The sequence below is a fragment of the Acanthopagrus latus genome, chromosome 12 (genome assembly GCF_904848185.1).
Source record: "Acanthopagrus latus isolate v.2019 chromosome 12, fAcaLat1.1, whole genome shotgun sequence".
Taxonomy (NCBI): Eukaryota; Metazoa; Chordata; class Actinopteri; order Spariformes; family Sparidae; genus Acanthopagrus; species Acanthopagrus latus.
The window spans coordinates 9440748-9584926 of record NC_051050.1 but is presented as its reverse complement, the minus strand read 5'-3'; the positions used below and the strand labels follow the sequence as shown (position 1 = coordinate 9584926).

Below are 144179 nucleotides of genomic sequence, written 5' to 3'. Positions count from 1 at the left end.
ACCATTCTCAAACACGCCTCGGGAAGCTATCATGCAAAATGCTGAACTTTGCGGCAAGTTGCGGTTCGCGTCGACGTGCGGAGATGACAATTCTGTGATTAGCGGCCAGCGTTCTCTGGTGGTTCGCTTCACCTCGCCACAGAGGCCGACACGGGAGGGTGGATGATGGCTCCAGTCATTGACGAGCAGCAAAGAGGGATATATGCAACGTGCCAGCCGAGCAAGTGAGGGAGGACAGCTGACTTTCTAAAAGCCGTGGCTGACAGGTTTAACGTTATGATGAAATCAATAACGCAGCGTGAGGCGGTGACCCAGTGTACTCCTGCTTCCCATCTATGGCGGATTTGGGACCACAGTGGGTGCCCGTTTTTTTTTTTTTTCGAGCTGGCGTGTCACTTTATGAAATGAGCCAGTCAGTCAGTTGTTTAACTATGATGAAATTAATAAGGCAGTAGATGAGGCAGTGAGGGTAAACACAGTTTGTAACCTACACTTCTATTCTCCTCGACATCTATTATTCATTGGCCAAGATGATTCTTTCATGAGGCAAGCTAGTTGCGCATAATTCATAACGCAGGCTGTGGAAACTAGGACAGAGTGAGATACAGGCAGGGGGGGGAGGAGAAGAGGAGGAGGAGGAAGGATGAGAGGGCTGCTGGAGAGAGAGAGGGTGACGAAAAGGATGAAGACAGAGAGGGGTGTCATGATGGGGAGGTGAGAGAAAAGAAGAGGGAGAGGGGCAACAGGATTTGGGGGTACAGAGACACAACTGACGATGCTGCAGAGTCTGTTTGAGTTCACCACAGAGGCAGAGAAAATATGGAAGAATGGGGGATTAAACGCACGAGAAAGAGGGATGAAGAAAAGAGGAAGAAGAGGGGGGAAAAGGAAGAGAGAGAGGGAGAGAGAGTGCTTAAAACAGGGGGAAGGGGGGTTGAGTCTCGCCGATGTGATCAGACGTCTTTATCAGGCTTTGGCGGGGGAGGAGTCTGCGGTAAAAAGAGAAGTTTGTCATTGGTTCTTTGTTTTAGCAAAGCAAGAAGAGAATACATTTGTTAAAGCCGCTGCCTGGTGGGGAGACAAATAACTCGCCTGCATATTTTCTCCCTGCGACTCTCTCGCTGCAGTAGAGAGAATCCATATTGGAAAACAGCAATGACAGCTCTATTAGCATTCTTAATTTTGATGTCAGACTTCTGAAAGGAAATCCTCCTCAAAGCCATGTTACGTTCTTTGTTTTTTTTTTTGTTTTTTTGTTTTGGTTTTTAATTCCTGTTGCTTGCAAGGCTTGTTTCAAAATGTTTGTTCGGGTACAGGAAACAGTTCACACGCCTACACCTGCAACTAATGCTGCAGAAAACTGAGAGAAAGACAGTAGAGGAAAGAAAGAAAGAAAGAAAGAAAGAAAGAAAGAAAGAAAGAAAGAAAGAAAGAAAGAAAGAAGAGAGATGTTAACGTGTGAAGGGACGGGTCGGAGACGTGAGACGCGGAGACAAATGTTTGGACCCATTCTCTTTGGTCTGGTGCTGGGAGTGAAAAAGATCAGGATTCAAACATCATTCAGCAGCTGCATGTGTGTGTGTGTGTGTGTGTGTGTGTGTGTGTGTGTGTGTGTGTGTGTGTGTTTGAGTGAGAGAGGGAGCGAGACAGACCGAAAAAGTGAGAGAGAGATCACAGAGAGAGTGTGCACTCTCTCCCCTGCTATATAGCTCTGGGCCATGTACACAGCAGAAAGTCACGACCCCAAAGTGCAGTGCATGGTCTGAATTCCAATGACTTTTTGACTGAGATAGAGCACTGGTGAACGTGCATGTGTGTGTGTTAGTCTGCCTGTGTGTGTGTGTATATGTGTGTGTGTGCAGGAGGATGGTAAAGAGTAAGCGCATGGGAGACAGGATTCCTATGGGAGCTGAGAGCAGAAAAAATAGAATGCTGAATTGTGACAATGACACACTACCCCTGGCGCGCACGCAAACATACATCCACAAACACGCACACGCAGCAAGCACCCTTGGAAGAGTCGCGGAGTGTAGGGCAGGACAAGGTGACCACAAATAGAGTTGGAAGAAAGGCTGAGCATCTTGGCGACCGCTTCCATATAGCCGCGCCAGTATGCTGGGAAACAAGGTGCGAGAAAAGAGAAGGGGAAAAAAAAAACCTGCTTTCAAATGTGACACTCTAAGAGGGCACTCAGGTTCAAAAGAAACTGGCAGCTGTCACGCTGAGGTGTCGCTGAGCTGCACGAAAGCTGTGTTCCATATGCATTCTACATATTAATTCTTAGCAAAACCACACTGCAAAGTAACCACATGAAATACAAATGTAACTAAAAGTACAGTATATGCATACTAACTTCTCTTGTTGAAAAATGAAGAAACTGAGATGTGTTTTCACAGCACAACCACCAGAATAAATGTTGGCAATGTACGTTTCTGCAAACCACAGACATGTTGAAACTTCACATTTATTTAATGAGCAACTCCACGGTGCAATAACCATTTGGTTGGGGTTAGGGAAAAGATCATGTTTTGGCTTAATATATCTGCTATGATTCAGTGTGAGTCAAAGACCTGGACTCAGACCTGGGTCTCCGGGTACAGTCCACATGAGTGTAACTTACATGTTGTAACTAAAAAGTTTGACTTGTAGTTAGTTACTTCATGTAAGTTATGTAACTGAACTAACTTTTTTCTAGTTTTAGCAAAAACATGGGCCAGAGCTGCTGTATTAGATGGGATGGGAGTGAGGACATGTTGCACATCCTGCCTTTGAAGATTAGTGTCATGAATCCTTCCTGATTATTCTTTTTACCTGATCCTGCCTTCCTGCTGCCAACCCCTGCTGGGGACCTGAATTCTTTGCCGTCTTTGTTTGCCTGCCTGGTTTTTGCCCTTTTTTTTTTCTCAAGTCGTGCCTCCTCTGTGCCATCCCTGTTACAAATAGTATGTACCTTCACATAAGTAGTCTATCAGCTGCTTGGCGCTCTTCTCTGTCTGATCACTGGCCTGTCTCAGTTGGTTGGTTGGTTGTCAGAAGCAAAAAGCACAAATCCAAAGTAGCTGTGGTTACGCCGTTCCTGCCATATCTCTCCTGGGGAGAAACGGGCAGGTATGACATATGAACACAAAGTCTCCTCAAACAAAACTTCATTCTTTATGTACTAAATTGAAAAGACGATACTGCTTGTGCACCAAATCCAGATATTTTGTAAATCAGGTACTAAATGCATAGTCATGACATCATGTTTCAGTTTCTCCTTACTTAGATACATTACATCACTGATAATGCATGTTTCAGCTCACCAAGATTTGCTTAGTAAGAGCTCTTGGTGTTGTAATCCCATGAGCACATTTCTGTGGTTTGCAAAAGCTTCCTGATTGATCCCGGTTTATATTTCACTTTTTTTCTCTCCTCGTCTCTTTTCCATTTGTCGTAAATGCATGTGCGTCGTTTTCCATATAATCTCATTATTCTATGCCCTGTCTGGAGTTTCAGATGCATGCGTATATGCGCAGATTGGTGCTTATGTGGCTCAGTAATATGGAGATACTGCTGCAGCCTGTGCTGGAAATGATTCTCATTCTCACAGTTTATATTTAATGTGTGTCTGAGACACAGTGAAGCATTGACAAAAGAGTGCTCTGTTTGTCCCTCATATTACAGTGTAGGTTACATGAAACAGTCCTTGAAGTGAGCTGTTCTCAGAGTGCCTGATGGCCTCTCTGAATGCTAACCCCATTACAGCGCTGCAAAAAACAATCACTATGATCAATAAGCGCACTAGGCAATAAAATAAACTTTGTAGCATGCAGTACATTGGATAAAAATGTATCATATAGATTTTCATATGTAGCAGAACTCGAGCATTCCTGCATTATTTTTAGATATTGAAATTCCTTCCTTGGTGTACTATTAAATTGTGACCGTCTATCCTGTCATTATTTTGAGACTTGCTTGCTGATAATAGCACAATATGTGAAATCTTACAGAGAATAAACCGCTATACGGTACAATAAACCACTGGAGACGTTGCTCACATATAAAGACAGTTTGTTCAGTGTCATTGTTGATTGCATCAACATTTCACTTAAAGGGTAACTCCACCAAATTTACCCCTCAGGGAGCACTACTGCAGATGTGAAAAAAGTATTAAGCTACATGTAATTTGAGTTGCATTCTGGGCAATGTAAGTGCCTGGTTTCGGAATGCAGTTCACTGGTCGGCATTGCAGTCCTGTAACACCATTGGACTAATAATGGACAGTTTATAAAAGTCAGTAGAACCAGAGATGCTTTACCCTTTTCAAAGTCTGGAGCCTACATTACCCACAATGCAACTAGCCACTGAGTGGGATCACTGGAGGCAATTTATGGAGCCATAAAAGGCTTTAAAATACTTTTTCACATATGCAGTATTCCCCAAAACATGAAAACACACTTAAATATGTAAACTTTAGTTACCCTTTGTTGGAAAAGTGACCTGCATGATTTTCTTTCCCATGGTAGGTTTGATCTGTAAAACCTGTCAAAGGCAACAAGGACTCAACTGAGTGGCAAAAATGCTTTTTTTCTCTGTCCTTTATGATATCATTGGAGGTTGTACACACAATAAATTGAAAATGAACTTATAGTACAGTGAGGCAGAGGGGGTCATAGAGGGCCATACATTGTTAGTAAAAGGTCAGACGGAGAGACCGAGGGCACCTAAGGCCACAACTTTCTCTGATGTCATTTTAGAAGCGCTGTTTCTTGGACCGTTTACTTAAAACCCTCGGATCTGCACTCAACTGAAACTTTAGAGGATCCTCTGGCTACCGTCGCGGCCATTTAAAATCAATATCTGGAGACGCTGCCCCTTTAAAAAAATCAATAGGGGCACTTAATGGAGGGTTTTGGTGAGGTCTTCTTTTAAGTTGGGCTGCCCACACTTTTGTTGTGTTTTGTACTTTGTCAAGATGTGCAGAGAATAGAGAAATAACAAGTCTGTTTGAATTTCATGCAGTGAAAATGGTACAAAACTGCGGCCATATGAGGGCCATATTGAAAAGTCTCATAGTGTGGGACTTGTGCATAAGTTATATACCGCTTTTGCAGTATTATTCATGTAGTGAGCTCACCAGACTTCAGGACATTAATGCATTTGATATTATACCTTCCTCGGTCAATAACAAAGCACTAAAAAAAATGTGTGACTAACTGTAATCACATGGGCTGTAAAATAGAGTTGGCTGCCCTCCAAACTCTGCTGCAGGGTCTTAAACCAGCAGGGCATGTCTTGCACTTAACAGACAGAGAAAACACCTTAAATGTAACATGCTACAATAAGGGGGATTTATTCCAAGAGCCTCAGTCAGATTAATTTAAAAATATTTCTGTTGCACCAGCAAACTCACACTTGACCTATAGAAAGAGCTGCTTTGTAGGGCTTCCTTGTCTTGTGTTTTAATTTGATGATGCAATATTTAACCAGTGGAAGAGACCCCTTCAGAACGGTGTGTTTCAATCCTGTTCCTGCCCTGTATAGATGTCTCCCTGCCCCAACATACCTGATTCAAATGATCAGCTCATCATCAGGCCCTGCTGGAGCCTGATGACAAGCCATTCACTTGGATCAGGAAACAAGGAAGTGAGGTATTAAACAATGAGGCATTAATCAAACCTGTAAAAGAGACAAGTGACTGAATTTAACTGCTACGTGTCAACAGGAAAGACATGTTTTGGCAAAGTTGGGGTTTGATTTCTTGAGCATCCACCGATGCTTCAAGCAGATTGAAGCTTATATCTTGGCGTTGAGCTACAAAAAGGATTCAGGTGGCAAAGCTATCACGATGTAGAGACAATAATATACATTCCATAACTTGCTCTTATTGCTGCAGTTGCCTTGAACAGTCACTTCACTTTATGCCTCAGGCTGTCTGGTGATGGTTCAGAATTCATCTGGCAGGTCGGAGCTCCTTCTTGCTGCATTATCTGCTTGTTTCTCTCCGCCGTTATCATCCCTCCCTCTCTGTTTCCCCTTGTTTTTTCCTGGATCCCTGTGTAGAAGTAGGTTGACACCCCCTCGGAGAAAACTTCATGTAGCATTTCAGATGACTCAGTCATCAGAAAAACCCTCAGTGTCTTCATCCCGAGCACGTGCACTATGCGGCATGCATACATGTGTCGCCGAGTGTGCGTTAATGTATGCGCGTGTCGCTGCACACTAATCGTAATTAGATGTTTCCTGTATCAGGCTGTTTGTGATTTGAAGCGCGGGCCCTGCCAAGTGCCCCGGGGATGTGTGTGTGTGTGTGTGTGTGTGTGTGTGAGTGTGTTAGTCTGTCTGTGTCTGTCTGTGTGAGACTCTGGTGGCTCTTTGTTTATATTGGGGTCAACTGACATCACACTTCCTGTGCAACAGTATTCCCTGTCTGGCACCGTGTTTGTGTGCGCGTGCATGTCGGAGTGAGGAATATACGCAAACACAGCGTCCTCACCCATGATAAAACTGTCACCGTGTGTTTTTTTTTTTTTGTTTTTTTTCCCCTTCCTCTCTCTCTCTCAGTCTCTCCTGCACCACTCCCACAGTTCAAACCCTTCATCTCTTCTCTCTCTTGAAATGAGTCACAAAATTGAAATCTGCTCCTTTGCCTCCTCCCCTGCTCTACATGTCCCCCGTCGCCAACCACGCTCTGTCCCACATTTCCCATCAATCTTTTTTTCTAATCTCTTCTGACCCCACAACATGGTTCCCTTTTTTTTCTGTTTTCCCCCATGTTTTCCTTCGTTTTGGCTCTTTATCTCATAACATTTTTGCTTCATCTAACCCACCTCATCCCTTCTTCTCCCCCATCATCTTTTTTTCTATACATTTCCTCCTCTTTCTCTCTCTCTCCATTCTCTTCTTTTCGTCTCCCTCCCTGTTTTTCTCTTTTTCTTGCCGTCTCAGATGCTCTGTCTCTCTCCCTCTCCTCCCTTTAGGAACGGAGGGATTATGGAGATGAGAATGTGTATTGTTAGGGACAGGCCCTGTCTGTGATCCTCTGGTTAAAAAAAAAAAGTCTCATTGCTCCCAAGTGGAGAGAGCTGCATCACCAGGATAAACAGCATGTGGCTGTCACAGACATATACAGACACACATACTAACACATGCTGCTGTAAAAAATGTCTCCACATGCAGAAAAAGAGGCATGCAGGCACTGAGGCTCATGCATATATGCAGGTATGTGTGCGCATGGACACAGTACAGACTTCATATACATAAGCAGGCAGTCTAAAATAGACGTCAAATGCACATAAACAAACACCTACAAACAAACAACACCTAACAAAGCTGTCACAGTGGCGCAACTAACTAGATGTGGCAGCCACCAGGGGGTTCTGATACCACGGGAGGGGGTTTTGCACTCTCTTTTTTCTACGTCTCCCTGCATTTACACGTTTGAAGTTTTAATTTCCCCCCTCCTCGCGTTTGCCGGGGCGTATGCTTTCCCGTGCAGGAGGCGGAGAGGGAGCCAAACAGCCAGATTAAATGTAGCGTGATTCATTTGGTTACAGTTACAGTACGGGGTTATGGAGTATTTTATAATCCAATGAAATGGGAGACGTGTCGGGGCGTGTGTTATATCTGTCTGGATGATAAATGGAGCAGCACGGAGCAAAAAAACGCAACCTTTTTAATTAGGCGTGGGCAATGAAACCGATCGCGTACCGCGCAATGAACGTGAGGTGGGCACTCCTCCGTAACAGAATCAAACAGTGTGTTCGTAAAGAAAATAAATGCAATTTCAAAATGGAGCGATACAAGAAGTTGGGGTGAATTAAAAGCTACAGTCTCTCTGTCTGTTGTCTGTATTCAGATTTGAACCAGAGGTGGACGTGGTTCACTCCTCTAAATACCCTCGAGTGCACCTGGATGACAGTCTAGAGTGGGTCGAGAGCACAGCAGCTCCCAACAAGAAGGGGCCAGGGCCAGCTCCACTTCCTGGGGATGCTCATACCCCTTTTTGTACCAATGCGCTTCAGGTGCTCTGGAACCAGTTCTGTGCATTTCAACAGCCTGAGAACTGGCTCTCGGCCTGGAAAACACAAAAAAAAAAAAACTAAAAACACTGCAACCCGATGCCGTGGACGCATCGTCAGTGTGTGTCGCTATCTTGACACGTGCAGTAAAAGGAGGCATGACAGCAGGAGACACCAACAAGCTAGCTGGCTGGCTCAGTGTTTGGAGGTGATTACTGGACAGCACCAACTCACATCTTTATTGAGGATTCAATATCAGATCATGAGGTGAAAAAACATCGCTCAGCTTCATCCTGCAATTTACAACTAAATTGGGAAAACTGATAAAACGGTAAAGGTGAACTTTGTTGTATGTCTGGATAGCTCTACACCTCTGTGTTTTAAGCACAAAGAACTGTATTTGGTTATATTATGGCACACGCATCATTGTTTGTCATGCTGCTTGATGAGCAGTTTTGTCTGAAATTGTTCAGACAGCAACAGACAATGAAAAGTCTAAATGTGATGTAGTTGTTTCTTTTTATATATGATTTTATATATGATTTCCTAACCCATTTCTAATGCCTCAAAAAGTCTGTTTTCCAGGGAGCAGTTTCGATGTCCCAGCCAGACTGCAAGCAGATCAGACATTTTTGCTCAACTGACATATTTTCACATTTTCATTAAATACTTATCCCTTAAAGGCTTGAATGGACAGCTTGAAATTGTATCAGTTACTATGGACACCGCATCACCAGGATAAACAGCCCGTGGCTGTTAGACACACACAAGCAGACATATTCCTTATATTACCGCTGGGAATGTATTCTCATACACAAAAAGGCCTATAGGCACTGAATTCCAGGCACTGATGCAGGTATAGGTTCTGCATATATCCAAGGAGATGGAAGAGTGTACACTCACCTCCAAGCCCCCCCCAAATAAAGAGGCTGGTGCTGAATTGAATGCAAGCAAAACATGAAACAAAAAGAAGGTTCGCACACGACGGGGCTCCAATATCCAAATGATTCCACCATTGTGCATTACATGATTTGGATATTGGAGCCCTGTTGTCTTTTTGTTTCATTTATCCACAAAAAACAAATCATGCACAGACTTAAATTACATACCTAAATATGACATTGGCCCAGTTTCACAGCAAAATCCAAGTACCTAAGCAAGTAACAAAAGTTCTGCAGTATAATTCACTCAATAAGCTTCAAACAGCCATCTCTGGTTAATAATGATGCTTCTGTTTGTTGCATGTAACTATAACAGTTGTCTTACACATGTTTAGACTAAGATAACAGGCAACTGCAACTTGAATGTCCATATTTAACAAACAACCAATTTGGATTTAGACGAAGGTTATTGTTACAGACAACGCTGGGTGTCATAGTTCATAAAATTGAATAAAGCGCCCTACCCTTCCCAACAACTCTTTGTGCTACAGGACTGGCACAGAGGATTGGTTTCTGCATAACTGACTGTTTCCGTGATAGCATTTTCTTGCTGCAGTGCAGAGCACATTTGTCACTGAAGGCAACATCAGATGGTCCAAGCTGGTATGTGAATTGTTGATGAGGCATTTAATCCTCTTCCTTTCTCCTCCTGTCAAAATGTGGGAAGTTAGCACAGAATGAGTTTTGTTGCTTTTTTTTCCATTGCTTCTCATATAAGGGTCTATAATGGAGTCTGTCATGCTCAGAGTGGTTTGTTGTCATCGATCCAATGTATGCTGGGATGCGCTCCAGTTCAATCCAACATGAACCCTGAATTAGAATAAGTGGGCCCATCCATCCGTCCGTTTTTCTAAACCGCTTATCCTGTTCAGGACACACACATGCAAACAAGTACACACAATGACAGTCACGCTGCTTATGTCCTGGGTTGTTTCTTTGTTGTTTTTTGTGATTCATTAAGAAAATATTGGATGGTAAATTGGAAGGCGAGCTCATCAGGCGCCTCTTTTTTTATGCCAGCATTAGTCAGATAGGAAGCACAGTTCCCTGCAGAGGTTATATCGAGGGGATTGGAATAAGCCGAGAGAGGAATGTGGACCCTTGTAGCTTTGAAACTTTACTCTTTTATGCACCGTTAATAAAGGTGCTAAGGAACTGCACTGCGCCGCATCGCTGCACAAGATAAGGCGAAGAATGTTTTGTTTCCAAAAAGCAGATGTAGGTCAGTGAGCTCTCATCTTTAGTCCTAAATGGGGTCGGTAGGTTTGTTTTTCTTTATTGATATAACTGCTGCAGCATGTGCCTGATGCAGCATACAGTACGCGTCGTTGTCTTAACCAGGCCTCCCTGAAAAATTCATGTCATCATACATGAAGATTTTTGACTGACATGAGTGGTTTCAGCGTTTTTTTGGCCGCGGTGTCTCCCAGCACATGAAAGAAACATAAAGCCATAAGGTCTTTTTTATGTCTCTTTTCATTGCTGTCCTATATGTCTGGCTGCAAGCTGTTCCCCCCAGCACCACTGCAGCCGCGCCAGCTGTGCCGCTGCTCCCTTGGCAGGTAAATGATGAGGCCTGATGAGACTAGATAGCGTCGTAACGTCAGCTTTTTAAGTAAAAATTTGTTTTGCATCCCGAGTAGCTGCATTTAACATAAAATACGGGCCGTGTAATGGGCGGTGGCATATGGCAAATAGACAACATCAGAGACGTGACGCATTTTACCATGTTGACCTTCAGGAGTCCTTGGCACAGGCCATAAACCACCTATTCAAAGGAATGGCTTTAATTGCTTCCGTGGAACAGAGCCTAGTGGACAACTGTACGCTGACGTTTCACATTTTCACCATTCAGTCTGGTGTTTGGTGAGTTCTTCGTCAAATTCTCGGCTTCAAAAGATTTGTTTATTCGACCCCTAACAGTCTGTTTCGCCTCATTTTCAAGCAGCCGAACGCCAAAAGATGTAAATGTAAAAGTAACGACCTATTACTTAATGCTCTATGGAGCACAACAGGCTTAATTTTTCAGCGATGCGCCGTGAGCATCCAATGAGCCCACAGACAAGCTGTTATTGAGCCTCTGCAGTGTCTACCAGCTGTAACTGCTCTCTGTACATCTGTGTCTGCGGGCATCAGGCAGGGACACCAGCGCTCTATATGCATCCTCCTTTAAACTGGCATTGTACCGCCGCTTCCCGCCGCAGCTACGAAGCCGGATCAAATGCTTTTGTCATGCTGCTTTACTTCCTATTTTGGCTCAAGGAGAGAATCAAGTCAAATCAAGTACAGTTTAACCTCAGCGGTGAAGCGCTGAGCTGGATGTCCTTTTTATTTCTGTCAATGTAAGGTAGAAATAATAAAAACTGCAAGCGGAAAAAAAAAATAAGAAGCTCAGTTAAACACAAGAAGAAGAAGAAAGAAAATGTTTCTAAAGCAGTGTGAGAAGTGAATCTGCTGAGACAGATAGCCCCTGACCTGGCTATAGTGGGCTTAATTATTGGCACATTTTTGCTATACAATGGTGTGATGAATCAATTTTGCAAGGTACTGAAAAATATGGGTCCCTTGTGGAAAACGACAGACAATCCAGGATATAAGACCACAGTGAAAATCCCAGACTGTGGCAAATCGTGGTCTGTTGTACTCAGGAGGCTCTCCACATGACACGAACGGCACGTCCATCCAGCTTGGCAAATTTGCCTTTGGAGGGAAATTTCATGGGTTCATTGCAGACTTGGTGTGAAGTCTTATGCAATATGTCTTTGTGATTTGTTTTGTATTTAGCAAAAGCGTATTTTTTTTATTATCAAATACTTGAAAAGGCTGGATTCATTTTTCGTAACATCGTCACCTTCTGTTCAAGCTGCTCATCTCTGAAGGACGGCTTCAGTTTCATGTCAGAGAGAGCTGGGGCCCGTCTCATTTACTCCTCTGCCTGGACTGTCAGCCCCAGACAATTCGAGATTTGATTTGGTGACCCTCTGCCCAACAAGCCCAATTTTCCGCTCATTATGCTGCCTCCTGGCTCCAACCTCCCAAACCATTGCAGAATCTAAATGTTCTGTCATCACCCGCTTCCTCTTCCCATCCCTTCATCTGTTCGCCTCAGATTTAATAAAGTCTGGCCTTGAAAAAAATAGGCTCAGTGTCTCGGTATGCAAATAATAATAATACATGGGAATTTTTGAAAAGAAAAGGATTTCATGATGGAGACAAGATTGAAAACAAGTGTGGTCCACTTTTGACAAAGGATGCCAGGCAGTGAAGGGATCATTTTGCCTTCAAATGCAAAGATAAAGATTGTACTACAAAAAGTAGTCATTTTCTCTACAAACGGAGATGATGCTGCTTTGTATTTCCTTTGTTGCAGCTGGTTACACAAGACGTGCCTTAACAAGCACAGTGATTCAACATCCAATATCAGATTGCAGCAAATTCTTCATATATATATATATATATAGATATAGATATAGATATATATATATATAGATATAGATATATATATATATATATATAGATATAGATATATAGATATATAGATATACATATATATGATCCATTGTTTCTGGCTAGATTAGAAAAACCTTTGCATCATAATTTCCCATAATCTTTTCAAACAGTGAAAAAAGAAAAAAAAAAAAAAGAAAACTTTTTAAATATGAAGCTAACACAGTCACAACAATAGAACAGTGTGTTTTCCTTCTTGTTCCTGTGTATTTTCAAATTGAGGCAACTTAGTGAGCAAGCTTTTTTCTCTTCTTACAACACAAGCATTAGCTGTGAGGACGCCTTTGGCTTGTGGGGTGGGACTCACATTTGAAATAATTAGGGTTGGGTGACAAATGTATAATGAGTCTCTGAATTGCAACGTTAGAATGTAATAGGTGGGTGGTTTGAATGTGTGACATCTTGCTCAACCAGCAATGACAGCTGTTCAGCTCCACCGTGTTTCCCATCAACCCCCCTTCAATCCAACCTAAGACTACATTTTTGCAAAGAACACATTTAAAAAACACGCAGCGTAGCTGTGTAGTAGAGTATGCTAGAATGTACGACTGCCTCCCTTGTGTGTTACTAAAATGATATACTATGTTTATACCCCAGGGAATCCATATCCATACTCTCCTAACCCTTCCCTCATACCCATCTACACACACACACACACACACACACACACACACACACACACACACACCAGCTAGACTGTTATTGCTCTATAGGGACCCATTCGTTTTCACATGTTACATTCAAATTAAGCAGCATGTGTGGGCAGGGGGTTGGTTCATATATATATATATATATATATATATATATATATATATATATATATATATATATATATATATATATATATATATATATATATATATATATATATCTCAGTATGGAGGAAAGTGGAACAAGGAGACATAGACATAGACATACGGACACAATATGTACTGTGGATGTGAGTTCTGTATGTGTTGGATATTTGTGAACAAGTACCACACTTGACTGACACTAGCTGGGAATACATTGATCCAAATCACCAGAATATTGACTTCTGATTGGTCAAGGAACACCCACTCTGTGGTTGAATAGGAAAATTAGCCCAGGCAGTTACTCTGCTATTGTAAATAAGTGTATTACTTTCATTACCAAAACATGTAATTAGCAATCTCAGTCATTTCATGTTACAATACTTTTTAATGAATCCTTTAAATGATATCTACAGAATTTCATAATAAATTACGCTGTGAATCCAAATCAGCTTGTAAGGAAAATATTTTTTGAAATCCATATTTTGTGTCAAGAAATTTCTTGTGTTTCTTGCCATCAAACTGGTAAGTGTTTTGACATACTACAGTCTGGTTATTCGTCTCCTCAAGGCTTTGTTTTGCATCCTCCTCCTCATCTATCCATCTGAGGCTTATTTGTGGACGGTTTCCCTCTCTTTGTGCATTGTCTCTCACGCTCTGTGGAGTGTTTCTCTTTAGAGATGATTTAAGGAGCTCCGTCTGTTTGGCTCACGGACTGTATAAAACACCGACGTAGGCTCTTTGACCAGTGGCAGACTCAGGATCTGTGAGGGGCAGGGGCGAAATAAATAAAAGGGGCACCAACTGTGTGCAGTGGGCAGCCTGGAGGGCAATTTATCAAGTCGAGTCCACTGAAATGGCCCCCTAGAGCCTAGAGGGCACTTTATTATGTTTTATCTACCATAGGGGCATCCAAGAGAAAATGGGGGCACCAGGGGCAGCTGTCTTTCACTGGAAGCACCCATGCCCCTAGTTATGCCTTCATATAATTCGAACTAGTTGGAATGGAAATGGAAAAATTCGCCTTAACTTGTCATGAATTTGCCATACCAACCAAAATTGTTTCTTCTACCAGGCTGTGAACCAGGAAACCTCACGTTGCCATTAAAGGAACTACAGTTGTTAGCGCTCCCACATTGGCTTCATTTTTCAGACCTGTAGGTCGTCATTTGGTATGGCAGCATAAAACTGTCGTGGCATTGCTGACATCCTGGACTGGACGGTGTATCCTCATATCCTCACATTCTTCTGAGACCACTCCTGATCTGTCTTTTGGCTGGGGAAGATTAGAAACATGATATAATCGCTTAGCTTGTAAATGACTGGCAATACCAGCCATTACAACTGTCCGCTGTGCCTGCTGGTGAGGACAGCGTCAGTGATCAAGAGGCATGTGGCCTGTATCCTTAATTCAGATGTTAGATCCATCCCACTGATACTGTGATGCTAGTGGCCTGCATGGTGTCTTTCTGCTCTGTGGTGTTTACAGCGCAGAAAACTAGCTATAACAGCGATGCAGCTCATACATTTTGTATGGTTTTGATGTTCACTTGCATGATTGCCTTGTGTTTATCGCTATACCTGGAGACCCGAGGCTGTGAAGCGTAGATGTGTGTCTAATATATTCAGATTGAATAGATTGTATTTTGAAATAAAGGTGACTTGGTTGTTATTGTTTTTTGCCCGGAGAGTAAATTGGACAGATAACAGATGGACAGAAATAAGAGAGAGAGAGACAGAGAGAGAGAGAGAGAAAGAGAGAGAGAGGAGGGATGGGATGCCAGAATTTGGCTAACACCATTGAACTGGACAAACAATTGATTGGATTGCTGTGGACCCCCAGGGTGTGTGTGTGTGTGTGTGTGTGTGTTTGTGTGTGTGAGTAGCCAGCACGGGGTGGAAGTTGTAGGTTAATAAGAAGAGGAAATACAGGGCTTTAGAGATGGGAGGGTGTGTGTGTGTGTGTGTGTGTGTGTGTGTGTGTGTGTGTGTGTGTGTGTGTGTGTGTGTGTGTGTGTGCGTGTCTGTGCTTATGTATGTGTGTTGATGGGTGCAATGCCCTCACAAGGCTCCACCGGTGAGCAATGTCCTCCAAATTGAAGAAAGTTGAATATATTTCAATTTTCATAAAACCTGGGTATTATTTTCCATAGTTCTTACAAACTTTAATTATATTTTCCAGAGACGCAGACGTTTCTTTGACACTCAGACGCAGCTGTACGATAAAATCCTCGGGGCAACACAATTACTAATTGAGACCAAGTATAAAGTACAAAGTGAGAAGTAGAAGAGATCAAATCCTGGGGGCCGATGAGAAAGGTTAGCGAAGGGAGCTAAATGGAAAAGGAGGAGGGGGGGTGCAAGAATGAACCGTATGCCACATTGGAGGAAAACGCTGAGGGAGAGGAAAGCGAAGTGACAGAAAAAGTGCAGGCATGGATGTGGGGGAAGGCTGGCTGAGAAGAGGGGGTGGATTGGAGAAGACAAAAAGGATGAAACAGATAAAAAGGACGGGGGAGCGGGGCATGCCTGTGGGAAATGGAGGCAATCGATGGAAAAAGATGCCAAAGTGTTTTGGGGGGAAAAGGAGGAGGGGGTGGTTATATAACTGAAAAATGGCAGCGCTGAATTGCAGGATAGTCTGGATTCAGGAGCATCCTCACCCCCTCCTCAAAGTTGACTTCTGTGCGATCAAACCGCAGACACTGTCTCCCATGAATGGCACTGCCTGAACCCGAGGGGTAAGCCGGAGCATTGTCCCGAAATGTCTCAAAAGGATGCCTGACGAGTCCCTGTTTATAGTCTGAGAGGTTTCTGCATGGGAAACGTTAAGCGATGGCAGGTCAGAGGCATCTCTAATAGGATCAGTTTGATCCCAATTGTCCATCCGCTACTGTATGTAGAGGGATTGAGAATGAAATCAGATATTTTTCTCTTTCAATTTAAATCCAGCTAAGAAGATCAAAGTGTTGTTTGTTCTTTTCTTTTTTTTCTGTTTTTACATTTTTTCATACTCAACTGAACAAAGCATTTTTCAGCCCGCACATCTTACATGGAAGTAAATGTACCACCGTTATTGATCGCTCTGGAAGACCTGGACTCCCAACCATTCACTCAATGTCCTGTACTTGTAGTGCATTATAATCCAATGTATTATAACCTCACATTTTTCTGTGCTGTTATATGCTTTTAAGTGAGGCTGAGGACCAGATTAAAAAAAAAACAACAACAACAACACAAACAACAATAAATGTATGAATGGAATGAAGATGGTAAGAATCAAAACCAAAAGGTGGAGTTCCATCTTTTTTTATGTTTTTAACATTTGTTCAAGCATTTCTGATGGGCGCTCACTTACTCACTTCCTCTGCAGTGGTTTAATGGCACCGAAAGTGTGTCTATCAATCTGCACTTTATTCTGCAGATTTGTTGCGAAACAGTGGATGGATTAGGATGGAAACCTGGGTAAGGCTTTACTTCTTCTGATGCATCAGTCTTCTGCTTTTTTAGTCGATATTAGATCCCGACTGATAGTGGATTTATGGGTCAAATGCTGAGGGAGTTAAACAAAAATTCCAATACTGATGATCAGCCCTTTCTCAATCCCTACGGGTCAAACACAGCAGCCTGCACAGTGGCACTATTTGTGACCAAGAGTAAAGAGCCATGTGTTTAGTGGTAACTTGACAGCAATCCCCATGCAAGACTGGTGCTAAAGTGTTTGAAGGGCCAAGCTGCTGTATCTGATGAATTCTGAGCAAGAACATGTTGTGAGGAAACAGTAAGTTCACTGAGAATTTAATGATTACGATCTACCCTAAGAATCATTTGCATCATGTAAATTATAAAGCATATCGTGCCTAAATTGGCCAACATATACCCTGATGCTGATATGTTTGTGAAAGGTCAGTATATAATATCTGTGGAACTGAAAGACTTGTCTGTTTCCAGTCGATATAACTGATATCTTTGTCTACTTTAGTGCACTATTGCCTTTTAAACAGGGGTGATTTACAAGATTTACATAATAAGAATAGGAGGTATTGTATTACATGTATTAGAACTGTAAGACAACACTCTGTGTTTCTTTCATTGCATACTGAGGGAAACTAAATCAAAGCACTTTGTTTTTGTGTATTTGTGCTATGACTCCACTTAGATCCTCAGGCATTTTTGTTTTCCTCCGTGGATTGCACTCAGAATAAGTTATCCCCCAGCCCCTACACACTCTTTTTCATATGAAGTATATATTCTGTAGGTCCTGAGTTGGGAGATAAAATGTGTGAAAAGAGAGCAGTAGGATTTGGAGCAGCATGCAGAGGGGAGCAGCCAAAATAGAGAGAGAATATCAGCAGCACTGCCTGCCAGCCTCACTGAGCTGCTAAGCAGGGCTTAACGATGCCCACGGGGTTGTGTATGTGTGTGTACGTGCATGTCAGTGTGAGTGTCTGCGCATCTATTTTTTGTGTGTATGTGTGTGCGAGTGTGTGTGTATGTGCTTTCCTTCTTTATAAGCCCAAAACAAGTGCTCCATGTTTCGGGGTCAAATAAAGGCCAGAGAATCAGTAATGCAGAACTTTGTTTGAGGTGTGAAAACTTGTTAAGGAGTAAGTAAACTATCACGGTCGATGCAGGGTGTTTTAATTTTAGCAAAGATGATCTAATGAAGGTGGATTTTTTTGTATACCTGCAGGGAGGTCTAGTTGTGGTGTTCTTAACAGTTGCTTTTAGATGGTGTGTTACCATGAGGGGTTTTTGCTTTCACTTTACGCAAAGCTTCATTCTTGCTGCGCAATCATGACAGTCTGACAGGGAGGAGTTTCATCATAAGAGCTATTGGTCCATCAAACAGCATTTCTACACTATATATCAAACCATGCTCCTGACTTTAACATCAGGAATAGAAGGGGATGGTGCTTCCTGCCAAGCGAGAGACCAATGTTAAAACATTTGTAACCATGAAACTACTAAGATTTTTGATGACGCGATCTCAGGACATTTTCCAGTAGTGTTTGTGGCGACAGAACCAGGTAAGCTGTTCTTTTACCTCACCCTAACCAAGTGGTTTTTGTGCCTGAACAAATAATTAAACGCAGGATAGTCACAGCATAAACTTCCAAATTGAACATGTAGTTTGAACTTGTGGTTTGCAAAATGTATCCAAAGTTGATCTCCAGGGGTTGGCTGTATAGGAAAAAAAATAAACAACATAATTTAGACAGAGGGATAGCTTTTAAATTGTATCGCCTGTGCCAGTGTGCCATTTGCCATAGAATAGTTTGTACTGAGTGTGTTTCATTTTGGCACTTCGACAGGGATTGCTGTGAACATCAGACAAACTAGCATATAGGTAGGTTGAGTAGAAAAACAGCTCATTACAGCCTGTATCTACATTTCTTGTAAGGCAGTGACCCCTAGTGGCTTTGGTCATTTTTACAGCAGCAAAGGAGGGAGTCAGGTGGAATAGTATATAAAAAATCCATATAGGGAGAAGGTCAGGGATGGACAGTTGGCCAAAACAAGCAGAGCCTTTATTTCAGAAGCCTGCTGTTCATGTCCAGGGAGAAACCAGAACTCAACGGTGATTTCTTTTAACATACCAACAAAGGCACATTTGTAATAGAAGTTATAGAGGTACATAGTTATTTAAGGTCAAATAACCATCTTTTCCTCAACCTAACCAAACTGCGAGCATACAACGAACATCTGTTTCTCCTGTTGCTGTGCCTGTACCTGTGATAAATGTCATTATGGGAGTCCCTCAAAATTGACCTATTTAGTTGTTTTCGTATGAATGAAAAATGCGTTTTGGTGTGTGTGTGGTTTTTTTTTTTTTAGGGGATTCACAACTTTTAAAGGTTTAAAACCAGTGATCACCTCTTGTCTTCTCAACAAACAGTCAACCGGTAGGATTTCCCAAAGCATCAATCTGGGCAAGATCTGACACACATGAGAACACTACATCTCATTCATGGGGAGGTCTTTTTTTTTTTTTTTTTTACTTGTCCTGAAAAACACAAGTGTCTCTCACAAAATAAACAATTTTCATTTAAGTGCTTCAGTTAGCCATGCCAGTGAGCCGGCATGCACAATAGCCAGGCCTTGAAATTGGGACATCTGAAGGGAATGCAGCCATCCTTCATGTTAGTAATTAGACACATGTTTTTTTCCTGCAATGAGATGCCAAAACGTCTGCCTTGAAAAGGGCCATCATGCTTTTTGGAACACCTCAAATCAGGTTTGGAAATGTTTCATCTGCTACGCCACTCAAATATAATTCATTCAGGCTCAAAGGGGGCAAAAGAAGTGTTGGATTCAGCTTATTTCCAGTTAATTTAACTCAAACTGCAAATTCAGATGTAAACTACTCCAAATGCTGACACCCAAGTTCATGGAAAAAGTTGTCACGTCCACCAAATTCAGGGATAGTGGCGGAGAATAAGGCATGATGAGCAAAATGAGCTGCATTTTCACAGTTTCAGCCCACTATGTCGATGGTCCCGGAGCTCCAGAGGAAAGAGCATCTAAAAGCATCTGAGTAACTGTAATAAAGCAGTCGGTGCTCTGGAGGACTATTCAGTGTCTCACCGTATATTGCCATGGCACTCCGGAAAATCCCAGAGTTCCTTCCAATAGGGGCCAGCTGGTCAAGCCCCAAAGCTGATTATTTTGGGAATGGTGGTGCAGTGTGTGTGTGTGTGTGTTTGTGTGTGTGTGTGTGTGTGTGTGTGTGGGGGGGGGGGGGGGGGGGGTTATGGGGTCCTCGACTTTTCATGTATCTCAGTTTCTCCTCAGGGCTGTGTGGTCCAGTCAATCAAAAATATCAGTTCACCATCACACTTTACTATTTCTCGAGGGATCGACAAACACAATACAAAAAATAAATAAATAAAAATGCTTGAATGCTTATTTTACTGAGGAAAAAAAATAATACATTTCTTGGATTTTGTTTGTGATGTTCTTTTTTTTTTTATTTTCTGCCGGTAAAGTAAATGTAAAAATGACCTTTCAGCTGACGCAAGAATATGCTACTGAAAAGTCATGCTTTTTCTGTGGTTTGCGTGTGTGCTCATGTGTTTTATGTGAAGTGACTTTCTCAGCTGGAGGACTGAGCCAGTTTGACTTCCTTCTTCTGCACCAGACAGAGGTATCTTTACTGCCAACAACAAGGTACTCCCTGCTACAAAATGTGTGTGTGTGTGTGTGTGTGTGTGTGTGTGTGTGTGTGTGTGTGTGTGTGTGTGTGTGTGTGTGTGTGTGTGTGTGTGTGTCTACTGACCTAGCCTGACCTTGCCTTCCCATTTCCCTCCCCTACTGTCATGAGTGGGCAGACACAAAATCACAGCCGACTGTTCAGCCCCCAAGGTACCATCACATCTGATTGCGCCAAACTATTGGTTTTTGGAAAATGTTTTAATATGGCGCTGTGTCCTGCGGTGAAAAAAAAACCTACAGGGACATTTTACCAACAAAGATAAGGGGGTCATTTCTCAGATTTCTCTCGATTTTTACATTTTACATCATTATTACATCATTTATATTATTATTGGTGTTACATTTAGTTGTTTATTTAACAGCGTGCCTGATGTTACGCCACTAATGATATCAGTCCTCTCTGGGAATCATAGTTATTAATGTGGTTCACTAAAACAAAAATGACTTGTAATATGTGACTGTAGTAAATTTGAGCTTAAGCACTGACAATGATTCAAAACCATACTCATATTTATTCTTAAATTAAAATAATATTCAAATGAGCTGGGGTACCAGTTGACAGTAATCACCTTACTTGATTTTACAGAAATGTAGCAGATTTAAGCTCATTGTTTTAGTTCTCCTAGTACACAATTTTACTTTGAACATCCTTTTGGGCCAAAGTCACAGATAAATCAACTGTACGCTACCTGTCCTGCAACAAAGATTAAAAAATATTCTTTTTAAAATATATATATATATATATATATATATATATATATATATATATATATATATATATATATATATATATATATATATATATATATATACATATGAAGAGTAACTAGCAGGTGACTTTTGAGTATTTAGCAGCTAAAGAGCAAAACATTTTGAGGTTGGTGGAGACCAAACTAGAGCTAAATAAAATTCTGATTTTCAATGAATGCAGCTCCGAATCTGGAGTTCGCCATAACCATACTTTTGCTTCCACATGACAATATAGTGGGACTGACAAATTACAGCTAGTTGGGAGAGGACTTTTTTGCAGCAGCACAGTTTGAGCAATGTGTCAGATACAATGTGTTTCTTCCAAAATGTGCTCTGCTAATGCAAAAATGGGTGCATATGAATGCGAAGGAATGATGTAAAAGAATATTCATAGTACCATCACTGGATACACTTAGCTGGTATGCTCAGATCTTTGGTTTCTGATGTTTAATGCATTTGAAGAAGATATTATGTTGCAGTTTAGTTCTCTGATGAATCCTCTCCCCACATCCTGCATCATTTACTCCCGTAGTGAGTCTTTTCAACCATCGTTCTATTCTAACCTTCCGTCGAGGTAAATTTGCAAACAACACTATCAGACTCAACCGTCGCAAATCTGGAAATGTCTACGAGTGACGTCACGTTATCTACTCTTTCATACAAACACCCAAAGGAAGACGAAAAATACTGAACAAGATTAGAAGGTGCGTCACTGATGGCTGCGTGTTCGGGGCTGTTTTGAGGTTCGGGGGTGGCTTTTCTTTTCTTTTCTTTTTTTTGCACTTTCCTCCGCAGACATTTTATAGAATTAAGCCGACGACACCTCCAGGAGACAACAACAGTTTCTGGCATCCCAGAACCACCTCCACACCCGCTGTCAGTGCTGATCAGACCCCTACACGTCTACAATACACCACCACCACCACCACCACCACCAGCAGCCTGGCATTACACCCAGTACACCTACAGTTATGGTTGTGCTTGGCAAACCGCGTTCAGCACGTACTGTAAAAGAGGCAACATTTAGAGATCTGAAGATCTGAAATTCTGCGACGAAAATAGGAGGTGAGGATTTGTGCATATATAGTGCTTAACAAGGAAGGTCGCAGTGGGGTCTCCGAAGACCTGAATGCGTGTTTCTATCTTTGGCGGGCGAGCGATGAACAACACATGTACGTATGCCTGCCTGTATGCGTGTATGTATGTGTGTGTCTGGAGCGTAGGAGGTGTCAGCAGGGTAAGCCACAGGAATATCACCCCGAATCCCTGAGCGATCAAAGAATCTAACTGTCCAATGGAGAGCGAAAGGGAGGCAGAAAAATAAAATAAAAATAAATAAATAAAGGAAAAATAAAGATGAAGACAGAAAAAGGGCCCAGAGAGAAGGGAGAAAAAGAGGGTGTCGATGTATCGATTACAGTGGGAAAGTGAAAGAGATGACAGAAAAAGAAGATTGATACCAAGATACTGAGTCATCGAACGACGGCTCACAATTTTATGATCCCGAAAATATGAATTGATTCAACACACTTTGAGGAATCATGACGATGATAAAAACGCTCACTAGCAGCTTTCACTGTAACAGGAGGAGGCAAAAAAAAAAAGTGTTTTACTTCAACACACAGTTAACCGGCGCGCAGACAAAGAAACAAATTGTAATTCACTCACGGCTGCGGTGACAGCTGGCAGGGGGTGCGGGTGTATACTTAATACAGATTCACACTTCAAAGATGTGTGCACCTGCAGCACACTGTTCAGAGGAGCCTACATGGGTGAAAAGACTGTAGGGACTGTAGTTCAACTGCCTAACTGTTTCTGTCTGGGCGGCTCCAGTTTGTCCCGGGGCAACGGATCAGCTGACCCTGATAGGCCTACAACCACCATCGAATTAAACGAATTGAATTTTTTGTTAACTAATTAATTGGTGAGATCACATCCTGAAAACCTGCAGATATCAAGTCATGATGGGAAACAAGTGAATGTCACTTACATGTACGTCAGTAAGTTAGAAAAGGTTGACGTTTCAGAACCAGGATTGCAAGGTGGTTCACTGATACAAGTGAAAACATGATCGATGATTAATGAAAAATCATTAAATACCAATGGGAATTGTTGAAGGCATGACAACACAAAAATGCCTTTTAAAATAAATATGCAATGGGTCGTAATACACTCTGCAGAGTTTGCTGACCTGCCCCCCCAAAAAAGGGGGCTGTTACATAATCTCTCTAGGTCACCACTCTTGAATAGAAAGAGGATTATAGCACCGTCCCAGTGGTTAAGATTCATACCATACAGCCACACTGTCCAGTGTCTCAGTCCGGACAGGGACGTTTGCTGCATGTTTTAACCTTCTGTCTGTTCCCCCAGTCATAGTTTGAAAAGTGAGATATGATAAATTACGTTCATAATAAAACGTTGCCATTGTACGTGCCAGCCAACCACAGATCATCACTTCTGCAACACGAATTACATCATGTTTAGATGAGGATGTTCATGAGCAGTACAATCATGAATTTTTAGCTACTTTTAGGACATTTTTAGGACGTTTTAACTAGATCTTGAGCAAGGTGTTGTAAAAATCCACCACATTGAATCATAAAGAAGAGAGGGAGACAGGATGAAGAGCGTGGTGAGGAAATCACAGTAAGGCAAGACTACATCAGTCTCACACACACACACACACACACACACACACAGTATAAATAGATACAGTCATACAGCCTAAGGTTGTCTGGGAAGCCCACAACAAGCGGTGAAAAAGACACAGGGAGACACAAACGGCTGCCTGGCTGCTCCCTTTCTGTTCATACCTCGTTCCTTTATTGCTGGCAGGATGGTGCTGCACGGCCACAGCTGCTAAATGGCAAATAACAGCATTACATCCGCGATTATTTACATGGTTGCTGGGCCCATCTGTACTATACCCGTCTCCTTCTCTCTACAGTCTTTTCACCCCCTAATATGACATGGTATTGCCTCCTACAGGGGAATTGCTTTTGCATTCACAGCCGAGCAGTAAGCTCCTGGGATGGAGGTGACGCTCTGTCATGGAGGCATCATCATTTGAGTGATGTTCCAATTACAGATGAAATGTAAGACTCCAAAGTAAAACGAGCGGGGTCATGGTATGGTTAGGGGAAAAGTTTGCCCACGAATGAAAACTCAGTCATTATCCATTCACCACGGAAAGTCAGGTGAAGTTTCTTATTCCGCACAAAGACAAGCAAAACGGCAGTGTTCAGAGGTAGATGGGGACTTGTTTTAAAATAGTTTTGTAAAAATATAGAAAGGCTTCATATGGCTCATCCTGTGTATTCCAAGTTTCTAGAAAGCCCTGAAAAAAGACGTTTTGTACCCACTTCAGATGGGACACGCTAATACTTTCATCTTAGCAGCTACAGAGAAGATTTAAGCTTGAAAAAATCAGTCTGAGATCGATTTAGACTTGGAATATGTCGAACGTATGGTGCTGCATGGAGGCATCATATTTATTCATTTAAGTCCCCATCTACTTCAGATGTTTAGGAGAATGATGCAAAGATGCTTTGTCATGAAGCTCCAGAAATCTCTTATGGACCGCAACACCTCATCTGACTGTCCATCTGCACTGGGGCTGAGCATTCAACAATTTGAGTGAACCATTCCTTTAATTCTCATACCTAATCCGATTGGCAACACATTTACTGATCGTTAAATACCCATCCTGTGGCATTAAACAATAATCAAGAGTTAGATCGTCTCATGCATCCAGGGGGCGTGGTTATAAGGTAATTAAGTGATCTTTGAGTGGCTGGCCATATGGTGACGAGGTCTTTAAGTAACGAGCCTCGCTCGGTTCATCACCCGGTCGCTCGTGCTGACATGGGACGAGAGAGGGGGAAACCTTAATAGGCACCGTAAAGTAATGCAGTTACATCTGGAAGTGGTGACGGCTGAGGAGTAATCTGTTATCAGTTCGGGGAAGCGAGCCCCGCAGCGGTGGGGTTCACCTGTGGAGGGTCTGTGATTGGAGAGCCCGGCGCTTCACTCCGCCCCCCCCGTCGGCGCGCCGCCCGCCTCCCCCAAACCCGGAGCGCACTCAGCTCCTCAGTAGCTTCCTCCAGCCGCCGCATAGTATGAGCTCCCTTCTCTCCGAGCGGACGCGTAACGACGCAGATGGTTTCACCGCGGCATCCCGCTCTATGCTGACCCAAACTGCTGTTGTTTAGGAACGCTCTCTCTCCCCCTCCCTGGTACCCGCTTTTTGTTTTTTGGGTTTTTTTTTGGATGCGCCATGCAATCTCGCTGGTGGAGTTGTGGCGTTCGGCTGGTGGCATGGACGTGGGTTTGGAGTCTGGCATTGCTCGGAGCGTGGTGCATCCCCGCGAACGAAGGTAAATAAATAAATAAAAGCGCATGGAGACACTTTAGGGTCGGTGACACCGCCGCTCGGTGCTCGGCGGGGCTTTAATTGGCGCTGACAAGTGTGACCGGTTAAAGGTCCGTCTGGCAGCGCCGGTGCCCGTCGGCTCACTGCGCGGTTCCGACGCCTTTTTGCCCGGAAAAAAAGGAGGGTCGCCAACAAAAATTAATTTTGAGCTGCAGACGTTTATGACATCGGTGTCCATTAAATTACTGTGTGTTCCGAGACGGCAAAAGGTTGAAATAAAAGAGGACCTTTGAACGGAACACGCGTCTCTCTCCAGATAAGCAGTCCACCGACGACTTGGCAGCGCCGACAGACGCGCTGTGCGCTGCACAAATCACCGGAATGATCTTTAAACGATGTCCTGTGCAGCGTGCAGGGCGGTCATACAGATGAGTTCACACTGACCTCACAGCACTTTATGGTATTTAAGAATAAATGACAACATCAGCAAAAAAAAAAATCCATGTTTTTGTTATAGTGAGATTTAATTGATCTCACAGCTTTTTCATCCCTTAGAATAATGAGAATTTAACGACTATTGTAATTTTCCTCTTTATACCATTAGAAGGTTGCTGTGAGTTCAGCCCGGTCCACCATTCTGCCTTTAAAGATGCGGACTGAGTCCTGTTAACCTCTGAATCCTGTTAACCTGCCAGACAGCCGCTGACTTCAGAGGGGTATAGTCTCTGGCAGTGGTGTTGCTTATCTCGTCAGATATGAACTGTTTCTTTTGGCACCGCACACAGCTGGCGCAAAATCCTTCCATATGCATGCACTGGGGCGCAAACTGTTTAAACTAATCCATTCTCGTCTTAGCCGAAGTAATGTACCTGCGCCACCCTGCTATGTGCCCAGTAAGAACATTTACCCAGTGGCTTCGAAACAAGAAAAAAAGGAAAATAGTTGAAAAAAAAAGAATCAATCAAACGGCACGTCAGATATTGTTCCCACGCCATTGTCCGAACACTGAGCAGCATTTTTGGTAGCTGGAGATGAATGCCATTGTTTGCGGCTATTAGACGGCATTATCCGGGAAAGGGAGGACATTCGTCAACCTGCTTATTCTCCACATGGCAGATTTATTCGGTCGACGTTTAGAATCACAACAGTGCGACCATGGGACGCTCCTGGAGGGGTTTTTTGCGGGGCATCCTTGGCAACACATCGAATAGTTAAAGTTCACCTAGAACACATACGTTACCTCTTTGTGTCAGTGTCCTCTGGATTCAATTACAGCAGCGGGAGGGGTTGGACATTGTATTTGAGCTACATGAGATTAAGTATGTTTCATAGTGGTGCAAACTGGCGTACAAGTTCCACCAAAGTCCCTCGAAAAGAAGTGTTTCACTCAAAATCTGGCCAAACAGTCACTCATCCTGTTGATGCCAATGCCAAAATGCTTGACATTTTACTTACCGAGCTCACCGTTTGTCGTAACATTAAAGTCAGATTTCAGTTGTGCGATCTGTGAATCGATGGCAGTCTGGATCATAAGTTTGTGTTCTGTCTGCAGTGAATTAAGAGAGAGAGAGGGAGAGGAAGCGAGGGAAGTCCTCAAAAGCACATCCACATTTGTTTCCTTCGCCGTCCTCATTCATCAGACCTGTCAACTGTTTTGCTCTGCAGCAGCACATTGTTAAAAAAAAAAAACTCTTTTATTTGTGTTCTCTGTCAAATTTGACTGGAAAGAAAAAAAAACACAAAGTTCTGTTCGCAAAACCAGATCAGATGAAAGCTGTGAAACACCGAACCTCTTAAGAAGCCGGAGGCTGCCACTGAGCACGCGTTTTGCATTCATCTGCCACATATTTGCATTGCAATGGCTCCATCGTACATTGTGTGCGTAATTGGAGAGGAGAGTGAAGCTCATAATTAAAGTAACCGCTTTTCTCTCATTGGGCTAATTTATTGTAATTGAAAAACGTGAAATGAAACCATTGTTCAGCTCGCTTCGAGGAATCTTTGGGGACTTTGGCCACTTGCCCATCTCAGTTTTTGTCTCATCACGAGAGTAAAATCCTACCAGTCTACATGCTGTTTTTCAAAATAAAGTTCACCTTTCGTTTTGCATCTGAGTTTGTACTCCAACTTCCCTGGGAAAAACCTGAACAGAGAAGAGTGCCGATGCCTTCTAAATTATGTGAACATTTCTCAAACAGTGAGCGTAGTTCTCCTGCGGTGATCCCCCAACTGACGGAGGAACACTGCACACACTGCGCCACCTTGATTAATTTCCTCCCTTGAAGCCGATCCATTCTTATTTAAATTCCTTAATTTCTGAGAGCATCTTGACACACAGCCAGATGCCACACATCTGTTTTAAGAGATTGTTATTGTGCTCTATTAATGATAATGTCTGACTAATGAGGGTGATGAGAGCGTGCAGGCCTGCGCTTTGGGTAATTTAAAACCCACCACTTTGCTTTTTCGTTGGTCATGGTCAAACGAGGACGGAGGTATTAAAGGTGTGTGGGTGTGTGTGTGTGTGTGTGTGTGTGTCTGTGTGTGTGTGTGCGTGTGCGCGCGCATGTGTTGCAGGCCAATAAGCCTGAAGCCATCGAGGCCAACATCTAAATGCCACAATCAAACACTGCGAAGTACAGACGAGCTCAAAGAGGCAAATGTGTTGAGGAAATTACAAGTTTAACACTTAAACCACTGGTTTCAAAAGAAATGGTTTCAGAGAAGACTGTATTACATGGTCACCGAGGGTCAAGTCCGCACTAGCACTTGAGCCTCTCGGATCAACCATTCACTCGTCACGTCAGGAGGAATTGTATCAGCGCTCCCCGTGCTGGAAATCCACTTTTCTCCTCGACGTATTTGAAATGCTTAGAGTATCCTTGAAGTAATGTCACCGCGAACCTTTAAATCCCCCCCACCCACCCACCCGTTCGGCGGTGATGACTTTTAATAATAAGTTCTGTAGATCATTGTCACGGCTGAGCTCGAACTTGTTAGGTGGTTTGATCCTTGGAGAGCGCGCCGGAGAGTGAAAGAGGTAACGCATCCCTTGTGATCTAGTTCAGCATCACTTATCTCTTCTTTATGGCCTAATTAGTTGTCTAATCGCCTCCTAAGGACATCTTTTATTATTCTCGGCAGAGCGGTGGAGACAGTAAGACTAGATAGAGTTGTGTGTGTGTGTGTGTGTGTGTGTGTGTGATGGGAGGGGTTACTGAACCAGCTCTGTCTTCATGTTTGGTTCTGCTTACTCCACCTTTGTGCTGCGGATGTCTGCTCTTTTGTTGACACTGGTGCAGGGTTCATATTGCTGTTTTATAACGTGGCTTATCACGGGACATGTGACAAAGTACTGTACTCAACAGCTGGTTTAGAGTATGGATAGCATTCATGGGATTAATTGATGATTGATTCGAGCTCCTACGGGCAGTGATGGTGTTTGTTCTGCGTTAATGTTTCACCGGGACAGTTTTCCAGCTGGCAGCTCCAAACTGTAGCAAGAAGTAACACTTTGAAAATGCAAAAATTAAGTGCCCAGGAATCTTGCAGGGTGAACTAAGCGAGATATTCAAATTTTTACCAACCTGGCTCGTTTCGGATCCTTTTTCTTCTTTTCGATGGAGGAGAGAAGATGGAGCAACAGTTGGGCCGTGGAAAAAGACAGAGCCAGTCATTTGCATACACATTTAAATGCAGATTTTGTGGAGAAATAATAAGACACTTATGGGAAAATGTTTGCAAGTTAGGAAGAAAGCCATTAATTATAGGAGTGTGAATCTCTAGGTGCTCCACAATTCAATTTGATTCGAATTCGATTCGAGGGCCGCGATGCAATTACAAATGATTATATATGCTTCTTGGCGCAGTACTGGCAAACATGGCGTACTTGTAATGATCCATAATTAAAGTAAACAGATTGCTTAGTTCCGTTATGCTTGCTCAAGCTCAGCCGTGCCCACCAAAACTTAAGAAAAAGACAGCAACTTTGAACATAAACACGATGCGCGTGTTTGTGTCCGTCACATGTTACCATCTGGTTGGTTTAACAGTAAGGAACACTTGGCCCGGGCTTACAGAAGATCAGGAAGTCGAGAACTGGGTTTAAAGTATCCATTATTCAGCAAGGAGACATAGTCGTTCAAGAGAGAATAACAATGGATTGAAGATTTTTTTTTCCCCCTTAACTGTGAGCAGTTATAGGTAAAAATCAGCAGTGTTCATTTAAAAGAGACATTCGAGAGACACTGACGTATTTCAATACCAATACTGATACTGGAACCTTGACTATGCGAGCGGTTCCTGAACGGTAATTTTTCCCATACCAATCTCATGAAATCCGTTTTAACAAAAATTTGCGTTACACAAAAAAATACACATGGTGAGCCGTGGATATTGGTGTAACCCAGTATTTTTCCTGCATGCCCAGACAACATTAGATCACTACTAGGAAAAACAAGCATGTCACATTTTGGTATTAAATGAAAGGACATTTTTCAAAATTTGGTATCGAGCAAATGCCAAAAAATTAGGGAAGTTCAATACCCAGATGAGATCGAATACGTCGCTAAGAGTCACTATGGATGTAACTGATATTGCTTTGCTCCGATGTCTAGCTCTCATTCTGCTCCCATTTCATGGAGACGGAAACCTTGACAGCGGGTTATTCAGTTGGACTTTCTCTTTTATTGTTTGTGTACGCAGTGTGTCAGACACAGAACAAGCCATACGTTATCACAGATGCGATAAAGACGACTGAACTCCGGCCTGACAGAAGTTTAGTCGCCTTTTTTCTGAGCACATCAAGTCATGGCGAACTCGGATGATTCATAAAGCTGTTGCAAGACACCATATGTTCACAGATGTGATTTACCGTATTCGGCGCCTGTGAAGAAGGTGCTGATGATTTTCCTCACTTTTTCTCATATCATCCGGTAACTGAAACATAGACTTCAAGCTGGGATCCAAGTTGAGTCTGTGGGACTCGCACGTGGCATTTACGTTTGCAGTAAAAGTGTTTTAGTCTGAGATAGAGCCACAGAGCCCTCAGAGGAGAGCTTGCCGTCTGAACTCCGAGGACTAGAATTGGACCAGTGCTGCACAGGAGGAGATGGAAAACATGTTTCAAGGAGTGCACTGGTCAGGTAATTGCACTTGACAGCTTTCATTAAAAAAAGCTGGGAAAGGAGGATTCTAATGGATCACTGTGAGCGGAGAGCGCTGTCGGGGTTGAGCGGCAGTTTTTGGCCAACAACATTCACAAATGTGCAGCTCCACCAAAGCGGTGTAAATATATAATAGCCACTTAGCACAGCTCTCCAGGCCATGCCAAGTGTTATGTCAACTTTGACTCATGAAGTGACTCTTGGCATTTAAACTACTGTGCACAAAAATCCCTGCTATTCATCGAATACCAGTTTAGTGCACAAATGGAAATGGAGAAACGGAGAGCTCCTTATACTGTCAGCTCATAATAGAGACGCCAAGATTCAGGGAAGAAATGGAATAGAAATTATGTTGCAGTACCTGTCATGATATCCAGGCTGAGGAACAGATCAGGGTGAATATATGTCTTTACAGACTGAAAGTCATTTTTTAAGCTGCTACCAGTCGGCCTTTCCACAAAAACTTCCCCACTCCTTGGCAGCCACAGATTTCACCATAGGATGCTGCAGTTTGGCATGGAGGTCAAGTGTGTGCGTGAAGGTGTGCGCTTGTGTGCATGCCAACTGGCTAGGCCTATCACAGGAAGGACCCTAACTTTTAAGTGGATACACAGTCTTGCACAGGATTTTGTGTAAATGTTGGTCAGAAGCCCAAGGACAGCTGATTAACTGCTCATTCAAAGAGGTTAAAAAGGGGGTGTGGCAGTGGGAGGTCTATAACAAGAAGGTGCGCACCTCTTAAATGGATTTATGTGACATGACCAAACTTTGCACAAAGGCATTCAGATGCAATTTTGCCTTTCATAAGTCATGAACCATTTGTCATAAACACTTAGGATGGCGAGATACTTGCTTGGTAACTGTATGTTCGTTATTGAATCTTGCGGACGTGGCGTTCATTTCTGAGGACACGCACAACCGATGCGCCACATGATGCGGCAACCATCATGCACATGTGAACATGAAGCTTCATCTCTTGTCTTGCGGGAGGCATTGGACAAAGCAGAGTTCCGTTTTCATTGCTCCATCTATTGTTTCATCAGTTCATTTCTCCACAAAAATCTCTTTGTTTGTTGTTCCACAAATCTGCGTCAACCAACAGCAACCGCAACTTTCTGTCTTTGAGACTTTGTGTCTGTGTGCTTGTGTGCATGTGTTAAAGCCTGAGTGTTTGGATGCCTGCACGTCCCGGGTTGCAGCTATTGTGAATTGGTGCTCATCAGTGTTCCATTTGTGATTAAGAAAGTCTCAAAACTCACATTCGAGTCAGTCTGCTCAGCAATCAGCCTTCGTTATACACCTGGAGCAACTTGACCTTCATTAGCTGAATACCCGTGATGACTGTAAATGGTTTTATCTTAATCAAAGTAGTAAATGAAAAAATCTTGACCATTGTTCCTAAATGGAAACTGCACGATGAGAATGTCAGAGGCTGGGTTACCGAACAAGGAAGTCAGAATTGTAGTTTTAGGATTGTTTTGATTGGTTGTTCGTCTGTGCTTAAAACTATGTCTGTGTCTTTGATCCTTTCAACAGTGAACCTGCTGGATTCTCGCTCTGTGATGGGAGACCTTGGATGGGTGGCCTATCCGAAGAATGGGGTGAGTATTTCGAAGATGTTTCAAGATGATAGTTGTTGCTATGTTTTTGTAGACATAAGCCTCAAATTTGACGAATACTTTCAAAGCTGCTGCAATGATACCTGAAGTTGTCAGTAACAGTATCATTGTCCACTGATGGTTGTTTATAAAGAGGCTCATGGTTTCCTAAAATGAGCAGAGGTCTTTAGATTAGTTTAGTTAATACACCTTAACACTAAAACACATCAAGGCAAAATACAAAATTAAGCATTTCTTCCATCTAAAACAAATAATCGGCCATTATACGCACAATACTGCTACTTTACCTCGTGAGCTCACTTACTGTGTGTAAAGAAGACACCTGTGACATATTTTTTCCCCTGAAGTACAGACTCTTCATTTGTTTAATCAAGGTTAAAGGTCTTTTAATTTCCAAGAACTCTCAGATCATTATCCGGGTAAATTGAATTCATGAATAAGATATTGAAAGTCACCACGGAATATATCAAGCCAGGAATTGAGTTTCCATTTGCGAGTATTCCCAGTCTAATTAGAGGATGACTTAGTAGAGTTGGAAAATGGTTATTTCATGGTTTCACATAGTGTATTTTATTTTATTATTTTAGTATTCTGGAGTTTTAACACCAGCTCGACTCATGAGACAGTAGTTCACAGCCGAGTCTGCCACCTTTCTGTGGGAAAAAAAAAAAAATCAAATTCCCCATCCTTGTGGGGGTAGATAGTGCTGAACAGGAATTCATTTGTGCATCCATTTGATCCACATGGAAAATCTCTCATATACTCACAACTCCTGTTGGCAAATATGCAGCTATACACGCCAGACCGATAGTGCTGACCATGGCGCTTCCTCAGCTCCGGGATATTCAAATCACGGCCCACTCTGTGGCTGTATGTAGATGGGAGAGATAGTGCTGACAAAAGCAGCCGTATGCGCAATCATATTAATGAAGATGTGATTATGGTGTTTGGTTTCCACAATGCCACTGCATAAATAAGTGCATTCAGAGTAGGCGGAGGGAGAGGAAACAAAAGACGTGATAAGACGATGTAAGGATCTCATTATGGAATACTTAATTATTAGCTGACATGTCTTTATTTAAAAAAAAAATGCCTTTTTTTCTATAATAACTTGTTGTCTGACACTGAAATGACAAATATGTCTGACAAAATAATAATATGAAAAAGCGCACAACCTGTTTGGCAGTTTTAAATAACAGACATTATTGTTATCGGCTATTATATTTCATATAATGCTCTGTATTTATACGAATGAACCCAGTCGGCAGCATTGTTTTCCATGGACGCAAACACATATTCACTCTTGGCAGCCGGTTTCTTTTGCTAAATAAGATGTTAAGGAGGCGCAGAAGTTTTTCTTTTTTGTCTCATGTTCCAGATGGTTTGTTTCATCCCTCATTTTCTCCTCCTCCACCCCCCTCTGTCCCCATCGTCGTCTCTCCTCTCATTCTTCACTTCTTTTTTTGGCTCAGCTCTCCTCCCTGTCCCTCCCATCCCTCCCTGGTCCCTGAATGTTCATTTTGCTCCTCATCCCCATTTTCTTTTTTTATTCTTGTCATCTGCTTGTCTTTGTTATCACGCCACCTTCTCTCTGTTGCTGCTCTTCTCTTCCAAAAGCTTTGGTGTGCCTTGAAAGTTCTTGAAACATATATTTGGGCAAAAAAAAGAAAAAAATGAGTTGGAGTAGAATAGGTGTTTGAAATTTGACGGATGACCTTGAAGTTTTGACAGCGTTTCGACGAACAGCACGACACTGACACAGTTGCCTGAAAGTGAAGACTTTTGATTGTAAAACATGAATATTTTGGTTTTAGAGCTTAAGTTGTCACTGGGAACCCTCTCGTCATATGTGATGAGCTCCTTGAACTTTCAGAGTTCAGAGTTGAGCCTCCTCTTCTCTTTATACAGAAGCAGGATATATACTGAAAGTGCCATTTAAAAGAAAAAACACATTTGAAGTCTCTCTCAAAGATATTATGGCTAGCGGGAGGCCTCCTAGCAGGTTAATCTGTAGAGGTGGAGAGAATTGAAGAGAGACCGAGAGCTGCAAGATGGTCAGAGGGCAACAACCTGAGATGGACAAAGATGTGTGTGTGGGAGAAGTGGGACCTCAAGAATACAAGTCATATTGGAAACAAGTATTGGAAGGAAGTCACTGATAAATCAGGGAAACCGAAACCAAATTGCATATCTCCAATGCAACGCTTTCTCCTTCCCACGTCCCGTTGCGGTTTGATTTCGGCATCAGACGAGATGAAGTTGATGAGGCTTTATGATGGAGAATGTGGAGAAATGGTTGTTGTCAGATTTTAGTGCAATTAATTAGCATTTGTGTAGAGATGTAATGTTGGACATTATTCGTAAGTTGTGTTTCGGATACAGAAAACATTATCATCATTAGCATCATTAGGAAGAAAACAGTCACCAAAGTTCATGAAAGGTTGCTTGAAGCTCTACATTTGAGCTGTAGTTGGAAGACACTTCATATTGCTGGTATTTCAAAAAAGTCATGATTTGGAATTCCATTCGGTTAATGAATGTTTGCTTCCCAAGCATTAATATTAATGTAGTGTTTGACCAAAAGGGGGACAAAAAGTGAAGTTGAAGCTGAGGAGAAAATGGAGGAATTTTGGTTTCTTTCCACTCTCTGTCATGTAATACCTCCGTAATTTCCTGTTCCTATTACATTGGAGGAGTGTTTGTCCGTAGATTGGGTACGCTGCCGATCACGTGCCATTTGGTGGGTGCTCTCATCTGCTGCATCTTTAAGCATCGTGGTGGGACAAGACTAAATCAAAGAAATTCAGGATGGAAAGTGCCACTAATGGGAGGGAAATATTTTACTTTTATTTTACTCCTTATCTAAACACTAATAGGCAATATCCACTGGGCCTGACTCTCCAAGTTGACCTCAAAAGATCTGACGGTGACAAAAACAGACTGATGAAACCTGTTGTTTCACATTACGTCACACCGCTTCTACTCATAAATATTTGATCAGAGGAAAGCACAAAGACAGTAGCCAATGACTTGCTGACAGCTGACACGCACCACGCTCTTAGCCGGCGAGAGAGGTAAAAGTCCTTTGAAAAACCTTCAGACTTAGCATTGCAGAACAAGCCGAACTAGCCCAGCATTATCCCAGCACTCTTTTAAAATGGACTTGATCTGTGCTCAAAGCAAGAACTGAGAATACGTCGGACCAAAAGTTGCAATAGGACGATGAAGTTTACTTTTGCCACTCCTGTTTGTGCTGTTCTTCAGGGCTGAAACATTTGAAGGGAAAATCTCATTGCAATTAGGGCTACATTTATGATCACGTTTACTATTAATGAATCTGTTAAATATTTTATTTAATCATCCATAAATGATTTGGTCTATAAAACAAAGAATAGAAGGAGAATAGCTCTATTTGCAAAACTGCATTAAACAGCAGTAATACCTAAGATGGCTGCCGACCCTTTGACCTATGAGTGACACCTCATTTGACCAGATATGAGTTTATATGCCCGCCATGTGGCCTACAACAGCTAACATGTAATTTCATAGACAGGAGACTCACTCCCTTCTTCCATTTCCTTTTTCCTGAGCCAGAACAAGATGTCACTAAAAATAAGGCGAAGTCACACGAAAGCACTATGTCTGCTTATTCAGCATGCTCAATTTAGCAGAGATGCGGGCAGGGTAGCATCAAAGGTACTGAACACGCTGCAAAACTCTGGCCAATGATCACTCAGAGATGGCCCCAGTGATGCCTGATAGTTGGCTTGATGTGTCGGGGGCCCAACGGAGCTGCTGTGTGAACAGCTGAGGGAGTGTTTGCCCAGAGCAGAGCCTCTTTTTTTTTCCCGAAAGCACATTATAGTACCGTGAAGAACGGACAGAAGAGAGCGGAGAGCGCTAAGGCAAAGGAGGAAATTATCGAGGAAAGGTTGACGGGAGGTAGGCTAGGAGGAGGGAAGCAGGAATTGGGGACAAGGAGGAAGTCAGGAAGTCAGACGCTGAGCTAGAGAAAGGGGGGGAAGCAGTCGATCAGTGTTTCTGGGTTAGACTTGAGATTGGATAATTAAAGGAAGAATAGAGGACACATAGAGGGAAAATGATGATGGACATGAGTGAAATGAAAAGGCAAAGGAGTGAGGAACAAGAAGAGGGTGTTGGAGAGAATCAGGGGGGCGAGGGGAGCTGGGGGAGGGGGTGTTCTTGTATGTTAAGGAATGAAAGGGACAGTTCTATTACGGTGTCGTGAGGGTCAGCGGTAATGGCTTGTAATAATAAGTTGGGGACAGCTTTATAGACTTAGAGCCAGGAGGGCACTCAGCACAGCCACGTGGGGTCTCCTGACGGATGTGACACACTGACACAGACACACACCACGAAAACAAACACACACACTAATGGGGAGCCTGTGGGGACAGTTCAGTGTCGGGAGCAAGGGCAGGACATAGGGAAGAGACCGCGTAGAGGTGAAAGAGAGGTTAAGGCTGCATGAGAAGGTCTGAAATTAAGAATGTGTGGTTATTCGGACTATTTATTATTATTTGGATCCGGCCCTGTCAGTGTCTTGGCTTTTATTACGTCCACATTAGAAGCATCAGTTCACCATGGATGCACAAAACGATTCTTTATACGGTGGCAGAATATTAACTAACGTTAATAAAGCCTCAATAAATTCCCTTTTCTGTAATTTGGAACTCTGTCTTGAAGTCATTATAGCTAGCAGGAGGCCAGAGTACATTTTTGCCTGGAGGACCCCTCGCCGGTTATTCTAGCAACATGGAGAGCGAGTGGACAGATGGAGAGCTGCAGGACAGTAACAACCTGAAATGGACAAAGAAGTGTGAGAGAGAACTTGTGGCCTCAAGAATACAAGTTCTCTTTGGCAGCCAGGAAGGTGCCTTATGATAGGGCAATAAATAGAGATAAGACGAGGGAGACGCCATTATAAATGTTCATGGTTCACGGCGTCCGACTATTACACAACAGTATACTAGAGGGCCAAACATATCATCCCCTGTGTGAGCATTTTTTTTTTTTTTTTTTCTTTTTACAGTTTTGGAGGAAGACGGCATGCAATTTCCAATATATGTTCCCCCAAGGGCTCAGAGCGGAAGGGAAAATAATCTTATCTCAAATCTTTGCTCACTACCTGGGGTTTGCATGAACTACAGGTTAGGAACTTCTTTTCACAATAAAAAAATGTGAAATTGTCACTTACCAGCATAGTCTGAAAAAAAGAATCCATGTTGTGCATACCTAAATATCACCTGCATTGTCCCCAAATAATGTTAAAAAATGTTAGGGGGTCAAGGGCTGAAAGATTGGCTTCAGAATCTTCTGTTGCCTCCCTGGTATGATTTGGGCAAATTAAATTGTATTTTATGTTTTTTGTTCATGTCAATAATGTCCCTCCTTTTTAGAAATACCACAGGGGGTGAGTGGAAAACGCGTATTTTTCTTGGAATTTGACCCTTTAAGAAGAGGTTGTGTGAATTGCACTAAAGTGATGTGGCTTCACTGAGTATCACATCTTTAAAACAAATGGTTGGTTACTTTCTTTACAGACTCATTTGGAGACAAAGAGCTTTTAAAATGACCATTAAAACAGTTGTCAGGTACCCTATTAGTGAATGCTTTTGTGTCTACGGTGCCTCACATTAGCATGGGTGGTCCTGACCCCGTAGTGTTAGTATGTTGCTCCTTGTGCGTAGCCTTGTGTTTGACCCCGGAGGCCCTAAACCACCTGAATACCATGTACAGTACACTAGTCTATAAAGATTCCATGAAATAGGAACATGAAACCCCTTTTCTCAATATACAATAGCCTATAATAGCCTTATTTTTTTTTAAATATAATTAAATCTAATATAATTAAGCCCCACTAACTTGTGCAAAGTGCTTGTTTCAGTGCTAATTTCAGATAGCAATTATTTGCAAATGTTAAATCATTGTTTGATGTCTTAAGCAAGTGACACATCCCATTTACAATTAGCAATCAGACGCTGTTAATAAGGTAGAGCTTGCAGAGTGGGAGGACGTCCAGTGGCAACAATGGCAATCAAGATTTATGTACACAAACACTGACTCCATTTGGAACCAGGCAAAAATAGTGAGGGTCGTGTGTTAAACCTCCTGCTGAGCTACCAATAATGATTTGTGTGTGTGTGAGCATGTGTGTTAAGCTGTGTAAAGCTCAGAACAGGCTGGTGGATCTGTGTGATCTAACCAGTAAGAGGCTTAATGTCTGCACTGGGACCGACTGGGCTGGAGTCTGCTGGGAGTCATCGGGACTCAGTCACACAAGCGCACACAGATCTGTCTGTGCATCTACAGTGTACTTGTGACGACCCTCGTTAGCATAATGCGTTTAGTGTAACCCTAACCTCAAAGTGATAATCTCGAAGAATATGTAATATCTCGAAAATAAATCTGTCAAGCCACCATCAATCTTTGAATGCGGTGAAGCAATGGTGATTGAACCCTTGGCTCACTTATTTTCTGTATTTGCAGTATCACAAACAGATACTCTCAAGTTAGCTGCACAGCTAACCTAGCTAACAAGCTAACAGTAGCTAAGGTCATGAACAGAATACAGTTAGCAGCAGTCAGAGCTACCCCGGTGATGCGCTGCTCCTATTTGTTTGGAGTTCATCTGCGTCCAGTTCTTACATATCGTACCTTCTAGCTGCTAATGCAAACTGACTATTTCCTACTGCTGCAGCTTCACATTAAAAGCATTTGGCTAGTGAAACATGAGTTGGTTTTCATTATGAAGTAGTCAGAGGAAATGTGCTCGTCAGTGATCTTACCACCCGTTCATCGAAAATTTGTCAACCAATACAAACAGCCATAGTCTGCATTTGTTGCAGCGCATCAGTTTGACAGACGCAGTAAGTTGTTATATGAAGACTGCACACCTCCAACTTCTCAGTGAAGTAATCAACTCCTTTCACTGTGCCCTGCTGTTTGCAGAATCGAATCAGTCACAGAATGATTGAAAGAGACCAATTATTTCCAGACTTCTTTATTGAAATGACAGTAGTTTTGGTTTGTCGCCCCTGAATATTGTTACATATGGTATTCAATTATTTCTATAACTATGACGAATTAAGGTTTGGGAGAAAGAAACCTCCTCAACTTCGTTCATTCACAAAAGGTTCCGAAACTGAATGATGATAACCAGAAAACAAAAGGGGCCAACCAAAGGAGCAGGGAGGAATGGGGAGAGAAAAAGACAGATGGAGAACAAGACAGAGCAATGAGAGAGAAAAGACAAAGACAGAAGGCTGTATACAACGGCTACAGCAAGGATTGATTAATATGGGCTATTAAGCTATAACACCAGATCATAGTCTGGTCCCTCTGGCCATATTAGGGTGACATGATGAAGCGCCCGTATTAGCCATGGGAGAGTGCTAGTGATGCAGATAATAGCCACGTCCCAGGAGACCTGCAGAGGGAATTAATGCTGCTGCCTCACACACACACACACACACACACACACACACACACACACACACACACACACACACACACACACACACACACACACACACACACTTACAGGCGTGGATGCAGACGCTCACACACACGAGCTGGAACACTGACAGAATCATTTACATTTATGCGCACACACATAGGGTATAGCTACACTATATGCACAGATAACGCACCTTTTAAGTTAATTCTTTTTTTTCCGCTGACACCGACTCCACCCCTCATTCAGGGTAAGTGCATATATACCCTATAACGTTGCCTCATTCTCTCCTGTCTGTTGCAATAGGATGAAATGAGGTGGAAGGGATGAGGATTATTCCACTATCTATACCTAGCCACACACACAAGCATGCACACGCACACACTTTCCTCGCCACCATTAAGCCTTTTAAAAAGGCATTGCTGTAGCTTATTCTTAATACATTTCATTGGATATCAATTCTCTGCAGATGTGGGTATTATTTGAGATTTTCTGACACTTCCACAGATATCATAGTTTTGGCACTGATACCAACACTGGACTGTTCCAGTACTTAGACTGAGAACTACTCTAAGAACGATTTTTTTTCTGCAAAGCCCTTGAGCAAAAGGAGCCAACTTTTTCAATTGTTAAATCATGTCTAAGCACGACAAGATGTTTGCCTTAATAAATGAGTCTGATATTGCCAAAACGCTCTCTGCTAATGACACATTTTGTTCATCGCTGGTAAATAAATAAATTCATTCAAGGAGTCTTCGATTTTGAGGTACTCACAATCCACTTGAGTATTGTGCTCCTCTCCATTAATCTCCCTCTTCTCTGTGCGGCAGTGGGAGGAGATCGGGGAAGTAGACGAGGACTACGCTCCCATCCACACCTACCAAGTGTGCCGGGTCATGGAGCAGAACCAGAACAACTGGCTCCACACCAACTGGATCCTGACCGAGGGCGCCCAGCGGGTCTTCATCGAGCTCAAGTTCACACTGAGAGACTGCAACAGCCTGCCTGGGGGGGTCGGAACCTGCAAGGAGACGTTTAACATGTATTACTATGAAACGAACGGAGATGAGGATGAAATGGAGGAAGGAGAGATGAGAGACGGAACGGGGATCACGGAGGAGGAGGACAGGGCGATGAAGGAGAGCAGGTACATCAAAATTGACACGATCGCAGCTGATGAGAGCTTCACCGAGCTGGACCTGGGGGACCGCGTGATGAAGCTCAACACTGAAGTCCGCGACCTTGGTCCCTTAACCCACAAGGGCTTCTACCTGGCTTTCCAGGATTTGGGGGCCTGCATTGCGCTCGTGTCAGTGCGTGTTTTCTACAAGCGCTGCCCGTTTCTGGTGAAGAGTTTAGCCGAGTTCCAGGACACGATCCCCGGCTCGGAGGCCTCCCAGCTGGTGGAGGTGGTGGGCCGCTGCGTCAACAACTCCCTGCCCCTGTACGAGCCTCCCAGGATGCATTGTAGCACAGAGGGAGAGTGGCTGGTGCCTATCGGGAAGTGTGTGTGCCAGACGGGATTTGAGGAAATCAACGGATCATGCCAAGGTAAGAGGGCAAAATATGTATGTATGCACATACGGGCAAAAAACTATTTCTTGATTCATTGAAGGTACATTATTTACAAATTGGAGTCCTGTTGAATATACACTCAAAGCACCAGGGGAACAACATAACTGCTAACTGCTGCTACCGCTAGCTAGTTAGCTTAGTTAGCTGTGCAGCTAGCAATCCAGCCTTGGAGCTTTGAGCACCAGGGGAGTGTATGTGTTTAGCATAGGACCTTTGGACCAGAACAGTATGGGGAAAAAAGTCAGTCAGCCCCAAATTACATTAGTAAATGTGTTCTTACGTTCACAACCCATATTCAGCCATAGATGGGTAAAGAGACGAGAAAAAATACAAATGTGAGAAGCTGGAATCCAAGATTTTTTTTTTCTTTAAATAATGATTCAAACCAATGAATCAATTGTCAAATGAATTTAGAGGGTGACAGCAAATCCACTGTGCAATAAATCGTGCAGCTCTATACTTATTTATCCAAGCGAAAGCCTAAAGAACTTGAACGTGAGAATTCTGTGCTCTACACTGTCCGGTGTTCTCAGTCTTTTTAGGTTTCTGAGTGCACATGCGTGTGTGCTCTCCGCAGTTGCATCCTCACCCCGTTTGTTTATTTTTATATCCGTGCACATGTTTGTTTTTAGTATTGTGTGCCTGAGTGTGCGCATGGATCTGTTTATTCTTTCACTAAGAGGGTTTCATACTGTGCGGGTGTGTTTTTCCCGAGCTTAGTGGAGGGTATTCCCCGGAGCCCCGCAGCACTTTGCTGCTCTCATGCAGCCACTGCTCCGCTCTGACTCAAGCCCAAACATTGCCATCGCCGACCTTAACTGCCATTTCCACGGGCACGCGGGGCCTCTCTATTTTTCTCTCCTTCACTCCTCTCCAATCTTCTTCTGCGCTGTCTTTAAATTACTCAATTTTCAGACTTGCACACTATACTCTACTTGAGCTGCACTGAGTGGCATGGCGAAATTTCAGCGAAAATTCCAGAGAAGAGTTATTATAGCGGCGTGGAGCCGGGTGATACAGAGACTTGAAATGTCTGATTATTTGGCGTCTCTAGAGTTTTTTTTCATTTTTTTCCACACAACGCCCGGCTGATCAAGTGTCAGTCTCAAGCGATGAACTGAAGCAGCTCTCACATGCTTATATCAACTTATGCAAAGTTTGTGTGATTGTGTACATCGGATGCTGGCTTGCATAGAATAGAAGGGTATCTGTTTGGTGTGCATGGCAGAAGTGGTTTTGGGCACATCATGCATCTGGTTTTCCATTGAATCGATCACACCGTGCCTCTGGAAGATCCAACAAAGCGCCATGTCCAACTCTCTTAGCTGTGATCAGTTCATTATCATCAAATGTTAGAAGGTAGAAGCTATGTGACAAAATGTGTGCCATTTCTAGCTTAACTTGGTCAGACATGCAGTCTGTGTGGAGAGATCATTAGGAAGTAGCTGTCAGTATGCCACTGGCCTGCCTGGAGTTGTGCTGCCACAGACTGTACAGTCACATAAAAAAAAAAATTAAAAAAAAACGCCAAAAGAGATCATTCTGGTGTTCAGCACTAAAACATGGGAGCTCGTTCTGTAATGTGTATATCTGAGCCACGTAGCAGCTTGTAGTCATGAGTATTCAAAAACAGATTCATTTGTGCAATTTAGGAAAGAGCCCTTCTGCACGAATACTGCAGGAATCAAAATGTATGAACTTCAGAATTACACAGATTCAGAATTGCACTATGTTTATAGTAGTTTTATTCAAAAAAAATGATGCAGTCTTACAATATTTACATGTACATTTTCTTCTGTACAGTGTTGAATTCTGCCACAGTGTACTAAAACTTGATATAAACTTATATATACATTTTTTTTAATGTCTGTCTGGAGATTTCTTTGAATTATAAGAAAGCATATGTTCAACTAAAAACACCCCTCTGTTTTCATTCCACTAAGGGTCAGTCTAACTGATATTAATAATTGGAACTCTGTAATACAGTAAACTGTGATATTTTCATAATTGCTTGAAAATCTTACACCATTGAAACTGTGATTGCATTGGGATCGTTGTGTAATCTGATATAGAGGTTTAGACCAAACACTGGCAGAGTGATGACAGTCCAATCATCCAGTCAACTATACTTACTATTGCTAACTAGCAACTAACTAGCACGCTATCATGCTAAAGTGGAGATCATTGAACATGTTATACTTGATAAACTTTGATACTGCATTACTGTCATTGTCATTATTATTATTATTATTATTATTATTATTATTATTATTATTAAGAATATGATTTTTTGAAGTAAAAGAAATATACTTTGATGGTGCCAACAGTAATACATAATTTACCGTACATCAGCTGTGTGGCTGTGGTGGCATGTTGGCTGTGTTTGCAGTACCTCTGTTCTCATGTAGATAAAATGACTTGCTAAGCTCGTAGAGAAGTGGTCCGTGTCTGCATGAGGCTGATGTGGACCGCAGCAAAGGTTAAAAACAGTATTTTTGTTTTATGAGACATGAATGGAAAAACAAAACTAAGTCTATTCTGGCACACTGAGCTGAAAAGAGACAGCCAAAAGCACAGCATTTCCTCTGTACCCCTATTCACAAAGGAGTGAGAGGGTGTTATTTTGATGACACTGTGATTAAAATCTGACCCCTGCCACCATGTTTTGCACCGGTACGCCTCGTGCCATGTTTTTCGCCATCCTGTCGGTACAGAACAGAGTTTTGAGGTTACACAAGGTTTTAACTGATTTTCATTTTAATGAGTTTCAGTGTTTCGCTTTTCAGGAAGATGAGTCTGTGTGATATGCAAATGTTTGCCATTGGTTAAATGTTTTGGAATGGAGCATCAACACTGCTCAGAGTGAAATAGATTATTTTTATTTTAATCATGGTCCGTACGTAGGGTAAAAAAAAGAAATGAGGTAAACAAACTTAGAAGTAAGTTGTCAGAGTAGAGCGCACTCCCAGCAATTAATGAAGCTACAAGATTATGTTCTTCATATGCAGATGAGACTGACAGCCTTTGAAACAGCAACAGAGAGAAACATGGCAGGGCTCTCCTCTCTTCCTCGGCTTTGTTACCATATGTGTTCGCTGTTTTAGCAAACACTTTTTCATGTGCATTTCAGTCGCTCAGAGAGTGAAGTGTCTGTTTTTTTTTCCTTTCTTGAGCTGTTAAAAGAGTGCCTGGACTTCACACTGAGGGGGAGATATGGATTCGGTGTCTTTTGGGAAGCTGGTTTCTTGTTGCTTTTCAGATGTGGAAGTTCTTAACATCTGCTGATCTGGATTGCAATGTAGTGGTTATATTTCAGCTTTATTTTGTCTGTGTTGCCCTCTAAGTTAGAGCAGTTTAAAAGGAACCTATTCCCTTCTTCATTATTTTCCTTTCCTTTAGTGTTTTATGTACAGAATGTTAATTTACATTTAAAAAATCCTGAACATTACAAAGGTCAAAGTCTGCACCAACAGAACCTCCTTTGTCCCACAGAAAACACTGGCCCTGAAACGCCTCGTTAGTAGTCCCACCTTTGATTCTGGGACTTCATGACATCACACCACGTCACCACGTCACACATTTGCATAAGGTATGCATCACCGCTATTTTTGCACGTAAGAAGTTGATATAGCACAGCTGCTCTGTCGTTGTTGGTTGCAGTGCTGGGTCAGGCGTGTGTGAGCTGACCTATCAGATCCGCATGTGTATTCGGGGGAGAGGACGTTAACGAGACAGTACCTAAAACAGACAAAGCATCAATACTGTATGAATAAATATGTGAAAGTATGAGAAAACGGATGCATTTTTTAGCTTTAAAGCATGAAAAACTACTCTAGTAGTAACCTAAAATAAAATGATGAACCTGAAAACAAACACAATATGTCTTATAAAAAGAAAAAAAAAACCTGCGGCATTGTTAATAACCATCTTGTATTTCATAGCCTGTTCAGCCTTTTCACTTGGTGCTTTAAGTCATACTGTGGACTGTGTATCCGTGGGTTGCAGGTACAGTGTGTGTATGTGAGAAATAATGTGTAAGTGTGTGTGTGGATCCTGGCTGTATTGGCTGTGTGTGCTGCCTAGTAGAGCATGATTTAACACCGCCTTTGTGAATGTAGGACAGAACTCGTTACGGACAGCTCTTTCTCCTCTCCTTTGTCTTTATCGCCCTCTCTTTCTGTTGCTCATTCTCACATCTCGACTTCTCTCCGTCTCAGTCCTTTTGCTTTCTCTCTGCACCTCACTTTCTCATTTCCCCATGTTTCGCACCCTTGTTTTGTCCTTTTATCCTCGCTCTTTCTCTCATTTTATCTCTCTGTGACTGCCCATCATTCACTGCCTTCCTCCGTGTCCTCTTTATTGTTTCCACCAACATTAGTTCTCTCCTGTCTTTTACACTCCAGCCACCTCCTCTCACTCCACTTCCCTCTACTTCCCCTCTTTAAATATCTGTCCATCTTTCCCTATCAGCAGTCTAACTCTTTTTTTTTTTTTTTTTTAACTCCCCTCCCCTTTGTGTCACCCACACACACATACATCTCTTTTAAAAGGTACATCTCTTTGTTCAGCTATTGCCCAGCTTCTCAGATTGATCAGTATATTTGGCTTTTTTGTTATATATTCATAAAACAGCCTATAGCAGGATTCAAATGCTCATGTAATATTTTTGTGGTTTAAATTAAAAGATAAAAATAAACAAGTAACTGAAATTAGAAACGGTGTGAAAAAATAACAGGTCTGGCATTGTGTGGAAGATGTTTATGTACTGTGTTGCAGAGATATATGCTGATATATACAAACTAGCCCAAGTCTTGTACTGACATTCCGGTCTGAACCACTAGCTCGCAACTTACTGAGCTAACTAGCTCAACACAGCCACAGTTTGCAGCAATTGGCGATTACTATAATGACATACTACCCCCTATTTATTATATATTTTTTAACATCTTGCACCTTTAAGTATCAGTGTATCATGAGCAAATGATGCATATAAAGGAAATGTATGTGCATATAAAGCGTGTGGCGATCCATTCTTGTCATGCTAGACATTATATCGTGTCAGATGACATCTAAGGATATTGTATGTGGTTGTGTGAGATGTATAGATGTAGGCACAACTTTAGCTGGGATAATTGGTGATAGCCTGCAGCACTGTCACACTGAAGAGAGGGAACAGGCAAGGAGGAGGAGAGTACATCTGAGGGGTAGATGGATGGATGGATGGATGGATGGATAGACAGAACGAAGGATTACGGAGAGAAGTGATGGCAAAACAAGGGGACACAAGATAAATTGAAGATTTCTCACCAAAGGGTGCGAGGGAAGGGAGATGGATGAGTGTTGTTTCAGCGGTGATAGAGGGAGGATAACTGAGGATAGAAGTGGGCAGATGGATGAAGAGATAGATGAGAAGTATGGAGGGGAGGGGGTTGTAGATTGAGTTCAGCCCCGCAGATGTGACTTGGGCTGAATGAGTGCGAGAAGAAATGTGGGTATAATGGCTGAATGGAACATTGAAATAATGACCCGAGCGTTGGGTTCATGGAATAAGAGCTGACAGAGGAGCTGAATGGTTTGAATCGAATTCAGATATGATGCTGACATGCGACACGAGAAACCTGGTTGCTCATATGATTTTATACATTGTTCGTGACCAGTTTATGTATTTTACTAGATGGGTTATAACAGCAATTTAATTGCTAGTTCCCCCCCAAGATCAAAACTACATATATTTATACATCTAGATTTTTTGGTGTGAGTTGCCAAGCTTTGGAGATATCTTCCGAAGAGATGTCTGCTTACTTGACGGCATTTCAGTGAAAATAAACACAGTGTCATGTAGGAACTATTTTCTGATCAGTGGGGGCAATACGGCCCCCACTGATCAGAAACTTGGATTTGCATGGCACACTATCCTGATGTTGGTCAGGTTGTTTGCACCTGCACTTCACACAGTAAAAGATTAAATTGTAACATTAACAGCGCATCCAACAATAAAACCACACCTATACCCATTGTTAAGGGCAAAGGCATGATAAATGATGGAATTTTGGGCTGAGTTAATGTTGCCAGTGGAATAAGTACTAAATAAAGAGTAGTGAATTATGTTAAGGGTTGTCTGCTGGAATAAAGGATTCTGGAATGATGGAATAATGGCATGAGCTGAGTGAAGTGTTGTAATAATAGTTAAAGAGCTCAATGGCATACTGGAATGACGGGGTAAGGACGGGATTGGATGTTGGAATAATAAAAGACGGGCTAAATTGGATGTTGGAAATGAGGACTGACTAGAACGTTGGAATGATAAGGATAAGAGCTGAAAAAGAGGATGAAATGAAGGCTGAATGGATCTATGGGATTGACAACTTTGTGATGTTCGGATTCAAGCTGCACTGAATTCACATGACAGAAAAAAAAAAAGAAATGGCTCGGAGGTGTAAGAGATCGGCAGTGAAGTTGGGGGAAGAGAGAGATGAGGGGAAGTTGGGGGAGGGTAGGCACAGAAGGGGGAAGAGGGAAGACGGCGGATCAGGAATACAAATGAAAACGAGGATGACTTTTGGTATCATCAAATGAGAGAATTACATGGAAAGATAAAGAGGCGCTTACTGGTAGAATAAGAAAACCATGGAGCGTTTCATTGGGTGGGTGTCGTCTAAGTGTGTCATGGGTAGAGCTGGATTTCCCTCGACAATACTTTGTTTCAGTGCCAGGGCTCCCCTGATGTTCCCCCATGTTTTCCTGCCTGTCAGACGTCACTGCGGCACATGTCAAACTCAATCTGGTCACGGTGGTGGTGCTGCCATATGAAACTGTCTCACTGACGTAGTACTGTGAGGAAGCTCTTCTGCTGCATCCCTCTGGGGAACTATGGGATAACTGACATGCGGCTCACACTTGCAATGTGGGGCTTGTGGTTGACGGTGTGGTGACAAGGGATACACACATGATCATGGAAGCATCTGCCATTCCAATTATGACGAGACATATGAATGAGGGTTGGGGTTTGGGTTAGGATGTGCTCCAACACCGGTTTGCTTTGGGTGTCTGTATTTATAGGGTTCATTATTTTATTGTACTTTTTTTGTCGAACCAAAGTACAGCTGGAACTATTGGAGAAAACTTGGAGAAAACAAGACATTTGTGGTGGTGGATTGTGCTTTGGGAAAATAACAAATTGATATTTATCACATTTTTCTGACATTTTATAGACCAAACAACTTATCAGTTAAAGAATAATCAACAAATGAATAGACAATGACAGAAATCATTGGTGGGAGCCCTAAACTAGAAGAAAACTAAAATAAATGAGAATGTTATCTATAAAATATTGAACTATAAAATTCTGATAAAATGCTGCATCTCACAGGCTTTGTTCCAACTAGTAGTAACTAATTTTATTTTCTTTTACATTCATAAACATTCAATGAATTTTCCGTCATGGATTGTGGACCATAAACAAATCAACCTGGTGTTAATGTTCATTATTCTAATTTAAAGATTCAAACAGTAAGAAAGTTGATTTTTGAGTCTCAATCCCAAACGTCAGGTTTTGAATTGTGATTGAGACTCAACTTTTTTACTGTTTGGACCTTTTAGATTATATTAACAATCATCTTATCTACATTATATAGCTACATATTTGAAAATCAGACATGCAAGAGTGCAGCCTAACCTTCTGATCAGCACTCATTGGACCTGCAAGATCCAGTGGCATTATAAGTCAAATATTTCCTGCTGTGTATCTATCGCAACGTTTTTTTTTTTAAACTTGTATCATTTGTGTTAAATGGTATTCAATAATCTTTGGAAATATAGAAGTTCTGTCATCCCTGAGTTGCTCCGGAGACAGAACAGCTTGGTGAATCATGGTGCAAAAGTCTGCTTGTGGCAGGAAGCCTTTTTGATTCCATCACCTCCTGAAATATGAATCGACTGGATCTATGGCTGAAAGAGTTGCCATTCATCTTTTTTAGATCCTGTTCAATTGGAAGCAGCTACTGGCTTCTTTCACCACACTTTCTCTCTCTGTTCCCTGCTCCTGCATCTCTCCCGCTCTCTCCTCCATCTTAATGCCCAACCCCTCTGCATCACCCATCATCTCAACGTGGTGATGCTGTCATGACAACTAAAGTGCTTCCTGAGTGCTTGTTGGGTAAACTGACTTTCCCAGAAGTGCTTCCTCTCTTTTACCCTTCCCCCTGCTAACGTGCACACACATTGACATGGGTTTCGCTGTACCTGTGAGGAGCTTAATTAGCACACCACAGCCATAACATATATTGCAAGGTGCCTAACCTTGCCCTTAACCTAAACCTAATTGTAACCCTCAAGCCAAGTTTAAACGTATTTAAACACCTTTACTGGAAATGTGGGCCAGCCCCAGTGTCCTCACAAAGATGTAAATACAGGAGCACACACACATAGACACACACACACTCCTGCAGTTTGTGAAATATTAATAAAATGCCTCATTCAGCAGGGCCAGCTTCTTTCCATGAAAGCCTTGTCGTCTCCAGAGTCCCAGTCAGCAGTGGCTCGTAGTGCTGCTTGGACTGGTAGTTATGAACACTTCTAGTGCATGTAGGTCAGGTGAGGAGTTTCCCAAATGATACAGTTTACAAAACAATGATGGATTCACAGCAGTTACACATTTTTTTGACATACTGTTTCTTGTACCCTCTCTAGAAGTCTAGAAATAAATGAATTACACGCAGGTAAACATCAGAGAATAACAGACGGATGGAGGTGATTTTGTGTCTCAGTGCTGTTTTCAATGCAGATATGCATTTTTAATTTTTTTTTGCTGGCACATTCCTAACTGAAGAAAAAAGCTGTATTTTTGTGGGCAGTTTTGCAAAAAGTAAGATCTCTTGTTTTAATGGTAATTCAGTTAAAGTCACCCACATAAAAAGTACCAAGAGTCATGAGTGATTGTTTTTAAGTTATGTAACATAACTGGGTTAATGTACATAAGTGATGGAATTGATGTCATATACATTACTTGACATGGGTCATGTCACTTACATAACTTACATTACAAGACAAAGTTATTTTAACCCAAAGTATGATTCTTTCCTCAACCCAACCCAACTCAAGTAGTTTCATTTCCTATACCTAACACAGTTGTTTTGATCCCTAAGTCTAACAGCCCTAATGCTTTCAGTAAATTTGGAAATTTACAGTCTTTGCGGAAGATATCCAGAATTGATCCTTGCAATACATTTGTAATCCAGATAAGCACTGTGAAGAACAATTGCAGAACTGGATCAAAGTACATGCAATTGTTTATTAGCATGCATCTGGTGAATTCAGGGTCGGACACTCGACGTGTGCGTATTTGGATACACAGAAATGTGCACACACACAAACACAAATATTCTGCATTAAAATTTAAATGGGTCAAGCATCTTCTTCAATCTACAGCCAATTTCATGCACACGCATTCCTCATGCATGTCTGATCTGACAGCTTTTCATGTTTTGCTGAGATCACGTCTCTGGAGAATTCTAATGGCACTGAGATCCTGACCCTTGTACAGGGGATTGCAATTTGTGTTTGCAGTTCCATTGCTGGGGAGTTTTTTTTTTTTTTTTTTCCCCCAAGTAAATGAGTGTCAGCTAAATGCTGAAAGAGTAATATGTAGTCTGGTGTGGTTGTTGAATTATTTTCAAACACATCTGGTCAGCATAACTTGACACCTGATTTATCATTATGATGAATTGGTAATGTGTAATCTCCCCCACCTGACTTTGACTGAGGCAATAAATCGGTTATGTTTGAAAGCCATCTTGACCTGCTCGACCTCTTTGGTTTCTGCTAGTAGCCTGATTGTGAGAATAAATGGGTGCTGAACAATGACCTTTTCTGCCATCCAGCAGACAGGAAAACCCCATTGACTTGAGTGTATATTATGGTATTATCATCTGGTCTTTGTTTGTGTTCACACACAGGCACACACAAATATGAGCAGGCCGTGGCACATACACAAGCACACAGACACAGTAATACAGCAACAATAACTTGTGACACTATGACACCCTTATTCGCGCACATGCACAAATAGGCACACACACGCTGTGTTTATGTTCCTTAGGCCAGTAGCTCGCTGTGGGACAAATACAGGAACAGGATATTTACTGTGTTTCTGGGCCTGGTTTATTAGTTCACAATAGTATCTGTTGACAACGCAGGCATTGTATTGAAGTTCAGCCTTACCATTTTTGTGTTCCCCCTGCAAAAGTTTACTTTTACCTCAATCCCACTGAACCTGTGTACAGTTGGAGGACTTTCAGGAAAGATAGAAATACAACTGGATGTCACGTACAACAAATCATGGGAGCCATTTGGCTTTTTGCTTATATTTTGTCTGATTGTGGAGTTCTGTAGTAAATACAGTTATTTACAGTGAAATCAAATGGTGTAATTAAGTACCTACACTTTCCTAGAGTATGTCCATTTTATGCTGCTTTGTGCAAATATACCAAGTCATCTTGGTACCAACAATAGTAACGGTAGACAGCAGGCACCTGATTTGTACTAGTTTCAGAGTGAGCTAAAGACAGTAGTCAAAGGGTTGTTATAAATGAGAAGTATCAATTACGCATTTAAGATGAACAAGATTTATTATGCTTTAAAATAAAATGGTGAAGGCAAAATTGTATGTAAGCTGTTATGTAATGCAGGGTTTTCATACCAGCAAGTTACTGTTATTATATTCGGATGACATTTGTAAATCTTACTCGACAAGTATTTGGTTGCACTTACCCTGCCGAGGCCAATTTTTCCATGCTCAACCAAGATGAGCTTATGATGGGACACATTACAATAGATTAGACTAAGTGACAGTATTTAAACAGTTTAAATTGGCCCCTTTTTAGCCAGTTAACCTTAAATGTTGCGTACATGTTACTGCATAAGTGATAAACTAATCATGAATTTAATTAATACATAACAACAAATGCATAATGATTGTTTTTGATACTTGGAGTTCTTTTTACTGGAAATGCCTCTGTATTTTGCAAGCATGAGTTTTACTGCTACTATTTTTCTGATTAAGTATTGTTACATTGTGAAATTGCCTTGTATATCCGTGGTAGTACATTCTCTATTTTCTACAGCTTACTACATCTTAAAGCACTGTTCATATATCAGTTGGCCAGCTAACCAGCTGCTACTGGCAGTAGTCGTATCTACAGAATGTTTGTGACTATTATTATGATATGTTTATTTTCATATTTGCATTTAAGGAACATATTTTGATATTTGGATCCATAGTGTGTCTTTAGCCACATAAATGAATTTATATCTAATATGCTGCCTATACACAGTATGGGGTCTTTAACTTTAAGTTGTTTATTATGCCGTCTTTGAGGAAGTCACTATGCCGCCGCCCTAATCGTTTACTCCCTCTAATCCCACCAAACGACAGGCCGTCATATAAATCAACATGTTTACAATGAAATGTTTCCAATTAAAGAGGACGCTCGTTAAGAAGCATCACGGACACCACTGGATCCTTAATTGCCTGGGATGCCAGTGTGTGATGCATATTAATTACGTATTAACCTCACACACGCAGACGCACACACACAGTCTCATACAGGCACATTAAGTGTGTATTGCATATTAATTACCTATTACCCTTTGTGCTGTGCATTAAGAGCTGCGTGGCATCAGAAAGACAGCTTGCCCAAGGGCGACACACACACACACATACACACACACGTGCACACACGCTACAACCACTATGCCATCTATTCAGAATGCTTTCACAATGAGGAATGAGCCATTTCAGTCAGCCAGCCACGACCGTAACTAATCTCACCACAGGAATTGTGTGTGTTCCGATATAAAGATGCATGTGTGAGTGGGTGAGCTTCTTCAAGGCACTTAAAGCACCTCCAAAGATCCAACAGCCTGCCTGCCATTGCATCTTGAGACATTTTATTGTAGGACATGAATACCAAAGAAACTAACCAAAGATGGACATTGGAAAACATTCAAATTTGCCATGAAGAGGTCATATTTGACCAGACAGTATTTGCTATTTAGCTCTATTTCTTGGGAGGAAAAAGTGACAGTTCATTGTTTAATCTTTTAAAGTGAGACTAAGAGTATACACACACACTAGCAGCTCTGTTAGGGCTGCAATTAGCTAACTGCTGAAATCAGCACACTATGATACAACAGTGCTTACGTGGTGATTTTTGGCAGGTAAGGTTTGCATTGCTCATCTTTTGGTTTAGATTGTCTACATGCAAACATTTGCTAATGTAGCACAAAACATAGTAGAGGCTGATAGGGATGCACAGTATTCTAGGCAAAATAAGGATCAGACCATGATGGCTGTAAAATGAAATACTGGGATCTGCCTAAAGTGAATAAGATGAGATGAGATGATAAGATTATTTTGCGCTGTGAATGTGTAATAATGTGTAATATTTTAATTATATACCCAGAGATGCTTGATGTTCACTGCAATTATGTGATTATGATGATTTTTTTGCATGTATAGGTATCTGCAAATTGGCCAAAACAAGTTGGAAAATATCCACTTATCAAAAATCCGATATCTTGCACCCCAACATGGGAAGTCATAGGTGTTGCAGCTGTTCAGTCAGGAATAAATGTATTGGACACATATGAAAATTCAGGCATGATGATGGAAAAAAGATGAAAAAATGGCTGTTTAATACACAAAGTATAGTGTCTTCAAATCATTGCGTGTGTATAAGAGCATGGATCTGTCATTGTCATAAAAACCATAAGATCACTGTGGTAATAGTGGATAGTGACTACAGTTAGAATCAAAGCAGTAATCACTAAGTCACATGTAGAGTCATCCAGTTGCCCTTTTAAGGACATTTAGTCAACATGCATGTCTTCTGCTCTCGTCCTGACAGCCACACAAAGGGCTTTACCCTTCACACGCATGAAGGACATGCATGTTCTTATTCACTCTCATGGCATTTTAATTCATCCCAGTTTCAGCCTTCAGTTGGATGCCATGACTTTTATGACCCCTTCCCCCGCATGTGGTAAATTCTTCTACACATAATTAAGCCAAAACGGTCAAAAATGGAGCTTGATATAACTAGTCATTTGCATTCAAATCATCATGTCACATCTCACAACACATGCCTTAAGTTAATTTCCACATTTGCTGTGTGTTCACTTTTCATGTAGGGCATGGATAATCTATTTATCGTAAATGGAAATGAGCTAGAATTAATGATTATAAATACCTTACCATACACTGTGTTGGTGCTTGTTAGTCAGCTGGAATTGACTTTCATTAAAGTGGCATGCAGTGACTATTTTTTTCACACCAATTTGCACATTTTAATTGCAAATGTTTATATCATTCTGACAATCATGTTCAACTTTGTCCAAGGGAAAAGAAACACAGTATTCTTTAATTTAATCAAAACACATCAAGTCATCTTTGACAACACATCTATCTGCCAGGCTTTTTATTTCTGATTATCTCCTATTTGTCAGTAAACACAATTTATTTTTATTTACAGTGAATGTCTAAGTAAAGTTTAAATGGTTGCAGTTCCATGGACCAAGATCCTCTTTCCCTTAGAAAAATCCAAAATCATATGGTTAATAATGTCTGATAATTCTTTCTGGTGAGTGTAGAATACATTTTTGTAAATGTAGTTTCCACCAGCAATGGCAGCTTACAGACGCTGTGGCCAAAAGACAAAAAAAAAAAAAAAGAAAATATACAGAAATTCAAATCTTGATCAACAGGAAACCCAAGCAAGGAGCCATTAGTATCCCACTGTGCCCACAGCATACTGTTTGATTGGCAGGTGATCTTTAGGGAGTTCAGCACAGAAACAGCGGGCGGTGAGAGCTTGGTACCAAAAATAAAAAAAATATATAAATAAATTAAAATAATCATGGTTATACTGGCATATTATCTGAATATACTATCTCAATTTGTTTTATATGCGCAAAGATTTTCTAAAATTCTTTTTATTCATCAGTGCCTTTTTCTTGCTTCACTCTCACTACTCCCCTTTATTCTACTTCACTGTTCATGTGCGCCCATGTGTCTGTGTATGTGAAATGAGCTGCCATCCCATTTTTATTGATTTGACCATGGAGGTCTGGAGGATGAAGTCAAGGAGAGCCAGACACCAGACTATGGCAATAAATCTGTATGCAACCATAAATGTGTGTGTGGCAGTGGGGCTGAGGCAGACAAAGGATCTGGTGCGTCCTACTGCCCTGAATGATTCTTCCCTCAATTTGGATATTGTTATATCCCCATATAGCAAAGTGTTGTCTTATTCTAGTTGTTATCAGACTGTTCTACCCAGTAAGTACTTGTCATCCTTACTCATTATATATTATTATTACTGATGTTTCATTTGTCAAAAATGTAATTGTGTAAATATTTTGTCCCTACAACAATCGATATTGAGGTTTCTAGGTATTTAATTTTGTCATCTAGTCTTTATGTACAAAGTGCTTTCGAGGAGGTTTCAGAAAATCAAGATTTAAATCTTGTATCATGATTTAGCCTTAAAATGTTGGGATATTATTTCAAGCCCAGCCCTATCCATGAGAACAATTGGTAGGCTCTTTAACAAAACAGGACAAGAACTTTAAGGATAAATAAAGCTTCTTTTCACATCCGAATAAACTAAACCCAGAAGGCAAATATCACTGTCTGTGCTCCGATGAGCGTGAATTACTCGATGTATTGCTATCTGCTCATTGTAAAGTAGGCCAGTGTGTGAATGCCTCAAAAGCAAAGTCTTGAGCCACAACTCATAATTAGGGTATGTGTGGCACCCTACATGCCAACTGCATTTAATGAAAGGCTTCCAGCGTGTGTGTGTGTGTGTGTGTGTGTGTGTGTGTGTGTGTGTGTGTGTGTGTGTGTGTGTGTGTCCTCAAGGATTGTGCCTGATTTCTTTCTTTTTTTTCTTTTTTTGTGCTGTTCAACCCCCAGAAATGGTGGTTCCCAGTATGGATTTTCTTGTCCAGTTTAAGCAAATGTCACAAAGACATAGGTGTGTGTGTGTGTGTGTGTGTGTGTGAGTGCATGCGTGCGTGCATGTGTGTGTGCTCCAGGATTCTGCCTGATTATTTTTATTTCCATTGCTGTACAACCTCTCAGAAATGGTGGTCCCCAGTATGCATGTTCTGGTCTGGTGTCCACAAATAACACAAAGACAATGGTGTGTGTGTGTCTGTGTGTGTGTGTGTGTGTGTGTGTGTGTGTGTGTGTGTGTGTGTGTGTGTGTGTGTGTGTGTGTGTGTGTGTGTGTGTCTCAGAGGTGAGACACAAGAGCGATCCAGGGCAGAGGGAGGATTTTTCAGGCCTAATGTTCCATGACAATGGACCAAGGTTCCGTCAAGGGGAATCAGAGCCACTGCTGCCTAACGCCTGAGACACACATACACACCACACACCCACGCACACACAAATCTTTCCCTCCATTCCTCCTTTGTCTCAACCTCTCTCCTCCTTTCACTTCTCATCTCCCCTTGTAAACTCAGCTTTCTTCCTTTCTCTACTCTTCCCTTTTCTTTTCTAATTTCCTGTTTACCCTCCTGTATTTTCTCTCCTCCTATTCTTTCTCCTCCTGTCCTCTTACCTGAAGTTTAATTATGTAGTTCTTAATCACAGTCAGAGCCTGAATGGGCTCCACAGCAGCCACATTCAGAGACAATGGGTGAGGATAATGGCTCCTAACCTTTGAGTCCTCGGAGGACAAACACTCTCTTTGGTCTAGTGTACTCCTCTTGCTGGCATCCTCTACTCTCAGACACAGAAATGTGTCATTTACACAATAACTACGGATACAGTAATATATGGACTTTCTTATCAATAGTCAAACATCCCATTAGTGTTTCATCACCTATTGCTTGGGAAATTTGTATCTGCAACAGTTAAAATCAAGAAGGGAAAGGCAGCCGTGATAAGTCGGTGATTGGCTGGCTTGAGGGTGCAGCCATGGTGACAGAGGTTGTTGATGCATTCTTGCCTGTTAACATTCTGAGTGTGTCACCCTGCTGTCTACCTGCCCCACTTAGATAAACCATCAGACTGTTTGTTTGTGTGGGAGGAAAAGAGATGATGTCTGTCTCTCTGCTTATTGTATTTGTGTATGTTTCACATATGTGCCTGGGTGGGTACATTATTTTGAAGCTGACACGTGAGCAAGTTCTTCATCAAGTCATCACTGACTTGAATTCTGACAGTGATTAAGAGGGAAAGTCCCTAATGTATGGTATGGATTTGAAAAGGATTGATTAGCTATTATTTGACCTTATAAAAAACATCTGAAGATTGTTACCGTTGACCTGACACCATGACCATATATAAATCTATATATTATAATGAATTTATGTGTTTGCTGGTGCGAAATTGTGCCCAACTCATTTGGGATTTGGGATTTCAGTGATGATTTCTAGATGAAAACTGGGTGATATTTGGTTTGACGGTTTAAGACAGCACTGTGTCCCCTTTTCAACTTGCTGAAATGTGCTTACATCATCACAGTGTCGCAAACAACAATGTGATGATTTGTTTATTTGCAGATTAAGAGAAAGACTATATGGATTAGAAATGAAATGTGAAGAAATAACAGTGTTGACATTAGGTCAAAGAAGTCTATGTACTGTGTTGCAGAGATATCTAATGAAGTTAGCATGGTAAACAGCTAGCCATGGGCCTGAAAACCTCTTTCTCCCAACAGTCCAAAGCTCCTGTGCTAGTGGTATAAGATCCTCGTGGTGGTCAAACTAACTGCACAGCTAACTGAGCTAAGAAGCTACTGGCAGTGTGCCATGTTTTGGCTTTGAATTCAAACCATGTTTTGTGGGTCAAATGGCAGAAGAAATAAGTGTGAGGGTTATCAGGGTAGGTTATTGTTTTAAAAATACCTTGTATTGTCTTAAATGTGCAAATAGGAACAAATAAATGTTCTTAATGGGAACGTTTAATCAACTTCTTGATTAGATAGAGTAGATAAAATATGCACACGTGAACCAGTTTGGAATCACTTTTCATTGATGACCATAAAATATGTATTGTTTTTTTTTCCGGCTTTTCCATGGAAAAATGCCCACTGGATAAGCAAAATATCTTGGTATGAAGGATTAGATTAAATAGATAAATTATAGAAAGGAAAGAGAGGGAAGGAAATCCCCATAAGAGCAGGTAAAAATAAACTTTGTTGGTCGAGGTAATAAAAATGAAGAAAAGGGCAGGGTGCACAGGTTTGATAAAAGAAGTAATCCCTCGAGGAATAGAAGAGGAAATCAGACGGAAGGAACAAAGACAACAAAGACAAAAAGTACAAATGTGATGGCAAAGACTAGGTGACAAATGCTTCTTTTAATTCCAACTACAGTTGCGTCATTGATGAGGATCCTCAAAACAACCACAACCACCCAGGGAATCTTGTTTTTCCTACTGTTTTGATGCTGACCTCATTTTTCTTTTTCCTAAGGAACAAACCATGCTGCCCTGCTTTTTCTCTCCACCACTTTTTTTTCTATTTTACCTCTCCCCTCATGACCCCTTTCCCATTCCTATGTCTACACTTATCATCTCATCTCGTCTTTATCCAACCCCAAACACCGCTGGTGTCCTCTCACCCCCCTCCTCCTTGTCTTTCAGTGTGCAAAGTGGGGTTTTACCGCTCGCTGCTGGAGTCTTTGGCCTGCAGTAAGTGTCCACCCCACAGTATGGCGAGGCAGGCGGGAGCCACTGCTTGCAGTTGTGAGGACGGATACTACAAGATTGACTCTGACCCTCCCAATATGGCCTGCACACGTGAGGGCATTTGCATATATGACATTTGATTGTAGTACACCTCTTCACAGTTTTCACCAATGTGCTTTTGTTCTTGGGGATAATGTGAGACTCAAGTTGCCTCCATCTCTTTCAGGCCCTCCTTCTGCCCCACGCAATGCCATCTCCAATGTCAACGAGACAAGCGTCTTCCTGGAGTGGTCTGTCCCCATGGAAACAGGCGGCAGGAAGGACGTGCGCTACAACATCCTGTGCAGACGAGTTCTTCCAGACGGAAGGGGCTTGGAAGAATGCGGCCCCAATGTGCGCTTCTTGCCACGCCGTGTCGGCCTGACAAACACCTCAGTGATGGTGGCCGACCTGCAGTCACACACCAACTACAGCTTCCTGCTGGAGGCTGTCAACGGGGTGTCAGAGCTGGCCAAAGACCATGCAAAGCAGTATGTGTCACTCAATGTGACGACCAATCAGGCAGGTATGTTGCGCCAGATCTGTCACAAATATCAAGTCTTTACCCAGCCTCCACCTGATTTCTACAATCAGTGCCACAGCTGGCCTGTTTTTTCTTCCCCGGTATTTAAAATTCCTTCCAAAAGAAGTCATCACCATTTTGTCATGATTCTTTATTTTCCTCCTTTATTGGGTCTGCCACAGTCCAACCTGTGTGTCAGATTCCTGGCGTGACTATCTGGGTTTGATAACAAAAACACCAGATGATCAAATTATCACAGTATTTGTCCAACAAATCTGTCGCCGTATTAATTCTCCCTCGTGCGCCATCCCTGCAGTGAGAGAGCGAACATTGCACAGTGGAAAGCTTTTTCTTTTTCGCTTTTGCATCCAGATTTGTCATTGAAAAAGCAGCTTGGTCCCCTCAATTAGGCAGGGCATTTCATCAACAAGATTTGCTGGAGGAATCGGTGGCATAATGAAAGCTCTTGAATTGCAGGCTGGCTGTTTCCTCGTGTGGTAGCAGGTGTTATTCTGCATGCCTGTCAACAACGATGAATCAGGCCGATGGTGACTTGCACATTTACGCATCAAATTTAGGCCGGGGAGCGTAATTATTGATCAACTCTCGGCTGAAAAGGAAACTTCAGCTGGTATGATGTTTTCCACTTGTAGCTGCTGGGCATATTTTATTATCTGTGCTACCAGAGTGGCTTAGAAAAATCTGTGAAAATTATAGAGCATGCCTGAGCAAGGTCCTAAACCAATAACACTAAAGTGAGCGGCGCAGTGGCCAAACATAAAAGACCACTCTAATATTGGACAATGAAAGAATCCAACCTCCCCCCATAGCTGTAAATATTGGAGGCTTTGTTGGTTTTTCCTTTTTAAATGGAGATTAGAATTCCGCTTTGGGAGCCCATTTTAATGTTTACAGGAGGTATGTGGTCGTGTAGTTTATTTTATTTGCTTGTAATGAAATGGGCAGCGCACTGTGTAATGAAATGAGGAAAAATATTAAGCTTCCATCTGAAGGGAGGGCTAGAGAAAAACAAATTTTTTCAAGGAGTGTGTTTGTTGAACAGATGCCTCATTGGCAGTCTGGTAATATTGGGTTATAGTAGAAGTAGGGTGGATACAGTATGAGACCGAGGGAGCGCGAGGCCTGACAGTCGAGCAGCGACGGCCCTCTCGCTTAGTTGTCAACGTGGCTGTCAGCGGACTGAGTGGATTACGCCAGGCTGCACAACCGCCGCATTCAGTTTATTGGAGTTGTAGCTGGATTAAAGTTAGCCAGTCAGTGGACCAAATGGAGATTAGGGATTACATTAGATTACACATGGCTGGCGGAGTCACAGATAGAGGAAATGCGGTGCTCTCTGGCGTGAATGTGGCAACGGCGTGTTGACATTTCTGTTGATATTAGATGAGCATACTAATGAGACCAATTAGATGTGTATATATCAAAAGCAGTGGAACAGTGGCTGGCAGTGCACAATTAAAATATAGAATGTATATAGATGTAATTCAACTGGAGCGAAAACGATTAAAATGAAATAAAAACAACATTAAAGAAAACGACAGGTGTTGTGGGACATAATGCACCAATAAGCACAAATCAAATACAGGATGATACAGCGGAAGCTGTGGAAGGTTGACAGATTATGAACAGCTGTACCAATAGTGCTGTCTGGCTGCTCGAAAATATCTGGAATACAGATTGCAGAACATATGTACCAACATGTGTGCTCACAAGCGAATGCTTAAAGTGATCGGATGAGCCATTTACAGTTAACTCTACTGTAAATATGCTCTCCTGCCGAGTAAAGTCAGTAAAATATGTCTCACCTCTGGCCTAATTAACAGAAGGTACAGATGGTTTATGCATACTTGTACACTTTGTGTGAATCTCATGGATCAGATCCATCAGCACACCGAACTGTCACATCCAGATCTCGTCACAAGATGAATGTGATGATGAGTAACAGGATAAGAAGGAGGGGAAGCACACATTGTTTAATTCAAAGCTTTATTGTTCAATACCAGAAGTGTTCGACCCCTCTAGGCTCTCAAATGCAAATGCGCGCATGTGGAAATGGGAAATATGCATATGCAACATATGATGAGGGGTCGCAGCAATGTAAAACTCTAGGCAAGGGACCAGATTTTGGCATCAGGAGCATTCTGGTGTCAGCTTGGTCCACACTACACCAACAACAAAATCATGTTCGAGCAGGCTTTGGTTGTGCGCAGGTGAACAGTCTGTGTGGAGATCAAAAGAGGTGGAATGCATTTGCAGTCTCAGAACCCTTCAGCTATCGTCTGGTGATGATTTAGGTTTTCATTAGCATTTTCCCAACACTGAGGACGTTATGCTTTTGTCCAGGTCTGGTTTGTCTCTTGCTGGTCGGTTAGTTTGTGAAAAGGAATACACAAAATCTACTTCTCAAAACTCGGATGGAGGATGACTCTGAGCCCAGAATAGACCCCAGTATGTTTATGTGGATCTGGATGAAGGGTTTGATGCAGGAATTGCAGCAGCTGTTTTCAGTATGATCTTCATGATAATTTCTCGGGGAATAATGCATGGACCTTGATTTTTTATTTTTTATTTTTTTTTTTAAATCTGGCATATTTATGTGGCTGGTGTCTATGAGTAAGTACAATTCGATGCAGATCCATATCAAAATCTGTATCTAGCAGATTTAAATATGTTTAATTTGATGGATTAGCTTTAATTGGATTGGATTGTTGGGCTTTGGCAGAGGTATGCTTTGTACTGCAGTTTAAAATGTACAATATATGCATTCATACATATATCTGTTTATAGAGATTAGCCAAAACGCTGTCTGGGCATTTCAAGATGCTAATCAGACTGTCAACAATGATCAGCATACGGAAGAGGATGTCTCGCCCCAGATTTATATCATCCAGATATCTCCTGGCTATACCCTGTACCACCCAGGATGCTTGATTGTTTCTATTAAGTTTGTAGTGCACTCCACCTTTGACCATTACTAGCATCATTGCAGTGATGTCTTCACTGCAGCATGATTAGGACTAATTGCGCCAGAGCCTTTCCCAAAGTAAGCAGAACGATCATTTGAATCGTTTAGTATCTGTAATGAACAGTTTGATATACTCTAATCCTGCCTCCATTCGCTATCACAGATGTAATTACCGAATGAGCACTTTGTTTGGCATTAACATCTGTTTTCTGTGTGTTGTGCTTGTGTATTTTGACCGTGCCTCTGCTTGCGAGGGTTAAAGAAGCCAAAACAAGATACAGAGACAAAAGTACTAAGAGGTGGTGGGGGCCACAGGGAGACTCAGACAGACAGCGACTGAGAGGACGAGACGGAGGATCTGCCGTTTGATGTGTGGGAAGTGTCACACTCGATAAGGGATCCGTGAAATAGGTGATTTCACAGTGTCCCTGTGAAGCCCTGCTGAATAATAAAGTGTTGGCGCTCGCGAGAAGGAGAGGTGAAAGGCAGGAGGTGGAGGTGGAAAGACAAGGACAGAATGACAGGACGGAGGTAGAGGTGGAGGTGAGAGAGGATGAGATTGTGAGACACGGGAAATGAAAAAGAGGGAGAGGAGGAAGAGCGAAGGGCGGACTTTAAGTGCTTGTACGCATTCAAACGCAGGCGGGGGTCTGGTGCAGCTGAACACTTTTAAAAATGCAAGTCATATACTTTGCCGCTGCTTTGAAGTTGCCTTTCACACCAGAACATAGCTTTGATAAGGTAGCTAGCTAGCAAGCACTCTTAGATTGTAGAACTTAATTTCCAAAGAAGAAGTCAAACGGTGCAGAACTATAAGTGTCTGTATGTTTGATATTGGGTCATGTTTTATGTATAAAGCCTTGATGACTTCTGTGGCATTAATCAACATACTGTTCATTCCACACAATAGGATAATCATGAGAACAAAGAAGCTTTCAAATGTAATTGGCTAATAGTCAATTGTCAATAATCACGGAGAATGCCGGCTGTTGTTAGCCAATAAGCTTCATACACACATTAAGCGAGCCTCTGTTGAAGCTTGGCTCCGTTATGCTTTTCTTTCTGGTTATTTGTTTTTTCCTGTTGTTCACAGTGTGGGAGCACTGTGTGGTAACTGCACTCTAAATGCTCCCATACATTGTTTTTACTGTTATAGGCCATTAATCAACTGAATCGTGATGCATTAGCTTGTGGGTGGCAAAAAAAAAAAAAATAAATAAGTGCACACAAACCCAGTGCTCTGGCCACGTGTGATGCTTTTTGTTTCAGGCATAGATGTGAAAGTAGTGAGGTCACCGGAGTGTCCGCATTGAAACTGAAACTAAGTGAACTCAGAGTAGGGGAGGAGAAAGTGTTTACAGAGCAGCATCCATCTAAGTGCCTTTTAGACGTAGCCCGCAACAGAGATGCCTAAATGTGGTGCCAGAGGCTAGATCTTTTGCACTGATGATGGTTATTATAATTATGCACATTGGTATACATATGTAGTGTCTATGGAGATGGAAGTAATACGAAAACTAATCTGAATATGTTCACATTCCACAAACGTCCTATTTGGATATCTGCCTGAATCCACTCATGGGGAAAAAAACAAAAAAAACAAAAAAAAAAACCACACATTTTCCTATTTTGTTTTCTTTAAAACTTTGTTTATGCATATAGTTATTGGAAAGAAGAGTTTGCAGCCGTTATAATCAGGGAATGTCATTTTAGTTGTTAATCCCCAGAACAAGCTTGGAGTGAAAGATGTTAAAGATGACAGACAAAACATTTGTGACGTCAGCAGAGAGGATATGGGCCTTCCCAGTTGGTAGAAGAAAAGTTTGCATGAAGTGTATTGGCATTATTTTGGGGCTGAGGGGCATCGTCTGTTGAGCATAGATGCAAACAGCCCTGGTTCAAGACTATTTAAGTCCCACAGTCCTGAAACAAGCCCTCGGATGGCATTTAAGATGATTCCGCATAGTGGCCAAACAGTAAAATTACATCACATGATGCACTGGGCTGAAAGCGGTCTTACACAGTGAAAGAAGCTGCTGTCAAATGGTGGATAAATGTTTCTGAGCATCAAACCCCCACAAAATGACTAACTTATTATCATAGTTCGATCCATTCAGTTAAGTAACATGAAAAATACTAGAAGAGTCACACGGTTAAATCATTTTATCCCTATTCCAGTTATTCAGGGGCTAAACCTGAAGATAGTATACTTTACTAGCTAATGTCTTGAGAGCCCAAGCCCTAAGGGCCCCACATAGCGAAAGACTGGGCAACTAAGCCAGGAAGCCGTAATCTTTGGCTTTGTGCACCACTGTATCCACCCACATGCTTACATTTCTGCAGTCACACCACACCTTCAGCAGGAAATGCATTTTCTAGTTTTACATTGGTCTTTTTGTATGGAATTCAGCCTCTGTTGATGTAAATATTATTCATTTAAGACACATCTGACATCTTTTACCTTAACTTCATAAAAAGAAGTACTTCACTCTAGGAGAAGACTGCCTTTGGCCTGGCTGAGTTTGTAGATTTAGTGGTTTTTTTATGTTTTATCATGGATTTAATGTGGTTGTTAGTCAGACGGCCATGGAGAGATGACAGGGGAGAGAGCTGGGTGATGACACACAGCAAAGGTCTGCAGCCAGACACGAAACTGGCAACCTAGCAGTTTATGATCAACATCTTGTTGCGTTCTTGTTACGACTTTCATGAATTCCTAAGTGACCGAAATGTCACTGAGAAATGATGGGAGGGCTATATTACGGGAGGCGGATTGGTTCTGCGCTGCCAAACGGCCGTCGCTGTTGCAGACGAATGAAAAAATAAAGAGTGGCGTGAGATAAAGGACGTGGGCAGGGGGGTTAAATTGTGAGCGAAGCAGACGGGAGCCGCTCGGCTACTTTACAACCTTAAGAAAGCCATCTATCTCTGTGTCTCCATCTCTCCTTCATTCTGACTGTGGATCCGTCTCCCTGCCATTCTCTGAGGGTAGTTAAAGGATAATAAACCAGATAGTTGATGGTCCGTATTGATTTCGGTGATGCTTCAGACAGATAGCGGTCCGAGAGGCTCATGCTCTGCATTGTGATAACGCTGCTCTTATCTCAGGCCAGACTTGTTACACTGGAGGGCCACACTCGTCCGCTGAATAGCCCCAGCTTTCAGATGGATGGAAAAACACAAAAGCGGCACCGCGGATGTAAATTACGGGGAAAGTGCCAGAAGTTCATGTTCGTCTGTGGCTCGCCCTCCCGTACTTTTTAGGTGCTGATTAGCAGACGTATCACGCGCTGGAAGTGTTTAAACCAGGAAGTGTGATTCCGACGTCTTCCTTGTTGCTAAAACGGATGTGTTGCTGGGAGCCTGTCTACACTTTTTTCGCCACGTCTCGCTCTTCTCCTTCATCTCACGCTTTCTTTTTTTTTTCTTTTTTTCCATTTCGTCAACCCACTCGCTTGTCATCCGTCCCTTTCTCCTCTTCCTCCGCTGCCTCCCCCTCCTCCTCCTCCTTTAGCACCCCTTCCCATCCCTTCCATCACCTCCCATTCACTAGCTGCTTTGGCGTTTCTCAGATATGTCAGATTGTGAAACACTTGTTTGTTTAGTCACAGACGGCAAATCATGGCACTAAAAGGTGACACATTGTGCAGAAAGGTGCATCTGTTGACTGAAATGCTGCTTCGGGTGTTATTTATGGACGTCTGAGTGTGTCTGCGCTGGTGAGAAGGGAAGGGCTGCAAAAAAAAAAAAAAAAAAAGTGGCAAGAAATTGTCTGATGACACATTTTTATTTGTAAATGCGCTCTAAATATAAACAGAAGAACTTAGGTGTGAAACGGAAAGAAAAGAGCAGAGGAATAGTAAAGGAAACTTCCACCATCACATTTTCTTTTAAACAACTGACATTTAGGTTTTGGACTTTTTAATGGACTATTAAAGTTCACTGAACTTGAGGGATGATGAGGCATTGAGTTACCCCACACATACAAAACAGTATAAAAACCAAAACAAGCATATAGCAGTGAAGTGGTAGTCTGGCCATCAGAGTTCCTGCAGACAGCTGTATATAGCAGTGTTCTTAAAAGTACCCAAAAGTTATGCAGAAGCTACCGTGCAGATTTCATAGTAAAATGTTACTTTGGTGAAAGTGAAAGTCATCGATATGACTAGTAGTTGAGAAAAAGGTATCCGAGAATAACTTCCCTAAGAATCAAAGTACAAGGTTCCCAAATTAAACAAATTAATTTAAAAATGTGCTACTTTGGCTCTGGTGTAGCATTTAACCTGCATAGTAACTAGTAACTAAAGTTATCAAATAGATGCAGTGGTGTAGTAAGAACAATGTTTGCCTCCAAAATGTAGTGGAATTAAAGTATAAAGTAGCAAAGAATGTAATGAATATATAACACTCAAGCTAGCCAAACTTTGACTAGATCTAACAAAAGTAAAGCGGTAAAAGCAATGTAAGACTAATTATCACTTGGATGATAGAAATTAGATGCACTGAAGGGGCACTGTGTAGTTTTGGACGAGAAATTCAAGCTCAGATTTTTCATATTTGCAGTATTAACGAGGAAATAATACAAACTCAGAAATGTTTATTCATTCCGTAATAATAAGTCGAAAATAAGGTTCCCAGAACACTGTTTGAAGCTAGAGAGGTGGCAGGGTCCGCCACATATAAACAAAGTAAAACCGTATGAAATTGTGTTGTCCTTTAAGGTCAGTTTGTTTATTCAGTCATGAAAACGTAGAGAGTTTGTTTCATTAAATTGTTTAAACATACAAAATCAGTCTGATTAAAATGTTTTCCCCCAAATTACACAGTGCACCTTTACTTTAAATGCATCAGAAAGATCAGCCATCATTGCGAGCAGCTGACAATGAAACAATGCAAGGTGACTGAGAGTGAGGTAAAAAACTGGCAAGTATAATAATTACTATACAAAGGTTGCAATGCAAGTGCAGATAATTACACTAAACAAATACAAATGCAAACTGTGCATACGGCACACATAGCCAGTAGCTGACTGGTGGTCAAAATGACAGAATATTTACTCTTTTCTTGTCATTTCTGACATATGTATTGAAAAAAACCTTTTACAGATGAATCAATAATTAAAACAGTTCAAATGTGTGTATTCTCATGTGTAATTTCACATCAGCTGTATTTATATCCAAAACCCAAAACGCATAAGTGTGTATCCCAGAGGGATTTGCACTCTGTCACCCCTCACATGACACCCTCTATTCAACTTTTGATTAAATATAGCAGGCCGAACTGCATCCATTTTTGGAGGATTTATACTTAGATTTGGGTGTATTGTTACCCGGTAAGCTGTTGGGAAAAAGAATCCCACTATCTCATCATGGCATCCCAGCATTTATTCCATTTAAGCATCGAGGGTGTATGTGTGTGTGTGTGTGTGCGTGATTCAGTTTCTGGTTTCAGGCTTTTAAGATGTTGCAGATAACACTTCTGTGCGACCATCCACTCAGGATACAGTTACTGTGTTTGTAGCCATGATTTATTCCCAGTGGAAGTCTGCTGAGGCTATTGAAACCTAAACGGTGTTTAGTATTTGCAGTAGAGGCTTTCACGCACACACACACACACACACACACACACACACACACACACACACACACACACACACACACACACACACTATCAGGATGTGGCCTGAGGGAGCATTTTGCCCGGTGAAAAGCTCTTTATGTGTCAGAGACTCTTCAACTGTCCCTCGGAGAGATGGGCCAACAGTTCATGTTACAACAGGATGGCTCAGTGATTGATGCAAACTCACACTCACTTCAGAACTTACAGAATAAATCAAAAAAGGGGGACAAAAAAAAAAATGACATGGAAATTGAAAGTTTGCAAAGAGCTGAAATCAAACAAAAAGACATGCATTGTAAAACCACCCACTGGTTTGACATTTGGAATATCTGATCTACATGTGAAAAAAGGCAGACTGCATAAGAACGTAGGTAGTTTTGGTGTTAAAAAAAAAAAAAATGTAGATATGCACACCATGTATCACTTTTCACTGGGTCACTACAGTAGAAGAGTTCTAAAACATACGTATTATCTTTTGAAAAGTGCCAAACTTGGTGCACCGAACGCTCTGTGCCAGATGTGTGGAGTCGTAGTTGACGTCGAGCGTTCCTCTGCCAGCATCTCCTGAAAAGCGAGATATAAAAGGGAAAGTTTAATGAGGCACAGGTGCACCTTGTTGTCAGACTGCAAACATTTTTTTTTTTTTTTTTCCCCGAGGTAGAGCTGCTTTGGAACCATAAAATAATTCCAGTGGTTGAGTTAAAGGACTGTGCCAAATAACCTCAGAGGGACTTTGGTAGCTGGCAAACTTGACTTCCAGAGATGAAACTCTGGGGGAAAATGTGATGCACGTAACCCAGTGTGATGACAGATGTAAATAATTTAAAAAATCATCTTTTCTCATGTTATTGCGAGTGTGTTCTACGATGTTACATCCTCAGTTAAATATGTCAAAACGTTCAGCAATCACAGCGAGCGTTACAATTAGCCCGGCGCATGTAAACATCAAAGGGTGAGGTGTCATCAGGAGACGACAGTCTTCTAGATGATGATGGTACCCCGCCGTTCTCGTACACTTTTGGCACCATTTTTTTCCTGTGTTTAATCACTGTTTATCAGTCATGTTAATTACTGGAATTAAAGAGATGCGCTGGGTTGCATCGCGTGAAACTGCTGGATGTTTACTGCCCAGGCAAATCAGCGTGCTTTAAATCTTACTGTGTCTTTATGTCTTTATTTGCATGCATGCAGCTCCCTCCCCAGTGAGTGTGGTGAGGAAAGGCCTCACAGGGAAGAGCAGCATCGCCCTTTCTTGGGCAGAGCCTGATCGCCCCAACGGCATCATTCTGGAGTACGAGATCAAGTATTTTGAAAAGGTAAACAACATAAATATATGTATTGCTTTTTTTGTTTACTTCCTTATACAAAGCTAAGTTTCTCTGTCCACCTGTGGCTTCTGAGTGCTCTTCCTGAAGGTGCAATGTGTAAGAATTGACCATATATTGAAAAATAAAAAAAATAAGGGGCAGTACAACACCAGAGTAAACACTAACTGCTGCTGACTAAAGCTGCCGGGTGCTAGTAAGCTCAGTTAGGCATGCGACCAGCAGACTGGCAGCTGGCAAAGGAAGAAGGTGGTGTGAAGAGAATGGGCTCACACAGCCAGCCCTGACCTGTGCAAGACGTGTAGACGAGACACCTTCAGCTTCCCAGTCTTAATCACTAGCTTCACAGCTAACCAGGCTAACCAGCTAATGGCAGTTTCAGTCAATTAAATAATCCCATACAAGCATACAGTATTTGCATTGAGCTTAAACTAGTGCCTCAGGATGAACATACTACATTCAGGGTTGACATAATACTACGTGTGTGTGTGTGTGTGTGTGTGTGTGTGTGTGTGTGTGTGTATAGTAGATAGTGTACATAATCTGACTGAGAGTGAAGATGTTTTTAAAATGGCTGGAAACCTATATTTTGTTATTTTGTTGCATTTGAGAATGTTATGATGCTAAAAATGCCCCAAGTAAATGTGTATTTGTTTGCTGTGTAACAGTGTGTTAAACACATTTATTTGTTACATTTGGCCAAAGTTTACAGAGCAGCATTGTTCAAAAGGGCCCTCAGAGATACAGCTGAATATACACTGAAGTATTTTTTTTTTTTACTGAAGTGGCCACTGACAAAAGCTTTCTGTCAGAAAGAGTCTTTCATGTGACAGCACTAAAGCTATGAGGGCTTTTTTTTGTAAAGCTGGACTTCAGCAATTCGATGCTTGTATTCAGATCATTGTTCCTGTGCCCTTCCTTCCTCTTTTTTCCCCTCTCTTTCATCCTCTGATGTCTCATTTCTCTGGGAAGGTCAGAATAAAGGTACACAGGAGAGCAGATCAGAGTCTGTGGTCAGTGGTTAGCTAATGGCTTTTACGGCTAATGGAGGGGGCATTTAGCTTTGTTTAAACCTGATGTGGTTACAGTTGGGAAACTGATCCTTCCACACATGCACTCACACCCACTCTCACACACCACAGGTGGCTTAGCCGTCAAAATGAACCAGGGAATAGGAGAAAAAAAAAGTGTAGGCAGGACGACACAGGGGATAATTACTGCAACAACAAATAATAATGCATGTGAGGCAAGTGTTTGAATTATGATAACCCCCTTTCCTTTTTCTCCCGCTGCAGGAGCAGGACTCCAGTTACACTATTATAAAGTCCAAGGAGACGGAGATGGAGGTGGAAGGCCTGAAGCCCTCTTCTGTCTACATCTTCCAGGTCGGACATGTGTTCAGATATATCCAAAAAGGCATCAATAAATAATGACGTGTTGACAAAGCAATGTAAAATGTATGCAGATATGTTGAAATGGCAAATGCGCATCTATGAGAACATGATGTGGTAGTTGGTGCAGATGCAGTATATCTGGATGTGATGCGTTGCAGGTGCGAGCCAGGACCTCAGCAGGCTACGGCGCATTTAGCCGACGTTTTGAATTCCAGACCAGCCCTTACTGTGAGTATGCCAGGCAGAGAGTGAAATACAGTGATCATGACGGTAGAATAAAGTTCAACTTGCTCAAGACCACTTCGACAACAGGTTTGTTTCTGTCCAAACACACCTTTTGTTTCTTCGACAGTAACAGCCACCAGTGAGCGAGCTCAGGCTTGGATAGTGGCGGTGGCCATCACGCTGGCTCTGGTCCTCCTGGCAGTAGTTGCTGGATTCCTGCTCAGTGGACGGTAAGACTTAAATACACAGCAGGAGAAACATAAGCACAAGCGGGAAAGCTTTTATGTACTGTGCAGGTGTGAGCATGTGCAGGTACATAGAGTACATACTGTGTGCCAGCACACATACTTCTCCTGTGGGTGAGATATCTGCAGCATATTAAATGTTGGCAAGAGTGCTGGCATAAAGTAAAAATTCTGACTTTATGATATTCTACCGCAAATAAAAGTGTCATTTGTTCTACCACATGCTTGAAAATGCAGCTATGTGCATATCCAAAAACCTTTTGGTATCAAAGTCTTTCATAGTGTTTGTAGTTGGTAGTCTCTCCATCCATCAGTATTGAAATTCAGAATCGATATTTTTTTTTAATAAATTGATATTTTTGACAACACCACTGGGTAATGCGCATGGCAAACTTCAGTAAAGACAAAGAGGGGACGCATATTCTGAATGCCTTGTATACATGTCCAAAAAATGCCCCTAAAACCAAAAGGAGTCCTTTTCACATGAGCCATTATAAAATCTGAATATTGTCGTATTCGGAATAACCGTGGAATACTACTGTGGTGTTAATGTAGTCACTGATGTGGCAGATGCGGCTGTTTTGGAGCGACGTCCCTTATCCTCTCCTCTTTGGGCTAATCGATGTTATCGGACGATAAGATTAAACTTCACTGATTCCGTTTGCTTCTAGCCAATAACGACAAACTGCATATCACAAAGCCACGACACTGTGACATAATTTATTTATGAACCGTGTCATTTGGTATAAGTGCGGCTGTCATGTGCATCCCTGTGTACGCGGACATGTTTGAGCTTAGTCAGACGACTCCCCTCCTGTCCTCCTCTGACCCCTTGCTGACTAACAGAAATGACAAAACACCACGTCTCATTTCTGACCCAGATATTCCTCTCTTGTTGAGCGGCATTATGGGATTAGATGGATGGCTTGAAGTTTGAGTTTTGTAATAGGTCAGGATTAAGGGCTGCTTTTTAGGTTAGAGCTTTGGGGCTGAAGCGTACGCGCCGGTGGATTCTCCTCGAGTCCGGTGACACAACTCCGCTCTGTAATGCACCAACATTTAGCGCTTTGCTAGCTCCGTACATTGTATACTGCATTAATGTTGCATCTGCGTGTCTGCGGGCTCATGAGATTTTCACTTAACCTAGTCTTGGCATTGGTAGGACCAATTTTCTGATAGCGTCCGAGCACATGTGACACACAACACAAACTGCACGGTTGTTCGGGAGGCATTCAGGCGCGTGTCGCTCACACTTTTGGACAATTTTTAATGCCTGATTTCATCTTCTCTAACCACATTTTTCCTGTGATATGTGTCTAAGCAAGTTAATCACTAGTTACACATGTGCAAATCCTTTTACTGAAGCACCGCTGACAGAGCTGAGGGCAGCTCTCTCCACCCACGCGTTTGTTTTATTGAGCTTACGTTCCACGGATCTGGTCCCAATTTTTTTTTTTTTTTTTTTCACCCGTACACATATTTTGTCGCTCTCTCATCCATTGACCTCTCCATCCGTTTAACTGTCAGGTCATCATCACCGTAATTTATCGTCGCAAACACGTGGTAACGTGGTTGTTTGGCAAATGATCGGATGAATAGATTGTGGGGGAGCTGCTGATGTTCAAGGATTAAAAAGCGATTTCAGAAAGGACCCAGCGGGGGTTTCTGGTTTAGCCGGACAGGGATGAGGATCGAGGATCGCTCTGGGTTCTCGTGTGGGGGAGGAGACATGGAGGAACGCCAAATTTTCCAGTGATGGATTTGGGACACAAGCACCGCAACCCCCCTCCCTCCATCCACTGTACACAGCATCCCCTCCTCCTCCTCCTCCTCCTCCCCCTCCTCCTCCTCCTCTTCCTCCCGCATGACCCTCCAGACTGCACAGGCATCCAGACACATGTATAGACGCACACACATACGCACTGATGCATGTATGCATGGGTTAGCTCACACACGCACACACACGCAGGAAGTTTGGAGGGCAGGCTGGGCATTGAGCGTGCTCAAACCCCTTGACTCAACAGATCCGGCAAACCAAACACCCTCGGGCAGACACGCATGTACGAAACACACACACAGACACACACACACACACACACACACACAGACACACTAACACACACAGACTCCCCTCCCCCAGACTATCCAGCTGCCCACGCTGAACCCCTCCAGCCAAGCCTGGCTGTCCTACAGAGAGGCATGATGGGAGAGAGTTGGACGTGACCCCTGTGTGTGTATGTTTGTGCACTTTGTCTTCAGGAACGGATAATTTGGGAAAAGCTCAGCCCTCGAAAAACATGTTGTTGACTCCTGTTTTTTTTTACACATGAAGAAGTGCAAACTGATGCGTTTAACCAAACATTGCAGTGATTTGAGTGCGACTCTGTGGCCGTTTGTCCGTGTCATTTGTTTGCTTGCGTGTTTGCGTATGGGAATCACTTTTTAAAATCAGTCCTGTTTAATCTGGGTTATCTGCAATTATCTCTGATGCTGTTTGTCTAAATATTGACGTGCAAAGGCTTTGGGCACACAGACAAACATCTGCATGGCCAAACACATTTATCCAGGTTTTGGCCAATAATATCAGGCAACACAGACGGAGAAACATCTGAAAAATCGCTCCCATTTGTTTTCAGCCAACTTGACCATAAAATCTTTACTGTCTATACGGCCTTCATCATAAAGCACAAGACTGCTCTCTCCCTTGCCAGAAGTCGGAGTTGATGTGTTGACAGGGGCTTTTCCTAGAAACCTGCATTATTTTAAAACTGCAGTCCTTTGCTGATCTCTAAAAGCCCGGCTAGTTTTTCGGCATTTTCAGCAATATTTTTGTCAACCCTGAATGTATGTTGGCAGATCCTACAAGGAAGTAAAAAGCTTATGCTGCACTTAGCGTGATCATGCCCTCTGTTGGCCAGGGTTTGCTTCTCTGTGTCCAGGCCATTTGCGGTATCATTCCTGTAACCTGTTTGTTACCCTTTATTTTGTATCTGTTTATAAATGTCACTTTTTGCTCAATTCCCAAAATATCGGTCAGGATCTGATATATAGCAGATAAAATGCATAGGCTCATGCAGTTATTTCATCTACTTTTAAAAATAAAATAAAGAAATGATGCTGCTATAAATAGACCAGCTGTAACTAAACTCGTGTTTGAGAGGCAGGGGCAAAAAGATAAGATGAGAGGGGATCAGCTGTATGAGTTGGGGCACTAGCAGCCAAGAGGTCGTGACACATTTTCATCCTGGAGGGCACTTCACCACATTTTGTCCTGTGGAAATGCACCCTAGATGACACTTAATCATGTTTTATCTGCCATAAAGGACATCCAAGAGGACACTTATGCAGCGTTTTTTTATTTTTTATTTTTTTTTTTCCGAATATGAGGGCACCAGGGAGGGGGGCAGTCACCTTTGAGAATTGGACAGAAATTATCTTTTTTTTTTTTTTTTTGCAGTGTTTGGTGGCAATTGCCTGATACAATTACAGATGCCATGCGGTGCGTTAAACAGCTGTATACGTCTAACCCTGTGTGGATGTTATGGATGTGCATGTTAAGGGTTGCTAACCCTTTATGATATTGGCAGCTTGTGCAGTCAACAAATCTGTTCAGTTGCATATAGTTGCACAGGGTGCTACTGGAAAGTAACCGGGTCCCATTTTCTTACAGAAATAGATAATGTCTTCTGATACTGGTGATGGGATTGTTTTTTGTGCCACCTATAAATCAATATTGGTCATTGATGCAAGTGTCTTCGTAAGGTTGCAAAGTCATCAAAGCTGTGACACGTGCACATGACAGTACTGCGCACTGACCGTGATGCGTTCATGTGCTCTTCCTCTCAGGCGGTGTGGCTACAGCAAAGCAAAGCAGGATCCTGAGGAGGAGAAGATGCACTTCCACAACGGTCACAGTGAGTTAACAAAGCTCAGCTCAGACTCAATCTGTTTATGTTGGTGTGTGCATGTGTGTGGGCCAGTTCGCTCAGAGTTTACACCACCATGTACAGTAGAGGGTTCAGACGGCGGTCATGTCTGTACGAGTTTATTCGTCACTGTTGACTCACACACAGACACACACGTGTGAGTAAGTGTGTGTGTGTGTGTGTGTGTGTGTGTGTGTGTGTGTGTGTGTGTGTGTGTGTCTGTGTCTGTTGCCAGTCCAGTTGACGATGTTTATACCTGGAGCTATTTTTTTAAATGACACCACTACATATCAGCTCCATAGCAGCCATGTTGGCAGAGGACACACAAAGCAAGGATGATTTATAGACCGTGACATCTTAATATATTTGGCCTCATTTCTAGTACAGTATCCGTCTGTTGGCATCAGAGAGGACAGTGACGAGTTCATCAGCTCGATAGAAGACAGGGAATGCTGCAATATAACACTAAGCCAGCACGTGTGACACACTGTCATATTGATTCATACCTTGAAAGAAAATATTTCAAAATTTGTGTGAATCAAACCCACAAGAAGCATGAGTGTCTCGTTTTGGGAATAATTAAAAAGTAATGATTATTGTATTTTGTTGCTGTATTTTCGGTAATTTTGGGCAGTATTCTCTGTAGTAGTCAATTTTCAATATAAAATGCCAGAAATACTGTTAGGATATGATGGATAGGATAGCACGGGGGAGGAACAAAGGTTACATGTCACATTAAACACTGACAGAAAAATGTGAATGCTTTATACTCAGGTCTTGTAACAATTGTTAATATGTTATAAGGCCCTTTTAGGTCCTCATGAGATGCTAGCATCATATTGCATCATATAAACGTTAGAATGTCGAATGTATGTATGAGTATGAGTTTCTGTTTATTGATGTCCCGTCGATGTCCTTTCCAAATTGATATTGTCCTAATTGCAAAGTCAATGAAAAAAAATCATCTTTTAATCCCTTGTCATGCACAACCCATGGTTGGCTGATCGGTTTAATTCTAGATTGATATGAAATATCAAAAAAACTATGTGTATGTTTGCAGTTATTTTATTGTCGACAGCAATGATGTAATGATCAAGCACACACTTGCAAAGTCGGCAATATCTTCAGGCGTAGGGACGGCGGGACCTCTCATGCATAGTTATGCGGGCGTGCATATTGTTGTGGAGCCTGCATATATGTTAATAACATTCAGTGACATCTAAATGGTAATGAGGCCCCCGCATGTGTGTCTGCAGTCAAGTTCCCGGGGGTGCGTACCTACATTGACCCCCTCACCTACGAAGATCCCAACCAGGCAGTGCACGAATTTGCCCAGGAGATCGACGTCTCGTTCATCTCCATAGAGAGGATCATCGGAGCTGGTGAGTCAAACTCTGCGAGCCTGCCTGTGTGTGCATGTTTTCGTGCGTCTCAGACACACACTGATTTGTATTCTGAGCGTCTGTTTTGGGCCGATTTGGCCAGAATAATGTATCGCGTTATTGTTCATTCTGAAGTGAACCTGTTCAGTCAAGCATGCTCAGGTAAAGTACTCAAATATCCTGTAACGGCTTAATTTCACACAGCGCTGTATGAAACGCACAGTAATGACGGTAATGAGCCTTTCCTGATTCTGTCATGTTTTATAGAGTTTGGCTGTGGTCTCATTCCCTCTACATATTGTCTTCAGCCTGCGTAAACCTGTCACATTCATAATTGCGTGTCATTGTGCGGAGGAACATTTAGACACAGTCAATTAAGCCAAACACTGTGCAAGAAAGTGACAGCTATAAATAGTGTTTGTCCTCTTTTGACAAGAAAACATGCGCCAGGTAAGAAACATCTGAAGATGCCCTTTGAGTCAGAGCTAGATTTCTTCTTTTTTTTTTTTTTTTGTAGGTGTTGTCTTTGCTCTCAGATAAAGTAATCAATTAGCAAAGTGACACAAATGAACTTTTAGATTCAGGCCGCAACGAAATGTTCGCTTCACCATTCAGCAAGATTTTCCCAGATCGAGGTGGGCTGAGGTGTCGGGCGAGGGCCACAGTCAAACCCTGTCTCTTTGCCTCAGGGGAGTTCGGCGAGGTGTGCAGCGGACCGCTGAGGCTGCCGGGGAAGAGAGAGATCCAGGTTGCCATTAAGACCTTGAAAGCGGGCTACACGGAGCAGCAGAGACGTGACTTCCTGTGGGAGGCGTCAATCATGGGCCAGTTTAACCATCCGAACATCATCCGTCTGGAGGGCGTGGTCACCAAGAGTGAGTCATCAGCGCGTCAGCTTCTAGTCAGACTGGACACACACTATTTCTAACACATGTCATAATGTATATAACTAAGACCACTCGTACGGCAGGTGGACTGTCTGTCTACTTGTTAAGCAATCTTGAATCTCAACTTGTCAGGTTCAAGTTTAGCTTGTCAGATTCTGCCCTGATTCCCTCAGTAGGTGTGCTGTACTTTGTCAGGATTCCTCAGCACCTGTCACACTCAGCTGTACTTCATCATTAAGGTTCAGACGTGCTTCGACAGCTTCAGCTTTGGTTTATCAAGCTCAGCTGGAGTTGTACTTTTGAATTGACCTTTCTCCTTTGACTGATATACAGTTGATGTCATCAAATTGTACTTGCCAACAAAATGTATTATATTTAGCACTTAACTCAGGTTCTCACCTATATATCCTGTAGTTGTTACATCTTTATCTCCATATCCATATGTTATAGGGCATATGTTAAATACGTCAAATAGTCATTTAATCACAGGAGATTTACCATATTTTTTTACCAAAATAATTGGTCAACAAGGTGTCAATTACAACCACTAAGGAGATAAAATAATATAGGCGGGACCGACGGGGGAGGTGGAAAATTGCATAGTCCTCCAGTGGCTCTGAGAGGCTGTTTACAAATGAGCTGTGATCTGATTTAACCAAAGCTCTACTCAACCGCAGATGGTTTCTTGTAGGGCTAGCATGAGAGTTGTTCCTTCTCTAAATACCTTAATTCATGGCGTTACATAGAGATTGATTGTTTAAACACATTTATGATTGACAGCGATTAAGGTTATGTCCACCCTCTGTGATTCAGGATTCTGGAAAGCTCTGAGCAGCCTACTATGATGCATAACTGTGCTAAAATGTCAGTAACGCACAGTGTCGACTGTTGGTTATGTTAGATTATACCTTTTGAGATTTAAAAGCAGAATTATCTGAAGGTCTCATACTCAGTACGAGTCAAATGGAAACATAGCGTGTATTTTTTCATGGGAGCTTTGAATCATGATTTTTGAGATGGAAATTTTGACATGATACGAGGCTTTGAAGTTATAAAGCTGAGAAGCTGCGGCTGAAGCCAACAGCTGAGTCTGACGGATGTTGAGCAAACTCTCGACATAGTAGTTCAGTTCATACAAGTGCTTCTCGACCATTTTTATTCACAACCCGGCCAGAAAAATCAGGTCGTGACTCCCACCACCCAGGGCTTTCACTTTTAAATCGGAACATCCTGAAAGTGCCAAAATGAAAAAAAAAGTTTTGTTTTTTTTGTGTTCATCCAATCACAACTCATTTGCATGCACACTCACTAACGATTCCCCAGCCTAAAATATGTTATTTTCTTTTTCTTTCCACAACCATCTGGCGACACAAAGTTAACATGTGACACCCTTGGGGGGTCCTGACCCCGGGTTGAGAGCCGGTGGTTTAGACTCTTGTAAACAGGACTCAGTTGGAAAAAAAATTAAACCTGTGAAGTCGAAAGTACACATTTTGTGATATTCTGTTAAGTTGTAAAAAAAAAAGGGTTGATTCAAAGTGGAGTTGAAACCTAAAGTTTCAGTACCCTGTCATTCATATCTCATGGAACAGCCAGATTTTGTTATTTTATGGGTTTTTTTGTTTGTTTGTTTGTTTTTTAAAGTATTGCTGTTTTTGTAGTGAAGAACATTCTCATATTTTGCTTTTCAGGCAAGCCAGTGATGATCATCACTGAATACATGGAGAATGGATCACTGGACACTTTCCTCAAGGTAGGACAGATGGGGACAAGGATGCTTGAGAGGGGGCTCAAGTGGAATGCGGGGAGAAGGAAATAAAGGATTGTTAGGCGATAGGGTGGGAGAGTATTAGAAAGAGTCAGATGAAAAAGTAGACGGTAGAAGAAGAGAAGACACACTTTAATAATATATTTTTTTTGGGGGGGGGGTATATTAAAATATACCCTCTGGCTGCACAGCATTGAAGTAAGTTGCTTATTGTGAGGACAATCATCAAAGAGGTGGAAAAAACATCTAATCATCTGGAAAGAAAAACACATTTGTGAGAGCTGTTTGTAATGGAGATACACCACTGTCAGCAAAGAGTATAAAATAATGTGTCCACCAAAGCTGTCATTATTTCAGTCCAATACCTCGTCATTCTTCAGACTGAAGCAGAAGGTAAAAAGAGAAAAAATATGTTATGGTTATAAATGTTTGAGGGAAGTCTTCTCATTGATTAATCACTCAGGTTGCATCGATATATAGGCCAAACATCCGCTTGTTGAGTGCTGCCGGGCAAATGACGGAGTGATGTTTATCTGTTGTGACACATCCGTTCTGCGCTGGCACGTTCGTGAGTTACTGGCTCTTGGCAACCTTGCCATTAGTTTGTAAGGCTAAAAATATTCTCGATGAGTAGATAGTGTTAAAAAGGATTTTGAAGCAGTTACCTTTCCCAAGGTGTTATGAAGGGCATTTGTGATGATTTAACTTGTTTTCCTGTCACAAAAAGGGAATGAAAAACAATAAAAAACTTAATAACCAACAAGAAAGAAACATCAGCTATCATTCAAATTGTTACTTTTAAGGTACAGTATGTAAGAACCCTAAGCCTTTAGAATTCATGCAAATGGGGGGTAGCATATCACCTGCATAACTGCTAACTGCTGCTAAATATATGTGCTGTTGGCTAGTTAGGTGTGCAGCTAGTTGTCTGGACTGGGATCTTATAGCAGTATTGAAATTTTTTTTTTAAAAAAGAGCTGGTCAGGGCTAGCTGGTTATTAGGCTGGTGCGAGGATCATTTTTTCATATAGAAGAACATTTAGGAGAGCAACAATAAATAATTCTGAATAATCACAGGAGCCTGCTTCTGACTGTCAGATCTTAAAGTTACTCTACGCATTTTAAAATGTTTACAAGCCACAACTGCGAGACAATTCATACTGCCAGAAAATATGAAAGGCGTCGGAGCTCTCGGGGCTGGAGTTATTGTCTAGACAACTTGGACAAGTGAACAATAATGACGAGGCTGGGCTGGCAAATCTCCGAATGAAGTGATCCCTCTCCAGAGCACTTCAGTCTGCTCGCTGGTTACAATGGCAAGATGCTCAGTTGGCGGATGAGGCCTAAATCCAGCTTGAGTAAAGGGTGAACTCCTGCAGCAGATGGCTAATGGGGGGATGGGGGGGGAGTAAGGTCATACAATTGTAAGGTGGTGAGGCGTATTTCACAACGGCAATTATGGAAATTTGGGAAAGGTGAGAGTAAAATGGTGGCGTTCGGAGAGGCAGGTGTGCATGAAAGGCGGCTCGGACTAGAAAAGACCTTTACCTGTAGAAAAGACGTTTGTCTCGCCCAGACTGTGAAATGGGGAGGACGCTGTGAGACAAAAGACAGAGGGGAGGGTAGGGGAGATGCGCTACGGGGCTGTGGTCACTGTAAGAAACTGCTGACATGACCGGCCCGTACGCCTTTGGGAGTAATCTTGGATGGCAAAAGGGGAGAGGCAGAGGAGCCGGGGAACCAGCAGGCGGAGCAGCACAGGAAAAAAAAAAACCCTGTGAAGTAATTACATGGATGGCTGGTGTACTGAGGACGGTATAAATGACACGGCCATGAGAGAAGCGAAGGGAGGGGGGGTTCCGGGATTAAGTGTCACAGCCATGGACAATGCACTGTAAGGCTCATAACTCACATGTGTGTCTTAACATCTCATTTCACATGCAAGTGCGATGTTCTGGTGTAGATGGACAGTTTACATGTTGGATTGGAAGGAGCTGAGGATTAAGCTGTCACTGGGAGCAAACTAGTGGAAGTTTACTTTCCGTAGGAGGGAAAGAAGTATTGATTGAAAGCTAATACCTTCTCCTGTAGCAACTTTATGTAACTTTTTCCTCTTATCTTATTCAAAGATGGCCGACTCTTCTCCACTTCTTCTTATTGTGCAAAAATGGCAAATGCGTTGTTGTTAAGCAACTAGAAGACTTGCTTCCACTATTAAACTTTTAAGCTGTCTATCACAACAGACAACAGACAACAGACAACAGAATTAAAGGGCTGCGATGTTAAACCTGTGCTGTACTATAATCAGTCTGCAAGTATTTCCATGGAGCTACCCCCTGACCTGCATGTGATGTTAAAAATAAAGCACATTCTGTCCTTGCCCGGTTCATGAAAAGACGTAATTATTAACACTGGGGAATGGAGATTTTGAAGGTCCCGCAAGAGACGGTTGAGTTGGAGCTTGAAAGAAAAAAAGTGTCTGTGACTCGCTGAGGAGAGACACGCCTCAGCTGCTGTCTGTACCAGAGGCTGATTTTCATGAAGCACGGTGCGACTCTGGGCAGCCAGAATCCTTGATCTTGGTTAACGGCAGAGCTGTTGATTATTAGATTGTTTTAGATGTTTTATTTCCAGGAATGAAACTTGTATGTGAAAACCGGCTTCTGTAAAACCTCCACTGATGTAAAACTTTTGAAGTTAAAGTTTCTCTCGTCTGAGTTAAAGTTTCATGTGTAGACAGGAAGTGGCAGTGTGGATTTCGTGCTTGAAAGTAACTTTTAAGCAGCTGTGAACAGAGTGCTTAGCTGTCATTTTCAATGCAAAGGCTCGTTTACAGGCTACACACCATAGGAACTGCAGAAAAAAATATTGGCATTGAACCATATTTTTTCACTGCTTTTATGATCTTTACAGGAATAGTGTTTATTTATCATCTGGAATTACAATGCAGTCACACTAGACACTATGGTGAACCACATTGATTGTATGTTACATAACTGAAAGTGTATTTAGGGCATCCTGGACTGACTGAGTTCACAGGGGGGTTACTGGCAGGCAGTCGATCAAATAATACAAGACTTTCCTTCATTGTATTTGATCTGATGTTATCTTTTTTTTTTGTCCTCACCTCTCTGTGTTATCTGTCCAGTTTGATTTATAATATTACAACCAGAATATCTTCTTGTTTTTGTTCAGAAAAATGACGCTCAGTTCACCGTCATCCAGCTGGTTGGCATGCTGCGTGGAATTGCGTCTGGCATGAGGTACACATCGAGCACACACAAAAGCACAATCCATAACTGAGCTCATCACCAGGGCACAGTGCTTAGGGTTGAACCCTCTCCTTTTTGTGTCGATGAATGCAGATACCTGTCCGACATGGGCTATGTTCACCGAGATCTTGCAGCCCGAAACATCCTGGTCAATAGTAACCTGGTCTGCAAAGTGTCTGATTTCGGCCTGTCCCGAGTCCTGGAAGACGACCCGGAGGCTGCGTACACCACGCGGGTAAGACTTTGCATTTTACGTGTGTATGACAACAGTCCTGAATAGGTTGAAGCTTGATGGCACTGACTGTATTGTAATGTTTGTTCAAACATAATGATTGTGATGTTTTTTTTTCTAATTTCTGCTGAGCTTTCAGACTGCTGGAGCAGTAGCCTTCAGTGCAAAGACTGTGTCAAATATTTTAAAAAGTCAAAAATAGAATAACAAAATAAAAATATGATAAAAAAGAGATTAAACCATATAGGAATATGGATTTATATGTATATTTATGTGATGTTGCAATGAACAAATGAAGCTGTTATTTTAAGGTTTAAAAAAATCTGCATAATGTTGTTTTAATTTGTTGAATCCCTTTGTTCAAATTGAGGATTTTGTGGGAGGTATTCTCAAGATATGAGTAACATTTGAAGCTTCTTTAAGAAAAAATGTAAAATTAAGAATAGATTTGAAAACGCCTTGCTGTAGATTCTTCTATTATTAAGTGTGAAAGGCTGGTAACAATTTCCCAGAGCTTCTGTTGTCTGACAGCAATCCAGGTTCTATTTTTATAATGATTGTAAAAGCGCATGAAATCAGCAAATCTTTACAATAAAATGTTCGTGCAAATATTTGCCGTTCGGTTTTATAAACAATGTATACGCTTAGTTATTTTTTGTCAATTTTCTGCTGATAGAGGGACCAGTTAATCCAGCAATTCTGTCAGCACTGTTGTGAAAAAGAACTGAAAGGATGAACTTGAGGACATTTATATTTAATCTGGTGTGTATCTCGGTGTGTGTGTGTGCGTGGCGCGACTGTGGTGTAAAAAAAACTTTGGATTAAGTGGAAGGCTAACAAGAGTCTTGCTCAAACCGAACACACTCACACACGCACACACATACATACATACTTGAATTCACAGACTCACACGGGGGACGGCAGCAGCAGGTTTTAAATTGAGCTGTGTGTCCCAGGCTGAGTGGCGTCCTGTCAGCCAGAGACGGGCTGCTTCCTTCAGGAGGACGCCCAATTAGTGCTCAGCTCAGTCCCTGCAACACTCAATTAGCACTGAGTCTAGCTGCCTTCGCGCCAAGTATCCTGTCACTCACCTCTCACTGCCAGGCTACATCTCTTCTTGCTCGCTCCCTCGCTCTCGTTCTGGCTCGCCTCGCTCTCCCTCCCTGACAGAGCTGCGAGAATAACATAATTCACACCCTTCAAATAATCAGACCCTGAGATATCCCGCTGCTGTGTTCATCAATACTGCATCGAGCTAATTTCACCACTCATCAGCCTAAAAACACATTTTCCTCTGGAACTCAGCAGTCATCCTGTGAACTTTTCCATCTTCGCAATGAAAGCGCGATAATGAAGATGAGGAACACAAGTAGAGGAGTCTCGGGGGCCCCCCGACAGTTAGGACTGGAGGTTTGTGAAGGAAAATGAAACTTGGTGTCATGAATGTGTCCCTAAATTGGTATTCATTAGTGAAATTGTGTGTTGGACCACATGCGGTAGAAGTGTCTCAATTAAGGTCTGTTCTTGGTTTCCATCTTGGTGGAGCACATGTGAAACAGAAAACTTTTGATTGACTGCAGCTGCCTGTATACACCAGAAGGTCATTTGCATAAGTGTGGCATCTGAGCTGCTGTCGGTGTAAACACATCACAGCACACCGCATTTGAAAAGTTAATGTTGCGCTTCATAAGCTTGTTTTTTTTTTTTTAATTTCTTTAAATTAAAGGTAAGTGCTTTAATCGGTAAATGTTCTCGCATGTTGTCACAGGGCGGGAAGATTCCTATTCGCTGGACGGCTCCGGAGGCGATCGCGTACAGGAAGTTCACCTCGGCCAGCGATGTGTGGAGCTACGGGATTGTCATGTGGGAGGTGATGTCATACGGAGAGAGGCCATACTGGGAGATGTCCAATCAAGATGTAAGTGACACGCGAAATTGTTTGGGTACACGCTGCATTCAAAGAGAGTAGGAGTGTATGATGCTGATGAAGTAGGGCAACAGAGAAAACAATCTCATCAAGAAGGTGAAGCTAGTATGATCACAGATAACATATTAAAAATGACCTGAAATTGCTTTAAAGGGTAAAACAACTCCAACTCAGTGGGAGCACTTATGCATATGTGGGAAAAAAAAATAGTATAAAGCCTTTTGTGGCTCCAGAAGAAGAAGGATTTAATCTGATAACTGTCCTCATTGGCTAAATTGCATCATGGGTAATGTAGGCACCAGGTTTTGAAAAGGATAAAGAATGCATGAAATAAAAGAGTAACATCTTGGGTTCCGTTGTGCTGATTGAGATCATTAGTTTTTGTCTTCGTCATAATGTAGTCTTGTAGTGTACAAGGCGTGCGGACGGCTTTTCAAAACCTGGCGCCAACATTACCCACAGTGCAACTGAGTGACATCACTGGAGGCAGTTTTTCAGTTTGCATGGGGCTTTCTCTGCAGCCACAGAAAGCTCTGTACTACTTTTCTCACATGTGCAGTGGCACTTTCCCCAAGACATGCAGACACACTTTCATGTGTAAAATTGTTGCCGTTACCATTTAGGGACATTGGAAACTGTTTGTTCCTGAACTACGGTTTCCAAGGTTGTGCATGAATTTTGAACCACGGCATGGGCAGTCTGTCTCAACCTTCCACATTTATATTTCTTTCAAACTTTATATATGTTCACAAGATGAATGTCTGTATTTTAGCCTGTCAGTTCTGTTCCCGTGCAACGTATTTACTCCCATTAGAGGAGACGGTGTTAACACAAGGCTGTCTGCATTGTTCCTCGGGGACCTGTGCCTTGTTTATAATAAAGCGATGGAGACGCCAAGGCGGAAAAAGACGTGTTAGGTGAAACGTCAGGAGGCTGCGTGTGTGTCGGGTGGGGGTGGGGGGGAACCCTGCTATTATGAATCTATTACTGCAAAGCGTGGATGTGAGAATGAATAGCTTAAATGGAAACACAGGGGGTCCGCTGTGCGACCTGGAGAAAAGGTGCGCGTAAGCGAAACAGTGAAACAGGTGAATACTCGCCGAGGTGCAGCACTAAGCAGAAAAATGTGGAAGGAAAGAAGCAAAGAAGGAAGTAAAGGAACAGACTGTACTCTCGCTGAGGTTGTCTGTATATCGGCTGCTAGCGCTTTAGGTGCTCTGCTCACTTGTGGATTACAAAAAAAAAAAACATTTATCCACATTACATAAGTGCAATCTGTGCACATGGCGATGAGAAAGAACTCAACATTTGATTCAGATGCCACACACCTTCACTCCCCCACACACACACACACACACACACACACACGGGCGACATATGCACGCACAGCCCTCCAGTGACCTCTTCATCCCCTGCTTCAGAGCCCTCCCTCCTCCTCTTGGTTATTAGGCTGTCTGTCTCAGAGAAGTCTGGAGAGAGGGAAGAGGGGAGAGGAGAAGACGTTTGATGTTTAATTGAAAGCGTTATGCCGGATTTTCTCTGATCTGCGCCAGCGAGTGCAGGCTCTCGCACTCTCGCTCTCTAAAGCTCTCTCCCCTTCTGTTTCCCATTTCTACCTCGTTTTCGCCCTCGCTCCTTCCCCTCTGCTCGCCACTCCTTTGTCTCTCCGAACTGCAAAATCTGCCTCCGTCCTGTCTCCCTCCACCTGTCCGCCTTCTCCTTCTTTTTCCTCCCCTCCTCGGCCTCTCCTTTTTCTCGCGTCTGATCTCTCTCCTCTCCCTCCCAGACAGCTATGTGTACATCTTCTCTCCCCCCCCCGAACTCTCGGCGCGCAGCTATGATGGTTTGATGCCGCGCTCCTCTCCTGCGCCTTGGTGCGTGTGCGCTCTCATCCATGCGTGTGTGTTGGAGCGCCATCGCCTCCGTCTTTTGTGTGAATTTGACACAAGTAAAGGCTGTCATGAACTCGACAAATCAATTCCCTGCAGTGTCTTGCACTGGCAGAACTAGGCTGAGAACTCCAGCCTGCTCTCCACTGCAGGGTCTGACGGGGAGAGAGAGCCAGATCTATTTATTATTCATCTAGCTCCATCCCCTCCCTCCTCCTCGCTCCCTCCCTCCCCTCCTCCCAAAAAAAACCCCAACATTTCTGTGATTCAGCGCTGCGTCTTCTTTTACTTGCGGAAATGATTAACTGGGCTATGCAGCGTCTCAAATAAACATTGCTGATCCTCGCAGGGGCTTTGGCTTGGCTTGCTAACTTCATGGAAGTTTTTTTTCGCGTGGGGTCAGATAGAGAGCAGCAGCCTCCCTCGAGCTAATATCAGGAATCGGGATCTTTGCTCGCGGGAACTCGGAATTGGAAGTAACATCACTTTCGCTCGGGAGTGCCGAGGTCCTGCTGTGAGAGAGATATTACGTGTGTAGGTGTCAAACAACTTACCCTGGAATGGTTTCAACTCCTTCTTCGGGCTTGTCCAGGCAATAGGTTTTCTAGTTTTTCTCTGACTTTTTTTTCTGTCATTGTCTATTCTTTAAAGGCGACAGAAGAGACTCCAGATCTCGTGGTTTACAGTCGCATCATCGTGTTACCTCATTACTCCGTCCTGAAATACACATAGTCAGCAGCTTGAACAAGTACTCACTGTACAGACAAAATAGCATCACCAAATCTCTCGAACAAATTACCTAAAATTCAACAGCTCTACTGCCAAAGTCCGAATGACCAAAGGCCAAGTATAACAGGGTGTGAAGTTATTTTTCTCCCAGTCCATTAAAGTGTTTATTTATACTTTCGGGTGATGATACTGATCTTTATCAATCTGCAACTGGATTGGATGATGATGATGGCTGGATGTTAAGTGTTTTCCAGTGACTGATGTTGTTTAGGGGGCTTAACATGTGTTTTGCATCCATTTTGTATCATGTTTTTTATGGTTCATTATTAACTTTGTTGAAGTCTGTGTTTACCTGGCTGTAGGTCAAATTTCCACTCAGGGACAATCACCCTAAAGGAGACCTAGTATGCTATATATGCTGAGTCTGCACCAAGAGACTCCTCCCTCCCACAGATAAAACCTCACCTGAAACGTCATGTCAGTAGTCCCGCCTTTAACACCCTGACTTCTCAGCATTACACAACATCACAGTGTCATACATTTGCATAATTTAATGGCAGCAGCTATGTGGCACATAAGCACTGCGGCTCTGTTGTTGTTAGCGATGCCGCCTCAGGCATGTGCAATCTGACCAATCAGAGACTAGACAATCAGGAGGGGGGCCTTGAAGAGATTGCGGCTAAAACCAATTGTTTCAGAGGGGGAATACAGAGTGTGTAATCCTATTCTAGTAGTAACCTGTAATGAAAAAGATGAACCTGGAAATAAGCACAATGTCTCCTTTAACACTGAAAGTTAAAGTTGAAGATGGAACAGGCTCCAAGTCATTTTCTCTGCCGGTCTCCACTCAGCCAACTCTATCCATTCTGTTCTTCCAGTATAAACTGAGCATACTTTTCCGCATCGAACTCCTTTTCTCAACTTCTAAATGAAATAATTTCATTTTCTTGGCAGGTATTGCACCATTTCATGGCTTTTTTTTTCTTTTTTTTTTATCAAACTAACCTCTATGTGTCTCTCTCCATCCCCTCCCGTCTGTCTGCAGGTAATAAAGGCGGTAGAGGAGAGCTATAGGTTGCCAGGTCCTATGGACTGCCCTGAGGCTCTTTACCATCTAATGATGGACTGTTGGCAGCGAGAACGCAGCAACCGGCCCAAGTTTGATGAGATCGTCTGTCTACTAGACAAACTCATTCGCAACCCCAGCTCATTAAAAAAACTGGTCAACTCCTCACACAGGTATGAATTCACATCCAAAAATATGACGTGCTGTCTCCACTGAGTTGCATACATTTTCTTTGAAATGGTTGGATAAACCTTAAATTGTCAACACAGACTTTTAGTTTTATTTTGAAGAAAGGCTGTTAACTAAAATATCTGAAAAACAAACAAAAAAAGATGTAATGTGCATTTATTATGGGAGAATAGATTTATGTTGGCTTTTATCGGCATTTTTAAAAAAATCTTTCAGTGCATTGTGTTTTAATTGACTTATCATTCTTAAGTGAATTAAACCCAGCGCTGTGAGCTAATAGACTCATCATCATTGAGATGAAATGTAAACAGAGCCTCTGTTGAAGTCTTGTGAAGCTGCGTAATTAAACCAGGGTGGACGTGGACACTAACTGCTGCATCCTGGTGAGGACGAGCTGAGAAATGAATGAAAGGAGCCCAATTTTCCTCAAACTACACATTAGTGTGAATCAATTCAGTGGGGTATCTTTTGATTATCGTAACATTTGAACACTTAATTGGTATTTCCCCCTCTATGCATTGCATTAGTGTATAATGGCATGAAGCGGCTATAAGTGCTCTGAAGCAGACATCTAGTCAGACAACCTCATTACCTTATTTGCGCTGCAGAGATAATCAAATAATGTGAGATCTTTTGTCCTCCTTTCTCTTTTTTTACACACGCACAGGAACACACTTGTTAATAAATCAATGCCATATCTAACAGCCCGTGCAATAACATATGACAGTCAGCCAGATTAAAGCGACGCTACGCACTTGTTCCACATGACGCTCCTTTTCTATCTGCGGCGTGGAGAATGTTGTTAGGCAGCATGAATGTTTCTGTTTGATAGCATGGAGAGCTCCATTTGTTAGCATGGAGAGTGATCAGAATGACAAAGAGTTTTGCGTGGACAGCATTTTCAGCTTGTGGTTGCTGTCATGACATTAGAGCTCAGCCCTGCCTTCAAAATGTGGTTGATTACCCAGCGAGTCCCACTCCTGGATATTTTGGATAATTATGGGTCTTAACAAGTCTTAATCTACTTTTGCTAGATTCTGACAACGGATACTGTCTTAAATGATAATACGTGCATAATCTTTCTTTCCTTGGCTCTGTACTCTGTCTCTATATTAGGGTTTCCAACCTGTTAGTGGAGCATGCCAGTGTAGAAGGGAGCTGCAGCACTCGGAGCCAGACAGTAGGGGAGTGGCTCGACTCCATCAAGATGGGCCGTTACACTGAGCTCTTCATGGAAGGAGGTTACTCTTCACTTGAGACGGTGGCTCAGATGACATCAGAGTAAGAAAACTTAATGCCCATACAAACATAAAGAGGTTATATGACACAAGCCACTGCAAGAGTATTGTTTTTTTATTTGCTCACGTTTTGTTTTTTTTATACTCATCTCTTAGATATCTGCTGCCACGCCAATGCAATAGAGTGAAAGGGACAGTTCACCCCAAAGTTAAAAATGCATATTTTGCCTTGTACTTGTAGTGCTATTTATCTATCTAGACTGTTTTCGTGTGAGCTGCAGACTTTTGGAGATTACTTTCTCTTGATTATAATGGAACCACATGACTCTCGGCTTGTCATGCTCAAAGCATGACTTGCTTTCTCAAGATCCTTGCTGTGAGCAGGTTAATTAAGAAACTATTTTCTTTCTAACAAACTACGCTCCCCAACTGTATCACCATGCATTCATCAATGAGAGGTGAGCTGGGTAACATTAAAACTCAGCCGAGGGGGATGCTCGTAAAGTAGACTGACAATTTTAAGTTATTCAAACTGGTCTACTTAACCTGGTCATTCTGAAGTAATCGGTTTCTTGCCCTCTTTCTTAAAGTAAAAGTAAGTAAACTTTTAAAATACAGCGTATGACCAATATCTCCAAAACTCAGCTTCTCACACCAAAACAATCTAGATGGATGTAAAGCACTACCGGTTTAATTCAGGGGTGAACTGTCTGTTTGAACTGACCGTTGACTTTGTTAGTAGAGCTTACAGCATTGCAAGGTTTAAAAAAAAAAAACAAAAAAAAACAGCAAAATAGCCCTCGAATAACAGCATTTTTATTGTTGTAGCTTTTTTGGGTTTTTTTTTTGTTTTTTTGGCAGAGAAAGAATGAACATTGTCACAAAATTCTGTGAAGGTCAAAGCAAAATGAGAATGCAGGATCTGTTACAAGGTTGCAAGCCTGTGAAAAAAAGTTCTAAAAACCCGGCACCCTTTTACAGAACTGAGTGCTGCTGTAAGGATAGAGATGGCTCCAGAAAATCTGTATGTCTGATGAATGCATAACTCCAGATCATCCAAAAACTACCATAACAGTGCACTATAACAATTACAACACACGTTAGTTTTTAACCTTCACCCTTACCTAATTTGTATTGCTTTAATCAAAGAATATACATTGTAAGAGCTGAGCCTTGTGAGGATATTGTACAGTATATTAATTCTTGTACTTATATCAACATTCCTCTACAATAAAAGTGGCATATAAACTATACAAAACTGTTAAAACATAGTCATGTGCAGTCTTTCTTAATCACTCTGTTATGTATTTCATCATTTGTCAACAGACTGCTGGATGAATAAGTGCCTGTTGTTTGTGTGCTGTTCTTCAGGGATCTGCGGCGAGTAGGAGTGAACCTGGCTGGACATCAGAAAAAAATCATCACTAGTATTCAGGAGATGAGAGTCCATATGAACAACACCAGCTCTACCGTAAACATCTGATGCATATGTACAGGCACGCACACACACGCGCATACACACATATGTAAACATACACACGTTATAAGGACCTAGTATGTGAAGAAAAGACTCAGATTTGCTGTTGGACCTAGAGCGGCTTAGCACTTTCTTCGGACGAGGAGACACAGTGTTTATGGATCCAAACTGGAGGATCCACATGTTTGTGGTTCTTGTGTGTGGAGTTTGCTTGTGGTGTCATGGCGGATATTTGACATCGCGGCACTAAAACCAGACTGGACTGAGTGGTGCAACACGAGGGGACGATGATGGTGAGCTAAACTAACTGGACTCGAGTGAAGACTTTTCATTCTAATTATTCCATTTGTGTGACTCTTGGGGATTCTGATATCTCTGCGCACTGTTTGGATTCTCTCAGATCGAATCATGAAACACTGATTGCAGACCAGCACTTTTTCGGCTGTATCACAGAAATTTGGAGTTTCATGCGGCGGGGCTCAAACTGAACTTTTTCAGCCTGTCTCAGGATGTCTGAACCCAGTGGATCTGAACAGCACTGACATTTTCAGTTGAATTGAACAGTTGAACTGAATATCATTCTCAGGCAGGACACCCATGTAATAATGGACCAAGAGCAAAATCTTCATTAGTTTTTAGTCTTTGCTTTGCTATGCTAATGTGCTTTGGATTTTGTTGTTGACCTTTCGTCTTCGTGCGACAAGACTACAGTTGTAATCAAGCTGTACATCTCACAGATAGACTCATATTCAACATCATACACTTTCTTGTCTTCCAAAGCAATGCAAGGCAAGACTACATATTGCAACTGTCATTGTTTAAAGAGGCCTAAATGTAATTACAGCAAAGTCCGTGACAAGGAACCCTCCAGAGTCTGGCTTTGTCTTGAAGGTTTACTTAAACCTTTAAAAGTGTGAATGATACAAGGCTTTAGGCATTAGGGGCTCTTCATACCTGGCATGAACATCCATCTCAAGTGATCCAATCACAGCTAATACAGATAGCACACATACATCTTGCAGACGTCCGCCTGACAAATAGAAGTTACGTTGGAAAGACATAGCACGGGGAGTGTTTGCCAATTGGGAAGACGTTGGTGAGACGTCGGCGTTTAGTCAACATATCGCCAACATCTTTGGAGTCATTGAGATCTGATTGCTCTATCTGTGATACATTGTGTACACTGTCCCAGCGATGTACATGTTTATTTGTCTCTAGAGCAGGGAAGTGTGATCCAGTCACAAGTGGGCAATGGAGACACATGTCATGAGTGACGGACTTAGAGCTGTCCACTTGTGAGCGGATCACCCAGGATGGACATTAATACTACTGTAGTACAAACAGGCTCCAGGATACTCTCTGTATCTGTTCCTCTGGCTGAATGTATAGCAGTACACAGAACACTACGCTTGGCTGCTGCATCAACCTATTACCTTGATATGTGAATGCTGTCAATAGGGATAGAATGTGGCAATAGAACCACTCTGGTCCTTAAACTGAGCTTTTGAATGAAGCTGCAGATTGTGTAAGAGATTAAGCTTTCCATCCATTCCATTCCATTTGCTCTGATAATCTAGGAATCTCCACTGAGATCTTGATGGGTTCCTACAGGACTCGCTAATCTAGTTTCTTTCAGTCTCTATTTCCTTGCAGTAACATCACACAATCAAATCAGTTTCACAGCTTCACTCAGTCTCGCAGAATCTTTGCTCAGACACTTATGCATCCTGCACCCATATTCTGAGGAACCTTCAAAAAGGTTCTACATCGACATTCAGACTGAACTTTTACACAGGTTCTAATCTCACATCATCTGTGGAGTCGCTTCCAGTAGGATTGAGGTGGAATACTCAATCCACTGGAATGACATTCATGGAAATTCATGGAAAGTTCAGTCCATCCTGATGGGACAGGAACAAGACTATCATGGAAAGGATCTCCAATTTCTAGTGGGACTGTTTACTGATATTCTAATGGAACCATTACTCAGATTCTAATGGAATCTCTTGAAGGATCCCAACGCAGCCTTCACTCCAGAGTGCACTCAGATTTTCATGGAGCCTTCACTTTGAAACCAACCTTCAGGTACCGCCGAAAACCCTCAGCAATCTTTTCAGTTCACCAGAGTCTCTCTCCACCACATGTCGGCCACACCACAATAAACCTCACTCTCACGGGACTGCTGAAAATAAGGAGGCACTATTGATCAACTTGATAATCATTTATTTATTTATACTTTGTTTAAAAAAAAAAAGAGCAAAAATGATGTAGACCGTTTGTGTTTCATCATGATACTCTTGGACTACTGAGCAGCTCTGCCTACATGTCTTTCATGTATATAATGTATTATATATTTAAAGCAGGGAACATTGTTCTTCTGTCTACCATCATGTGGACACGGTGGTATTGATCAAGCATCTCAGAGTAGTACACATTAGTAAATGGTGACAAATATTCTAAATCAGCATTCCTGAGACTTGGACCTTGGCCACTGTCGAGGGTTAGGGCGACCAGCACATCTGTCCCCATATAAGGGTGTCCTTAAAGGAATGCAGAATTATCAGATATTCATGTTATGTTGTTGGTGATTGTGTTTCTTTTCAAGTTTCAATTCAAGACCTAGAAATATTTTCAGCGGCCCTAAATGAGACGGCAAAAATGAGTTGTCTCTAAAATTCAGAGAAGTGTGCACAGGGATTGATATATGAACTTGTGGTATGGTTTAAAGGTATACAATGATGTCAATGATCAAGCCCTTGCTTATTTCCCTTGGGTATGGTGTGTTATATATTGCTACTCAGTGCTTTATTGCTAAAACTTGACCCTTTTCACCGTTATGTTCAATGGAGCAGGAACTGAGTTCTGACAATATATATATATCCTCTTTGCAGATGACATGCTAATATTTTTCTTGGTTGCACACAGTGTACCACTAGTGCTGTGGCGTTAGAGTGGGAACGAAATGAGATTGTAGAGCTAGTTTTATAAGAGGTGGTATCACTTGACTGTATTGAAGAGCATAGAAAAGCACATAAGAAGAATGTAAAGGTTTTAAAGGGGTATTTCACTTTTTTAAAGAACATCTTTCACTTTTAAACACTCAGACCAGCCTCTGAGTTCGAGAAGAGTCGAGGTTAAAGGCTTCACTGGTGGTAATAAAATGCCTCATTTGGAGCATTTAAGCTTTTCCACCTCCTCAAAAGATCAAGAGAATGTGAGTGAGCAAAAGTCAGAAGTGTTATTCTATATGTGTTTTTAAAAGTCGAAATGTTCTACCAGAGTGAAGGTTTGCTTGAAAGATAAATATCTGCATAGTCTCTTCAGTCTACATTGATCTTTTTGGAGCTTGTATCCTCATAGAATATGTTGTAGTTGTAATGGTGGGCAACGGTAGCCCTCTAGAAGTATTAAATGTGTGGTTTGTATCAATGTTTAAGCCACAGTCTACTTGTTTTTTTTATTCAAGCGGGTTTTATTCTCAAAAATGCCACCAAGTCTTTATATACTGCTTGTAGACTACTGTGGCTATGCAGATCTTTAATTTAGCGGGGGAATGCATCAATAATGGTGCACCTTTTATATTACACAATATAAGGCATGTACAGTGAAAGTAATTGTGCTGGGTGGTTTTTAATTCACCACCCAGCATGTTTTCAATTGAGGCTTCCTCAGTCATATGAATACCATGGGTGTCTGATGAGGTTTCACAGTGTTTAGATCCTGCCCAAATTTCGTGTTATTGGCTTTTTACAACCACCCTTTTCAACTTGATTTTCAACTTAAAACTTATGCCTGGGGGCATGAACAATTGGTGAATAGTACACCCTTATAAGTGCCTCTCATCTTTCAAGCACCATTATTTCCTCCCGCCAAAATGCTATGCCCCAATTGTGCCCCAACTTTCTATGTATTTACTTTTTGCCAACAATATCTACAGGCAATAAGAAGAATGTCAGACAATGTGTATGTTGGAACTAATTTAATTTGCACTTTATGAGAAATCTGTTGCCCTTTTTGTTTGACTAAAATGTCTATAGATGACTGACTTTTTAGTGTCAAAGCTTTTCTTAATAATTTACCATAGAATTCCATAATTACTGTGTTCCAGAATGCTGATTATATCACTTCATATTCTCAATGCTTCCCATGGTGTAATATTTGACAGTTAAGCACAAGGCATTGGTGATATTTTTCAAAACAAATCAAAGCTATATAAATATATATATACATATGGAAAACTAAAGTACGTTAATGTAGAGCACCATTTTTCTCGTGTATGGCACAATGATACACCTTCAGAACATAAGCACAGGGTTTGACAGGAATCTTTTAGGACAGTGAGCGGATGATACAGTTTTGTACTAAGGTCAATAGCACTAGCCCTTCATGTCAACAAATTCGAGCCAGAGATTTTTTCGAGTGTTTGTGGCATTTCAGCATTACCACTGCTAAATACAAAAAGTGTGAAAACGGTTATTGACTTGTTGTCATTGCAAACGACGACAGATATACAGTTTAGCTGATACGCGTTACTGTGCAAAATATTGTCATTAATTCAAATAATCAATTCTCAGCACTTTTGCAATGGCATGATGTTATCCTGGCCGTCATTTATCAAGCAGTTCTCATTTAGCGGGAAGAAACAAAGCACAGCAAACCAGCAGAGACTACATTTATTGATGTGTTGTTACTCTACAATGGCTGTCAGCTTGAACTCCTCCAACCATGCAGTGAAGTGTTTATGCAGGAGCCAATTTCTGTGTGTCAGATTAAGTAACATAATCCGTTTGATGTAACATCAGAATCAACAACTTTGTTGTTTTAGATTGACTTTCAGAAGAGGGTAATCTAATTACTGTACATCGATATACACACATTTCCATAACAAGTTACATAACAGAGTTTGCTGGAATTGGCTCTGTGATAAAATCACTGCATGAGGCCCTTGAAAGGAGGTTTGAATTCTAGCAAATGTACTAAAGCAATACCTGATATTTAAGCAAAAAAAACATATTTGCATACACAAATGCTTGAGGATGTAACAAGCGTAACAGGATCCACTGACATCTGATGTTGATGATGATGATGAAAAGCATATAGTTGGTGTCTATAAAACATCAGAAATAATCCAGAGAAGTGGGCGGGGTTATGTCCATATGTTCTCCTTTCTCTGACAAAATTCAGTGGCCCGCCCACTTCATAACTGTATAAGTTAACTTCTCAGGAAGTGGAAAATAGGTACATTTATTGGGTCATGACACATCTGGTCTTAGGGAAAAAATGTGCAGCTTTCACTCTAAGTGTCAACATACAAAAGCAGGTATGCAGTTATTTGGTTTTCCCCAGGTCAAAGACAATGATCATGTTATCAGTAACTCACACACAAGGTTTTAAATGACTGAATAACAGTTTTGTGATTCTTCGAAAGCACAGCAAAAATACTTAGCTATTGATGTGCTATTGGTTTGTCTTTGAGACTGTCATGTATTATGTTTGTGTTGATGTTTTTGTAGTGTGTTATCAAATTCTATATTTTTGCAATAAAACATTTTTAAAATGTCTTGAAGTCGCTTTCATTGTCTGACAGCCCTACAGTCAATGTCACTGTCGTGTGGATCGTCGGTCACTGTACCACTTTGGTTTATATTATTATTTTTCTTTACAGACGATCAGTCTCAAAAAGCTGCATTCTACTATTCATCTAGCACCAGCAGCAGGTCAAAGTCTTGGCCAGAGAAGTATCACCACATTTCCTGGTCTAATAGACCAATTGGATGGCAGTAGACTTTGGCTCATTTGTATTTCTTTAAAGATATATTTTGTTAGGTCTCTTAACTTGATAGGATTGTCATCAGGTCCAAATGTGAAATAGTTTATGACCAAATATCTGCAAAACAAACATTCCTTTGAGCTCTTTTTTGTTTTTTTGGTGCTAATTTGCAAAAGCTAGCATGCTAAGATGGCAACCGTGGTAAACTTTAGACTATGAGCATAGCACAGCAGTAACACAGCCTCAAAGTGGTGCTAGTGCGGCTTTGGATTGTAATTCAGCATGTTCATGGATTCAGGCAGACAATAGATGGCACACTGGATACCGTTTTAGTGGATAAGATGAGAAAGAGAACAGTAGACAACACTGTGTGTTGTGGGTGTTCTTGAGAGGCTAACATAATCATAGTCATCATAGTAAAATAGTTTGATACATTTTATTCCATTTAAACAGTACAACATCAGTATGGCAACATATATTCATGGGTGTTTCATTTTGCTCCTGCCAAACCGTCAGACTTATGTCTGTTTTTCCTGTGTCGTCCAGAGGTTTTTGGCCATCGGCCATCTACCATCTGCCTGAATCAATGCAAATGCAGCGTTAGTGCTGTTTACTGATGTCCTCATAGTCAAGCCATACATGTTTTGAGTTTATTGTAAAGAGAAATATGCCATAATTAGAGATGAGTTGTTTACGGATGCAGCTGTGCGCAGGGTAACTTCTTACAGTTACTGCTGCTCAACAGACCACCCTAACACCCTAAACTAAACTTTACCGCTGTGTACTTTGTTAGGATGTGTGATCTGTTTTTGTCTGTTTGCATCCCTTGCTGCTTTCTGTGTAATAAGCTACTGTATTTATCCCAAACAGTGTAATTGCTGAAAGATGCTTTGCGGCAAAGCAATTAGACATGCTTTATTGGTTTAGATACCAATTGTCAGTGTAACAAGGGAGCCAGTTAGCAGTTTCTCTCTTTGTCTAGACTGGGGTGGAAGGAGGAGGGGAGGGGCGGACGGAGACCGGTGCATAAATGAACACACACAGTGTGTGATCTAGGAAGCGAATCGAATACTTGAAGAGAGTCACCCTAAACAGCATGGCCCCCATTTAGGCGTCGAGCTATTTGGTGGAAGTTATTGTCAGCGGTGCATCCAGCTGACAACAGAATCCAGCAGAATACAGTTCAACGCTGGGTTATTGTGATAATGAGCTGTGAGGTTCTGTAAAATGCACGATGTTTTTAAAGCCTGATGATGCAAGACCTGGCAACGGTGGGTCCGTCAGACGTGTTAGCTGCTGATGTCAGCAGCTCGTGTTATTGTGTGATCTCTCTCTCACAAAAGAGCCCAATATGTGGCCGCCGTGCCGACAATTAATGCATTATACGAGATATCTGATTTTATGTACAAAACTATGTACAGAATGTGGTGAATGCTCATTATGGAGGATTACTTCTTTAAATCCTCATGACAGGTTGTACAACAGAAAATAATTTGCTTAATCTCCTTTGCAATACATGAAACAATCCCTAATCCAGTGCTTCTTTATGTGATTTTGGCGATAACCTTGGATCATGTGTGAAGGTGATGCTCAGTTCTTACAGTGCTACACTAGTTTATATGTAAATATCAGCACCAAATGGTTTTGTGTGTATGTGTGTGTGTGTGTGTGTGTGTGTGTGTGTTATGATGTCAAATCAAACCTCCATGATCTCTGGGGGAAATCTACTGCCTGTATGGCTCAAGGTGATTGCACACACACACACACACACACACACACACACACACACACACACACACACACACACACACACAAAGTGTATGAAGGTGAAATTAGCCATCAAACCATCAGTATGGCTATCACAAAAGCTCTGTATCAGCAGCTTGAAGAAAAGAGCTGCAGGGTGTGTGTGTGTGTGTGTGTGTGTGTGTGTGTGTACGATGGTATTGCACTGGGACCATATTCCCAATGGTGCTGACTGGGATTGTTCTTGGATGGATGGATGGATGGATGGATAGATGGATGGATGGACGGGTTTTCTCGCTTTGGGCAAGCCCGGCTGTCTCTCTGTACACATGCATGTCTTCACATACAGTATCCGTCTGCTCCTCTCTGTTTTGACCATCTCCGTCAGCCTGACTGCTACATGCCTCTACATCTTACTATCTGCATGACATACAATTTGGGACTATAACGTCTTCCTGTCTGGCTTTCTGTTTGCCTTTACATCTCTGTCCCCAGTCTGCCGCTCTCGACTGTCTGGCTGCCTATTAGACCGTCACTGTGTCTGTCTAAAGGCAGGTTTCCCTGAGCACGATGAAGTAATTTTCCACTGAAGAGGTGTCAGTGGTCCAGGCGTCCCGAGGGTCATTTGAAAATCATTGCAGAGATGCCTCTTTAATCATTATGAATGACCTTCAGCAGAACCTTAGCTGTCAGTTTAGGCGAGACTGCGTGGGTGTCTGTACATCTATGAGTTTTCTGTGTAAGAATGTTTGTGGGTCACATGTCTCAGTCTATATGTGTTTGCAATATATGTGCATCTGCATTTAGACATGTTTAAGTGTTTGACATTAGATATAAGTGGGCTGTTTGTGACATTTTATGCAATTTGCTTGTCTAAAGAAGAAGGTTGTCATAAAAGAGTCCTGCTGGAAAGGGGTTCAGAGAGTAATTTGGAGCAGATTTTACAGTTGGCAGGGTGTTTAAAATGAAGCAAATATGACCTAGCGTAGAGTGATCTCTTACTGCTGTTGATGCTGTTAGCTAGTTGTCTCAGTTAGCCATGCAGCTAGCAGTCCAGATTGTGATTTTGGAGAACTGGGTGAGTGTTGATGTTAAAATCACTAGCATAGGACTTTAGAAGGTATGGGACTAGGTAGCATGCTAACTTCTGTAGGAATCTTTGCAACAGAGTATACAATATAGTTGTCATTACATCAGAAGTGTTATTCACATGTTGTCAATGATTTTATTTAAAGGTTCAACATGTACTGATCAACCATCCATCACATTCAAAACAAACAGGGCAGCATGTTTGTTTTTATGGACCTATAAACAGATACAGGGATCGTGACAAAGGATAGCAAGTTGTGAGAGTTAACATGAGTTTTGCATGTACTTAAAAAACCTGTTAACATTCATGTATGTGAACAGTAGATCAAAACAAGCTCATGTTTTGAGATATGGTGGGGTGAGAACAAAAAGAGCACATGTCCATCTAGAGGATCTACAGGTTAATTATAGCGACACAATAATCTAAATTGTTGCTAAAAAAAAAAAAAAGTAACACCTTCAATTGTCTAAAGCAATGTAGGCAGTTTCACCTTTATGTGAACTGCAATTATTGTGATTGATTTTATGCATTTACAATAATAACATTTTGAAAAATGTAAATACCAGCAGTGTTCACTGAGGTGTATAATCAGCTGAATGAGAAACTGAAACAGTGTGATGTTGATTGAAGAAACTGTCTGTCAGTATTAAAAAGAGATCTGGTGTGGGCAGGCTTAAGGGGATGATAATGTCATCCATATGAATTACAACATTTAACAAGAAAATCCTTATATGTGCATATGTCCAGATCATGGCCTCCAAGTTGTCAAAATGATTTTTTTTTTTTTTTAAATCACTTCTAATGCAGTTGTGAGCTCAAGGTGCACATGGCCAGATAAAGCTTCTCGCCTCCGTGTAGCACCCACCCTCGACACCCATTAAACCGTGAGAGGAGGTCTGACCCCGGACCGAATAAGCTGCTGGTAAATAGCCTTATCCATTCTGCTACTGATCCGAGAAGGCTGCCATGAGAGGGCTGTGTGATGTCAAGTGGCTGGCAAGGACACATATTTAGACACACACACACACACACACACACACACACATGCGCACGGGAACCTTGACGGCTGTAGCAGTCTGGCAGGTCTTCATGTAGCGCCGGAGATAACTCAACACACACGTTTGGCTCCCTCTCTCTCTTCCTCGCTCCCTCTCTCTCGCCCACGGTATCCGTCTCCCTCACACACAGCGGCAGCCAGAGGGACGCATTTGTCACTCGCCCAGATGTTTTTCCAAGGTCCTTTATTCGAAGCAGTCAATCATATGAGCAGAAATGTCCCTAATGTGAAGTCCCTTCGGTGCAGTGGCTGTTTGTGTGTGTGTGTGTGTGTGTGTGTGTGTGTGTGTGTGTGTGTGTGTGTGTGTGTGTGTGTGTGTGTGTGGAAGGTCGGTCAAGGTGAGATGAAAGTGCAGTTAACCCAAGACCAGTGAGGTGATATATTTATAACAACTACAATACCTTGCGCACACATACAGTCGCTATTACTCCAGTCTAATGAGATCTGTCACTCTGGTACACACACACACACTCACACACAGAATCTTTTGGCAGGGCACACACTCTTTGTTCCCATTTTTTTTTTTTCCCCCATAAAAACTAAATTGAGCATCTTCATCTGACGGAATTTCATTAGTGATTCCCTCGAATGCTCACACACCCATTCCCATGTAAAGTGATGAAACGATCTGCAATCGAGGGCCGTGATGCAAATAAAAATACCTCACGATTATTGCCAACGTGTCAGATCTGTCAAATCGATAATCTCGCTTTGGGTCATCTCGTAGTCAGACCAGCAATCGACACGTACACGATGCCGTTTCTCTTTCATCATCAGGTTGGTTAGTGTTAAACGAAAACATTTACCTGCTTTTCTTAAAAACAGGGTTTTGACCTCCTTTTTACAGTCCCAAAACTGTTAGCACAGAAGCAAAATCATAACATAAAATGGATGGAATACATGGAAGAATTATTGCTATTTGAATTTTTAAAAACTCCCACAACACTTTTGACACATGCAGATGTTTGGCATGCAAATAACTGTTTTTGTTTTTTTTTTGTTTTGTTTTTTTTTACCTGGTGAAAACTGTGCTTCAACCAAAAAAAATGGCACAAACATGCCAGAAGAAGTGAGAGACGCGCGCATTTTGCGGCCGTGACATGACCCTTATGAGCGTGAAAGGATCAAGTGCTAAAACAGAGCAGCAGAAACTGAGGATCAAGGTGAAAAGAATTTGATGAGTTTTCGTGTCAAGCCTCGTATGGCACGCTTCACCACATTCGGATGGTTGTTAGCCCCCCTCAACCTTGCTTTATAATGAAGAGGTGCTGCCTGCCCACTGAGCTGTCTGGTCTCATAATTATTTTGACATTACCCACTGAGAGCTGGAAGGGAATTATCCCTCCACAGCGTCTGCTTGCCATACACTCATCATAACCGGCACCCGCCCTGCGCGGGTGAATGTATGTGTACATGCACTGTGCGTGAGGAGCAGTGGTGGAGACGGCATGTTACAGTCTTCTCTCGGTTTAGTAGCTGGGTAACGTCGAACAAATAAAAGTGCGACAGAAGGCGGTGTTGTTCCCTAGACTGGATGCGGGATCTTCCGTTTCGGTATGCGAGGAGAGGAATGTTTATGTCTGACTTTGCGAAGCCGCATAACATTGTTTATTAACCTTGTGATATCCCTCACTGTGATGCTTGCACAGTGTGCTGCTCATAATTCTGACTGGGTTAGGACGTGTTGCATACAGTAATGCAAAGCAGCAGCAGCAGCAGCAGCCCTCGAAAGCATCCCGAGGGGGGAGCGGGGCCAGATGTTTCACACAGTCGGATCAAGTCACAACAGTTGTGGTTTATGAAGTTTAAAAAAAAAGTATATTTTTCCCCTGTAGAAGTGACTTTACAGTATTCATCCTTTGGTCTTTGTCATTTCCCGCGGGTTGAAATCTGCATAAGTATGTTTAATTAATTGATTTAATTCACTTTAGTTTACATCAGTTTAGCGAAAATGCGGGCAGTGGAGTGTAATTAGGTTAATATCTGTTCATTACAGTCCAATCAGTTCTGCGTAATTCAGTCGAATGGCACCCAAATGAGCAAATAAGCAGTGTTTTGATCCCCAGAAAGTGTCGGTACGGACGAGGATTGGGATCATCATTTTTCAAAAATTGAGCTCAATCAGAATTCTTCAACCGTCATTAGAGCAACAAAAATGCACGATGGCAAATCTACACTTTTTACTCGAGAGCCCAATTTCCTTGTCATATTCCCGGGAAAAAAAACAGAAGCACCGCTTTCTGTAGAACATGATAGGAAAGATTTGTGGTTTTCTACAGATATGTATAAATTGCAGTTAATAGCTGCGAGACTGCCTTTGTGTCTGCGAGAAGCATCCCATTTGTCTTAATATTTACTGTGCTCCGCATAGGCACACTAATGACCTCCATGCATCACCTGGATATTGTATTTCCATAAAAAGTGTGTGAGCCCTTGGATGTGTGTACGACTGGAGCGTGCAGCAGTGTTCTCCCCCGCGTGTCTGTTGCACATTTGAAGGAATCCTGCTCGGTATCGAACGTGTGCAATGCATCATATATGTGTAATGAAGTGACTCTCGGTACAACCCCTCCATCTCGACATTCCACGCGATGAATTTAAATTTGCGCGGTGCATTCACCGCACGCTTACTGCAAAACGCGCAGAGCGGCGTGACACTTGTGCAGCACGGGGAAAAAGGTGAATGTATGGAGAAGGCTGAGCATACAGAGTGTGCCACTTTAACACCTGAGGCACAGGGGCTCATGTTTTATGTTATACTTCAGTTTAGCACTGGGTTTTTTTAAAGGATCAGTTCACCCTAATCACGGAAAACATCGCTGCTTGTGGTGTCTAGCGATGCGGATACTGAAGTGAAGCACAGGTTTTATGTATCCAGAACTCGATCAATGTGTGACATGAACAGGTTTTCATCTACATTTTGAAGTTGCCCATGAGAAAGGGTCGACAAAATCCTCAGTTTTGCAGAAAAGGGGTTTTATGCTCACTGGGGGTGGTTTCTTGCCCTTTTTGTGTGAAATCTTCTCAGACAAGCCCTCCCGGACTGACTCAACTGACATCATTTGAGGCGATGTATCCCTCCGGAGCCACTAGAGGTTTTTTTTTTTTTTTCCTCAAATGCATTAGCACTCCATGAAAAGAAGGCGTTCTCCACATATGCAGTAGCACTCACCAAGACCCATAAACAGACTTTGATATGTAAAATCTGTGGAGTTACCCTCAAAGCATGTTTGTTATCTTCTCCCCAATCTTTTCTAAGTGCTCACTTTCACCTTGACTAAATGATCGCTGCCTTAACAACACTTAGCTTTGCTTCAGGCAGATATTGTAATGGAATAAGTAGGACAGTGTCAACAATTGTGAACGGGTGCGCTCAGAGATCGGGGTTAAGAATACTCCTGGTGGCAAAATGTATTCAGCTGACACAGATGAGCTTCGTATGAACATAGAGAAATGGCTGCGCATCTGACCTCTGCTTCTTCAACAGTAGTGCTCACCGCAGTGTGTAATAAGTCATTATTAAGTCATGTTTCTTAAATGACTATTGATTTTTTTGTCCCGAGGCGTGAGAGCTGCCGAGGGGCTGCGACAAAATGCACGGACAGATTATGAGTGAAGTTTCTATAAGGTCGATCCCAGCAGGCGATCAGTTATCACCCACAGCCGATGATGAATCACTTTGCCGTTCTTTGATCACTTGGTGCTTTTCCCCTCAGTGATAACCCCCTCCAGGTATTTTCGTCTTATTTTGCGCTCTCCCTGGCAGAAAAATCAATGAATGTTTGAAACACTTTGAATGGCTGATTTGTGTGAACGGATAAGGACTGAATGAATGATGTATAAGGTTAAGATGAGTGAATTTTTTCGGAGCACACAACTCGAATGTCTCCCTGTTTTAACATCTGCCTGAAACGGAGGAAGGGGGGGAAACAACTCCTGACTGCTTGACCTCATTTGGCTGATTCCGTCTCATGTTGTTGTATTTTACCAGTCGGATTTTTAATGCAGGGTTGTGTTTATGTGCGCTCACGAGCACGCGTGTGTGTGCGTGGACACCGATTAGCTCGGTGTCAGACCTTCGGAAAAGTGTATGTCGTAATACATTCAAGTCCATTAATGCCTGGGAATGAAACAGAATCTGAAAGAGGACACGCACGCACACACACACACACACACACACACACACACACACACACACACACACACACACACTCATGTGTGCGCGCACACACACACAGAGTGCTGTATGTCTCTGATAGCTTCTATTATCTAGGTCTCCCTCCTGGCTGCACATCAAACATGGATGAGCTCCAACCATAAAAGGCTCCATTTTCCTTTGATTTATACAAGGAATAAAAATCGGAAAGGTGAAAAGTCCAAACCATGCATATTTTATCAGCCGGCTGACACCAAAGGCAAGACGGAACAAATTTTAACGCAGAGCAAAACTTAAAATAGACCATGATAGGACCAAACACAGCGACTGCAACGCCGAACCTCCTGACCTCGCCGGCCAAAAAGCCTTCTAGCCCTGATCCTCTGTCAACCGAAGCTTGTTTAGGAAGCCACACATAAGTGAATTTTAACCCTTTCAGAAGCGCGTTTTCGCTTTGGTTAATTAATTATTCAAATTATGACACACTACTCAGAGGTTGAGTAAGCATCATCTCTTTTTAGCTATTCATACAGGAGAACAAACGCATGAAATGGACAAGTCTAGACAGCAACGTAAAATGATATTTAATGACAGTTTTATATACAGTACAAATTCTTCTCGACGCCGCCGAGATGCAGCTTTAGGATATATCGTCCTCTGGGCCCAGTTTGTCTTGTTCCTTGTTAAAAGACAGCGGTGATTACAGATCAGTACCCTGGCAATGAGAGCCTTTATCTATGTGTCCCCATGGTGTTTCCACTAATAGTTCTTATGGCAGCGAGGGTGGGGGCTAGGCAGTGTGTGTGTGTGTGTGTGTGTGTGTGTGTGTGTGTGTGTGTGTGTGTGTGTGTGTGTGTGTGTGTGTGTGTGTGTGTGTGTGCGTGCGCTGGCCGACCACTGGTGGACAGGCAAAGTGATAACATTCTGACAATGACACAAAATGTGACTAAAAAAATATTTAAGATCCTTTCATACCATAGAAATATGAGAAACACAAATATTATTGATGTTTGTATAAAGCCGCAAACATGTATTTTAATCGTATTTCTGCCATCTATAATCCTGCCGTCACAAATCACCATGATAATCAAATTCAATTTGATTTGATGCCGAGTGAATCACGTGTACAGAACAGTACTAGTACAGTATCCCACCGATAACATGCCTGATCTCTTTGTTTAGATAGAAACAAGAATAAGCTTGTGTTTATCGGCTGAATATACAGAATGTCTCTCCTCTTATATCTGCATACTGAATGACGATCTTGATAATATGAATTTCCCGAAACAATTCATGAATTTTTAGATCAAGCTCTTGAATTGTTTTCACCTTTTATTCTATAAAAAAAAAAAACAGGATCTATAATGCGTACTCTTATTTTCTGTCATGTATACATCGTGTAGGATGTTCATATTAAACATGGTCAGAGTTTATGATGATAAATTTCACAAAGACTTGACAGCATGTATTAATTATTTCCTGCTCATCTACGCTTGGAACAGCACGCTCTTGAAGCGCAGGGACATGCTAGTCCACCCACATAGTCCATCTTTCATACAGACGTGATTTACAGTGACACCGACCAGGACTCTGATCTGGATAACATCTGAAAAACTAAAACATTCACATGTCCACATTCACAAGGTAGGCTCGAGGCGACGGGCACTAGCCAATCACAGCGCGGTAGGACGGGACTAGTCAAACTGTATAGGTAAAAGGTCCAACCAGTCCCGCGCCACAGGTGCAAACACCTCCTACGCCTGAGCAGTCGGCCAGCTAATCTCCATTTAATATGATCCGGTTTCGCCTTAATCAGTGTGTAAATTTATGGTTTATGTGCAGTCATCAAGTTCAGTTCCCTATACGGCTCGTCTGGGCAGGAGGAGGACGTGCTTGTGTCACTATCCGAGCCGTGGAAGTTTGACCATTCAGAGGACAGTGGTCTTAAACGGCTTGTTTCAGAAAGGAAGGGGCTGCATGAAGGGCCGGTAGAAGATCAATAAGGAATTTTCGGAACTGGGAATCATGCAGAGACACTCTCGTGGACCGACTATGGAGCTGTAAATGAGCACAATAGGATCCCCTCCAGTGCTTTGAGTCTGCCAGGTATACCACTCACATTCCATGCCGACACAATCACCTCACCTTTCCTTTTGTTCGTCCATCCACAGTCCAGACCACCTATTCTCCTCCCCCGCCCCCATTCAACCATCCATCCACACTGTACATCCATCTGCGTCCCCTCCCTCCCTCCACCGTTCTATTCATAAATTGCTCCATACATAGCCCCACTCCCATCCCCACTTTCCCGTCCCTCGCCTCATCCTTCTCGTCCTTCCTTCCTGCCCCCTCCTCTGGTTCCCCGCTCCCCTTCTCCTCCATCCATCCATCCCGCCTGAATAATGCAGCGGCCGCGCAGCTGCACCGCCATTGTCCCCGCTTCAATGTTAATGTTGTGTCCTTGTCACAATTATTGGGTCACTAGCATCCATCACGGCTAATCATTGTCATACAGATACACGGACAAACAAAACACATTGCGGGGAGACAAAGGCACACGCATGTAGAGAACAAAGGCGCACATGGAGCAGAGGAACGCGCCGCCGCTTATGACGCTCTTGTTAAATGAAATGATGCACTTTGGGATGAAAAGCACAACGGGCACTTAATTTTGGCACCGAAACAGATGACTCATGCAAATTGAAATGAATACGAATACATTTGAATGTGTGATTCTTCTCAGCAAAACTATAGGTGACAAGGTGCATTTATACTTTCAACATGATTTTTCAGAGATAGATATTGTCATTACGGGTACGCACATTTTTTAATTCTATGCGCCCAGTGATACCTTCAGAACCACTGTCACGTTCACCCCAGTCAACGAAAAGCATATTTTCTCACGCACACATGACAATGCAAACAATTTTGGCGTCACGTGCCGAGGTCTTCAGATGATCATACATTTATAAGCATCTGTGGCTACATCCACGGCATGGGAGGGAATGACAGTTGTTCATTTTTTTGCTGGTTAAATCACTATTTAAAACTCTTTATTTTTAACAATGGTTAAAATTGTTGCGTCTCCATCGGACTTTTCTTATCCACATTTGACACAAATTGTTAATTGTTTGGCAGCGTATGGATTGAGGGGCAATGAATCGTTTCGTGTCACACTTATTAAGTAACATGCTTTCTAATCTTTGGGCTCGGGGGAAGACATTTAAAGTCCACCTCAATTCTGGGAGAAAATAGGAATCATTGGTGTTAAGGTCAAATTTGGGTTGCAAGTGTTTTTCAAAGTCATGTGACTCGATCTACCCTAACCCTTATTCTATGGCTTTGGTTTACTTAAATGCAGTAGGGAGCCTGTGAGTTACGTCTGCTCATACCAAGACACACTGACACTGGCATCATGAAGAGCAGTTTATAAAAATGCTAAATTAATTTTTGCTGTCAGACTCTCTTATGATTAAGGGTTTTCGTGATGGTCTTTCTTGTAATTTCATGCTGGGGAACCGTCCCTTTGAGTTTCAATCACCTCTGTGGTTTGGCTGCTCGCTTCAGATCCACGGATCAAGAGAATAGAGGCTGCCTCTGATGGAGGACGGCTCTTTTGCGGGATTATTTGCTTGGTTTTCATCAAACAAACACTTTTCCAGTGGAGGACTCAGTGTATGGATTTAGGGTTGAGGGAGAACTGAAGAATCGGTGGGTGCGGGCCTGAAGGATGCCGGCTAATGTGGATTAGGTTAAACAAACCCATTAAAACATGAAAGGTTGTTGATAGCTGATGTGGGAGTATCAGACATCTGCTCTAAGAGACCAGGAGCTTTAGGGTATTTATGAGCGTGTGTGCATGCGTGTGTGCATGCATGTGTGTGTGTGTGTGTGTGTGTGTGTGTGTGTGTGTGTGTGTGTGCTGCCGGTGAATCGATAGTGATGACAGCAGGCCGGGTTCTATTACCTATTTAATTATCCTCCATCAAACAAACATGATAGCACCTTGAGATCACTTAGACCAAGGTCCCTCACATCTATACACACACACTCTCACAGACAGAGAGAGAGAGAGAGAGACCTCACAAAAGTACAGGGTCGCTTTAACTTTTACTATCATGGAGAAGGAAAAAGAGCCGAGGTCGACAAGGCACAAATATAAACTCTAAAGGGAAGATGGCAGGTTCTTTAATTAACCCCGTTCTCTGACCTTTAGACAAAGAACACATAGTAAATAAGGTAACGCACAAGGACATTTATGTAAGACGGCATTATTTGATTTTCTCTCATCTGATTATATAGTAATGGCCATGTTGAGCATCACCAGTTAAAGAAGTGCAGGCAGTGGCGGAAGAAGAATTCAGATCCTAACCAGTTCTAATCCCACATTGTTAAAAATACTCCGCAGCCAGTGAAAGTCCTGTGTTCCAAACCTCACTGATAAAAGTATGTATTATCATCAAAACGTGCTCAGAGACGCACTTCTTAGTTTTGAGGAAGACCTTTAAAGAGAGGAGAAAAAAAAACCTTCACTAATTGCTCTTCATTGATTAATAAACAAAAGAAATTGTGCTGTCCTCAAAGTGTCTTGCATAGAATGATGTTCTGTTTTATTACTGTATTATTATCGTGTTAAAACCCAAACCCACATGGTGCACCTTTCCAGTATGAAATATAAAAGTGCTCAGTGGCGAGTAAAATGGTCCCTAATAGTGTTTTAATGTTATGATGTATTTGGTTTCATATTACTGCTGCTTTAATGAGTTCATTTAAAGCTGTGCAAAACTGAACCACTTCATGTACTGCTGACTAGTTGCATCTCCACCCATCATTATGATTGCAGCACCGCCGTATCCCCACAAAGTCAAGTCCGTTTTCATGAGCTCAGATAAACAGCCGTGTTTTCAGCTTAGTGACAGAGCGTTTTTCAGCGCATCCAAGAGGGTTTTCAATGACTTTATTTGATTTAAGAAGTTGGAGGATTTTCTCAGCCCATAAAGGAACAATTAATCCCTCAGATTACCACAAACATTCACAAGCAATGCCTTTGGAGATACATGGTTTTCACTGGACAAGACGCATATGATTTATTGTAAACATAGCTAGTGCGAGTAACTTGTAACTCACACTGTCAGATAAATGTAGTGGAGTACTGATATCTGCCTGTGGGATGTGGTTGGGGTGGATGTATAAAGTTCTCCAAGAAGGTGGAGAACATTACACTAGTCCTGACATCACTGACACTGACTTCCTGTGTGTCAGAGGATAGATTTAATATTGCATTACATTTAAACAAATGGAGCAGGTTTACTCAGTGTTCCCGAAAAGCAAAACCAAGCGGAGTGAGGCTCCTAACCTGTGCAACGAGCTTGAAACGAACTGTAAACTCATTAAAATCATGACCTTCATAACTGTAACCTGCAACTTTGCATTTCAAATGGAAATGTCTTAATGACTTATTTTGATGCATCTCTTTGCCCTGTAAAGCGCTATGATTTGCCTTGTGTCTGAATCGAGCTATATCAATAAACTTGCCTTGCCTGCCATACAATGGAAATACTTAAGTAAAGCACAAGTACATTGAATTTGCTTGTTTACCAAAGTACATCACAGAGTAGATGTACTCAGCGCGATTACCTCCTATCGTAAGCATGCGCTGACTTCGTGCCACTTTGCAGCAGCGCAGGCGGCACGTGGCGTCCGGCCTTGTTTATGTCTGGCAGGAGGCGACCCAGCCCCTTTCGTCTGGTGTCGACGCCGTCTGACGAGGCATAAATAATAAAGACTCTGCGTTTGAAATCAAAACATTCATAACAATGATGACTTGTCGACAAAAAAAAAAACAAATCAGGCTGTTTGGATGCTGCAGCTGGGAAAGAGCAACATGACCGCCACAGACAGCAGTGAGACGTGTGTGTGTGGGTGTGTGTGCATGTGTGTGTCTGATTTGGCTGGGGGTGCCTGTCCCCTCTTTCCCTCTCTCTCTCTGTCTCTCTCTCTCTGGCATGATTACATAACATGAGATCAGCGGTGAAAGCTGTGTGTGTTGTGTATGTGTGTGTACAGTGCGCGCGTGCAGTGGAGAGCAGGTCTGTGTGTCGCGTGACTCGGTGCGTATGTGTGACCCAGATATGTCGAGCAGTCTCTCATGGCTTCATTAGGGCATAAACTGAAAGTTCACAATCTATAACCTTCAAATTATCATCCTGCCTGCTCCCAGCAACTCTGTGTGTGTGTGTGTGTGTGTGTGTGTGTGTGCACGCCTGTGTCATTGTCATTTCTCTCTTATGGACTTGGGGTATGGGAGGAGTTGCTCGTTCTGAGGGTGTTTTTCCAGCTTTTCGAAAGTTGTTTTTTTTTAACGACGTCCTCGATGCTCCTCTGCACAGAAACACAAGAGGCTGCTGGATAATTTGAAGATAAGTGAAGCAGCTGCAATCACTTCAACTTTGCTATGGAATATGGCTGTAAATGCTGCAATATCCATGAGCCTAAAATGCGACAGTCCTCACGTTGTTTGACCCGCACAAAATGTGTCATACGGACACCAGACGTCGTACAGTTGGTGGAATACGCCAAACTGGGGATCGAATATGATAAACATGATGCCTTGATGGACAGATGGCTCATGGTGCAGCGATGCATCCTGACACGTGTTGCGCTGCTGGTGCGTTGATATCTGCCATATAAGACAAGTATTTATGAACTTGCTACTGCTAGGGTAAAAGTTGAGTTGGAAGTTGAGTATGGAAGTCAAAGAACTGACTACTTAATTAAGATTAGAGTTTAAAGTATTAACTACTTGGCTATGGTAAGGGAGTGAAAGAATCCTGTCCTGTCCACCGTCTGGATCCAAAACAACCCCACACCACTTGGTACCTTACAGACAAGGGTTATAATTCCTATGGCTGCACTTGTAGTTCTGTTTATTTGGTCTGTCGGTGGGGGGTGTGGGGGGGGGGATCTGCATTTTCTCGGAGTAAACCTGAAGTCATACAGCCTGGAGGCAACAGAGATAACTGGTTTGACAGTTTTGATGATTGTCATCTTGCATCAGGACCCTTGTGGAGAAATCAAACGCTGTAGCGGTTGACTCCGCCCTTTATTGCTTTCGGTGTGTATGCGTGTTGTTTGGTTACACAAAGAGCTAACTTTGCTTCCTGTGGAGTTCATGCTCAGGTTAATCAGCTTTTGAAAATTGTGCTACAGTCAGAGATCTGTTATAAAAAATCCTTGTGGTTGGCCTGCTTGATTTCGCGGCCTTGGTCCGGTTGCTTGATCCGCACCAGGGTTCATTCTAAAGCTTTCGCACAAGCCCTAACAAACTGCACAAACTAACTGTTTCAGCCGAACCAGTCATCATCAGTACAGTCTTGTCGTATGCCTGGAGTCGGCGTTGGCCCTCGTGTCACTGTTGCCGCGGAGAAGAAGTTAGTCAGGGGTGAGAATCAGAGGTACAACAGATTCAGCAGGCCTCGTTGTTGGGATGCAAAACAAAACACTGTGCCACAGTTTGCCGAATTCACCCAGAAACTGCTGCAGCAGGGATACGGCATCTGCTCACCCGCTCCCTGGGTGCACGTTGAAGGGAAAGAGCATCTGAAAGTGAACCGATTCAAACTGTTCCATCAGCTATCTAACGCTCTCACGCTGAGTTTCTATCCAAAGAACCAGATATGTGCTCCCTTTTTTTTTTTTTTTGCACCGCAGATTGAACCAGGAGAGTTTCGTACCTCTCCGCGCTTTGAGACAGTGAGAGCGGTGCCAGTCACCTCACGCTGTCTGTGCCAGGAAATGAACGGGGGCTCCTTCTCCGGTAGACGCCTGGAAATAACACCTCCTCCTTAGACAACTCTGTAACGGAGATAAGGAAGGCAGTACAGGAGAGTTATCACTTCCAGGACCACTGCAGCATTTCACTACCTCGCTCTCACTCGCCCTTCACATCTCCACCCCCCCCACCACCACCTCCTTTTCTCGAGTCCCGCCTCATCACTTCTCTTTCCCTCTTCCCACTCCTCTGGCGTTCTCTCATCTCTCTCTCTCTCTCTCTCTCCCCCCTGCTGCATCTTCTCTCCCCCCCTCCTCCCCGCTCTCTCTCTACCTCTCTTCCCCTCCTCCCCACATGTCTGTCTGTTCGAAAAACTGGAGCAACATCTTAATCGAGGCTCAGAGACGTGACGGGAATTTCTAAGCAACCCCGGCTCTGCGGCACAGACACAAACACATGCACGGCAACGCACACATTCTGCTTGGCAGCCAATTAACAGCCTGCGATCCAGAGCCAAAGGAATAACTGCATGTTGATGAGCTGGCGGCTGTGTGTGTGTGTGTGTGTGTGTGTGTCTATGTGCGCGTGTCTATGTGTGTGTTTGTGACGAGCCGGTGGCCGTCAGAAGCACTTACACAGATAGAGGGATATCTCTTTTATGTGTTGAGGGGAAAGAGGGGGATTATGGCGCATTATAAACCATCTCTGTGAGGGACAAACTAAGACAGGAACAAGGAAGTGCAAGATTCTCTTTGTGAGTGTGTGTGTGTGTGTGTGTGTGTGTGCGTCTGTGTGTGTGTGTTTGTGCATGCAAGCAGCATTAGGGGCAACAATGCGGATGATTTACACGGAGCTGAGTCTGGCTTTTCTCCTCCTCATCCTTCCCCTATTTTCCTTACCTTTCGTTCTGCTCCTCCTCCTCCTCCTCCTCCTCCTCACTTCTTCTATCTTGCCTTCACTTTGGGGAGTTCATCCAAAGGTGAACGCCCATCCAAAAAAAAAGAAAGAGTATCTTTTTCTCTTTTCCCCCCATCCAAAAAAAAAAAAACCTCATATATTCTCTTTATGTGTCAAAAATATTGACACCAGCCTTGACACAATATCCCCGAGCAGCAAAGCACCATGTTTGCCAGTCCAGATTTCATCATCCGTCTGTGTTTTTTTGGAAGGAACACACTGAAAAGGAGACTGTGGGTTTAAATCCTGCCTCCTGTGTTGTTGTTGGTGCCCTACTTTTCTGCACAGTCCTCCGTTGTTAGACTTTTTTTCTGTACATTCTCTGGATGAATAGGTAGAAAGCTGTCAGAGGAGAGGAGTGAAGTACGATATGCAAGTGAATGAAGTAATATTGAGTTGTGTCACAGCTGCAGCACACTATAAGCACACAATATTACCAGACCAGCAAGAATCCAACCAAACTTAACATCCGCACAACATGTTTTTTTATAAATTTTTTCATTTAGTCGTAATCTTTTTTCATGGAGTCCATCTTAAATGAGTCCTTGCTTTTATTTTGCTTTGTTATGATTATGCAGCCACATGGGATCTGGCACACATTTTAAGTACACAATATTACAAGGTCAGCCAAAAATCCATTGAGAATAACTTGGATTATGGGATATTTCTCTCCTTCTCGTTTTTCTTTGTTTTTTTTTCTCTTTTTTATTTTTTTTTTCCTTGTTGATTTTAATTCTTTTTTTCTCCTTTTGAGTTTATTTCTCTTATCATACATTTTTATATAATTGTTTTCTTTTTTCCCTCCCTTTCATTTGTCAGTTTGTTTTATTAAAAAAGTGTTTGTTTTTTTTTTTTTTACTTTTTCTTTGTCTATCTCGGTTTTACACTCATGCAGCCAGATGAGACCTGTCACGTCATCATCACTTTATACGAAACCTGCTCAACGCGCGACACAGCCGGTGCATCATGATCGCTTCTTGCATAACAGCGTCGAAATGTGTGTGAGTGTTCAGTTTTGATCAGCCATGTCACAACAGTGAAAATGAATGCATGAGTTCACTGTCACAGTCTGAGCAATAAAGTGTGTCATCGTGAGCAGCAATATACGTTAGTAAATTAATTACTCTGGGATGACAGCTAGTGGCAAAGAGCTGCAATGGCAGGAAAGTTGCGGTGGATAGGAGGATGACTTTGTTGGTAAGTGTTTGTGGAAGGGAATGCTGCTATCTAGTGGAGAAAGATGCAGAAGACAGGAGCGGATCAGAGAAAACTGAGTGCAGAACACTGGAAGGCTTGGACGGTCTCGTGCTGAGACAGCAAGCAGCACTGTGTTTCATCTGCGAGGCTCAAAAAGCTGAACATCTACTGAAGGAGCTGTCTCTCATGGATTCCCTCAGAAGAGTGCTTGGTGCGAGGGGGAATGTAGTATTCACCCAATTTCTGTTCCAATCTGTGATAGAATGGAGTGAAAAAGAAGTCTCAATTATAGAGATTATTCACTGATATCTTTTTACTATTTCCTACATTCCTAGTCCTAAATTCCACATTTACTTATTTCTTCCCGTCAAAGAAACACAAAGACTGACCTTTTACTATTGTCCATCTTTGGCATTTTGAACCAATTTCTCATAAAGACACACACATGCACACACTCAAACACAAACTTTTTTTGTGTGTGTGTGTGGGTGCTAACATTAACATGAAGATTTGAAAATTATATGATTATCTGTTCATCTGTTTTTTGTCATATCACAGTAAACACCCTGAGGACACGCTTGAAATAAAAAGCATCCCTGTTTTCACCAGTCTGTATTCAAAAAACTATGTTTTCATACACAAACATTCTTTCAACTGATGATTATTCCCGTGAGATTATTTTAAACAGGAAACTTCCTGATCAATCACGAATGAGCCAGTGATGTCAGTCCTCCAGAGTAACAGCTCCACCCAGTGGAGAGCTGTGGTAACGACAGGAAAGTTCCTGAACACTCTGGAGCTCCTCCAGTTAGAATATAAAAGCTGGGACAGTCCCACTGCTGAGACACAAAGCAACACAGAGGAGAAGAGACACTTTAACAGAGATTCATCTCTCAACAAGACCAGTCGACACTCAACACTCAGTGAAGATGCTGTGCTCTGGTGGACTCCAGTCTGCACTCAGTCCATTGATGGACTTGTACTGGCCTGTACGCAGTCTGTGGCCAGAGGTCAGACCTCTGCTCTACCAGCAGGATCTACTGCAGAGAAACCTACAGGAGCTCCGCAGCAGCCTGGAGCTGATGGACAAACTTCAACAGGACATCCTGGAGGAGACGGAGCCTTTCCAAAGCGCTGTGGCCGTACAACCGCTCTCCTACCAGCTGGAGAAAGAGGGAGAGCGCTTTGGCCTGACCCTGGACACTCAAGGCTTTTCCCCAGAGGAGCTGTCTGTCAGGCAGGTGGGCAGGAAGCTGAGAGTCAGCGGGAAGACAGAGAAGAAGCAGGAGGACGAGGAAGGCTCATACTCTTACAGATGCCACCAGTTCAGGCGGGAGTTTGACCTGCCCCAAGGGCTGAACCCTGAAGACGTCACCTGCTACCTGGCTCCAGACGGGAAGCTCCACATCCAGGCGGCCCAAGATCCACGTGTCGAGGAGGCTGAGAGAGAGCTGACTGTCAAGAGGAGCTCGGAGGAGAACACACAGCAGAGTGTGTGTTCACACAGAGAAGACAGCAGCAGCAGCAGCAGCACAGAGACAGACAACAGCACACAGGACAAACCTCAACACATGGACTCATCTGCATGTTGTTAACAAGGGGTTTAAATAGAAATGTGTTAAATGATGATCAGATCTGTGCCTTTGTATTTGTATAACTGAGGATGATGAATAAATCTATTTAAAATGAAATCATGTTTTTTTCAGTTTTCTGTTCTTTTCTTTTGCACAGAGCTCATATTTTGGTTTGGAAACTACTTAAAAAATAACTATTTTTTACACAAATTAATGTAAATGTAAAGAAGAAATAAGTCTCTATCAAAAAGACAATTCACTGATATCTTTTCCTTTTCCTACATTCCATAAATCCCCTTTTACTACTTTCTTCTTATCATAGGAACACAATGACAGACCTCTTATTATCTTCCATGTTTGGCATTTTAGACCAAATTTGAAAGTGTGTAGTTTTTTTTTTTCATTTTCTCGACTTTAACACTGAACTTAATTTTATACTACATAGAGCTGATTCTAACAACAACATGATCATATTATGAAAAGTATCATCCACCAGTAAAATGACTGAAGACACTCTGTAAAGTACAAAGTGTAAGTCTTCATCAGTCTGTATTAAAACTATAATAACCCTTAGTGGTTGTTTTCCTCTGTGCACCAGTCATGTTGTAGTTCACATGCATTAAATATATTTAGTGAAGACCTTGAAGGAATTTAATAAAACATGTTAGATTTATTTTTTGTGCAAAATGGAAGTTATCACTAGACTGACATTATGATGTCACAGTGAAGCTGACCTTTGACCTTTTGGATATAAAATGTCATCACTTCATCATTATGTCCTGTTGGATATTTGTGTGAAAATTTGTCACAATGAGTGAATGAGTTCTTGAGTTATGGTCAAAAATATGTTTTATGAGGTCACAACAATATTTGACCTTTGAACATGAGAATCTATTCAGTTCATTTTTGAGTCCAAACTGATATTTGTGGCAGATTTGAAATATTTCCTCAAGAAAGGGACAGACAGTCAACCAAAATCATAATGACACAAGCCATGGCTGTCACTGGCGTGAATAAAAAATATATATTCTTCAACTGGTTGATTTGAATTCAACATAACCATCACTTTTTAGTGATGACAGTTTGCTTGAGATTATTTCAAACAAGAAACTTCCTGATCAGTCACGAATGAGCCAGTGATGTCAGTCCTCCAGAGTAACAGCTCCACCCAGTGGAGAGCTGTGGTAACGACAGGAAAGTTCCTGAACACTCTGGAGCTCCTCCAGTTAGAATATAAAAGCTGGGACAGTCCCACTGCTGAGACACAAAGCAACACAGAGGAGAAGAGACACTTTAACAGAGATTCATCTCTCAACAAGACCAGTCGACACTCAACACTCAGTGAAGATGCTGTGCTCTGGTGGACTCCAGTCTGCACTCAGTCCATTGATGGACTTGTACTGGCCTGTACGCAGTCTGTGGCCAGAGGTCAGACCTCTGCTCTACCAGCAGGATCTACTGCAGAGAAACCTACAGGAGCTCCGCAGCAGCCTGGAGCTGATGGACAAACTTCAACAGGACATCCTGGAGGAGACGGAGCCTTTCCAAAGCGCTGTGGCCGTACAACCGCTCTCCTACCAGCCGGAGAAAGAGGGAGAGCGCTTTGGCCTGACCCTGGACACTCAAGGCTTTTCCCCAGAGGAGCTGTCTGTCAGGCAGGTGGGCAGGAAGCTGAGAGTCAGCGGGAAGACAGAGAAGAAGCAGGAGGACGAGGAAGGCTCCTACTCTTACAGATGCCACCAGTTCAGGCGGGAGTTTGACCTGCCCCAAGGGCTGAACCCTGAAGACGTCACCTGCTACCTGGCTCCAGACGGGAAGCTCCACATCCAGGCGGCCCAAGATCCACGTGTGGAGGAGGCTGAGAGAGAGCTGACTGTCAAGAGGAGCTCGGAGGGGAACACACAGCAGAGTGTGTGTTCACACAGAGAAGACAGCAGCAGCAGCAGCAGCAGCACAGAGACAGACAACAGCACACAGGACAAACCTCAACACATGGACTCATCTGCATGTTGTTAACAAGGAGTTTAAATAGAAATGTGTTACATGATGATCAGATCTGTGCCTTTGTACTTGTATGATAAATAAATCTATTTAAAATGAGACCATGTTTTCTCTGTTAAATGATACTGATATATTCTAGCCTTTCTCTTCTTTTGTGCCTTATTTGACAGGAAAGTTTGATGAGTTGACAGAAAAGGGGAGAGAGAAAGAGAAAGAGGATGATTTGAAAAAAAGGCCCATGGGCTGGTAACAAACCCTGGGCTGCTGTGGGGAGGACACAGCCTCTGCACATGGGAGACATTCTCTACCAGCTGAGCTACTGGGGTGGTGCCCCAAATATATATTTCTTTATGTGTTAAAGTGTGATCTATAAATGTATTGAAACAGGCTTACACTATACTCACCTTTCTTTATTATTATCCTTATCCTTATTTAAAGTACATCTAGTCTGGTTCTGAGAAAAAAAAAAAGGACAAAAAAAGCTAATTCATACTACACAGCAAGGCTACAGGTAACTTTGTACAAGTCCGTTCTAGTGTCGGCTCATAAACAGTGGTGTCACCAGATGGATCCCATTTGTTAAGAGTGTTTTCTCATAGAGTCAGAACACAAGCTAAGATCTACTGAAGTGAAATCAATGTGTGGAGAAAATTCACAAAGGTGAATTTTACTATATTTCAGTCAATTAAAAGGAGATCAAACTGCTTGTTCTTTCTTTTTCAATCACAGATCACTGGTTCTTAGCTCAGATGTTTGTTTTTTCTTGGTCAGCCGATGGAAACGATTATTGTTTTTCTCAAATAAATATAAGTATGCTTTAACATGTGTAAATATAATGGTGAGCTATGTGCAAAAGTAAATGATCTTCCCAGTGAAATGGCAGATAAACATGACTTCAGTTCAACTCTTTTTCTTTTTTTTCCAGACACTTGAATGAAACACATGTCAAACATAAGTTCATCTCAATCACCTCAAACAAAATGTGTCAGAACCAGACTAGATGTACTTTAAATAAGGATAAGGATAATAATAAAGAAAGGTGAGTATAGTGTAAGCCTGTTTCAGTACATTTATAGATCACACTTTAACACATAAAGAAATATATATTTGGGGCACCACCCCAGTAGCTCAGCTGGTAGAGCATGTCTCCCATGTGCAGAGGCTGTGTCCTCCCCACAGCAGCCCAGGGTTTGTTACCAGCCCATGGGCCTTTTTTTCAAATCATCCTCTTTCTCTTTCTCTCTCCCCTTTTCTGTCAACTCATCAAACTTTTCTGTCAAATAAGGCACAGAAGAAGAGAAAGGCTAGAATATATCAGTATCATTTAACAGAGAAAACATGGTCTCATTTTAAATAGATTTATTTATCATACAAGTACAAAGGCACAGATCTGATCATCATTTAACACATTTCTATTTAAACTCCTTGTTAACAACATGCAGATGAGTCCATGTGTTGAGGTTTGTCCTGTGTGCTGTTGTCTGTCTCTGTGCTGCTGCTGCTGCTGCTGCTGTCTTCTCTGTGTGAACACACACTCTGCTGTGTGTTCTCCTCCGAGCTCCTCTTGACAGTCAGCTCTCTCTCAGCCTCCTCCACACGTGGATCTTGGGCCGCCTGGATGTGGAGCTTCCCGTCTGGAGCCAGGTAGCAGGTGACGTCTTCAGGGTTCAGCCCTTGGGGCAGGTCAAACTCCCGCCTGAACTGGTGGCATCTGTAAGAGTAGGAGCCTTCCTCGTCCTCCTGCTTCTTCTCTGTCTTCCCGCTGACTCTCAGCTTCCTGCCCACCTGCCTGACAGACAGCTCCTCTGGGGAAAAGCCTTGAGTGTCCAGGGTCAGGCCAAAGCGCTCTCCCTCTTTCTCCAGCTGGTAGGAGAGCGGTTGTACGGCCACAGCGCTTTGGAAAGGCTCCGTCTCCTCCAGGATGTCCTGTTGAAGTTTGTCCATCAGCTCCAGGCTGCTGCGGAGCTCCTGTAGGTTTCTCTGCAGTAGATCCTGCTGGTAGAGCAGAGGTCTGACCTCTGGCCACAGACTGCGTACAGGCCAGTACAAGTCCATCAATGGACTGAGTGCAGACTGGAGTCCACCAGAGCACAGCATCTTCACTGAGTGTTGAGTGTCGACTGGTCTTGTTGAGAGATGAATCTCTGTTAAAGTGTCTCTTCTCCTCTGTGTTGCTTTGTGTCTCAGCAGTGGGACTGTCCCAGCTTTTATATTCTAACTGGAGGAGCTCCAGAGTGTTCAGGAACTTTCCTGTCGTTACCACAGCTCTCCACTGGGTGGAGCTGTTACTCTATGGTGCTGCCATCACAGACTCTTTCCTGTGTTTTTAGGAACTTTCTTGTATTTACATGACACTACATGTCAGTTACACTTATAACTCACCACTTAGCCTGAATAGTGTCTGATTTTGCTGTCTAATAGTTAGGGTTTTATTTGTATCCTGGTATAAAGAGAGAGTGTTTCTCGCTTAGCAGCTCTGGCATGTAGTTTGTAGATCAGTTTAATTGTAATTACATCAAAATGTTGTTCCTCTTGCCTCCATCTCTGCATTTCCTTATTAGTGCTCAGCAAGTCAGCAATCTTCCTACTGTGGTCCTGAGATAGACTTATCTTCCTCTACAACCACATTACTCTGAAGCCACTGTCTGCCTATTAGTACCAAAATCAATAAGGGAGACCAGACAAGAACAGGCATTAATACAATAGAGAGAAGAGAAGAGAAGAGAAGAGAAGTAGTATTTCATCCTTGTAACTTAAGAATTAAAGTGTAATCTGTATTTTATTGTTTTAGAATTGTACAGTGAGGAAAAAAACTCAGCGTTCTATTTACTCTGTTCAAATGGCCAAACAACCACAGCATATTGCATAAATGGAAATTCAAATAGTCTATCTTTTTTTTTTTTTTTTTTACATACATGCAAAAGTAGTGCATGTCACTACTGTGACTGAAGTGGAATAACATGCTTGACAAACAACTCAGAATTTAATCTGTGTTCAGACTATACAGTAAACACTTTTACTAAATATCACTTGCATTTGATGCATGGCTTGTGAACTTCATCTTCATTTTGACTGCATATCTGCCTTTTTAATGAGCTATTAGAGGTCTTTTATATTTATTCTCTTATTGCAAAATGTTGTTGCAAATAAATTACATGCAATACATATATAACAATGTTCAACATAATTGTTTTCAGAGACATTTATTTATCATTGAACATCATACACTTGAAGACGGCAACAACTAACATTTCTGCTGGTTGTATTCTCTGATAACACTCCCTCCCCATGTGAAAAAAAAACAAATATTTCATTAAATAGTTCAGTTGATAACATAACCTCTGTCAGTCATGATCAGTTTTTTCACAAGTTAAAAGGTGCAGTATGTAAGATCTGACCACTTGTCAAACCCATGCTAACCATAGCTGCTGTAAGCTAGTTAGCTCTGTTAGCCATGAAGCTAGCGGTCCTGACTTGGCGCTCAGGGGAATTGTTGGTGTTTACACCGCTAGCACAGGAGCTATGGAGCATTACAGACTGGGGCTAACTGGTTGGCATGCAAACTTCAGCAGATATCTCTGTAAGACAATACATAGATGTCATAACCTCACAACTGCTATTCTTTGACCTTCTGCTGAAGATTTCAGTTAACTTTTTAATGTTTTCAACTAAAATTCTTACATAACGCACCTTTAAAATCCATAAAGATAAGAGAAATACAGTCATTTTGTCGAGCTTTGTCGTTAGTAACATTTAGAAAGTTTTTTTTTTAAATATACATTATGTTACTACATTATGTATATGTTGTTCAGTAAAAAGGTGACTTGACTTTCATCGTGTCAAAATCAGATGACGTGATTTGCGCGCACACTGCACTGTCCCTGGCTAAATGATAACCACTGTCAAAAGTCGAGAGTTGCTACGAACGTTGTTCAGCATGAAAACTGCTGCATTGTTGATTTTGGGCACAGTGGATGTGAGACATTTGAAAATGTATTCCTGGGTGGATCTGAATCATTTAAAAAAGAGAAAACACAACATATATCCAACGTATTCTCTTCACATAATAAGAAGCAACATTTTTTTCATTTCTTTAGAATGTATTAAAATAAAACTCTTATGTTAAAAGGCTACAAATAAATACAGTCCTTGTACTGATTTTTTCTTTTTTTTTTAAAGTACCATGTGCCCTCACTGTGTAGTCCCCTCATCATCAAAGTACCCTTTGAGGTAGATCAGTCTCCTCCTCAGCGTTGCATAACTCTTTGGGGGAAAGGTACAGCACAGCACATGTGACTGTCACTGCCTTCTGCCTGTGTGACATAAAGATGCAGTCACAAACACACACCTATTTTCCAAATGCGGTGCTCAGAGAACCCTATTTGGTAGACAAATGAGCCTCAGCACCGCAGTTCCTGGAGCTGCTTCCACAGCGTTAGCATCTCTTTGGGACTCCGTCTGTGCACGAGCAGGATGGACTTGTATGCGCAGGGATTTCCCTTGTCTGTTTCCGCGAGATCAAATGTTAAAAAGCCAGGGTGGTGGCTGGGTGAGAGGCCGAGTCTGTGCAGGCACATGCCCAGGTACACGTCATCTATCGGGAAGAGGCGCACCCTCTCAGACACCTCTTTCAGTCGAAATGCAAGGGAGCTAGAATACACCACCCCTCCTCCACCAGCATAGGGTGGGTACACGCCTTTGTAGAAACTTTCTGGGATGTAGTATTTAGTGGATGGCTCACGGTTTGGCATTGCGTTGTTGATTACATCCCCCACAAACAGATTCAAATCCATGTCAGTGTTGTTTGTAGATGCTCTCCACAGGTTGTGCTCCTCCCACTGCTGGTGCAGGTAATCCAGAAGGACCCCTGTTCGCACGAAGACATCATCGTCCCCTTTGAACACAAACATGGCAGTGGGGCAGTACTGCTGGAGCCAGCGCCAGAACACCAGGTCCTTTAGGGTCAAGTTAAAGAAAGTGTCTCTGAAATCCCACTGCAGGATATCCCCGTATTTCTGATTCTCAAGCTCCAGGAGGTTTTTGAGGTCTGGGTGAGGACCTGTGCTTGAGTCCTGTCGCCCAAGCAGAAACACTGTGCGCACCAATCCGCCTGTCTTATTGGATTCCCCCCTCACCAGCCCGCTGCGTCCCCACGTTTCACGGATAGCCTGCCTGTTCTCAAAGTTCCCCACTTGAGATTTGATGGCCATGAGCAGAATGGGAGAATCCAGACCAAAGTCACTATTGTTCTTCATACAAGTGCGAGGCTGATTGATGAGGAGAGGATAATCCCTGCAGTGCATTGACCGGATAAATGCCTTCATTTGTTCCGGCAAACTGTCTAAGTCATGCACATGAGGGACCGAACACTTGTGTGACACGCAGTCAGAGACACACTCATCTTCAATTTCGGTTATAATCTTAGCTTTGGGCTTCCTCACTATCCCAGTCGTGTTTCCTCGCAGTATTGGATTGTGCTGACGGTCCCAAGCATGCTGCAACTGGTTCCATAGGGCGCCGTCTTCCAGACGGAGGTTCCAGAAAGGGCCAAGTGGGTGAGAGGCCAATGCGGAGGTGTTGCCGGAATTCCCCGGGGCTATATAGTGGACGTTTATTTTGGGGGGAGTGTAGGAGATGGTGACAAATATGGACACCATGATGTAAACCAGGAGGTGGCCGGTCATCATGAAAGGCAGCAGGCACATGCACAGCAGTCTCCCATTGCACTTGCAGCATCTGCAGCATCTGCCCATTGCCTGTCGTGTACAAATCAGACGCAAACCTGCGCACACATAAGGACAAATGTTTTTCGTAAATATCACAACGTGGAAAAAATACATGCCCCCCGATCCCACTGAACCAAGACCACTGCAGCTACATTTGTCTACCTCAGAGATTCTTTTTTAGAGCTGCGCTGCAGGCGACCCTCTGGAGTTTCTGTCTCCTTGGCGATGGTCCGGTGAGGCCTATTATCTGTTCTTGTCTACACACACACAGCATCATCCAGTACCTACCTGTCAGGAGGCACACAGCCCCTGTAGACACAGTGTGGAACATGTAATATTTAATATGTAACAAAGAGCATGCACTCCCTCTTTTCTTAGCTCGTAAATGTTGGGTAAACACTGCTATTGTATTTTGCCCTTGGCTTCAAATAGTGTGATGATTATTGCTTCATACCGTCTTTATCAGTTATTTGTCTTGTCATTGTTCTGTTTATTGTCTACTTTATTTAACTACTCTGATAATAAAAGCCTGAAGTCACCAACACCGTTTCTCTATATCCTTTACATAAACTTGTAATAATCTGCTGTGGAACACTGAGACTCATTGGTAAAACTATTAGAGCAGTAAAGAAACAGTATTAAAGTACTTACAGGTGTGTTTGTTTGTTCAGCCGACTGAGAAAAAAGACACAGTGACTTATGGTCCCCTCTTCTTGGTTTATTGTTTTCATCCGGCTTCAGGTTACAGTCTTGTCATAATGTGGCAGGTCTGTGGCGCATCATTTATGTCCATAGCGATGGAGGATAAAGAGAAGCATCCTTTAGGTCTAAAAGCAGGCGACCTCACAACACAGCAACAGACGCAGCCAAGCAACAGGTCCCAGGTGACCATGCACGCAGAGCATGCGCCTCCAAACACTCAGGTGTGTGATGAGGAAGATACCTCTCACCGCCAGGTTGGACAAAACTACATACGCTGACAAAGAGTGACCTGAGCTTGGGAGGGAGCTTCATCAGTCAGTAGGTAATGATTTCTCCAATGAGAGACACTTTGATTTGCATGCACCTGCTGCAGGTGCATATTAGGTATATTTGCATGGTGTGGCCAGATGGTCTTCGAAAGGAAAAGTTGATGCAGAGAGTCATTTATTTCAGAGTGAATGCAGTCTAAAGGGGCACTATGTCGATTTGGAGAAAAATGTAAAGTTTTTTTTTTTAATATTTACATTATTAATGAAGTAATGATACAATCACAGAAATATATTTTTTCCCATAACTGAATAAACAAGCTGTTCTCTGAGGAAAATAAGGTCTCCACAACACTGTTTGAAACTAGAAAGGTGGCAGGGTCCTCCACATTTGAACAAAGTAAAACTGTTTGAAACTGAGATGTCCTTTATGGTCAGGTTTATGATTATTGAGTTTATTAATTCATGAAAAACAAAGAGAGTTTGTTCGTTTGGTTTCAGTTGAGACGTAAAAAAAAAAATCTCTCTTCCGATTAAATGTCTTCCCCAAATGTACATACTGCACCTTTAACATGCAACAAACACGAAAACAGCACTTAATGTAATCATTTGTGCTGTGGGGGATCATTGCCTTGTAATACATTTGTGTGCAAATGTCATCTTTTACACATTTTCTATCATTATTTATATATGTATATATATACATATATCTACATACACACATACTTTACATATTCACACAAACACACACACACATCTCTCTCTCTCTCTCTCTCTCTCGATATATATATATATATATATATATATATATATATACATACAGACTGTGTATGTATGTGTATGTGTGTGTATATATATATATATATATATATATATATATATATATATATATATATATATATATATATATATATATATATATAACAGAGATGTGCTCTTACATTCTGTCATTGCATTGCAGGGGTGTCTCTATTGTTCTCTGCTGACGACCTATGCAATTGTAAAAGGACAATCAAGGTACCCACTGATAAACATCACCAGCATACCTCCGTACATAACAACGTGTGACGGACACGACCTCTGGCCAATTGAACACACGTCTGGCAACAGGTTATCTGCTGAACCCCGGGATTCAGCCAATAGGAAGAGAGGGGAGGCGGGGCTTGGTGCCGTCGCACTGCCGTTCATGTTTTGCGTGAAGCGATACATGTTTGGTTGAGCTTTGAATGAGGGGCCATCATCCCGGCGGCTCGGAGGTGGAAAATACAGTTTAAAGTCTCTCTGGGTGCGTTTAAAATGAACAAGCAGGCTTTTCTGACAGGTACCTGAGTGGCCATCCAGCGTCCTTTCACCCCCTCGTCGGGTAAGTAGGTTTTTTTTTCCTAAACAAAGAAACGGATTTGAATTGTTCGCGACAAAAACATGCAACAGACCTGTTTATTTGTCTGTGACACAAAGTAGCAAGCTTGCTAGCGGATTCTTTCGTACTCTTTTTTTCTTTTTTTTTTTTTTTGAGGCGGGGGAGCTCTCAGTCATTTCGAGACAAAAGAAGCCTGAATAATTCCACTGTATCTATACAGCACTGCAAATGACAGCCAGCAGCGAAATGAAGTCGCTTTTTGTGGCTTGTCAAAGTGTACATCCAAAAACGCTAGCTGTTAAGTCTTGAATTGCCGTATGTAGCGTTAGCTTATTCTTCGAGCCGTGGTGTGTGTGTGTGTGTGTGTGTGTGTGTGTGTGTGTGTGTGTGTGTGTGTGTGTGTGTGTGAGTGAGAGAGAGATTTTTGGAGAAGAAGTAACCCAAACAGACAGTTTTCTCACACAAAAAGACGAGACATTGTAGACAAAATAACGTTGCTTATGTTTTTGCCCTCAAGGCCCTGATAGCCGTTTGTCAGCATTTCGAGCAGACGTTTGCTGTACATTCATACCAGCACGTTTTGTGCTTTTTGTCCTTTACATTAAGACTTTCTGTTCAGTTCGAGAGGTTCCGACACACAACGACAAGGTCTTGTTGTCCCTGGGACAGCCCCCTTTCCGCAAGGGTGTTTGTTGTTGCAGGAGTTCATTCCTTCTTCTTTGTCTGTCCACATTTAGCATAATGAGGAATGATATTAATAATCCCCAATTTTGTTGAATAATCACGTTTCAGTGACCCCGATCCAGAACCACCTTAGCATGTTTTACTTACACACAGCAGTTTCCCAGTCTTATTCTGGCATCAAAGCCTGGTCCCCGAAGCAGCTATTTATGTCGCTAGTGCACGCTGGATCCAATGAGGTAGCATGCTTTAATGTTTAGACAACATCAAACAACCGCAGGTACTAAGAGCAAGACTGTAGTTAATTATTTTCAGGAATGGTCTGCCTCCTTCTGAAAGCCACTCATACTCCTGTGCTATTAAGTAAGCAGTCCAAGGGTTAAGCCTTTGAAATTAATTCTTAGAAGGAGCTTGGACTTTCAGAGTAACACTGCCAGGACAGTGATCCCTTCCTCTCTTGCAGCTGAGTTGAGAAATCTGCATCGCTGAGTGGTTTTACCTGTATTTATTTAAGTCTCATCGATCAATGATCCAGCGCACTAATCTACACTCAACCTCACTCAAAGTGTCTCCTTTTTTTTAGAGAGAGAGAGAGAGAGAGAGAGAGAGAGAGAGAGGACTGTGTCCAGTATTCAGATTTGATTTTAGCAATTGAATTAGAGTATTTTCAGTAGATGTTTCCTGGATTTCCTCGGATTTCCTCATTAGGCTGGAGAATGGATCTTGGCTATAAAATAGGATAATGTTACATTTGCGAGTTAGAGCTTATGTCGGTGCCCAGAGCAAAGTGTTATGTGGCCACTGAATTCCACATCTCATTGTTTTTAGGCGCATTTCCTGTGTGATTTATTAATTTGAAAATGGTGAATTCACCATCTGCCAGAATGGCTGGATTGTCTGAAGAAAGGATCGATGAAACTTAACAGGGCTGCAGTTGCTGTGAAATTCAGTGGCCTATTTTATCTGACGAAGTTTTAGGGCCGAGCTCCTGAGTAGGGTTCAGCACAGTCTGCCGGTGCTCAGCTCTCATATGAGGGAATGAATACTGATTTCAGTAATGCGAAAGGTTTACGTTAGGATTAGCGTTATATTAGATATCATATCTCAGACTTAATCTTTTCTCAGTAAAAAAGATGCTTGAACATGAGTATAAATTCAGAGTTGCCTTAAATCATTTTGCAAAAGTACAGGGTCTGGAATACTATTCAAGTTTTGTTCAAGTAATTTGTGGAGAACTACACCTACTGTCGGACCTGTGACCCAACAGTGGTGATATGCTGGTTAAAGATTGGGTTGGGCAATCGACATTTTTAGAGTGTGATCAGTCTCGAAGGAGTCAACAATGTACTCTACAAAATACTAACACAGTGTGATTTCCAATAATCAGCAGTGATGTGGAGAAAGTTACATTAGAACAAGTAGAACAGTCTGGTAAGTTCTGAAATTTACACTTGTAAAAAAGTCTTTAAAACCAAGAAATGACAACACCTGTGCCATATCTTCATAAAACAATATCTAAAATCTTGTACAATATCTAGACTCATATCCTGATAATGTTGTATCGATATATTGCCTAGCCCTATGAGATGGTAACTTGTTCGTGCAAAGTCAAGAGCTTAATTTTGTCATTATAATCAAAAAAGCATATACTTGACTGCACCAGATCATCAGTGGACCAAGTGCTGAATATGAAACAGAATCATTTAATATGTGCAGGGTGTGTAGTGCTGTGACTGCCAGTCTGGCTGATGGAAGCACTGTTACATGGTGGGAGAGTAAGCAGCAGGGGGTTATGGTAGATATGCTAGTTATGGCTCTGGGCAGAAAAATCTGTTGGTGAATCTGAATGTGTGGGCATAATTGATGAAAATGTTATGCAATGAGTTGTTCGTCAGACTTTTAATCTTCTGAACTGTCTTACTCTTTATATTCAGAATCGTTGACATGCGCTTTCTCTTGTTTCTTAGGTTTCTTTGGATGTAGTTGTCTCCACTCCCTATGTCGTGCTCTTCCCATCTCATATTTCCCCAAGACTCTTCCAGACTAATGCCTTAGTTCTGATGAGATTTTCATTAAATGAAATACACATGGTTGCCTACATATAGTTTTTGAAAATCTCCAGTAGGAATTCAGACAACCCATCACTCGCACCACCCTCTTTCCCCTCTCCCTTTTTTTTCTCTTTACGTCAGATTACAAGGGGCATCAAAACACACTTAGGACACGCAAGCCCACGCATACACATACAGGCCACCATGTCCTCCATCCTTCCCTTCACTCCCCCAGTAGTGAAACGACTCCTGGGTTGGAAGAAGACCCCAGCAGGGAGCGGAGGAGCAGGGGGAGGAATCGGAGGAGTAGGGGAGCAGAACGGTGGAGGACAGGAGGAGAAATGGTGCGAAAAAGCAGTGAAGAGCTTGGTGAAGAAGCTAAAGAAGACCGGGCAGCTTGACGAGCTCGAGAAAGCCATCAGCACGCAGAACAGCAACACAAAGTGTGTCACTATACCCAGGTGAGATGAGGACGCACACATACACACATCCTGTACTTCTGTGTCTTCCTGACTCTGTCTTGTAAATGCTTGCACACACAACATGATTATTATCACAGGGAATAGTAACAGCCTTTTTAAGATATTTAAGTGAAACATGCTGTCTTATTCTTTCATACATATTGTACACACAGTATATTACTATTATCAGGACATAAGTTTGTCATCACACTCAGGGAAACGGACAGAAGTGCTCGCTGAAATTGGAGACATTTGAATTTGTTCAATAAATATCAAAATAGATCAATTAATGACAAAAAAGAAGTTGTGCTCACGTGTGCACAGGCACACATCATCAGTCCCGCTGTACTGGTATACCACAATACCACCAATACAGACCAGCACAGTGAGGTGTGTCAACACACATGGAAGCAGGAAGGGAAGGCGACAGGCACCCACAAGCTTGCAGAAAGAAAAGTTTCTGTTGTGCAACAACAGGTCCACTTCCCTATTCTGTTGTTCCATAGCTTGGCAGGGCAGCAGAAGTGAAACCTGATTGGAGGAAACAGATGTCCAACACATGATGACGACCAAACCTGTCTTTGCGTTGAGCTTTGTTGAGATTTATGACCTATATACAGCAAACGTATCCGTGCATCGAAATTGGGTGCACCGTTGTTGTTTGTCTGGTTGTGCATACGCTGCTGTCTTCTGCAACTACAAAACCTTTTTTCAAGATTGACTTTGATCTCATCCTTACAATGACTGTTTAACACTCAATAACACCTGACAACAGCACAAGTTTGTTTGGATATTGGATGCTTCACTAAATTAAGTACTTTTGGGTCATTTACACTTTCATTAACAATTGATTAAGAAAGGAAACCAAGAAAAATGGCATCTCACCCATGTTTGTTTGGTTAGTTATTTGGCTGGTTTGTGTACTCTACTGAGTGCCATTCTAGTCAGTCAGTTGAATGAATAAATGCATTGGTGGTTCAAGAATTTAGGGTTGTCTGTTGTTAAGACATAATTTGCCAGTACAGTTTTCTAATCCTTGTTGGGACTTCTCATACCCAAACCGCATCCAAGTAGCCTCTCTTTCAGTATGCAGTCCTTGTTTTGTCTTGGCTAGTCTGAGTTGCTGGTTTGGAATTACCTTCTTCTTTGTCACGTTCAGTGTCCTCTGTTTGTTGGCATCATGCATTCCTTGCCTTCATTAAGGTGTATGAAAGAATGCAAAGTATTGTCAAAATGCGAAGAATATTTCCACAAAGGCTGTGCTTTGCTGTAAAATATAAACAATAATGTCTAATATTCAATTATTTTTCTGTTGAAACACAATATAGTTATATGATAAATTTGACCAACTCTAGATTTTTATTCAAAATAATGAGAGTCTAAAACCATAGACAAAACAATTGTGTACTTGCTTCATGGTTTTTTACAGGGCAAAGTCAGTCAACAGACTTGAAAATAAGTTTTGTTTGTGTAAATGTGTTTTCCCTTGTGGTGCACCCGAACCTGCCAATACAGTAGATACTTAGCCTGAATGGTTACAGGTCATGTGTCTTCCAGTATAGATTTCTCCTGTGTCGCATGACTAGGTACACGAGCCAAGTCACCAGACCAGGTGAAACCTTATCGTGATAAAGGTGGAAAAGTCAGGGGTGCCCCATGAGACGCATGTGATTAATGTCAATCAATCCACTGAGGATCAGCAGAAAGGAGAGATAACTAGGCTGATCAGTGAAGATTTTATGAGCTACCCTTCTCAGATTTTCTGTGTAAACCACCTGGTCTCTTCTTTCTTTCATTCTTAGGTTCCTTTTAATTATAAACTATCAATAATAGAATTTGACCCTGCTAAGAAATGACCTTTTCCTATCCAACACTCCACGCCCAACTTCACCCACAGTCACCTGAGACTGATGGGGATTCATTGTCGAGGCAGCTTGTTTTGAAAATGATGTCTTGAATCTGCTTCGTCAGATTAATTAAGGACTAAATGCTGGAATTAACCTTTCATTCATAGCGGGCATTTCAGTGCATTCTGTGGCAATCTGGTGTGCATTTGGCTACATGGAAATCTGAGCATTTGCATTTATAGCATTGTATTGATATCAAAGTGAGAAGCTGTAAAAGTGTGTAGTAAAAAAAAAAAGATAAACATGGCCTGGTTAAGCAGAGGCAGTCAATTTACCCAGTGTTCACTTTTCTTTTATCACAGTAAAGTTTCATCTGCTTTGACTATAGTATTATCAGATGGTGATGTTCAAGGTGGGTGGAGTGTTTCCCAGCAGTATGCTCTCTACAAATTGCTCGCTGATAACAGGCAGATCTACTCACAATGCAGTGGAGATGTTGCATTGACTTATATTTCTTGATATAGTTATAGAATCGAACAAGTGTTTAGAATCATTGCTGGCTCCGTTCATTTCAGTTTACAGGAGCAACGAGAAGCTGGTACTGCTAGTGTGAGTGTTGAGAAGTTAGGTAGGTAAAGTATCCAGCACTCAACGATCAAATCTAACAGAAGCAGAGTGGAAAAAAAAAAGTGGAAATGTGGGTAGGGGTTGGAGTTGGCGACATGTCCTGAACTGGTGGATTCCAGTCCATGGTTACTGTTCAGCATGTATCACCACATATATGTGGTTATATACTGTGTGCTAAACAGTAGCATTATTGAGGAAATAGTGGGAAATTTGAGAAGTACAGTAAATGTAAGAAGTTGATTAAAAGGAAAAATAAGCATGAAAAGTTCAGTGGTAGAACTATGTGAAGTGTCTTCATCCAGGCCTCTCTCTGCTTCCTCACTCTGAGGAATGTGGGCCAGATAGTAACCTCTGAAGTGGTGCTGATAAGATGATGGTGGTTTGACTTGAATGCTACTACCTTCAGTCTCTCATGAAGAAATTTTAATTTTTTCATCTCAGGATTTCAGTCTTTGGGCCATACATGCATACAGTCCTTCAGCATTATGAGGGGCCACCTTAGCTATTGGTCTTGCCTTACTTATTTAATGACAGTGGCTTGGTTGGGTACAACCCTGCCAGTGAATCTCCATGATGTAGTCTTTGACAGTGCACAGCACTGTGATAGCACATCAGGCCTTTGATGCGTGGCTCACTTCCCTTTGAATGCTGTGCAGTAAGGTTGATAAAGGTCTAAGATAATTTGCCCTGGCTCTTGTAGGTTTTTTTTTTCTTGGGTCATGGAGGATGACAGAGCAGTGTCTGGAGAATTGTCCAGAGATTGCAGGTGTGGGGGCTTTGTAGATTTCTGTTTTGAGTAGAGGTAAGATGCAGTGTGACAGCGGACAAGTGCAACAACTCAGCTGTGTCTACAGATAGCAAGCATGCATAGCTTTGTAAGAAAAAAACTATCCTCACTATTTGTTTTGCAAATGATCCAGTTTAACCTGCTAGATCTCTAGCAAATACAAGTCTAGCTTTTTGGCTTTGATCCATATGGACTTGTACACTAGTGGATGAGGATCAAGAGTCTTGATCTGGACGAGAGAGGCAGACACTGTAGGGGTTGTATCTGTGCCCTTTAAGTGAGGAAGGAAGAAGGGAAGACATTAGCTGTGTCAGGAGATAGTCCACATGGGGCTTGTGCTTGTAGAACTCTTTGATTAGGGCGATAAGTGTCGAGATAGCAGGTATTTTACAGACAGGTCCGGCAAGTACTTCGCTCTGAGCAGACAGCCTCCTCTCCTCTCCCCTCCTCTCCTCTCCTCTCCTCTGTTACATTACAACTCTCAACGGCTTTACAGAGCAAGGTTGCAGTCGGAATGCATGCTTTTTAAACACACATTTGTGTTGTATCTGTTTTTTCTGTCATCATGTCTTGACACATTTTGTGTTATCTAGTGAATTGAGTCTTCATTCACTTGCCATTGTTGTGTAAATACATTTCTGTTTCTCGTTAACTTCATATCACTTTTGTAATTTAGGATTTTAAAGCCTAATAAATTGGTAAAATTATCAGATGTGTGTTCTTTTTCACATGAGGAATCAGGAGGTGAATATCAAAGTTCGGTCCTGTCCCCCTCTGCATCACCTGTTTGCACCACCCCATCATTGTCAATTTGAATTTTACCACATGATTACGTGTCATCCACTCAGTGTCTCTTATTGAAAAGTGCGAGGGCGAATCTTTTTAGCTCCTTCCTTCTTGCCAATAAGAGACCAACTGCACATGTTTGTGATATCATCTTACTAATTTGGAATGATACACCTCATGTTTACCATCTGTTTGCTTTTATTTTTATCCTTTTTGCACTTGTCCTGTGTGTTTGTGTGTGTGTGTGTCTGTGTTTGTATTTGTTTGTGTGTATGCATGTCTTCTGTGTGTGTGTGTGTGTGTGTGTGTGTGTGTGTCTGTAGTAACTGCTCAGATCTATGGGGTCTAGGCTCAGGCCACACGATAGAGCAGTGGGACTCTACAGGCATGTACGGATATCCTGACCACAGCAGGTGAATATACTCAGATACACTCAAACACAACAAGCCCACAGCACATCTACGGTATCACTGCAGACTTGATCACATGGCCCCATCTGTTTTTATTGAGCTCATTGAAAGACTGTCTGTAGTGTACTAGCCTCTTACAATACAGCCTAATCAATACCATCGGTGTCATCATTCTTTATATGATGAAGGTAACAGGGTAATAATTGAGCTGTGTTTCAGCCGGGTTCCCATAGGTCCCTGAAACTGTTGAAAGATTTTACTGGTTGGTGCATTGGAAGCATTTCTTTGTTACTCCCGTTTGTTTTTATTTGGATATTGCCTTGCTCCACACTGCCAAACCAGAAACTAAAGAACGCAGTCTTCTTCTTTCATGAACAGTCACCGCTGAGCTATTAGTTAACCTCTCACACAATCCTCTCAGGTCACTGGATGGACGTCTCCAGGTGTCCCATCGTAAGGGCCTGCCTCACGTCATCTACTGCCGCCTATGGAGATGGCCTGACCTTCATAGCCACCATGAGCTGAGGGCCATCGACGCCTGCCAGTTTGCCTTTAACCTCAAAAAGGATGAAGTGTGTGTCAATCCTTACCACTACCAGAGAGTGGAGACACCTGGTAATGATCCTTGAGAACTGAGTGTGTGTGTGTTTCTGACACAGTTTTTACTCTGAATACTGCTGGGTGTGATCTTCAAGGTGCCCTCTAATAAGTCTATAATGATGGTGGCGACTGAAATTATTTGGCGTTATCAGTTAGTGTAGATAAAACCTGTCTAGATGTGTTTGATTAATTATGTTTTGCACACTTGCTGAGAAAAAAGGTGCATTTAGATTGAACAATGTGATTTGAATAGCCATTTTTTTTTCCCTCTGTCAGTGACACTTCTCTTTCTCACCAGTGCTGCCTCCTGTGTTGGTACCACGACACACGGAAATTCTGACAGAGCTTCCGCCTCTAGACGACTTCGCAAACTCCATCCCTGAAAACACCAATTTCCCAGCTGGCATAGACCCTCCTAATAACTATATACCAGGTGTGTAAGCAGGAACTCATTTTCTTGTTTTTTCCACTCAAAGACCACAGGCTTTCACAAAATGTGCAACAGTGTTTTATCAAAAATATATTCTTATTTTTATATTTGTGTGTTTTCCACAGAGACTCCCCCGCCTGGCTACATCAGTGAAGATGGAGAGACCAGCGACCAGCAGATGAATCAAAGTATGGAAACAGGTAGAATAGTTGGGCACGGTGCTAGTGACCATGCAGCTTAGAAAATACACAAAAGCTTGCTTTTAACAACTTAAAATTAAACTGATGACAAAAATATGTTACAGCAGTGAGCATTAATACTACAGATATTAAGAGATGTCTTCTTTTTTCTCCTAGGCTCACCAGCAGAAATGTCACCAGGCGCCTTGTCACCTGTCAGTCATGGCCTTGGTGAGACTGCTTTATTTCTGCCTGTATCGATTTTCTTGAATTTGATAACAAGTCAATATATACAGAGGTCTTTAAAGTAAATCAATGTGAGAAATTGGTTAATTCATTGGAGAATCCCTGGCAAATCTTTTGAATGAAGGCCCAGAAAATTAGAAACAGGATTTTAAAAGATGTACCTGTAAAATATCTTCTCCACGATTTCCCCTTCAGACCTTCAGCCAGTTACCTACAGTGAACCAGCTTTCTGGTGCTCGATAGCCTACTATGAGCTCAACCAGCGGGTCGGAGAGACGTTCCACGCCTCACAGCCATCTCTGACAGTCGATGGCTTCACGGACCCCTCCAACTCTGAACGCTTCTGTCTAGGGCTTCTCAGCAATGTCAACAGGAACGCAACGGTAGAAATGACAAGGAGACACATAGGTAAAAGCACACATGTGACATTCAGTAACTGGTACACTGATTTGTTTGAGCAAAGTTTTTTGTGTCTTTACAGAGAGGGAAAAAACTATTTGAGAATGTACTGTATTGTGGACACACTGCTGAATAAACATGCTACTTTCTATGGCACAAAATTCTTCCCAACCATGTCTGTGTGCCTTCCCTTTCATCTCCACATTTCTCTGTGTCACACTGTGCAGGTCGTGGTGTGAGGTTGTATTACATCGGAGGGGAGGTGTTTGCAGAGTGCCTCAGCGACAGTGCCATTTTTGTTCAGAGTCCTAACTGCAACCAGCGATACGGCTGGCACCCTGCCACAGTCTGCAAGATACCACCAGGTTAATGCACATAAATATTTTTTTTCCTTTGACTCTTGAGCCAGATGAATGCTATATAGCTGGAAGATTCTGGTTTATGCATAAGATCTGCAGTCATGACATTCATTGTCATAAAACAGATTGAGCTCCTTCTCAAACTTGTATTTGGAAGTGTGGATCCATGTGAAGAACAAGAAGTGCCACCTAACAAAACTCAAAAATAGTTTTGATTAAATAGAGGAACGTTCTTTTATTTCCACCTGATATCGATCGAATGAAGCTTTAGGAAGAGCGGCAATGCCCTCCACAATGTGACAGTTTGTCTCTGACTCCCACCCACACACACTGACTCATCTGTACCCATGTAACTTTGAACATTTCATTCCTAGCTAAATGAACAGTGTAAACATTATCATTACTGAGGCACAGAATTGTAAAGAAAGGAAACGAGGATCTTGTAGACATGCAGGGGTCGGACACTTCAGCCCTGTGAAGAATAATCACCAACAAACAATACACCCACACCTAGCAGTGCCTCTGCTTGGTGCTTTTAGGTCGTGTTTACAGAAATGGCGAAGTAGACTCACATTTTTATGAAGTAGTTCATCATTAACTTTTAGTTCAATCAAACATATGTGTCACATTCAAACATATCAGACTATCAGAGATAAAACTAAAAGTTTATGAAATACTTATATGGTTATCACCACTCTTTTCACACTGCATCATTGTCTACCAAGATGAGGAAATCTCTTCACTGTTAGAATCTTTTGTCTTTTTCTCTAGGCTGTAATCTGAAGATATTTAACAACCAGGAGTTTGCTGCACTGCTGGCCCAGTCAGTCAATCAGGGGTTTGAGGCAGTCTACCAGCTAACCAGGATGTGCACCATCAGAATGAGCTTCGTCAAGGGCTGGGGAGCAGAGTACAGGTATGTTACGCTCTCAAGCACATCAGAGGTGTAGGTCCTGGGTCAGACCAGAGAGGAGCCCAGTGAAAATTTTTTGTGTGTCCTTGTGAAAGAGATCACACTGGGAGCCCCTTGACATAAATACTTCTACTACCACTGCAGTGTTGTTGTTTTTTTCATATTCTACTGCCCCAGCAGGAACATTTAATACTTCACCCAGATTTTTCAGCCTGTATTCTCTAAAGCCATGTTGGTCTGGTTAGAACCTAGCAAAGCCTGCAGAATTTCCAAATAATGTTTGGTGCATACACCATATACCATCTGCCCTGAACACTGACTCACAAGCTGATGTCAGATTTAACCCTTATATTGTGAATCACCATCACATGGGCACAGATTATACAGGATATAATATAAGATATGATGATACCTGACCCCATTTAATTTAAGCAAAGAGGATAAATGTAAACAAATATGGTCTGATTAAGGTAAATAAATAAGGCTGCTTCTTTAAATAAAGTTCCAGGGAGTGACCATGTTCTCAGTGTAAACAACTGTCTGGAAGGTAAAAGGATTTTGCATGCACTCATTTGCACTCCAAGGTTATAATCTCTATTTTATTCCTCCTTTTGTTGTAAAATGTCAGAGATTACAGAGCATTTGTCTGTACCTCTCTTGTCTCTGTGACCCTCCAATGATCCATCCAGCAAACATCTGTTCTGCTCCTGGCTCTGCTTTGTGTTGTGCCCTCCCAGGAGCCAGACAGCAGCGTTTGTCGGGGTGTTTTGGCTTGTCCTCACCGGCCAGGGTTAAGCCGCTGTGTAGCTCGTCTGGTTAACAGTCAGTGTCTCCGCTGTCTGTAGAGTGTTGGCCAAGCCTGGTATGACCACAGAGTCGCCAGCTGTGTTTGATCATCCAGTCGAACCTTGGCAGTGCAAACTTCTATTCACTTTTCACTTATTTGATGTAAATCACTAGTAGAAAGTGCTCTACCACTGCTTACAATGCTGCTGTTTCTATTTCGTTTTGTTTCAGTCTCAGGACCAAGTAAAATAGTGAGAACTTTATCCTCACCCTTATTCTCTGTTTTGTCCCTACAGACGTCAGACAGTCACCAGCACACCCTGTTGGATTGAGTTGCATCTCAATGGCCCCCTCCAGTGGTTGGATAAGGTCCTGACCCAGATGGGTTCACCATCAGTGCGCTGCTCCAGTATGTCCTAAACAGGGTTCTGCTGCCGCCTACGCAAAAGCAAACTGACATTTCACAACATTAGTGTGTCCTAAGGGAGACCACCATGCAGTCTTGAACTGATGTACTAACAACATTATAAAAACAAAGAAAATGAAAAGAATTACACAATGGACCTGGAGGATGGGGGATTGAGATCACTGATGTGATGTCAGACTTGGCTGGATCACCTCAGGCTCTATTGGATTAATGTTGACATTCCAGTAATCATGGACCTAATAGTTGAAATCACCCTGCAATATCAAAATGACAAGTGAGTGATGTAGTAACGGACCAGACTACATTCATGTTTTTGGTATTTGACTGAGGAACTGATCCAGAAACACACAGTGGGATGGAGCTTTACTGTCCTGTTCCAGTTCAACACGAGAGCGGCTGTTTTGGGGTACTGCGCAGATGACGTTCTACTTACAAGACAGTTAACCATCAGTCCCACCTCGTGCGTCACTACCTACCTACCGCAGCACAACTTTGATTCAAGATTTATACAAGGTTGACCAACAGTAGTACTGCCACTCCAGGCTCATGTACAACCAAAGTCAGCATCATGCCTGGACTTCTACTTTTTTTTTTTTTTTTCCTTGGTTTTGGTGACCAAACTTCCATTTTTATCTGAGGTTTCCACGTCTCCTACTCTTTCCTAATAAGTCCTGTGTTGTTGCCATCACAGACCTGACTATGCTGGACTGACGGTCCTTTGGCCGTCAAAGGGGTAACTGGGAGATTAAGTTGATGTCTATTATTAATTTTACACACCCTGTCTTCACATGCTTGCATAAATACTGTTACACAGACATATTTTTACAGCTCATCCACCATTTGCTGTTTTAACACCTTTGCTTTGACATAACGACAAATCATTTCCTCTCAGTTCAACCACGAGTGTGCAGTGTGGATCTGAGCTGAAACATACAAGTATGTCTTTTGTTCTTCTATGAGGAGCTCATATTTTAAAGTGTGGTCAGTGGTTAACCAGCACTGATATCTAAGATATGTTACTGTACTGAAACATCACACAATTTATTAAGTTGTTTTCGGAAATAGAGTCTTAAGGAGAGAGACGCATTAAACAGTTTGCCCATCCCCCCCGCCTGCGCGCCCTTGTTCTCTGTACCATGCTTTCTCTTCCTTAACTTTTTGCAATATCATCTTACTGATGAAGGAACGTTATGTATTGGACTTGGTGCAGGATTAGGACTCAGTGCATGAGTCAAAGCCTCAATGTCCCCCCCTGCTGTTTAACAGATGAAAAGATAAACGTCCATCATCACTTATGTTTCACTGAAGTCTCTTCATTATATGCTTGGACTGATGCACGATTTCCCTACAATTGACTTTCTATTGATAGGAAGATGACCATAAGAAGTCCTGCAGTGTGGGACTTTAAAAAAAAGTAGCTTCCATACTGTACTTGCACTGCCCCAAATTATGCACCCTTGATATTGCTACAAGAAAGTTGCCTTTGATGTAAAATACAGCGAGATATGCTTTGAATTGTACAGATAGGAATGTTGAAAAGCCCAATTTAAATCAAGACGATTCCAAAAAATATATTAAATGTCTAACTATAAAGATTTTTTCCCCTTATATTGTCTGAATTGGCTTGTTAAAGAGCATCCATTTGATTTTAAATGAGATTTCTTGCCGTTATTTTAAAACCAGCTGGAACCTACATTGATATTTTAGAGTCCAAATCTTTTGTGTTTAAAGTGTTTAAGCTTTAAGTATTTGACAAGCTAGTTATACGACACAGCTATTATTTTCTTTACATGTTCTTTTAGCTACCTTTTTGTATTTCCATGTATTTTTTCTATATGAATATATTTAAAATTGTCAAAGCTTTCTTCCTTTTTATTAGAAGTCAGTATTTTTTTAGAAGATACCCTCTGTTTGAAATGATCACAGCCTGATAATGATTTATGAAGTATGTAGCATAGGATATAACATTTTCAATGAAATTATCACTGAAAATAGTTCAAATTGTGTTCTGAAGTCATCATAACTACCAGCCTGTCTTCTTCATAACCTAATCTGGCTGCTAAAGTAGTAAAAAGTGGCTGGTGACTTTTGGAATTTATCATTTGTTTGAGCCTTTTGATGAAGGTAGTTTCCTGCCTTAGTGTTACCTTTTTTTCTGCTCTATGGACACGACCCAAATTACGATAGTGCTTTCCCAAAGACTGAATGCATGTATTTACAAAATGTCCTGTACACTGCAGATCCACACTGTGTCATAAATGTAACTGCTGATGAAAACCTAATAGCTCAAGTTGTTCTGGCGTTGAATTTTATTGGCTTTTGGGGGGTTTGGTTGGTTTCAAGTTGTTGGTTGAAATTCAAGATAACAGTGTAAAAACACTGATATTTTAAGTGTACCTGGGTCATTAGAAGATGAAGCAGTTTAAACAACAATTCATATGTTTTGAAGATATTAGGATTTAATCCAGCAGCCGGACCATACAGTATTATTTTTCAGTATCAAAGCAGTTTGTATTTATTTTAAATGCTCTGACATTGTAATGTGAATTTGTTGAATTCTGTCTTACCTAAGCAACATAGGACATTCGAGTAAGCCGTAAAAGTTGCTGCCAATTTCAGCTCTCCAGACATTGAATTTTCATATGGTTGTGCACTGTGAGTGTGTTTACATGCACATAATATTGTGTTATCTCAGAGTGTTTTCCTCACAAGTGTTACCTCAAAAAACGGGATCCTAAGTGGGACATGTAAATATATGTAAATTGGACTCACTATCTTGGCTTATGCTGTCATATTCCAGGTAGCTTGTTCTTCTCCAAACTGTGATAAAAACCTGACAGCGGTCTTAACTTGGTGCACAGTAATGCTGGTGTGCATGTAAACACATTCACATGTTCTGCTTTATTACTAACCGCTGCAACATGTAGGGGAAATGCACATTTAAAAAAAAAAACAAAACACTTTGTAGGACACCAAGAGAAGGTTTAGTTTATCACATTATGCCTGTGACATGAAGTCCAGAAATCCTGATGTTTAATTGTATATTGTCAGCATCCTACAGAGACATAAGAATTCCAGATTTGACCAACGCGTGGGGATTAGACCAAAAGATTTACATTTGTGGGAAATTAGTCAAAAGCAGTTGACGATCCTGCAGTTTTCATGTTTTTGACCATAGCAAATCATGATCTCTATTTTTTTATAAAACCATTTTCTTTATTCCTTGAGCATTTGCCTGGGTCAGTTATTTATCGTACCCACTTGTAACCAGACTGAAACCAGCTAAATGCAGTGATGTTTGTTTGTCTGTAAGTGTATATATCTGTCCACTTGTCTCCTCTGGTCTGTCATTTTCTTTTCTTTTATTGACAGGGGAAAATACACATGCTCAAATATAATAGGTTGTCAAATCATTGCTCATCCACATGTTCGTCTATGCAGCGACATCAAATCGTTTGGACTGTATACTCTAGAACATTTCCCCAAGAACATTTCCAAGACATATACACACTGTATTTTTTGATGGCAACACATGCTGTGTTATGCTTGTTTCCAGGGTCCAGCAAGAGCCTTTGTATCTCCTTTTTTTTTTTTTTTTTTCCTTTTTAACGAGTGCCACCCAACATTGTACCCCCAGAACAAACCAGCTTTTCTCACCTCCTGAGAAGTCTGTTTTGGAGATGGAAGATGAGACCAAATTAGGTTTCATGTGGTTGACACATTTTGAGGGTCCACATTCCTATTTACAGATTACATATTGTACTTTTTTTTTTTTCTTATTGTGATGACAATTGTGTATCTCCAAATAAGCCTCTTTCTGATGGATTCCCGAGAAGGAGGCTTTTTGGAGGAAGTTAAGCTTTTACATGTCACTAGTGATGTTATTGTATAGTTGTACCTTTTTTATTTTACCATACACTTCCTCTTTCTTGCTATCAACAGAGCATTCTCCATTAGACAACAAGCTGTTAGGATTTCTGTCTTCTTCACACACTGATGATCTTCATAGGCTTTCCAACTATTCTACATATACAGACAACTTCTTACAGTGTACACTAATAAAGCTGTTTTAATTCAACTGAATTAACTGATCTTCTGTTGCGTGTTTTCATCTGGGAGCGCTTAAACCTGTTAGGTTGCATACATGACCAAAAACACAGCTCATAGGGGCACTAGGCTGTGGTTGATGCCATATTGGGAAAAATCCTTTATGACAGTGTTTACAACCTGCTTGCAGCCATACAACATTTTGGACAGATGGCCATATATTGAGCCATGACTAGCCAGTTTACAAATCACCATCCTCTCTTTAACACGTAGGCCATCATGACATATTTTTGTCACACAAGCCATTTACCTTTTAACTTTGTACCTTAGGCCTATCTAAATAGTCAACTGTCCTCCTACCTAATATGGAGGATTTTTGTTGCGCTCATTTTCTTATGGTAAAATACACCGGTGTATCGACAAGGAAACTGGCTCTTCCCTATCATCCTTTACCAGTCAGTGAATTTAGACAGTCTTCCCATGACCTAGGCCCTGACATCCAGCGTGGAACTGTCATAGGATGCCACTTGTGCAACAAATCCAGTCGTGAAATTTCCTCGCTCTTAAATATTCCACAGTCAACTGTCAGCTCTATTATAACAAAATGGAAGCGTTTGGGAACAACAGCAACTCAGCCACGAAGTGGTAGGCCATGTAAAGTGACGGAGAGGGGTCAGCGGATGCTGAAGCGCATAGTGCAAAGAGGTCGCCGACTTTCTGCACAGTCAATTGCTAGAGAGCTACAAACTTCATGTGACCTTCAGATTAGCCCAAGTACAGTACGCAGAGAGCTTCATGGAATGGGTTTCCATGGCCGAGCAGCTGCAGCCAAGCCACACATCACCAAGTGCAATGCAAGGCGTCGGATGCAATGGTGTAAAGCACGCCGTCACTGGCCTCTAGAGCAGTGGAGACGCGTTCTCTGGAGTGATGAATCACGCTTTTCCATCTGGCAATCTGATGGACGAGTCTGGGTTTGGAGGTTGCCAGGAGAACGGTACATTTCAGATTGCATTGTGCCAACTGTGAAATTTGGTGGAGGAGGAATTATGGTATGGGGTTGTTTTTCAGGAGCTGGGCTTGGCCCCTTAGTTCCAGTGAAAGGAACATTGAATGCTTCAGGATACCAAAACATTTTGGACAATTCCATGCTCCCAACCTTGTGGGAACAGTTTGGAGCGGGCCCCTTCCTCTTCCAACATGACTGTGCACCAGTGCACAAAGCAAGGTCCATAAAGACGTGGATGACAGAGTCTGGTGTGGATGAACTTGACTGGCCTGCACAGAGTCCTGACCTGAACCCGATAGAACACCTTTGGGAT

The 144179-nt window shown here is 42.1% G+C and overlaps 6 protein-coding genes across 10 annotated transcripts; 4 read left to right on the top strand and 2 right to left on the bottom strand.

Annotated features, from left to right (window-relative positions):
- The first annotated feature begins 25214 nt into the window (after positions 1-25214).
- LOC119030093 (ephrin type-A receptor 5) lies at positions 25215-97009 on the top strand. Of its 3 annotated transcripts, XM_037117453.1 has the most exons (19): positions 25486-25580; positions 32278-32342; positions 40668-41388; positions 59066-59221; positions 59337-59675; positions 69469-69593; positions 70898-70987; positions 71155-71224; positions 71349-71451; positions 75313-75380; positions 76649-76774; positions 77464-77649; positions 79353-79414; positions 82625-82692; positions 82795-82936; positions 84702-84851; positions 88524-88717; positions 89850-90014; positions 91343-97009. In XM_037117453.1, the coding sequence occupies exons 2-19, from the start codon at positions 32304-32306 to the stop codon at positions 91452-91454; spliced, it is 2916 nt and encodes a 971-aa protein (XP_036973348.1). In that variant the 5' UTR covers positions 25486-25580; positions 32278-32303; the 3' UTR covers positions 91455-97009. The 3 variants fall into 3 exon arrangements, with proteins under 3 accessions (XP_036973350.1, XP_036973349.1, XP_036973348.1); XM_037117454.1 differs by lacking the exon at positions 91343-97009 and having other exon boundaries at positions 25240-25580; positions 89850-90018; XM_037117455.1 differs by lacking the exons at positions 59066-59221; positions 59337-59675; positions 69469-69593; ... (11 more) ...; positions 89850-90014; positions 91343-97009 and adding an exon at positions 44905-44980 and having other exon boundaries at positions 25215-25580.
- Positions 97010-115966: 18957 nt separating this feature from the next.
- LOC119030120 (heat shock protein 30-like) lies at positions 115967-116871 on the top strand. The gene has a single exon (XM_037117492.1). The coding sequence runs from the start codon at positions 116122-116124 to the stop codon at positions 116785-116787; it is 666 nt and encodes a 221-aa protein (XP_036973387.1). The 5' UTR covers positions 115967-116121; the 3' UTR covers positions 116788-116871.
- A 1092-nt stretch (positions 116872-117963) lies between these two features.
- LOC119030121 (heat shock protein 30-like) lies at positions 117964-118862 on the top strand. Its single transcript, XM_037117493.1, has one exon. It carries the CDS (start codon positions 118114-118116, stop codon positions 118780-118782), a length of 669 nt encoding a protein of 222 aa, XP_036973388.1. The 5' UTR covers positions 117964-118113; the 3' UTR covers positions 118783-118862.
- Positions 118863-120123: 1261 nt separating this feature from the next.
- LOC119030466 (heat shock protein 30-like) lies at positions 120124-122769 on the bottom strand. The gene has a single exon (XM_037118072.1). The coding sequence runs from the start codon at positions 120862-120864 to the stop codon at positions 120196-120198; it is 669 nt and encodes a 222-aa protein (XP_036973967.1). The 5' UTR covers positions 120865-122769; the 3' UTR covers positions 120124-120195.
- Positions 122770-122925: 156 nt separating this feature from the next.
- LOC119030465 (N-acetyllactosaminide beta-1,3-N-acetylglucosaminyltransferase 2) lies at positions 122926-126217 on the bottom strand. Its single transcript, XM_037118071.1, has 2 exons — positions 124656-126217; positions 122926-124549 (listed from the first exon to the last, which is right to left on the bottom strand). Exon 2 carries the CDS (start codon positions 124518-124520, stop codon positions 123168-123170), a length of 1353 nt encoding a protein of 450 aa, XP_036973966.1. The 5' UTR covers positions 124521-124549; positions 124656-126217; the 3' UTR covers positions 122926-123167.
- A 181-nt stretch (positions 126218-126398) lies between these two features.
- Positions 126399-142893, top strand: smad2 (SMAD family member 2). 3 transcript variants are annotated; one of them, XM_037117210.1, is made up of 11 exons: positions 126399-126824; positions 129470-130014; positions 134385-134474; positions 134893-135086; positions 135370-135504; positions 135627-135689; positions 135858-135911; positions 136122-136334; positions 136553-136690; positions 137456-137600; positions 138680-142893. In XM_037117210.1, exons 2-11 carry the CDS (start codon positions 129758-129760, stop codon positions 138801-138803), a joined length of 1413 nt encoding a protein of 470 aa, XP_036973105.1. In that variant the 5' UTR covers positions 126399-126824; positions 129470-129757; the 3' UTR covers positions 138804-142893. The 3 variants fall into 3 exon arrangements, with proteins under 3 accessions (XP_036973105.1, XP_036973104.1, XP_036973106.1); XM_037117209.1 differs by having other exon boundaries at positions 135627-135701; XM_037117211.1 differs by lacking the exon at positions 134385-134474 and having other exon boundaries at positions 135627-135701.
- The last annotated feature ends 1286 nt before the right edge of the window (positions 142894-144179 follow it).

Coding starts and splice junctions, on each gene's coding strand:
- LOC119030121 (XM_037117493.1), top strand. CDS start 118,114: ATGCTGTGCTCTGGTGGACTCCAGTCTGCACTCAGTCCATTGATGGAC.
- smad2 (XM_037117209.1), top strand. CDS start 129,758: ATGTCCTCCATCCTTCCCTTCACTCCCCCAGTAGTGAAACGACTCCTG. Junction 135,702..135,857: donor GAATCAAAGTATGGAAACAG/GTAGAATAGTTG, acceptor TTTTTCTCCTAG/GCTCACCAGCAGAAATGTCA. Junction 135,912..136,121: donor ACCTGTCAGTCATGGCCTTG/GTGAGACTGCTT, acceptor TTTCCCCTTCAG/ACCTTCAGCCAGTTACCTAC.
- LOC119030093 (XM_037117454.1), top strand. CDS start 25,481: ATGCAATCTCGCTGGTGGAGTTGTGGCGTTCGGCTGGTGGCATGGACG. Junction 71,225..71,348: donor ATTCCAGACCAGCCCTTACT/GTGAGTATGCCA, acceptor TTTCTTCGACAG/TAACAGCCACCAGTGAGCGA. Junction 82,937..84,701: donor AGGCTGCGTACACCACGCGG/GTAAGACTTTGC, acceptor ATGTTGTCACAG/GGCGGGAAGATTCCTATTCG.
- LOC119030465 (XM_037118071.1), bottom strand. CDS start 124,520: ATGGGCAGATGCTGCAGATGCTGCAAGTGCAATGGGAGACTGCTGTGC.
- LOC119030466 (XM_037118072.1), bottom strand. CDS start 120,864: ATGCTGTGCTCTGGTGGACTCCAGTCTGCACTCAGTCCATTGATGGAC.
- LOC119030120 (XM_037117492.1), top strand. CDS start 116,122: ATGCTGTGCTCTGGTGGACTCCAGTCTGCACTCAGTCCATTGATGGAC.